Raw genomic sequence first — 144,179 nt, forward strand, 5'->3', positions numbered from 1 at the left:
CAAGTTTTATTTTACATAACTGAAATAACTGCCCTTATTAGGAACGGATATAATAGTGGTCCTGAATGCCAGGAAAAAATATTTATATATATTTATATATTTATATATAAATATATTTATATATTTTATATTTATATATTTATGTATTTTAATATAAGTATCTACTATATATCTGTATATATACCTATGCTAGAAAGACAGGTAGCTGTTTAAAAAAAAGGAGGGCCTAGTATAGAAATGAAATCCTTGTTTTCACACTAACACCAGAAAAGAGAAGAAAGGAACCCCAATATACAACTTCAGATATAAATTGGAAGAGAAGCAACATTTACCACTTGAAGCCAGATTTGTTGTGAAAATACAGCAAAGGATCAAACTATCAGTCCTGCATTCAAATGCTATTCTTAGCGTATAGTCATTAAATCTGGAAATCCACAGAGACATGAGGAGACGCAGATTCACATATGTATATGCTGGTACCTTCTCTTTGATCCAATTACATCTTATCCTTTTCAGAATGTTTAGAACCTTAAAATATCCATATTTGTTTCACAGATCCTACTACTGTTCTGCCTCTTATGTGGTATATACGTGCTGTTGAGCAGAATAACTCTATCAATGCTTTTGTGATGACTGCTCTTTAGTTACAGCCTTACCCATTCTTTTATGCGAGAAGAGTTTGAGTGTACCTTGTCTCTAACTCCAGAGATATCAAAGCATGTCTAGGGATTGTGGAGAAATTGAAAAGACCTAACAAGAAGAAGCATCCTTATAAAATAAAGTAAGGCACAGGATTTAGGTGGAAGGTGCTGAGGATATTTTGCATGAAATAAGCTGAAAATAATAGACACACATTTCACATTGTTGTGAGAAATCAAAAGAGGTTTCAGATGCTTTTAAATATCAATCAGAGGAGCACAAAGGACAACTGCAGCTCATGTCTTCTATTTTAAACCTGGCAAAATAATATTCAGATTTCTTTTCTATAAGCAGGTACTCACAGCTGCATGCTAGCTAATTCAAATGCAATCTTCCACAAAAGTCTATAACATGAAAACAAGACAGAAAAAAAGATACAGTGTAATACTATTAAAATGAAGAATTTAGTCAACCAGATTTACTGAGTAGAATCCTGGCTTCATGTCAGACTTGGGAATTTTGCCAAAAAATTTTAATAAGTTGAAAATTTCACTGGCATTCTATGATAGAAGAGAAAGGAAAATAAAATTAAATACAAAGAAAGAAGGGAAAGAAAACTCATATACATATTCAGCTCATATGTAAATTCACATGGCTGTAGATTTAACATATAGTGACACTATCATTATTTATCAACATAATTTAAAAAGTTTAATGAAGATGTCTATTTTATCCTATTTTATACCTGTATTTAGGTATAAAATAAACCTAAACCCAAACTTGGGTTGATGACTTTCTGTGGGAACAGTTTTTTTCAAGTGTGATATGAGAGTCTGGAGATTGAACAACGATTAATATTGAAAGGAAATGTAGCAGGAATTCTGATAATCACCCTTTGTATTCGAGAATGCAGTTGGTAAAGAATGCCTGTGTATATGTGAATAGAATATCATAGTCTAATTTTTGTCTAAGTGGATGTATATTTTTGCTTGAGTATGCTTCTATCAAGCCCTGGAAAATGATTTATTTAAATCATCTGCCCATTTTAAGACATTTTTCCAATGTGAATAGAGTGCCTTAGTTCCTATACATGATTCACAAATGGCTACTAGTTTACAAGCTGCAGGCTGATTATAGCATGAGCAGAACACACAGATATTCTTCCTAGCTACACTGTTCCTTCTCCAAGAGTTTATTTTTTAAATCTGCTATTGTTTTGACAGTATGCCGTTATTCCTCAACATAAAGACTTCAAAGAAAGAGTGATTTATTTGTATTCATGATGATTCAGTGGTCCTTAAGAAATGTTGTTTCATCTTTGGCAAAGAGAAAGAAAATAATTTAGCTTCCTAGAACAACTTCAATCCCAAAAGTTCCTAATGAGCTAGGAAGTGTTAGAAAGAGAAGGAGACCTCATCCACTGCCTTGTCCCACTAAAGAGATGGGAACCACGGTATCCATATGAGAGGCCTGTAAAAGAGGAAAGAGAGGTGGCAGCTCGTTTGGCCAGCTTCCTGAGCAGTACGATGGTGACACAGGTCTCCAAGTAAAAACACTAGAATGAGGATGTGTTGTTGCAAGTGACTTAATTGCTTCCTCCTTGTTAGAAACTCATGAGCCTAATAGAGTGTGCTTTCCCCTTGGCAGAGTTAGACAGCATTCTCATATCACACCTTGCCTTTGTTTGGACCTAGCAATCATTTCAGATGCTGGATTAGTAACGGATGGCAGCTTAGTATTCTACCAATTTAAGTATGATTTCCACTCTTTTCTTTCCAAGATCATGCCACAGACATACTTCCCATCACTGAACCGGGCTTTCCAAAGGTTTACAATAATGATTGCATTTTACTTACAAGTCAAACATAGATTACTGGTGAGACACCCAGCAAACTGAACAGTCCCCTGCTCTGACTCATGCTCCTTCCTGAATATGCTGTGATATATATCTCACATTGATAAAGCTCATATACTGGAATAGGGTGCTGGAGAAAAAGCAGAATAGAACTGAGAGGCACAGGCAAAGTTGTTCTAGTAACTTGCTGCTCTGAGTTGCTGAGTACAGAAACATTTAGAGGAGAATACTGCAAGGAAAAGCAAGCATGTAGTGTTAGTCATCAACACACCTCTATGAAAGAGCCTCTTTCCATATAGAAGCAGTAAAGGCTGCGTCTCATTACATCAACAGTAGGAAAAATTGCAATCTTAAAGGTAAAGCTACAAGTGGATATAATGGCAACAGGCACCCAACAGACTTGAGGAGCATATCTAATGGAAAAGTGCACTCATTTGACAGAGGCAAAGTTACTTCCACACAACAGTTATTTCTCCACTTCCTACATGTCTTCAGTGTGCAAATTTAATGACTCTTCGAAATGAGTAATGCAAATACAAGGAATCAGAGCATCACTTTTGCAACAGCATGGAAGAAACATTCAGCAACAAATGCCTTTGCAGGAATGCGGCAGTCCTCTGAGAGGAGGAAGAGTGTGAATTCATAGGGATGCTACTGACTCTCACACCTGCAGCTGTGCCTCTTTTGTCTTGGAGGTGAAGGTGTAATGAGATACAGTGGCTGTCAGATGGTACAGGAAAGTTCATGCAGGAGCCACTGTTTTAACCAGACATAATTAAACATTGGAACAAATATGAGACAGCACATATAATAATGTGAAGAAATAATAGCTCATTTCAAGATTAGATGCAAGACTCACTATGTGAAGCCTGTGGCTTGCTTTATTCCGTGAGTCAGCCTAAGTGCTGATTAATTAATTCTGATCTTTTAAATGAGTGTACTGTTGCTCTTTGGTACATAAAAACATAAGCAAAAGCAAAACAAAAACAAACAAACAAAACCAAAAAAAAAAGCTCCCCCCAAAAAAAGCCAGAAAAGAAAACACAGCCACAGAGAAGTGTGCAGAAAAATGTTTGCTAAAAATATGTAAATCAAGGAGCTGAATCCTGTCTGTGTGCACTCTGCCTCTCTGGCACACATTGGTGAGCCTCAGAAAGAGAACTGTAAACCAAGTGGAGACCACCAGGGAAGCTGAGATTCCAAAGACACTGCATCATTCCTGTACCCCCCAGTGTTACTTTGTTTGTTTGGTTTGTTTTGAGGTTGGTTGATTCATGGGCCATACTGAGCCTTGCATCTTGACCACAGCTGAGATGGCTTTCTGTCACTGTGACCCAAGGAAGAGGTTTTCATGGAAAAGACACTGGCCACTCTAGTTTGGAAATGCTTTCAGAACAAATGCATTTAAATTAGAGGAAATACAGAAATTTTGGCTCTAAACAGAAAGTTTTAATCATATTCTAGGAAACTGGGCTTTTGATGGAAACAAGATTCCAGTGAACTTAATACCATGAACCCAAAAATAACAGTGTGGGGTTTTCAAACAACATAGCTCCACTTTGTATTAACTCCCTGTCCCAAACTGACAACATCTCTTGAGAAAGAGTGATCAAGTAGGATCTGGAGGATTTTTATTTTAATATGAGAAAAGGAAAGTTAAAGACTTCTGGAGAGGATGTTTTGTTTCATGATTTTCTGCTGGGAGTTGGGGAGAGATGACAGGCCAACATAATCCCACTTAATTCCTGAGAATTCTTTCCTGATTAGTCACACTCCAATCCAAGGAAAGGTCTCCTGCTTTTCCATTTGTGAAACAAAGGCAGATCATGACTGTTACCTGAAAAGTGACAGCAGTGTATCTCCTGTGCAAAGGCACGTACATTCCTTCTCTTTATCTTCTAATTCATGGATGAAATATGCCTGTAAGGATCAGTGTGAACAGAAGTAAAAAGAGCTAAATACAGCTGACAACTACTGATACATAAGTAATATATGAGTATTATAGCAGTTTGTCCTACAGTTCAAGGATTAAAGAGAATTTCAAAATTACACATGACAAAATTTCACACTTATATACACAAAATTAAACCAGTCTAACATTTTCAGCTAGTACCAAGTCCTGTACCATCATAGCCAATGGGAGATTTATCAATCCCATTATTGTCATCTGTCAGGGACTGTAAAGGGAAAACCTACAGTAACTATCTTTATCAAAAGTTTCTCTAAATATATTTCTGTTCCTAGGTGCAGAATTTGAAAACTGACACATGCCTAAATGTTTAGGATGAGTAAACATTTACCTTGAAGTTTTGAGAGACAGCACATGGAATGTGATTCATTTCAAAGCATGTCAGTGTAAATAGAAAAAGAAGAAAATGGTTCTTGCTCAGAAACTGAAAATGTACAGTAATCCTAACCACTCCATGATCCATTTTGACTGAAGTAGCTGGTCAGATATTCAAGTCTTCACAAGTTTTGGGGAAAATTATGTCAGAGACTGAAGACACAGTAAGGTAACTTTGGTACAAAATTATTTATTTGAAAATGCTGAATAAAATATCTTTCCCTGAATATGAGAAATTAAATGCTATAAGGAGGTTGTTCTTTTAAAGCTTATTAAACTTACTGGCTGATTGGATCACTCTGTAAGATTTTTTTCCTCAAGGTTGTGTTTCATCTGATTCTGTGACCACTGACCAATGAAACTTGCTGTCTACACAGTTCTAGCTCTGAAACAGATTTGGGTTTTTTTGGATGGGAGACTTTGTTTGAGACCTCTTGTATTTTCAACTTAAGCAATAACTTTACACAAATGCAAAAATGCAAGTGTAGATATTATCTGTAGGATATTTTTGCTTTGCAATCTTTCTGATCAAATTTAAAAAGTAATAAATCAACTTGCAATATCCCTAGAAACTTCACCTTCCCACACCCCTTTTATTTATTTTTATTTATTTTTTTATTTATTTTTTTCCTTTTTTTTTCTTTTTTTCCCCACATCTTGATATTCTGTGTGGGTGGTTTGTGGGTCTAAGCAGTCCACAGCAGTCTGACCACCAGAGTACAAAAGGCAGGTTAAGGTAAGGAGCAGCATTTAGCAAAGAACAGTGGCACAGGGAGGAGCAGTGGCATGGCTTGGAGGATCATCAGTTGAGCCTATTTGTCAAGACACAGGCAGAAGGATTACTCTAACAGTAAATAATCTCTTACAAACAGCTTCCTAGAATTGGGCTTTGTGAGATTGTCACCATTTTGGAAGTTTTCAAGTTATCAAAAGTGTTGATGTTTCAAGCAATGTTTGTAGCCAAAGGTGTATATTGAAGGATTCTATAAATGTTAGGGACAAAAGATTGGTGGAGTTTATTTGGCTGACTTAACAGCCAAAGTGATAGCTTCCTTCTAGGGAACAGGCACTTCATCCAAATGTGAGACTTGTGGTCTCACCTCTAGAAACCTTTGTTCTGTCTCTCCCTCTTCCATGCTGTACTTTGCTTTGGTTTTGTTCTCCATTTTTTGTTTTCTCTTTGTGCTTCTATTTTAAGCAAAATGTTTGGCCCATGCAAACAAAACTGAGTAAATCAGTAGGCTGCCGAACCAGGAGGAATGGAGTGATTTGACAGAAACAAAATTACTGCAATAACTTAATGACACATAACTGGTAGTACTTCACTGTACTGAATTTATATATATTCATAATACAAATTCTTCATTATTTGGCAAAGATGCTGTAGTTCTGAACTTCATTCTTCCATCTTCTGTATTTTTTTTCTTTTCATGAGAAAATAAACTAATTGAATAGTGAGAGGAATCCCCATCTAAATTATTAGCATCATTGTAGCGATCTAAGTTAAACAAAAAATTTTGTGCTCCTTCAAATCAGCTTAATTAATCCTGTGAGAACTAAATTAATCTTTATGTTGACTGTGTTAAGGCCTCTTGTTAACTGGCAGAATCATAAGCTCATTATATGTCTCTGTATTTACAAGAAATACAGAAATAAGATTTCCAAGTACAGTTCTGAAAGTAGGAAAAAAAAAACCTATCTACTTCAAAAATACTTATTTAAAAAAAAATGGAAACAAACCCCATAGTCTTTTACATCTTATGCTTCAACATTTTTTCTCTACTTTTTTAAAAAAGGGAAAGGTTTAACCTTTTTCTCTGCCAAAAATGAAAATCAGTTTAAAATAAATTTTTAAAAACCCACAGAACAAACCACAAAACACAAAAAAGCAACACTTTTTTTTTTACTGCTTAGAAGAATCGCATCTGATGAATGGATGTGTTTGCAACTGCAGCTAATCAGGAGCTCTGACTCAAGTTTCTCTCATTGTCATAACAGAAGGAGAGCTGGGTCATTAAGATTCTTTTTCTTTATCATGGTAGTCTTATCTGGACTACTTATGAACTTTTTCTGCTGCTTCTGCTGTTTTCAATCATTGCTTTCACAAAATTTTTAGAAAATTAGTTTTTAGATTTTAAATAGTAATTTAATTTGAATAAGCCAGCAGGTCCAAAATTTGTTTGGGATAACAGGATAGACAGTTGGTCTTGTAAAAAAGCTTACAGAGTAATTAATAAGTGTAATTTCCATAGATAATCATAAAAAAATCACCTCAGGTGATCTCTTTTTTTTTCTTATAAAAAAAAAATATTTCAGATAAAAAACCCCCATTTATTTGAGAAATATTCTTTTGAAAAAAAGGAATCAACCAGCTCTTGCTGTAACCTTCAGACTTGATGTGGGGACAAAATTGACAAGAGAAATGGGTTGATGCATAGTATTTGAACATTGTGAAATTATAATTATTCATGTTTAAACTTGTTTCTTAGCATTGGAGTTTTTCTTTGAGAAACAATGAATCTTTGGCTGAGAAACAGGAGATTACTTGATAAAATTAATGCTACTCTCACCTCTCAGTTCAAAAGATTTGTCACTTGCATTTTTTTGTGGCTGTTACCACCTGGAGCAGCTTTCTCAGACTTCTTGCAAGAAGCTCTTGGTGTGTGGGTAGAAACATAGGGAAAAAAAAAAGTTTAATTGTGGCAGTGTGATTTATCAGACTGGTGTATTTTCTTAAACAGTACTGATCACAACAGTCATATATACATGACACCAAATTTAAAGGGGCTTAAATTAGTAAGAGTCGAGGCACATCCTGTTTTTCAAAACTGACATTGAGTTTAGAAAGAAGTGTTAGTCTTCCAGGGTTTAAATTTGAACAACCGGTGAGTACTTACAGAACCTAGAATCGTAGAGAATCTCAATAGAATGGACCCATAAAGCTCATTAAATCCAACTCCCTGCTCCCTGCAGGACTACCTGACACTAGAACATATATGCAGCCTTGTTCCATTTCCTTGTGTTCTACTGCTGCTCACCAGAGAGGGGAGATCAGCACATCTGCATTGCCCACCTCAAGGAAGCTGTAGACAGTGATGGCATCACCCCTGTCTTCTGTTCTCCAGGCTAATTAAACCAAGTGACCTCAGCTGCTCCTTGTAAATCTTGCCTTTGAGACCTCCCACCACCTTGGTAACTCTCCTCTGCACTCCTGAATAGCTTAATGTCCTTCTTGTGTTGTGGCAACCAAACCAGCCCCCAGCACGTGCAGTGAGGCTGCTCCAGTGCAAAGCAGAGTGGGACAATCCCCTCCCTTGCCCGGCTGGTGATGCTGTGCCTGATGCACCCCAGGAGACACTGGCCCTCCTGGCTGCCAGGGCACTGCTGACTCAGATTCAATTTGCCATCAGCCCAACTCCCCCCACCCCCATCTCTTTCTGCAGGGCTGCCCTCCAAGGTCCCATCCCATAATTTATATGTATAAACAGGATTACCTTGCCCCAGGGGAGGAATCTGGCACTAGCTCCTGTTCAATTTCAAATGGTTGGTGATTGCCCAGCTCTCCAGATCTCTCTGTACAGCCTCTCTGCCCTGGAGGGAGTCCATGGCTCTTCCTATTTTAGTGTTACTGTCAAAGTTGCATATGACATTTGCCTTCTATGAAAAATGTTTCTGTGATTCTTGTCAATTTGCAATGGAATCAGCAAATACTTGTATCCGCTGTGTTGAAAGTGGACACGTTCTCTGGGATAACTACAAAGAACAATTTTGAAACTTTCTGACTGAATAGCCAAATAAAGCATCAAACAAGAAAATAGAAGTATAGTAAAGAGATGAGGTAGCAAGATGACTGATGCTTAGAATAAAATAGAGGAAGTTGTGGTAAAGCTAAGGGATATTGCAACAAAGCGTCTAAATGCTCATGTATAATAAAAAGCTTGATGCACTTGTACCAGATTAAAATTATGTAGCAGACACCAGTGAAAGGCCTCCCTCCAGATGGCCACAAGAAGGACAGGAAACCAATGACAACCTGGAAAGATTATGAAATTGCTGATTCCCAGCTTAATGATATTTGCTGATAACACAAGCACACTGGAAAATGCTTTGTAGGCTTAAAAACCAGTATATATACTTTACCAAACTTGTAAGTGGTGTGTGCCGTTAGTGGAGCCGTGACTCCCTGGCCACCCAGCACTGCTTGCTTGCTTTGTTTAAAATAAAAGATATAAAAATAAAATTCAGTTTGTCGGTCAAAATTTTATATCACTTCTGCATCCAAATTACTTCTAAAAACACTGGAAAATACTAACCCCAATACTGAGCTTTGTAAAATCCCACTGGTGACTGAGCACCAGCCTGGTGTAACCCCATGTACTCTGTGAATCTGTCCTGTCAGCCATTTGTTCACCTGGTGTATTATGGATTTGCCTATCTTGCAGTTTATGACATTAGATGTCAACCATAGTGGCCTCCACGGGGAAGTGGTCACAGCACCAGCCTGACAAAGTTTGAGAAGTGGGCTGTCAGACACATGGTGTTGTTGGAAATGGTGTAACTTTTAAAATTTTTTATGTAACTTTAGTCAGGGGTTTGTTCACTCACCTTTGCCCCTGAGGAGAGGCATTGAAGTTTCTCTTCAAAAGACTCTGTTCACCGAGCCAGGGTGAGGTCTGAGGAGTTTAAAATCAACAGACCTGGAGTAGCCAGAAGATACACAGGAGATAAACGAACATCAGGGAACATTACCCCCTGGAGCGGTCACCTGGTCTGGGAAAAGACTGATAAGAGAACCAAAGAATGAGGACCAAATTAGCATGGAAGCAAATGGATCAATAACTAGTAGGAGATCAAATACTAAGAATTGTGTAATTTGGAACAATGAATAAGAATTTCTTAGGGTTTTGTCTGTATAAATATGTGAAAAATCAGGTTAAAGAAGTCTGTGTGATGCAATGATTTTTCTGCACAACCTGGGCATATGTGGATGAAATAATTTCTCTGGCATATCTTGGCCAGAATAGCATCCTGGCCAGAATAAAGTAATGCCTGAATTCTCTAACACTGAAAAGATTTTGGAGAGTTTCTCTTTTTCTTGCTGTTTTGGTGACAGTGTGACTCTTGGGGTTGTCCTGTGCAGGGCAAGGAGTTGGACTTGATGATCCTTGTGTGTCACTTCCAACTCAGTGTGTTTTGTGATTCTGTGATAATGCTTAATGCTTTAGTAGGAGAGTCTTTGGTCTCAGTAAAAAATGCAGAAGGCCACATATCACATGCAGTTGATAAACAGATGTACAAAATTACATGCTCTGCCTACTATGCAATGTACAACAAAGCAGTTGCCAAGAACTTTGAGTTTCAAGACAAGATGCTGGTTATACAAATAAATAAAACAAATAAGACAGACTTTCATGTTTGGAAGTCAGGTCAATTCTAATGATGGAAACTCTGAAGTTAGTTGGTCTCCTATAGATTCTAATAGTATAAAGGAAATTTAAAGGAAATCTGAAGTCTGAAGGAATATCATATAACTGATAGATGGTGTGAAACTACTTTGAGTAAAATACTTTGGGTTTAAATGTCTTGATAATCACAGACAGTAATCAAGGTGCTGTTAAAATAAACATGCATAGTGGGAGCCCAAGTGAATACAAAGCATATTTTAAAATAAAAGGAATTGAAAAAGAGTTGCTGGAGAAGGCAGTGTAGGTAGAAACACTATCCTGTATTGTACTGCTTGGGTTTGCTGTTTACTTTACATTGTGAAAAACAAGGTTCACTCTCCTGTAAAAATTTAAAAGTTTAGTAAAGCTATTAGCTATTAGCTATTCTGATAGTTTTCAAGAACTTTCCTGGAGTAACTTTGGTGGCACCTGATTGTTCAGTGGCTGAAGCCAGAAGAGTTGATCTGTACTGGGTTTTTGTGGCAAGGTGCTGGGAGCAGGGAGACTTAAGGAGTGGTCTTTGTGAGAAAAGAGCAGCACCTGCCCAGGTGTTGGACAGAGAAAACACCAGCTGGCTCCAAAAGAAATCCACAGCTGCCCAAAGATGAGACAATCAGCAACACTGGTGGTTGGCACCTCTGTGATGTCATGCTTATTACAGAGTTTATAGTTAGTTATAGAGTTAGAAATGGCATACAGCAGCTCAGAGAGAGTAGATTGTAAAAAACGTGAGGCTCTGCTGATACCTAAAGCATAGGACTGTGGTGGTGCAGGTTTCCCCTGCAGCTCACTGAGGAGCATGCTGGAGCAGATATTCATGCTGCAGACCTTGGGGGCCTTGCTGGTTTGGCCTTGCTGGCAGCTTATGCAGGTGCTTGCTTGCTTCCCCCTCCCCTACACCACTCTCTGTGGCATGGAGGGGAGAATCATTAGTTCAGATAAAAATGGTTTAAGAATTGAAACAAAATAAAATCTAATTATGCCCAGACTGTCCCCCAGAAGCAATCAGCACCTCTAGCCAACACACCCCATATACTGGAGATGATGTTTTATTGTATGGAATACCACTAGACTTTCACCAGTCTTTGATCCACCTTGGAGAAGTCTGTGAAGGACTGTACTCCTTGGAAGGAACCTCTTCTTGTAGCAAGAAAAGAGCATGGTGAGAAAGAAGTGGCAGAGACAAATCATAACAAGCAGACCACAGCCCCTGTTATTCTCTGCATGGCTTTTTTGTGTGTGTGTGTGTGTGTGCATGTGTAGGAGTAGAGGAGCCAGGAATGAAGGAATGGAGATGAGCCCCCAAAGAAGAGGAAGGTGGGGGAAAGGTGGTTGTAGTCTTGTTTTTTTTCTTGTTACCCTACTTTTAATTGGCAATACATTCAGTTAATTTTCTGCAAGCTGATTCAGTTTTGACCATGCTGGTAATTGGTGACTGATCTCCCTGTCCTTATGTCAGCCCATGGTCTTTTTCTTGGTATTTTGTTCATCTCTCCTATTGAGTAGGGGGAGTGGGAGAGAGTAGGGTGGGAGGCTGGCAGTCAAGGTCAGCCTATCACATTGTCTCACATAGCCTTATTCTGTCATTCTCACTAACACCAGTGGAACCACAGCACTTGCATGATAAGAAGCCAAGCAAATTGCAGGTTGGGCATATTAGAAATAGAATTTTTTGTAGAAGACAGAAGTGGCCTATCTATGAATGCATTCATTTGCTGAGAAGAAAATAGTTTGTAGCTGCAAGCTGATTTTTAAAGGCTTGCACTGCTGTGAAAGTAGCTATTGCGACACACAGTTGTAGTGAAAGGATGCTGCTGTACCTGCCTTATTGTAGTTAGTTGAGGCTAGGTCCTGCTATTGAGACATACTGCTAATTCACATGCTACTGAGATCACCCTTAGCTACAAGATTCAAAATACCAAACCTCACTGCTCACACCATTCCTAGTTATTTTTTCTGATATAAAACTCCACTTTTTCATAGCCATGATCAGATGCTTAAAATCCTCTTGTATGGCTGCCCCGGAAGCAGAAAGCTTACAAAAAACAGTGAGAAAGGAGGTGAAGCACAGGCATGTGTTCGTTAATTTCTGAATCATCAGGCTGACCAAACCCACAAAACAAGGAAGAAGAAATGATGAATGTGACTGTACAGACCTGAAGCAAGACTTAGTGGTCACCAGGCCAGATTTAAGAGGAGCCCTACACATCAGCTAACCTCCAGTTTTCATCTACCATTATACTTTATCCAAAGAAACAATAATACTAATTAAAAACACATCACCTTACAAAGGGCAGTTCAACTTTAAAATTACCTTTATTTGTAGTATAAACACGTGTCTGAAAATCGCAGTCATCTGAAACTTCCTCTTTGAACCTGTGATAACTTTTGAAATGGCTGTGGTCTGACTCATACTTGGGAGGGCAGCCTTCTGGCCTGCTCAGTCCAAAAATGAATATACTTTTATGGACATAAAGAGCAATATTTTATTAAAAATCCATGTTTGTTGGAAACAAACAACCCTGTAATAAGGTTTTCTACAGTCTTATCTCACCACTTATACAGTTTCTACAGAGCAATTTATTTAAAATGGTAAGCAGTTCTTTAAATAGCTGGTTAGTTACTGTCCCGTTAGGATTATATTTTACTGTTTTGTGATCAGTTGCTGACAAGACACTTGAACTTGTTTTGCTATCTCAGAGTAAGCTATAACCCTTTTTGTAAAAGGAACTAAATAATTTGCTTCTCCTGCAGCAAGATAACATTTAAAATCCCAATTTAAATATCTATTATTTGATTTATTTGAACTGTAGTCTTCTCCTCTTTTGTGTTTTGTTTCTGCCTTGTTGAACACAGCACAGTCTGAGGACAGATAAAATCTGAATTCCAAAGGCAACCAGCCAGCAGCAAAAGACACTTTTGGAGATTTGATCTTCCTGTTCCTGCTTCACTTGTTCTATCATTGCCCAGGAAACTCCTTGCTATCCGGTATTTACACTGATCATCTAAAAAGTTCAGGAACTCCTTTCTGCAACAAAGTGAAATGGAGTTTTCCCCTGGCTTAGAGAAAAATGTTGTTTTGGTTGCAACAAACTGCAAAGTGTAAAGAACTTTGTGAACATTTTCCTTGAGAATGGTGCTTTTTACTTTAACAATTTGTAAGCATTTCATCTGTCTTATTTAAGAATACTGTTTACCATTTTTGCTCATTATTTTTACTGACCAGGTGGTGGGGGTATCAGAAATAAGCTTTTAATTCTCAAAGGCGAGCTGTTATGTTGCAATTATGCACTTCATAGAAGAGGGCGAACAGGTAGAGACCCATTAAGTCCATGTGATCCACAGACTATTAGATGTAGTTTAAATCTCTACTATGCCCAACACAGAAGATTTTTGTTCTATTTTTTTCAGGTCTACCATGGTTAAGTATAAAAATATTATATTATTATATTATATATTATTATATTATATTACATATTATTATATATTATATATTATTATATTATATATGATTATATATGATTATATATGATTATATATGATTATATATGATTATATATGATTATATATGATTATATTATATTATATTATATTATATTATACTACGTTATTAGTGTGCAAAAAAATACTAGCATAAAATGCACATATTAAAAACTTTAAAGAACAATCAAAATGTTTAATTCATAAACAGGACTTCCCCCTGACAGATAACAAAGACATAATAAGTAACTTCCCCTTTACAAACATTTGAAACTGTCTACTAAAATAAATTTTTAATTAAGAGGGTACACCACACTCCATTTATTTTCAAGACCAGATTTAAAACAGTAGTGAGTTGGCTTGACACCTGATGGTATAAGGCAACATTTTTACATTCAAAAGGGAGACATTGCTTAATGCAGAGAAAGAGATGACTGAAATGCCTGTCCATATCAATTTGAATGTGGAAAATGAAGAAGCCCTGAAACAGGATTCCACTTCTTCTCCACAAAAGAAACAGAAATTATTCACCTGTTACCAAAATATTGCAACATAATTTATATCTGGACCCTTCTATATGATGCTATAATTACTTCCTTAGCCTTTCCAAAATCTCTGCATTGCAGGCAATTGCTATGATTTTTATTCTTATAATGATTCAGCTTAAGTACCCCCCTGTTTTGTTGTATATGAGACCCATTCCTATCCCAACCCTGCAACACAAAATCAAAGAACTAACATACAAGTAAAAACCAACAGTCACAGATTTCACACGGCAGATAAGCATTTTTTTCTATTCTTCTTTTTAAAGCTCACAGAGGGCAAAGAGATGAATTTTCAAGGATCTGACAAAAACTATTGAGTGAAAAGGAAAAATGTGCTAAATATGTGATGTGGAAATTTAATTAAAATATTGTTCCGTAGTGGAAAAGCAGCCATCCAAGCAGCCTGCTGAGATTAAAATCCTATTCATCATATTTGCAACTAGACTTCCACCATGTTTTTCTAGCTGGGTCTTTGTACTAGCACATAAGAGCATGGTTGTTCATTTGGCTCCAGGTTGTTGCTGTGATCTTGGTCACATGAGGAGGATTTCGGCAGACTGTTCACATTCCTTTAAACCCTTGCATAATAGAAAGCAGTTGCTGAGCATGCTGCTGAATATTCTGCTGTTCTTCTTCTAGCCTCTCCTCAGCATGGAGAATCTCCTCCTGCAGGGAAACTGGTTGTGAAACCTTAGATGAAGCATTCAGATAGAGCAATTAACGTGGAGAATTACTTATAACTCACTATCCAGTCATCTTCCACCCTAGCATTACAAATTCTGGAGAGCTATCGCTCTGGTGAGCTGAAGTGCATGCAGAGTGCCCCCTGCACTGCAACAAACTCAAAGAAAAAGCCACAAAAACACCCAGAGACAGAACTTCACAAAATAAAACTACATAGTCAAGTGGCAGAGTTGTAATGCTCAGCATGCCCTGTACAAAGAAACACAAAAGAACGGATAATTAGTTCTGGTTTCCAGTCATTCATCATGTGATGCCTTTGCAAGAGAGAAGATGTTTACCTCAGGGTGATTACCAGGACTGACAGTGGATTTAGCTGAGAAGATTGCAGTCTTTTTCTTTCCCTACTAGTGCTGTCCAGTGTTCCAGGTCACATACTATAATGGGACAATACATCTACAGACAGCTCCTCTTCTGTCCAATCCCACTCAACCCCAGAGGTACCTTCTGCCTTGCCAAGAAATAGTCCTTAATCATCCTCAGAAACAGAGGAGGCAACACCATGAAGAGATAGCTGTGGTTACAGGATGGGAACAAATCTGTCTCCTGTCATCAGAAAGTACAGGCACATGTCAGGTCATGTGACTCAAACACAGCACTTTACTCCTCCACTATTGTGTCCTAGGGGAGGGTTGTCATTTCCCAATGTTGAAAGACTGACTGAGATAGGCTGGGAAAAATTCAAGACAGTAGGCATGTGGTTGTTTGTCCCATACACCAGTTTTATAATCCAGGACAGAGCAGTTGACCTAAAGACTCTGTTTATGCTGGAATATGAGTTTGTAATGTGTGACTCTCCTTGCCATCTAAGGCGTCAGCAGGTGTATTTTGTCCTTGTTTTCTTTTGAATCACAGGCCCAGTAAGTCAGCACATCTGAAGAAACTCAGGAGGAGACTAACTTATTCATGGATCAGCATGACGTCCTGGTGATGGAACAGTACTGTCTCAGTTGAAGTTGCTGTGTGTAAAACCACTGCCAAAGAGAGGATGCTCCTTCAGAAGGCACTTGACTCCCAGGAAGCTTTTTTCTTTCTCCAGATCCCTGTCACGTCAAATCGCAAGAGGCTGAAGAAGGGTTCGCATTGTTTGAAGAAGGGTTTGCAGAAATCTGCAGGTGGATGGTGAGACCCATCAGGGAGTGGTGAGGGACAGCAGGTATGATGGCACTGCCAATCCCCTACTCCAGCCCAAGTTCTGCTTCTGTCTGAAAAAAAGACCCAAAGCCATGTCTCATCTTGAAGGGCCCCTTCTTGTTATAACTGCAGAAGGCTGTGCCTGCCTTTCCTGTGATAAAAGAAAGATGTCTTAGTAATGATAAAGAAACCTCACTTCACATGGATTAATTATGATACTTTAAATATATGGGACCGATAAAGCAATAGAAGAAAAAGGGGTTTGTTATCTTCCTACAAAACAATTTTTTTTTTGTGCAGTTCCTAATGTGGGAGTTTCATAATAATAAATTAGGGCTCAAGTAGAGCTGTGGTGAAAAAAATGTGTTTAGTATTTATGGAGCTGTTCCATTCCTCCATGTCCACAAAACATAACTGAGAAGTTGAATAAAAACCCAAGTATAATATTTGAAAACAATTAAAACTGTTACTCAGAACAAGCAGTTAAATTGTTCCAAGAGTTCCCTAATAAAAGCTGTGTATCATGTTGGTATGCAGTATGCAAGAAAAAAAGAAAATTGTTTTGCAGTAAGAACTGAGTTCAAAACACATATGATAAGGATTCAAGTTGAATGTGCAGTTATACCTACAGGTGTACAACCTCATTTGGAAGAAATTTACCCTTAGTTTCTGATCTCTCTTTCTTCTTTCCTTATCATTCTCCAACCCGGCTTTGAGCCAGGCTTTTTTTGGGTTTTTTTTCTTCCTGATGATCCTGTGCAGTTCATGGTTTAAAAATAAAAGATTGCAAGAATGAATAAACAGCCTAGTATCTATTTAGTTCAATAGGTCTGTCCATGATTTAGCATAATCCAGTGTCTGAGAGAGGTCACTTTTCTCATAAAATTTCTTGGAAGCAGATTCCCATTCAAGTTGATGTCTTTCTCTACATTGTATTTCACTTACTTTTCTGTTTATTATGCAACAAGAAACACTGCAAAATGTAGGCATTTACTATTTAAATGTCTGGTCCTAAATATCCCAGTCTACATTCATTTGGCTAAGTTTTGCTTACATGATGTATGGTAATCAGTGAATGTTTGTACATGAAGGGTTGAACTTTAGAGTGAAATCTAAAACGTCTTTCTTCTGTAGCTGTACTGAACATCTTTCAATATCCCAAAGAAGAGACATAATCACATATGAGATCATTGGCAGGGGATTCCCAGAACAGATCCAATGCAAGCCTGAAGCTGCACAAGTAAGGATTATTCTTGTAAATTTGGCCTGAAAATTGAACTCCAGCATTGATGAGTGTAGAGCTAACGAACGGCCTAACAATGTTGCTTGAAAGAAGTTGTTCATATATTAATAGAAAAATTACAAATGAGAATTAAAAAAAAACCCAAACGATCAAGTTAGGATATGGGAAAAATTATTAGAAATTTTACAGTAATGTATGGGTACAAAAAAACCCACAAGAAGGGTATATGGCCATACTTGTGCTTGCTGAGGTTAAGTTAGTGAACCATACAGACAGAATCTGCAAATGATGTCATATCACAAGTATATGATTATAGATGTTGTATTAGCTTTAAATGTACCAACTTTTAAAAATATGAATTTTAATACTTATTGAAATCTCTGCATTGGAGCTGTTTGCATCCCTTGCTAAAGTCATTATTTACCCTGAAAGTTGCTATTCTGAAATAGCTGTTAATGATGGAGATATGAATAGACTATTACAAGGATTTGTTTACAGTTCTTAAAACTGCAATTTTTCTGACCACTGGGAGGCAGTTTGGAATCTTACATGTGTGTTGAGCAATTAATCATCAATCAGTTATAGAAAATGGCATCTTAGAAAATGTATGCAACTTGCTACATTCACTAAGACACACCTCCAAGCTGAAAAGGTCAGGAATAGATGGAAGAATCAACTAAACGTAAGCAGTCAAAGAACTTAAGTAAAACTAGAAAAAATTTCTAATTGGATAGCCTCTTCTAGTAGTAAAACGAGCTTTGAGCTTGTTCATGTAACCAGGTCCTCTACTGTTTATTCTTATGAATCTTACAGACTTAATACAGTTAAGAGGAGCTAAGCTGACTTTGACTGTGATTCATGTACAAATACAGTTAAATCTTTGGATATTTGTTGTGACCCTGCAGCTAATGAAAGATAATTTTTTCTTCCTTTTTCTTACAAACTCTCTATGCATTCTTATTTGGCATTTATTGGTGGAGTCATTCAGGCAAAAGTATGAAGGCCCATCCTTTACTTGGCTGTGGTTTGTCTGGTTAAAAGAAGAATAGAGAAGAAACATGTAAGAGCACTAGAGAAAAGGTTAAACAACTGAACTCAAAATAATGAAGGAAAGAGGACTGGCTTTTAAGTTTTCATAGTCAGTGGACAATGTTCTGTACAAAAGCCTGGTTGATTCTAATGCCATTATTTGATTCCAAATATTTTTGAGATAAGTGAATAAGTGATTAAGAGAATAAGTGCTGGGAAATACAATATTTCATTGGAGTGGTAAAACATTGAATGTATCTGGCAATACATTATTAGAAACAAGGCAACAGGAGAGGATATATTGACAATAAATAAATTTCAAACTTCTTCCATAAATAGCAGAAATCTTTCAGTGGAAATTCAGACAATCTATTCTCAAAAGCTGCAACAACTCATTTGAACAACATTTATTAAACATCACTAAGCCTTTAAGAGGAAATCTCTTCAGCCCTGACTCAAGAATTGTTTGCGTAAGGAATATGTGCTTTATCAACTCATTTTACAATTATTATTTCTTCAATATTCCTGCTCAATTCACACAATTATTTTTTATCAAATACTTATCTATAACTCAGCTGAAGACTCTTCCAAAAAGTGCTGAATCAGTTCATTCACTTCAGTTGCTGTTCAGTTAATACTTTAAGCTGATGTAAGCCAGTCCTTCTGTCAAAAGAATCAGTTCCACTCGCAGTTACCCACGACTGGCACCCACTCCCTTGTTCCAGCACAGTTGTCTGAGTAATTGTAAGGAACTAAATAAGGAACTTGTGCATATCAAAAATAACAATTTTACTTATTTCTTCCTGTCACCTAGTTCCACGAAGGACTTCACTGCCTGGCTGCACAAATACTTGTGCAGGAGGAATGAGTAGGACTCCTTCTCTTCGCATTGCAAAACAACTGTGGCCATTCAAGCTTTAACAGTTTGCTCTGATCACTCTACTGAAGGTTTCCCAGTGTACACATATTCAGAGTAGAGGTTGCAAAACCAGAAAAAGAATGTGTTTCTACTGTTCAGTATGAAGTCTGGACTCCTACGTAACTCATTATCATTATCAATTTAAGACAATCCTCCATAGTTTCCACAGACGCCTATATTCTTCCCTCTATGGAGGGATTTAATTTCTAGTTAAGGGGTGGAGTAGTCATTGGACAAGTAGGATGTTTTTAGCTTCTATATCTTTCTATCAGTGCTTTAGTTGCAGGAAAACAGAAATAAGAGTGGAAAGACCCTAGTGAAAATCTTGTAGAAAACATTTATTACTCAATAGCTGTTCTGAGATGGTTTTGAACATAGATGGGCCATTGAACATGGTAACAAAGACAAAACCCCAATGTGTTTAAGGAATAAAAGGGGATCCCAAAAAAGGAAAGGAGAAGAAAGACCTGCTGAAACATAGTGCAGGGACTTTGTACACTGGGTTTGAAGCCACAAACAACTGTATGTGAAATTTACACCTGTGGTGAGCCAGGTTAAAACAAAATTCATCCTGACTGACACTGGTGAAAAGGAAAGAAGCCATTGAGATCAGGAGTACTGTCAGTCTATTTTTTATGTTAAAGTGAAATTTAAAAGGATTCTATATGTTTAGACTCAAGCAACATCTTCAAGTGTTCTCCAAGAGAGCACAATGAAAGGAAAAGACCAAACAAAGGGGAGCAAAGAATTGGGAAATCATACCCCCAGGATAACAAAACCTTACCACATATTGCTGATATTCCTGTTGAAGAAAATAACTCCTGTCACTGTAAGCACCTCTGAATGTCTTTATAACAACATGAAAACCATTACAATGCCACTGCCACAATAAAAACATAATGTGGAAGAGATGAAAAATGAAAGAGACATCATCAGGAACAATAAAATTCTGGGTGCATTAGTCGTGTTTGAAACACAGGAGTGTACAGTGAATTAGTTACTACCGTAATGTTTTTAATGAACTGCACAGGCAGTCTGTAGGAAAGCCATCTAGATCATTATGATTTGCAAGCTTTTTGAGAGAGAGAATTTATTTTGCTGCCCAGGTTATTAGCTCAATAATAATAATAATAGCAAGCAGCAGCTCAACTCCAAGCTCAGAAAGAAAGAGGTGATTATACAGGAAGAACCTTGCTATTTAAAGTTATCTTCACAAAGATTTCTCCTTCCCCTGCTCCTATACCCAAATTTAAGTCAGCTCAGTGCTGAATGAAAGAGTTGCTGCAGGGGACAAAAGATGTCAGGAATAAGCATTGTAATACTATATGGAAGGCTGGGTTTACCAAAAAGAAGGTTACATTTAACTATCTATAGTCAAGCAATGAAAAAATAGTATAAAGCATTGTTTGAATACCTGGGGTTGCCTCAGAGACGACATGGATGACAAAACTGCTATGATATACTGAAAAAATGAACAGTGAAAACTGAGAAAGTAATGTAGTTGAAACTCAAATTAAAATGCACAGTGGCTATCTATCACAGCACCAGAAAAGATGAAATTTTCAAAGCATGAAAATGGCGAGTGATCTCTATTTATTTGAGAGATAAGGAAATTCTTAAACACTTCAGTTGTTAAGATGGAATTAATATTTGTGAGATTTCTTTCAGTACCACCTAGTCGTCAGAAAAGTTGATTCTACTCAAGGCCCACAGTGTAATAGCACTTAAAACCTAGTTCCAAAACTTGTAGTGGTAAAGGAAAAGCATTTTTAGAAGGTTACAGAATCAATGGTTTATATAAATAAAAATATACATGTATATTATTTAAGGAAGATGAGTACAAAACATACAGAGCCAAGTCTGCTACCTTCGAGTTGCACCACAGAATAAAAATCTGGTGAAAAGAGGTTGTATATTACAGAAAGAAACCCAGAAGTTTAATTTTTCAGAGAATCAGGTTGCCGTGCAACAGAGTAACCAAGGGACATAACAGCTAGCTAAGTTATGTCGGGACATATTACAATGCTCTTTAGGGTTAGAAATAACCTTCAACATGCTGTGGGAAAGTGTTGCTACATTTTCCATCTTGTCTTTTGCAGTGGTAAATTCATATGCAGAGCAAGGGATCATTTCACTCCATTCAGCAAAAGGTGCAGCACAGAGCAGGTGTTCGTGTTCTAAGGAAAAATCACAGAAAACAAACTCCAACACAACAGAACTGAGAAAAAGTTCTTGAAGGAGTTTGCTAAGGCAAAATTTTCTGTAAAAGGGTATTTAGGCATGCACAGGATAAATTATATATATGTTCAAATTTCAGTTGATTTATTCCTATTTCTTCCTGGGTACTGACTGTTTCTTCTTGAAGACTCATGACAGATTCTTATATGCTACCTCAAGACTCTGGATCAAGAGGCATGTTGTAAATTTGTCATTGCATTATAGTTAATTGTCTTGAAATAAAACTTATTCAGTATCCATGTGCAATTTATTTATTTATTTGTTTGTTTATTCATTTATTTATTTCAGCTGGGAAAAGGAGGAGTGCAGTCCATGTATACTTAATTCTCAAATGAATTTATTAATTCTTTGCCTATCGTATTTTTTTTATCCAAGGGTTGAGGAGAAAAACTGCATCCAGATGTCTGTTACCCAAGAAACTTCCTTCATGTAGCCCTTATTTAAAGGCAGCGTTTTCAATTTGTGAGGTAATGCAGAAAACACACTGGAGGCACATAAATATACAGAATCACACAAGGAAGGTCATTGCATCATACAGGGAGCATAGTAAGTACAGTGGAAGGAATTTGTGACCATACAATTCACATGGTACCATATGATGGTACCTCCAGGATACTCATATCCTGAAAGTTTTCTTCAGTCAACGACCAGGAGGGAGAGCTGTAGATGTGAGTCTCAGACACCACAGGAGATTCCTGTTCACCTCCATATGGCAATGAGCCAAAGAGTAAATACTGTCTGTGAATATGGAACCATTATTCATTACATTAGCCTGCCTGGAAACCTACCTGCTGCTCTTTTCTCTGTAATTTCCAAGCTTCATTTTCCTAGTGAAAATTAATAGTGGGTTGAAAAATTTCAGATTTTCTTCCTAAAAATTCTAAGAAATAAAAAACCAGAATACTTCTTCTTTTGAAGTTTTGTACATCCGAATGCAAAGAGGTTAATGTTTTTAATTTTCTATAACAAAAGACCTAATATAATTTGAAGTGGATATCTATTTTTAGAAACCTGACGTGACGTACCAGCATTTCTGTTGGGTGCACATGCAGGATGGAGCAAAATAAAATAGGATAAGACATCTTATGAAACATGCTCAGCTCACAGCCTGTTCTAATTTTTTGAGAATGCAGTAACCATAACCCACTTCTTCTCTTTCTAAGAAGTGGGCACATAGAGAAGATGTGCAATAGCAACACAACTCTTTTCCTAGTACCAAGGATGTACCTGAAGAAGACTCAAGCAGCATAGCCTGAGCTGGTTGTAAAAGTGTAATTCAAGATGAATATTAGAGACCATGATGATACATAGCACATCCCCATCTGATGAATTTATCCATTCTTAACAAATTTAGAAGAGTATGTTTAGTTGCGTATTAGTATAATGTGACATATAGAGGTGAATTTTCCAAACTAGGAACTCAGATGTCTCAGGGGCTTTCCAGACAGGTATTAAGGAGACTTCTCAGTCTGACTGTTCATGAAACTCTGGCAGTCACACTTCGACCACCAGAGACTCTCACTGCTGGGACCAAAGCCCTTTTACAGCAGGTGGCTCCAGTGACATACTGGGAGCCTTGCCTGAGTCCCTGCTCACCCCACTCTCACAGTCAGAGGAGGCTTCCCAGGGCAGAGTCTGAGATTTCTCATTCCACAGAACAATTTATTCACAGTGCAGTAACGCAGAAACAACCTGAGCTGGTGCCTACAAGGAGGATCTTGAGCAAAGGAACCCCTGGGCTTTTATACCTTCACAGTCCAAGTGAGCTCAAGTCTCACTCTTCCTCCTGAGTCCTCAGCTCCTGCTGAGTCTCCCAGTGTTCATTCACCTGGTTGGCAGCAATGGTACCTGCTGGCTGCTTTTTGTTATCCAAAAGGTTGGCACTTCACAGCTCCCCTTTCACCTGGCTGGCTAACACCAGACTTTGTGCCCTTTGTTGTGCAACGGGTCAGCAGTTCAGGGCCTCTTGTCTTGAGTTCCCACATAGAGCTCAATCTGCATCTTGCAAACCAAGCTATCTGCACCAGATGTAGTCCTCAACACATCTTAAGTTCTTTTGTTCTGTCATTCTGGGCATCTCAGTCACCTGACACCACATCAACCAAGACTGCTAGGATTAACTTCTAATACCATGGCCCATACTGAAGTATGGATGCAGAAAGAAGTCTGTCAAATCAAGTAAATTCCACAAGGTAGAAAATATAAGTAAGTTTTGACAGAAAACAACCTTCATGGATTAAGTTATCTGGAGAGGCCATACCTTCAGGAACAAAGAAGATGCTTGGATGCTGGGCAACCATCTTTGGACAGAATGAAGCACATTCTTCCACATGTAGTTGCCAGCACTGTTTAGCAAAAGTTGTGATGTGGTAGAACACATGTCACTCCAGCTCAGTTCTTCAGTCTGAGGAACCTTCCTTCTATTGAAGGAGCAATTACATAATCTTCCCCCATGACATAAAGCTTCTCGAGTTGAGTCAGGCCAAATCCTTCTTTTGTCAGGACTTCTAGGGAATTCTTTCAGCACTTCTTCAACCTCTGCCACAGCAGCTGTGACTACAACAGGCCACATTTGCCTGTGTAAAAAAAAAAAAAATTGTTTTGCCTGTGTAGAAAAACATTAGTAAACACAGCTTGAGCTACCACAGAAGAGGATAAATAATTTAATTACAATGAGCTCCTGCTTATCTCTACTATGGTATGTCAATGTCAATCCAAATTTTCTCATCAAGATCCACTGTTTAGATAACCCATTTTTACATTTTGGTGACAAGTGGAAGCAGGTTTGACTGCTGCACTCACCTGTGTTGGTCATTATTCCACAATAGCCACTCACGTCAGAACCTGTACCTTATTCAAATCAATTACTTCCAAGTTTTTTCACCTCATCTAATTGCATAGGCACTTTACTTTCTCTGTTCCCAAAAGAGAGTTATTGTAACATGTGTTTTCCTTGTTTATTCCCTTTTATAGCTTTTGTTATTAAATTCCAGTGTCTCAAGTAGAACAGGCATCTACTACTGGTCCTGGAGGCAGGGTTGCAACTCTGCTCAAGTTCAGACTTGAATCATCTGCAGTCTTCCCTAAAGAGAATGACTCTTCATTTGAATTGCTAACAGCAATAAAATAATGCACCCATTCTGCTAATACCTCATAGAGGATTTTTTAGTAATTTCAAGCCATACAGGATTAATTAATTCCTTTACTGAGCAATGTTTTTATTTAATACTTGAATGCTTATTATATATTTTACTAAGTAAATTAAGTACTTGGTAGTTTACCTGTTCACTACTTTTGTTATTGGATAATCTGGAAAATCTCCCCAGGCAAATAACTGAAGGACAATGTGACCCATTTAAATTGTTCTCTCCAAATAATAATTTATTATTATAAATAATAAATTTATAATAATAATTTATATAGTAATTATACTGTAGCAAAAGTTTTGAAATTATGCTCCCAGAAGACCCCATGCAGATTGTACACTAAGCCTACAAACTCAAATTTTCTTGAGATACCATAAAAATATATGATATTGACCTGGTTTTTACCCAATAAGGATTTTATACATATACAATTTGAAAGTTGTTGCTCAAACTTCCCTGTATTTGACAATAGTGATGGAAAAATGCCACATGGTGCATATTTGCTGTCCAGTAAAAAAAGCCCTTCTGAAGCTTTGTAGAACCAAGATCCTAACCAAAAAAACATGAAACTTGTCTTAAAGACAAGTAATCTAAATGTCACCCTTGTTTCATGTAGAACGGAGACTACCCATGTTTTACCCCAGTCAAAAGCATATATTGACACTGTTGGGAAAGCATGCATCTAAAAAGGATATCAAAATGTGTCTATTCGACGCTTTGTAAAAAAGTTTATGCTAAAACAGAGTCCTAGCTCAATGCTGGGTTCAGCCTAAGCACATTTACTGTCTTAGAACTTTTCTTGTTATTGGTTCTGGTTTAATCAAGTACTGATGCATCTATCCAGCACACAGGTTCAGATGAAGGTATGAAGATGTGTTTTGAGTAGCAGCACTGGAGTTTTTTCCAGCTTGCTGAAGTCTTTCACCTCTTCAGGGATGTTTACAGAGTCACTTCTATATTTAATATTACCAATTTTGATATGTGGCACTTTCTGGGACAAAAGGAATATTATTTCCCTTTGCAACCTTAACCCTTCCTTGCCATAGATGCTTATCTGTGGGACTTCAGCCTGCTTCTCATTCAGCTTTGTCTGGCTCATTGTGCAAAGTCTAAGAACAGAGGAGTGGAAGGGCTGGTCTTGGCCACAGAGCTTTGCCAGCCTCAGGTCTGCCTAGCAGACATCTATCTGTCTGGGAGCAAATACAGGTATATTAACTGTCTCCGAGTCAGCTCTGCAGCTGCTACTGAACAGCGTAGATGGGCATCAGCCACTAGCAGTTCAAGTCCTCTGGAAGTCATATTGCCAGAGACTAGGGAAGCAGAAAAGGAGCAGCCACTATTGCAGGACAACACTGGTTCTCAATAAATATATTGTAAAGAAGAATCACCCTTCCTTCCTGTCCTCTCTGACTGCCATGCAAGTTCTGAGGCAGAAGTGTTTCTCCTGTGATTATTTCTCTCTTAGGCAGAGACGTCTGTATAAAACATGCACTTAAAAAATAAAACCCAGCTCTGAAAATATAAACAAATAGGAAAGTGTATCTGTAGAGAAGCCATTTTGCATTTGGCCAGAGGCATAAGATACAAATCATGCCCAGTGGATTCAGGACACCTGTCTTTCTTCCTTGTAATAAACCTGAGGGTTAATGTCATGGAGAATGAAATAGATGCAATACTTCACCTCTTCCTGCTTTACTTTCAGGTAAACATGCACTTCCTCAATGTATCTAACAAACCTATAGGGCTGCTAAGAGAAAGAAATGAGAATCTAGCTTTGCTGATAAGGAATTGAGATGCTTATTGTGCTGCAGGCAGCTGTCCATCCTGGTGTGCAGTGGCGATTCTGTTGATTTCTGGTTTTTTTTTGGGATTTTAGAAGGAGTAAACCTCCTCAAACACACATACACACACACTCTGCAACAGGACAGATTTCAAAGAACAAGAATATTCTCTGTAGGAAATGAACATTGATCTTCCTTCATTTTTCTGGAAATCTAGTTTAGTGAATGGAAGCCCAACTGTTCATATCAACAGAATTATTTGCTATATGTGGATAAAAATGAATAAAGCCATTAGCCTAGCATAGATACTTGCCTACAGGACTTCAGCCTGCTTGTTTTCAACAAATTAGCAATTTGAGAACCTGAACATACAGCATTGAATTCTATTTTCTTTCTTATTACACCAAATTCAGTGTCCTTGGTTTGTATTTTATATCATCATTGTGTCCTTAATTACTAATACCAGTAGATATTACCCTGCTTATTTCACCTAACTACTCACTTTGCATCAGAAGGGGCTATAACCAGGAAAGCAGGATTTATTAATAATATTTTAAGTTCCCAAGTACTGAAAACTTTGGAAATTTGAAAACTGTCTGTCCCTGAAGATTGATCATGCTTTCAAATTACGGAACTTTGTATGTAGCAATGTAAATTGATTGTATTAATATATCCGGATACATAAAAGTATCTATTACAGATCCATACATTAATAATTAAGAGAAAACAATTATTCTGTTTTAAAAATGAAGAAAAAAGCCCAGGCTAGTTTAAATTTTAAATATGTGATAACACCGTAAAAAACATTTCAGTGGACCAAGGAGTAGAACATCAGCTTTTTTTCACTTGCCTGATTTAGTATTCCAGCTGGAGGAATAGTGTTTTGCTATATGATCCCTGTTCATTGAATTAGTCTAAGACCTCTGAGCAGGTTTTTGATTAGTCACCAATTTGGCTACATCTAAGTCTGACAGGACAAATAAATGAGCTGCTGCCACATCATCTGCCACTTTAACACACTGAGAAGTTGGTTGCTGGTTTGTCTTAGTACACAGTCAGAATTGTCTTAACAGCTGAGCAGCAACCTTGCTACAGATAGACATCTCTTGAGCAAAAAAATAGAGTCCTTCAATTTGGTATATTTTGTAAAAAGTACATTGTAAACATTTTAAATGTTTTAGCCCTAGATAAGTGTATAACACCTAAGAATATACCTAAGTTTAAATTCTTATATTTGTGAGTGTTTTGCTGAGTTTCCATTTGGAAGTTGAACACTGTGCACAATGATACACAATGAAGGCGCTTTTGTAACAGATATTATATCACCATCCTGCCTGTAGTTTGCAGTTTCCTCTGTTTGCATTGAACAAAATCCTTCTATTCACGTCAATGCTATTTTACCTCTAGAAAACACACATAATCCATTTGTGCATTCACACTGACTTCTGCAACAAAGAAAAATATTTACTATCTTGATCTGGATACGTGCTAGTTTTCAGTTATTTTCCATCTGTTTTGAAGGCACCATAGTTACTTGACATGATAAAAGAAACCCTACTCTTTAAAATCTCAATAGATATTATGGTTTTAGGCAAGCTTTTGTGTCTGAAGGATTAATGAAGATTAGCTGAGTTTATCTGCTCCATGTGTCTTGGTTCAAGCTCCTGTTTCAAAAAACCTAGTTTGAAAAAGATGGCAGAGAGTTATGAAATCACTCTTGATCCAAACATTTAGTTGCTGCCCTCTCTGCACTCCTTCAGCTTGACAGCTTGCCCATATAGAAGGCTAAGAGTTTTCTCTCCAGCTGCAGGACTAAACACTCACAACCTTGATGGGACTCACACCTCTTTGAGTCTCGGAATGCATCAAATATGAGATTGCACTTGACCCCTGACTTCAGAAAGATATATGAAAATGCACTGTAGGATGAAAAGCAGAGGAAATCACATGGGATTGAAGAGATGCTACCAGGAAATGGATTGTGCATACCTTAAGACCCATCTAGCTGTTTCCTCCTGTGAGTTGCAGCGTTCTTAATTTAGGGTTTATACATCTCTAAAAATTACAAGACCATAATAAGAAACACCCTTCAGTACAATGCACTCATGGGCAGTAAAAATTTGGGTGTTGGAGTAGTGGTTGCTGCTGCCTAAAATCTGTCCCCCACAAGCCTCTCCTGTGGAAAAGCAAGTTGAGATAACCTTCAGGTAATGCAGTCAGACCCTCACTCAACACTCATCGCAGCTGGCTCAGCGATAGAGGCAAGAAAGGCTCTTTTTGCAGCTCTTTTATTCCAGCGGAAGATATCACACGTGGCTGAAGGGAACCCAGCAAGGTAAAAAAGAGACTGACCACGTGGAGGAGACAGCTTAAGAAGGGGAAGGGGTGGGGAGTGTAGCTAAGGGCTGGGCAGAGGGGTTTGGTCTCCAGGGGAAGGGGTGTGGCCACCAGGGATACCAATCCAGTGAGGGGACAGGGAAAGGAGGAACCAGGGGAAGTTACAGAGGGGAAGTTGCAGCCCAGAAGTCCAAATGGGAGACTGTTTTTCTCCCCAGGACTGACTCTGTGGTGAAGTAACAACGGAGTAGTTACTGCCGTTGCCAGGCCGAGGTCTTGGGAATTGACTGAGGTAGGAGAGTCCATGAGATGCTACAGTGCAGGTATCCTTGTCCTCAAGAAAAAAGATCTGCCAAATATGAGAGAGTTGGTCACATCACTAGAAAAACTCTGTTACCTCTGGATAGAAGAGCACATGTCTAATGGTGACAGTGCTTTATGACAAGAGAAAGCAGAATTGCAGCCTGTTCAGTGTTAAGTGGTGGTCAGATATAAGTGGCCCAGAGCTCAGTTTCAGCTCACACAGTGCTGATGTACTTGCTAATGTTATTGCTGAGTCTAAAGCAGAATTGTGGTGTGCATGCCAGTAAAATGCCCTATAAAAGCAGAGGGCAAGGGCAGCTGAAGCATGTTTCTGTGTTGGTATCTGAGGAGTGGCATAATGTGATGACATTCCATTACAGCTGAGAAAATTGCTCACTCCTTAAAATGCAGTTTCAGGCTAGAAGTACAGTAGTTATTGTATATATTGTATTCCTGAGGTATTGGTGATTAAGGTCTGTAATTGACAAAAAGGGAGATGTACTATTATAATCCATCCAACCTTCTATGGATGAGACACAGAACTTAACCTCTAAGATATTGTAGTGGTCTTTATAATGAGTTAGAATCATTCCACCATTGCAAGTGAGCCAAAGCCACTAATTATATGTGTGTGTTTCTGTGTGTTTACAGACATAATAATTGTAAACAGACTAATATTGTATACAACCTGGGCATTATTTCTCAATGTAGAAAAAGTGGTTTTTAAAGGCTGCTGACATTTGTATCAAATACATTCTGTGCTGTGAAAATCAGGGACAATCAACGTCTTGAGGAGTGAGCAGAAACTGACTTATTAATGCTGTACTTTTAGTTGAAGTAGAAGTCTACTTGTACAGACTTGGAGCTTAGCAATAGAAGAAGATCCAAAAACAGAGATACCAGTGGCCAAAGCTTAATCTTTTAAAAAAATCGAATGATTTTAAAAGATTAGTACTACAGAGGCATTTTAATAGCCCTTTTTTGATCTTTCCTGTACTTGGAGATAAATAGGCTTTTTCTCAGCACAGTACTACAAGAAGGACTAATTTTTGCTATTTTACCTTTACTGGAACTACTTGACTATTTGAAAACAAGTGTGTCTTGTTAAATTGCTGTGCTACTATTTTAAAAGGTGAAATCAATCCAGATTTACTATGATGAATTTTCTGTATGCAGGAAGAATCTTCTCCCCAGAAATAATCATTGTAGTCAGTAATACCACATGCCATGGCTCTTGTAGGCCAGAACTCAGCAGAACACTCTCATATGTAAACACTGGACTTAAAGTTCTTAAGACTTACAGCCTTGCAATAGGGCTGAAACACATTTTTACAAAGCCTACTAAATTGAAGGAGGGTTGTCAGTAAGATTTAGACTGCCTGGAGCACTGAAAAGACATGGCTGTTTAAAGCAAGAGAAGACAACAACCAGAAGACAAAGCATTACACCTTTCCAGCATTTCTGTGTACTGCTGACTGGGCTGCAGTAGGTAGAGGATTCCTTATTTGTCCCTGGCTGACTTAGAATCTTAGGCATAGCCAGAGTTTCCGTGGTGTTACTGCTGTAACACAGAGTCAGTCCCCCACTATTTTAAATTTGAGGTGTTTTATATCATTAGTAGTGATGATCGACTCTTGTTAGGGCCCAAAACTGATGTTGTAGTTTGAATGGAATGTTGCAAAGATGACAGAATGCTTGAAACACTGACACATTTGGTGTACCAATTCTCATACTTGGCAGTTACAAAGTAATCCTCTGTTTCTCTTCACTTTACAGCCTCTTCAGGCCCTCACTGGAAGACTGGATTTAGATATTGTTATACTTCCAGTTTTTGTGTTCTACACAGAAAGTGGGATATTCTTAAGGTTCCCTTGTCTTAGGGTTGAGTATGTCTAGGCAAACCCACACTCTCTAGGTTTCCTTCATAACATTTGTTTGGAGGACTTGCCAAATTTCACTGAGAGATTCAGTGGTGCTCTTTCCAACTCTTTTAAATCAAGTGTCAAATATTGTATTGGTGGTTTTTCATGAACAGGATGGGACTGCTGGATTATGTTTCTTGAGCTTTATTGCAGCATCAGCCTCATTACATGGTTGAGACAATAACAGATGGCAGCAGCTCACCTCCTGCCAGCAGCAGCCAAAAATTTATTTGTTACAGGGCATTTTAAAAAAACTTTTAAGCTAATAGAGTATTGCTAAAGCTTACAGACAATTGTTCTAGCCAATTACTAAAAGTACATGTACACCTGCTTCACACAATGCTTGCTTGTTTGCTCTCTATTAACAATACACAATATTTCATTATTGAGCTTAAAACCTCCTATCTTGCTAAGGATATTTTCTACAGTCTTAAGGTCTATCTTAGCCAAGCCTAAAACTCAAGCTATTGTTTCATGTCCTAGCTAGCTCTACTAGTGTAACTTTTTCTACTATCAGACTTTGTAGCTGCAGCTAGTTCTGTTTTCTGTTCTTTCTGTTTCTAAGGCCTGCTTTTACAGCTTTCTGGAAATCATTTTACCTTCCCTATTTCCCAGATTATATGGAGGCAGAACTCGAGGCTGCAGTTGTCCTCTGCAGCAGGTCTTGTGGAAAGTCAAGCATTAAAATGGATTTGTAGAGAGAAATAAATGGGCAAAGGTGTATTTGCTGTTTTTTCACTGTTAAGGATAGCTGGAACATTGCTAAGTTTTCTACCTGGGTAACTGAAACTGAAACCTGCAATTGTTTCTGTCTTTTTTTTTCTGGAAGGTACTAAATGAGAAAGCATTAGAAGAAGCTTATAGAATTTTTTTCTAATAAAGAATTAAGAACATGAATGTAATTTGCATCAATAAATACTGTTGACTTGTTCAAGCACTCGGCTCAGTCTATGAGTATTCTACACTTCCACATGGAAATCTGTATAAATGCCTTGTGTTCTATCTCCTGGTTTTTAAATTGTTTTTTAATTTTTTTTTTCTTTCTTGTTGTGTTTTTTTTTAATAATGGCATTCAAGAACATTCTCTCAAGATGAGCTCTGGAGTTCTTTACTTTCTATATAAGAACATTCATTTCTGGCTTGAATTACAACCTGAAGTCAGAGGCTGAGTTGGTCTTTTCCCACTTAGCTACAAAGTGAAAGGAAATGAATGAATGAATTCTGAACAGGAAAGATGTGCTGGAGGAAAGAGGAAAGAATTTAGTTTTAGACAAGAGCAGGGAGAAAACAAAGATCTTGACTAACTAGTTCAACTTTAATTTAGGAATTCACTAGCTGTCCATCAGAAGTATGCATAACTGTCATTCATTATGTTACTGTGCTTTCTCCTGTTGCTCTGCCAAACATTAAAAGGTGGGAAATTGAATCAAACTGAGAGCATATGTCATGAGTACCTAATAAAATCAGAATATGTTGAATACCTAATAAAAAAAAAAAAAAAGTGAGTTAGAGTTTGTTGATAACCTCTGTATTCATTGGACCCTGCTGATAAAATATCACTTCAAAGTTTTTGGATGAAATCCGTATAAAAATTATTCAAGGCTTAGTTATGCTACAGCCTTAGAACAGAGAGAGGAGTTCTTAAAACTGATACAGCATATATCCTGTCCAGGAAGTGTAAATGGAGATATGGAAGGTGTCTCCACTCTTTTTATCTCATGTCCCATTTGGTCATACAGTATTCTTGTACTCAACTTGAAGGTTAAAAGTAATTTTATATGTGAAGGGGCACCTTCAGTACTTGGTATGTTCAGAGCAGTGAAACACTAAAGTAACAACTTAGTACCAAAATGGATGTCAGTTCCAGGAAAAGTGATAGCCAAACAGCTAAGAAAAAGTGATCAGAGTTCACAGGTAGCACTGTGGAAAAGAAAGCACCTGCACCAGATTTTGCATTCTCTGGGCAGTAAAAGGCATCAAGAAAGCAGAGCAACTAAAACAGTACAGAAAAAGACCTCTTAAGATTAAGTACTGGAAAAATCTGTAGAAGTGCCCTAGTAAAATATTTTTGTAATCTAAAAACAGCACCAGAGATAAGTGTAAAAGATAATATACTCTTGAATACCATTATTAAAAATCTCTTCCACTGGATAGACAAAAATTGATATTGCTGGGATCTGGAGAGAAGATCAAACATGGCCTATGCCTTGCAGACCCTTCCAAGTGCTCAGTTTCTATCTGCAGATGTAAAAGATGGAATATTTGGAACATGACAGCAGAATTTCAGAAGTGGTGATAATGCCACTAAATCAAAAGCATGGTTATTGTTATCTCTTAGATTTGAAACTAACTCCTAAATGGAGGATCACAAATTGCTAGTGCTATTTGGATGTTCTTTGATATAGTTCCAGGCAGATGCCTGAGTGGATGTTTATCTAGGATACTTCTGAGGGGTGTGCCATTCTATCCAGTAATTAAAAAACATACTTTCTGACTAATCCATCATTGTAATTTTATTCATCAAGATTCAGATTTCTTATACAATTCCCTGGTACTTAATTGAATCTTTGGACCTATATAGTCCTCCAAATAGACAGGATATAAAATAGGCATGTCCTCATATGCAAAGTCTAATAGAAACCATTCTTGTAGCATCATAAAAAATTACCTTTCTCTTATGCAGGAAAAAAATTTAAAAGTGGGTGAAATAATGAAGGAACTCATCAGTTACTACCTCTTATTATGGTAATACCATATGGCTACCTCTTATAAGGTAAATGTTGAAATCTAGTATGAATTCTTTAAGTAGATCTCATTTACTAGGGAACTCCTTGGGTACAATCTAATACACCAATCTAATATCCCAATTGAACTTCAGAATGTCCTTAGACATCCTAGATGTTTCCCATATTTCTCATGATGTAGTGAAAGGAGAAGAAACATCTAGCTCTTGGGAAATGAGGAGCATTTGGAACTGCAGCTAAAAATAGTATTCCATTTTGGCACATGGAATGACAAGGGATGATGACAAGGGCATGTCTGTATTTTCAGAGGAACGCATCTGGCAGTCAGCATGCTCAGAAACACTTCTGCAGGGTGATTGGAGGTGTGGCAAAAGAAGAAATCACAAAACAAACAAATGAACAAATCATGGCTTCTTTTCTTCTGATGTGAACTTAGTGCTTGCAACAGCGCACTCTTGGAAATTAATCTCTCATTTATACAGCCCTGAAAAGTAGTGAAATCCAAGAAATATCCATGTTGTGTTGTTTGGGGCCCTCACCTTAGTGCTGGACATGTCCCACTATATAGATGAAAACACTCTTAAGTTCTTCTGTTATATCTTCTGGATGTCCTATAATGTTGCTGATTTTAGGAACTCTCTAAATACAGAGAGTCTTAGAAAGGAAATACTTTTAATTCCGTGCAGAGTGAATGGTGGGTATTTTTCACAGAGCACGCATGTCAAGGAGTAAAAAGCAAGAGAATTTAGGCATTGAAATCTACATAAACTCACCTTCTAGCATGTAGTTACACCTACATATTGCATAATTGTTTAGCTTGGGCCACTTTATAAAATATGAGTGACTGTGCCTTTGTGGGCTTCTTTGGGTCTCTGTGGTAGTCTGTGTTTTGAGGAGGTTCCCCCTAGTCAGTTTTGAGCAACATTCAGTTCAATATGCACAGAGCTCCAGGTTGAATGCCAAAGAAGATGTGATCTGTAACACAGCACCACATCTTTTAAGACAACAGCAAAACAGGTCGTAAAATACAAAAGCTTTCCATAAACATTGAGCAACATCTGCTTAATACACCTGATAGCATCTTTTTACATTCAACAAAGAGGTTAAAGGTGAGAATGATATCATCTGGTTCCATCTGCAACAGAGATCAAAGGAAGGGACAGTGAATTCTGCTTAAAGACTCAGATCTTAAAAATACAGAGAATTCTAATTAAAATACAGAGAATTCTGCTTAAAGACATCGATAAGACTTCCAACTGCTGGTTATTTATTTATATGGACAATGGCTGACTTGACTGATCATTTTTATAAGTCAAAGAGCCAGTAAAAAGTAATGCTACTCAATCATCATTCTCTTGAAGTTCTATGAATGACAAAGTCTGGAGACCCCTTTTGGAAATCTAGGTCCGGGAGTTGTACCTAGGGCTGCAGTACAGCTCAGGGATGTCAGAGTCAGGATCAGAGTGCAGGACATGGTGTCTTTTGCTTCCCCACTCAGGCTGCTCGAATACACTGCTGTTCAGTGAGCCAGAGAATGGCAGGCTGTATAGACACCTTCACTGATGCTGTCTAGGTTAGCACTCTGCAAATGCATTGCTAATATATTCTTTTACACGCCGAAAGGAAAATAATTTTGAACAGAGAGATTAAATCAGCCGTTACCTTGTCATGGTGTACGGTAAACGTAATTATGTGTCCTTGCAGTGGGTTTTTCTCCTTTGACTTTGCAGTGCTGCCACATCACCTGAGGGAAAATGGCTTAGAATAAGTATGTAATTTCCATTACTTCCTTCCCTCTCTGTATGTTTAAAATTCTTCCCTCTCCCCAGCAAATCTCAATTCTTTGAAATGCAGCTATCAAGAGGAAGATAACCATAAATAAGAAACAGTACCGTCTCCAGTCTAGGGTTTGATAAAAACTAGAGAATGGTCTCCCTCTACTTCTTTCTTAGACTCCTGCCTTTTGAGAAAGATTAAGACAGGCTGTCTGAACTGCAAGGAACACATTGAGATTCTGCTGTGACCCTTTGACAGACACCCAATTGGGCAACAGACAATATTTTTTTGCCAGAGCAAGCTTGTTTCACTGTAAAAATGTAAACATCTCAGCAAAAAACTACTAATTTCCAGATGAACCACTTGAAATGAAAGCCAGGGCAGGAGCAGGAAAACTGGGGGAAAAATATTTCAGTACTAATCCTCAAAAGACAAATATTCATGGAAGCATAGCACACTGTAGGATCAGTGTTGCTTGCAAAACTCTTCTGCATCTCTGGGGTTGCTGAGTTAGCAGGGTTGATTGAGAGGGCTTTAAGCCAGGTTTGAAAGGGGAAAGAGACAAGACCAGGCTCACTAGAGATGAGCCTGGGGGACACACCTGCGTTGGGCATGGCATGGACAGCCCAGCTGAAGTGCATCTGCACCAATGCACCCAGCACAGGTCACAAACAATGGAAGCCATTGGCAGCAGGAGGCTGTGATGCAGTTTTCACCATGGGAATGTGGTGGGATGACTGGAGTGCTGCAGTGGATGGCTACAAGCTCTCAGAAGGGACAGGTGAGGAAGGAGGGGCTGTGGGGTGGCTCTGTGCACTGGGGAGGGTTTTGGCTGTACAGAGCTCAGGGACAGTGGGCATAAGGCTGAGTGCCTGTGGGTGACAGCCAGAGGGATGGCCAACAAGGCAGAGATCCTGCTGGGAGCCTGTCACAGACCACCCAGCCAGGATGAAGTGAAATATTCTATCAGTGGATGTTTCATGATCACTAGCCCCTGTTCTTGTGGGAGACTTTAACTTGCCAAATGTCTGCTGGAAACGCAGCAGTGGAGAGGAGACAGTCTAGGAGGTTCCTGCAGTGTGTGGAAGGTAAATTCCAGACACAGCTGGTAGGGGAACCTACCAGGGCATGCCCGGCCAGACCTGCTGTTCACAACCAGAGAAGGGCTGTGGGACATGTGGTGGGCAGAGACCATCTTGGGTGCAGCAACCATGGAATGATAGAGTTTCTTTGCTCTTGCTAAAGTAAGGAAGAGGATGAGTAAAAGCTCTACCTTGAGTATACTGGGGGCAGACTTGGTCCTGTTCAGGACACTGATTCAGACAGTCACTTGCAAAACAGCCCTTAATAACAAGGGGGTCCAGGAAGGCTGGACATAATTAAGAAGAAAATCTTAAAGATGCAGGAGCAGGCTCTCCCTATTTGCTAAAACACAGCCTGACTGAACAGGAAGTTTTTACTGGAACTCAGATAAAAAGGAGAGTTTGCCACCTTTGGAAAAAGGGGCACGCAACACAAGAAAAGTGCAAGAATGTCAATAGGTCATATAGAGAGAATATTAGTAAGGCAAAAGCTCAGCTAGAAGTCAATCTGACCAATGCTGTGAAAGATAATTAGAAATGCCTTTATAAATATATTAACAACAAAAGGATGGCCAAGGGAAATCTCAATAATTTATTGGATTAAGAGTGGGAAAATTGTCACCAAGGAAGAGGAAAAGGCCAGGTTGCTTGATTCCATCTCTGCCTCAATTATTAACAGAGAGCCCAGTTATGCTCAGGGCAGCCAACCCCCTGAGCTGGCAGACAGGGATGGAGAACAGAACAGACCCCATGCAGTCCAGGAGGAAGCAGTTAATGACCTGCTGTGCCCTTGGACACTCACAAGTGCATGGGACTGCATGGGATTCTCCCAAGTACTGAGGGAGGGCAGGAAGAGCTCACCAAGCCACTCACCATCATTTATCTTCAGTCCTGATTAATCAGGGAGGCTCCAGACAACTTGAGGCTGGTCAGTGTGATGCCCATCTACAGGAAGGGTTGGAAGGAGGATCCAGGGAATACAGGCCTGTCAGCCTGACCTCAGTGCTGAGGAGATTTATGTACTTATCTTGAGGGACATCAGGCAGTGCTTACAGGACAGCGAGGGGGTTGGGCCCAGCTGTTGAACATGGCACTTAATGCTGTGGTTTAGTTGATGAGGTGTCTGGTCAAAAGTTGAACTCAAAGGATGATCTGTGAGGTCTTTTCCAGCCGTAATGATTCTATAATTAGGAGTTGTCAAGAAACTTCTTCTTTAACCTAATAAAAATGTACGGACATTAAATGTCTTATGAAGGGAATAATTTGTGAAACTGAAAAGTACCCAAATTCAGTGCATACACATAGAGTATGTCTTTCATCCATCTTTCACCCCAAACAAAATATGTCACACTGTAGTAAAAGCATGACCTCAAAAGAATGAAATAAGTGCTGAATCCAAGAATATTTGTAGAGTTAATTAAATTAACATCATTGTTGCATTCAAGAAAATCAGAGTAGCATTAGATGCACTTGAAAATAATACAGCAGAAAATATATTCTGTTTATACAGTTGTCAGTTCTTTCCCTTTTCTTAAGAGGTTCTGAATCTTATTTTCATATTTCCAGTTTGTTCAATTATCACTGAGGTATTGATTCTTCTTACCACGGAGTTTCCTTAATCCACATTTCTGCATCTGTGAAGAACAAATCTCCAGATATACAAAATGATTGTTTTGAGGATGGAAAGTATTGTGATTCAGGCTTTGTTTGGGATTAAAAGAGATCATGTGATTCCTCCTTGAATCAAACATGAAAGCATACTCCTTTGTATGAAGTGTGTATATGAAGGCATACTCCTTTGAATCACCTTGAATTGAATGAAATCAATTTCCACATAACATTAAAAAAACCAGAAAAAAAACTCATTTTGTAAAATAGGTAGATCACTCATCTATTTGAACATCTATTTAACATGTGTAAGACTTCAAAAGAACTTTTCAAGTATGGAATAAGAACATAATAGCACCACGCATGACCTTTTATTAATAACTTATGGTTCTAATTTTCCAACAAAATTTATTAAATTACCCGAAGGTCTGTCCTATATCTGTTTTTATAACAAATCTATTAGTTAGAAGTGTGTGTTTTCGCCTCCATAATGGAATTGGGAGAATCCATTATGGTACTACCACAATGATTACTTCTTCTCTGTATTGTGGGTTATCACTTAAGATCTTTTTTTATAAACCAAGACCACGTTATGCTGGATAACACGTAAGCACAGAACAAAAAGACAATGCTTATCCGTCAATATTGCAGTCTGTAGCACAGCAGGTTCACTAACTCCACTCTCTCATGTACAGTAAGCAAATGTGTGCATCCAGCTGTCACACTTGCCTGATCCTCATACATCAGCAACAGCCCTGGAAAAGCTCTGGTGTACATTCACTGTACTTTCGGAGTAGGATGCTGTTCACCTGCATAGTTCCTTTCTTCAAAGTCTGTTTAATCAAGGTGAGAGGATTTAAATCTACATACCAGCTGTATTTGTAGTGAGTAATACTTCAAAATGGAAATGTAAATCTACAGCCAAGGTCAGAATGCACTCCGTAGGACAATCTGTTCTTTCATAACCCAGACCTTGTGATTTTTGGTGAAAAGCTTTTTACAGTAAAGGTGGAGGCATGAGAAATATTTTTCCATGACAATTACAACTCCGAAAAACTGCAGAAAACTGATAGCTGATTAGAGTTTTGATTAGACAGCTGGAATCATGGTCATGAACAACTCTAGTCACAATGTTCTTAAATTTTGCATTCCATATGAATTCAAATTCCTTCAGTAATGCAAGTGCAAAGTGTTTAAATTCTGTCATGGTGTAAGCGGGGAGCTGCAATGACTGTTCTGTTGCTGACAGATGTAAATACAACCTAAAGCTATCATCTACAATTTATAAAGTGTAATTATTCCTGATTTTAACAATCATGTTTGCTTCTTCTATTAACCATGATAGTGTAAACATGTTCATGCCTGTTCATTAGATAACAAATTAAGCTGAAATGTAAAAGGAAGATGGCTAAGAAAAATCTTAGTATACTATTAGCAGTGCTGCATCTTTCTACAATTTCTTGTATCTATGGTTCTGTTAACTCTTACAAGCACATTTAACTTAAAACAGAAGCAAAGGACAGAGGATGACAGATGATTATGAAAATAACTTCATGACTAAACTCCCTTGATTCTCTGAGCAAAAATGCAAGGAAATAAAGGTATCTACATTTCATATCACCTTTGTGCACTTTACATAATTTCATTTTACTTGTACTAGAAAACATTCCATTTAAAAATATCCTCAACCAAGATGTTTTTTGGAACACTAAAGGTGATTGCTTTTCAACCTCATGGAGTTTCAGTGAACTTTATTTTTCAAGGAATCTGGAGCTCCCCATTAAACAGTAAAGACCTCTAAATGTCATATTTCTTAATATGAGTATTTCTAAAATACAATTATTATCATAGATTATTCTTTTATTCACCTGTACCCTCATTTGCTTTTATGATTATGATGACCTGCAAAATAAATTAAACTTGCAATGCTAGGAAACATTTAAACATTCATTTTTAGTAAGAAAATATTACACTGATAGTTGTCTGTAGTATTTTCCAAACTGTCTGAACATTTAGAAAGCTTGCCTAGTTGGATTAGCTTATTATCCACCTCAGAGAGAATTTTATTTCTATGATAAATTTTAGGATTTTTAAAGTCAAACTATTTATTTTATTTTATTTATATTTGTATTTTTATTCCTATTTTTTTGCTTCTAATAAGAGATAGGAACTTTGAGTTTGCAGATTTTATCCATAATGTTTTAAGCTGTGCCCTACTGAAACAGTGTTGCATGAAGATGCATTTTAATATTCCTGAAAGTCCTATAAGATCTCTAAACAAGTGCCTTTCCTTATTCGGTGCTATGCAGAAACAAATTTGTTCTTTAGGGCATAATCCATTACAAAGACGCTGGTAAAACCTCAATTATGTTCAGAGTTTTTTATAAAGCTGAGATTCAATTACATATATGAAACTCAACATATCGTCCCCAGATGTTTAGCACTTTTAAATTCTGAATTATTTATTTCAGAATTTACATATAAAAAAATAGACTGAATAACGGATTATAAGGAACTAAAAATGAGTCAGAATTTTAGCATCTGTGTAAACAATTTGTTCGTCCAGAATAATCCAAACAATGCAACAAAGTAACCCTTTAAGGGTCACTACAAAAACTAATTGAGATTTTGTATCCCAGCTGTATTTGAAGACGCTGTTTTAGTTGCTATACCTTTTTAATTGGGAAGACTGGAAGAGGTAATCCACTCAGGTGACTTTTAAAAGGAATTGAGGGACCGGGTTAACTAATGGCTATTCATTCTAGAGAATTAACTGAGTGAGAAGGTCCTGCTGGTTCTTGTGATGTGGAGATAAGGATGAGACCACTTAGTCGAGTTATCTCATACCGGATTACATGTTTCCCTGCCTGTCCTTAACGCTCCTGTGGCTGCAGACCAGCTCGTGTGTCTGATGGACACCGGGGGGCAGCAGTAGCTTGCTTGTAAGCTGGTTCAGCCTAAATGTTTTTCTTAAGGATGACGCTGCATTTATTAAACGCTGAATTGTTCGGAACTGTTCAATTTGCAAACTAGACCCTAATAAACACCATCAGCTCCCACCCCTGACAGCTTTGTTACGTGTACATACGTGGCTGTGTCATACATTATTACACCAAAAGGCCTTAGCAGATTCTTCAACATGTGATGAGAAAATGTGAGCTTGAATGAGAAAATTGGTCAGTCAGTATTTTCACTCAGTTTTTTGCTTCTGCAACAAGACTGTTAAGAAAGGTGTTTTTTGTCTGCTGAGAAAAGAATAGAAACCCTCAAATATGTTCCCCATAATTGTGTTGTAAAACACACTGTGGTCATTGCTAACATGAGACAGGAAAGCAGAAGTGAAAGTCTGATATTCTATTTCAACTCATGTGATATTGCTAGTTTCCTGCAAGCTAACATATTGTAAAGAAAGGAAAAGCAAAATAAAAGTTTATTTGGGCTGAGAGCATCTCATAGATTGTTCAATATGTTTGATTTTTGTTTTCAATCTTTGGAGAAACTACATAAAGGAAAAAGTTTTAAGAAAACTGTTAACATCCCCACACCCATACCCTCAATCCATTGTAAATCTACCTATTACTGCCTTCAGAAATTGAGGTGAACATAAATATGCTCCCATGCCACCCTAGTTGAAAAGTCAGAAAACAAATGTGATTAATTTATCATTCTTGAGCGCATACTTTGATGTAGTTTGTAACTTCATGTTTGCCTATTTTTTTTTTTTCTTCTCAAGATATTTGTTTATTTCAGTGCATAGTATAAACATTACATAACTCATGGTGAAGGAAAAAAAAAAGGGAAACCAGAAATGCCATTGCACAAAACCATAACATCATCTATTGAGGTAATAAGAAAATCCTCTGAACAGACCTTCACGCTGGAACTAGTACAGTAATGCTGTGATATTTTGCCAGCCTGTTTGGACAAGCCCTAAAGGAAGCTACTCATGTGGCTTTCAGTGTCAAGTAAACAATGAACCAGCAGAAATGGATTTACCTTGAGGTGCCTTTTTCCTTCATGACTCAAAATGCTGGGAAGGGGGAAACTAAGAACACATGTAAATTAGATAAACCTTAAATCATAGAATTATTTATGCTGGAAAAGACCCTTAAGATCATTGAGTCCAATTGTAAACCTAACCATGCCAAGTCCACCCCTAAGCCATGTGCCTAAGTGCCACATCTACGCCATTTAAATACCTCTAGGGATGGTGACTCAGCTACTTCTCTGGTGAGCCTGTTCCAATGTTTTACAAGCCTTATGGCAATGAAATTTTTCCCATTATCCGGTCAAAACCTCCCCTGGCATATCTTGAGGATATTTCCCTATGTGCTGTTGCTTGTCACCTGGGACTGGGGGCCGACCCCCACCTGGCTACAATCTCCTTTCAGGCAGTTGTAGGGAGCAATAAAGTCACCCCTGAGCCTCCTTTTCTCCAGACTAAAAACCTCACCTTCATCAGCTACTCCTCATATGACTTGTGCGTCAGACCTTTCACCAGCTCCCATTTCCCTTCTCTGGACATTCTCCAGCACCTTGATGTCCTTCTTGGACTGTACGCAGGACTTAAACCGCAGCAGCTCTTTGGTGCAGCCTCACTGGTGCCGCGTACGGGGGACAATGACTGCCCTGTTCCTGTTGACTACACTGTTGCTGGTGTAGGCCAGGATGCCATTGGCCTTCTTGGCCACCTGGGCACAGCTGGCTCATGTTCAGCGTGTCAACCAGGACTTGCATGTTCTTTCCCACCAGACACCTTCCCAGGCAGTCTGTCCCAAATCTGTAGTTTTTCATGGGGTTGTTGTCACCCAAGGGCAGGACTTGTTGCAAAATTTCCAGCTATGTTCCAAACCTAAGTTTTCCAAGAAGAATGTTTGCCAGAAGGTTGCCGAATTTTGAACCTTGGACAAAACAAAATAGCCTGCATCAGTGGAGAGACATAAGACTAGCAAAACTGAAGTTACAATGTTTTTGCTTGTCAGAGTTGTAAGACATGTTACAGTGAGAAGTGATAATTGACCTAATACTTCTGGAATTTCCTGAAATATTTATGTGTATGTATATGTATGTTTGTGTGTGTGTGTGCGTAAATTTTTAAAAATTTGTATAGTTCACTGAAAGAAACAAACATTTCAGATACTGCAGATTTAATAATCACAATGATTCTTACTTGTTTTGGTAGACTTACAATCTCCAAATGACAAGTCAAGACCTTCAAGCAAGTCATGAGGTCTAAGGGGGTAGAAGACAGAAAGCAGCAGAAAGAGCAGTTTATGTGCCTGTGAGGTGTCCAGAAGCTCAGCTTCTTTGAGGTGGGAATGTGAGAAAAGACCATAGTGATTGATAGCAAGCATTTGTCAGCCCAGGACCTGCCTTTCATTACTGGCAATCAGTCGGTTATTCCCATTTTTCATGGCTGGCCGTCACTCCCTGACAGTTATTCACCTTTTTACTACACCCTGTTCTGGACAAGCCAAGTTCCCAGCATGGGGTCACAGACTGTGCCAAGGATGGAACTTGCAAAGAGTTAAACCAATAATGGAAAACACTTACCTATATATTATCCAAATATTGCCCACACTAGAAAAATGAGAAAATCACATTGCTTTCAAATTTGCATATTCCATTAAACAAAGCTTAAAAGACTTATGTTTAAACGTTGTTGTCGTATATGATCCTACAGTTACTGGCACACCAAGAGACACAAGCAAAAACTCAAAAGATCATGATGTGGCTTTGAAAAGACACTAACAAAAACTAAAAACTTCATGTTATGCCGAATGTACTTTAGAGCTTGAAGAGTCTTGCTCTTCAAGCATTTTCCCATGGCAGTAGGTGGCAAAGGATAGTTTTCCCAGCATTTCACAAACTGAATTGCAGGGTTAGAAGCATTAAATTTTACATATTTTTTGACATGTTTAACAGAATTTAATTTTAATTTTAAATTATATTAAAGTCTCACTCTGAAAGTAAACTGACAATGATGCTGTTTGAGGAATGAATGAAGAATTTTACCTTTTGAAACACCATACACAGTAACCTTTAATTTGTCATTTTCTGTTTTGTTGTACTGTCACTTTTAATGGTTGTTACACTGGCTGCACATTTGACACTAACATATTTCTTTTGCTAAAATGTGCATTGCAGAATGCAAACATTAAAAATATTCTCTTATTCTTTGAGAATAAAACATTTTGGAGCATTCCAAAATAATATGTATGAACATACTTATGGAGGCAGCACAAATTTACATTTGCAGCAGCACTGAAAACTTCTTCTTTCAGAGTTCTGACTTCAACTTTTTTTTTTTTTTTTTTTTTTTTTTTTTTTTTTTTTTTTTTTAGGACAATTGAATATTTTCTATTCCTTGAATAAATACTTGGAGACGATTATTTTCCTTATTTTAGGTCTTTTGCACCAGTGTAATACTTCTCTCAAAGAAATTGCTGTTTTGTCTTCAATTTGCTCCATCTTATTGTCTAGAATATAAACTGCACAAGCCAGTTAACTGAGTTTTCAAAGGAAAAACATTTTAATAGCAGAGTTGTATCCTACTTGTTTCCAAAGAAGTGCTTCTTAATTGTGCATCTTGCAGTACTGTGTCTCAGTCTAAAAGTAAGGATACATTGTTTCTGGATGCTCACATATTAAAAAAGTTATATTTTCCAAGGACAACTTTGATAAAGTATAGAATTGTATAGAAATATACAGGCTGCTCAGTGCTTGAATTTCAACTTGAAGCTGAAATTTGTTGGTAAATCCTTCATTCATGAGCTCACTTTACTTCAAACCTTTGAATAATTCTTGATTCCCAACTATGATAGTCTTAAAAAAATATCATCATTAATCTACCATCATGTGCTGAACTTGTGGTTTTAGCAGGGGTCTAATTGAAAGATTGTGACATACAGTGTGGAATTTTTAAACTGGAAGTAATAGTAACATCAGGATAATTGATTATAATTCATACCCTCTGCAGGAGTTATAAATTGTACTGAAGAATGAGAACTCTATGTAACAGTACAGAAAGGATTTTAAAAGACCCAAAAGGTATTGTCATTCATTGCTTTAGCAGCCTTAAGAAAGCAATATGTGATATAATCCTATATTTTTGCCAAAACCAAAAAATATGCCTGAAGTTATCCAGCTGTGTAATTCATCTTTTTATACCTCATGATAACAAAAATATTTCCAGCTGACTAAATGTAGCCTCTGAATGTCCACTACATTTTGAGCTAAGTTATTTTCTTAGGGGCATAAATATATTGTTAAGTAAGCTATATGAGCAGAAAGATGGTGTGTTAGATGTAGGTCCTTAAGTCTTACATTATACTATCTCAGTGGAAGCAATAAGAAATCCATTGAGTAATTCAGGTTTAGATAGCATATGCATGAAGGTGTGTAAGTCTGATGTTTAATCATATTTTTGTCTAATGCAATTGAAACATAAACTTTAAGAGATTTAGAGATTTTAGAGGAGCTAAGATTTTAGTTAAAGATAAGCCTTACTAGAGTTAATTAAAATAAAGGGATTTTGTAAGTAGGCCTTGATGAAGTTAAGAGTTAGTAGTTAACTAATAATTGATTGCTTGTCAACACAATGTTTAGTTAGCTGGGTTTATAATGAAGAATATAGAAACTGAAAAATAGCTTTTAGGAACATAAGACAATTGTGGGCCTCCTCTGTTCTGAATCCAATTGAAGACAAGGAATGGGAGTTCTACCAAGGTTCATTTGTCATATTTGCATTGAAAAGGTAGAAAGGTCAAAATGAGGAAGACTTCATTTACTTCCTCATTTTGGGACCCCTCCTCATGAAAGGGACCACCGACCCTTTTCAAGGAACAAACTACGCATGCTTAATAGGTTTTGAAATTATTAGCATAGGAAGCGAGGAATGGGATGTACCAAAATGATGAATATGTATTTGCATTTTGGGTATTCAATTCTTGTGTGGATAAAAGGACTCTGTAATCATTTGAAAGGCACAGTGTGTATTTGGGAGCTATCCCGCACGCCGTCTGGCGTCGCAATAAACATACACTTTCTAACTTTAAACTGTTAGAGAGTTTTTGTCCGTCACAGTTGGATATTGGTGCTAGATCAATATCCATATTTTTTTAATAAATCACAATGCTGCATGTGCAAACAGAGCTTTCCACTCTCTAATCATAATTTTCCCTGAAACTGCACAGACTTTGAAACTCATGTATATTGTTTTGAATTGTGAGATATGTTTCCTAATCACAGAGATTGTTTAGGATGCTTTTTTGCTTGACTGAAATAATACACATCAACGATCACTTTCATCATAATTAAGACCATGATACACAGAGGTACTTTCTTCTACCACAGCTGAGTTTTGTCTTGAGTGCCTGAGGTGTGATGCTAATAGCATTTTTATCTTCTGGCAGGTTGGGGAAAAAAAAAAGAAAATAAGGGAGGAAGTACATGGTAATGTCATGTGGTCAACACAGTCTGGGGCATGAACAGATGGAGAGCAGCCCTGGGAAGAAGGACTTGGGGGTGCTGGTGGGTGACAGGCTGGACATGACCCACCCATGGGCACTCCCAGCCCAGAAAGCCAAACGTGTCCTGGGCTGCAGCCAAAGCAGCGTGGGCAGCGGGGGAGGGAGGGGATTCTGCCCCTCTGCTCTACTCTGGTGAGAGCCCACCTGGAACCCTGCATCCAGCTCTGGGCTCCCAGCACAGGGAGGACCTGTTGGAAAGAATCCAGAGGAGGGGGCCCAGAGGAGATGATTGATTAGAGATGGAGCACCCCTCCTGTAAGGAAAGGCTGAGAAAATTGGGACTGTTCAGCCTGGAAAAGAGAAGGCTTCAGAGTGATGTAATTGTGGCCTTTTGGTACCTGAAGGGAGCCTGCAAGAAAGATGGACAGAGACTATTTACAAAACCATGCAGTGCTCTTAAACGGAGCAGTCAGTAAGTTTGTATCAAGCAAAGCCAGTGACTTCCCATATGCCTACCACTATTTTTTAAATCCCATAGTTAATTAAAGAAATCCCTCAAAATTCATTTTTATTTCATCAGACACAAACATCAGACAGAAACATTTCATCAGACACAAACTAAAAATAAAAAGATGAGTCTGTATTCCATCTGGCCAGGCAGAGTGCATGGCATTTGCAAAAGAATGGCATTTTTGGGATCCCAGCAAATGACTGTAGAGTACTGACTGACCTGTCTATCTTTCCTTCTCCAGAAATGCAGATTCTTGAACATATGTCTAAAGAGACTGAGATATGAATTTAATCCCATATTTCTTCTTAATAAACAACTAGAATGACACATCATACATCAAGTTTATTTAACCTCATAATTTTATGTTACCTCTTTGGAAATGATAGGTTTGATATATGTTGTTTGGTCTTAGAATAACAATTAATTTAAAAAATCAAGGACAACATAGTAAGGGATGTAAACAAAAATGTGCAAAATATCACCTTGCATGAACAAAGCTGATGAAATTCTTATTCTCAAAGACTGTTGTAAAAACCTGAAAGTAGTTATAGCTTAAGTAGTAACAAGAAAATGGAAGCCCCCAAATTTACATGCATGTTCTACCTCCTCATTTCCCCCAAAAGCTAAGTGAGCCAATACATTCTCTCTCATTAGTCTGAAGCACCAATTCTAATCTGGCTCATAATTAGAGAAAATAAAATTTGGGGTGAGTTCCAACTGATCCAATTAAGTTGCTGGCCTAACACTCTGTGGGTTGTTCGTCCCACTAGAAATCACAAACATGGTGAGCAAAAAAAAAATTGCACAGCCCTTTCTGCAGTATCAGAAGCTTCTAAATTGCATTCACAGTATCATGAGATTGGCCAATTTATGAAAGGTTTTCTGTCAGCCTAAGCATCCATGCTGTTCTTTTGCTGAAAAATGCATTCTCACATTGCTCATGTAATATAAAATAAATGCCATGAGAAGATGGAAAATTTTAATGCTGCTCATGATCAGGGAGTAAACATCCACTGTAATAGCCATGGTGACAGGAAGCAATCTAGGTCTTACCCTTATATGTGTAATAATAAGTAATTCATCTTTTAAGAAATCAGGAAAGTTGAAAAGAAAAAGGGCTCTCTTATGGGTTAGCCTTAGATTTGTTCCAAAGTTTCCATGTTTCACCCCATTAATTTACAAAAGCAATCATGTAACAGTCCTGATTTTGCCCTCTGGCCCTTCTCTTGCCGTTTCTTCTTCACAGTATCTTCAGTGGTGATCATCCCACTGCCTGTCTTGTGACTGGTCACTCAGCAACATCCATCTGCGGTGACCTTTTTCTTCCTGTCTCAAGCCAGACCCGTGGGGGCCACTAAGCATTGCTGGGAGCTGGATCTCACCCATAACTGCTCCATGGATGAAGCAGTCCAAAATGTATACATATCTTTTCAGATAAGAAGTTATCTGATTCAGTGACACTTTACCTCTTGGAGTTGTTTTACTTTTCAGTTTCCCACTGTATCAGGAAATACAAAAAAGTGTCAGGTTTTTTGTGTTTGGTTTGTATATGCCTTTCTCATAGAGAAAGACAGATCTCTAGGATCTCTTACTCTTTCCTGCCAGAGTTGTTCCATTTACAGTAATTGTCCTCAACTTACACGCAGAGAATTAGAAAAACAGTGAATAAATAGTCTAGTGGGTGGGTGGGTATCTCAGCTGCAGATCACTTAGGTTCACATACTTGTTCTCCCAGGGTACCCCATGGAAATAAATATCCTGTCCCATATTCTTAGCTCCTCAGGTTGTTAGGGTTTTTTTCAGGGGATCTGATGAAGGTAACAGAAACTTCAAAATATATTGTTTCCCCTGATGTTGAGGCAATACTTTGGAAATTATTAACATATTTCTTCTACCAACATCTACACACAATGTCTGGAAACACTTCTCAATGTGTTTAAATTTCCTGTTTTTATATGATCAATGAGAAGGATGCTGCTAAAGGAAATTTGTTGAGCCTCCATTTTGCTCACTGTTTCCAACTATGCTCCTCTATGGAGCTAAGAAGTCTGAAGTAGGACCTGAAATGCTGTACACTGAGAACTAACTTGGGGACAGAATTAGTTGAACCTCAATCACTGAGCCAAGCCTTCAGAGAATGAACTAAGGAGATAGGTAAGAGGCATACCTAAGTAAGATGGATGCCAGGTAGGTCTCTCTGCTTCTTGAGAAATAAACTCTAGAATTAAAGAAGCTACTACATCTGTAAAGAAAGCTAACCTGTTAGTATATCCATCTACACTAAATTATAACATCAAGAAACACATTATCTCTGTAGATCTGTCTAAAGTCTGATAGCAAACTTGCCTGAAAGCATTCATTTGGTGAAAAAAAAATTCCACAAGTGCATTATTTTCAGAACCCAAAGTGGATTTTAAAAATTATTCATATTTGTAAAGCAATGATAGTCTAGGGATATTGGTAGACTTTTTATTTTTTAATTTTTTTTGCCATGTAGTATAACGTGCATTGTAAGTATTTAATATTTTATTTTATATAGGATATGCTAAGATGTACCAATATAATATCCATAATATACCTTGGATGAGTGTGGAGGTGATAAGGATATAGGGGCAAGCTGAATAAATGACAGTCTTCATCACCAGCTTACATTACAAAATCACCACTGAACAAAATAATATCTTTGTAAAGAAAAAAAAAAAAAAGAGGCCCACCCTTTCTATTTGACATTACCTTTGTTAAATAGTGTTCACTTTGAACTTTTCTTTGCTAAGATCATAGCTGTGGATTCCTGACAACCCTCACCATCTTGCACTGCACAACCTGCAAATAAATGTTACTTTTCTTCTACTGCTCTGAAATGTTAAATAAGGATTTAATGACTCAAGCCAACTCCACCCAGCTGGTATACTGGGCATGATGTTCTATGGTATGGAATATCCATTTCACCAGTCTTTGACCCACCTTGGAGAAGTCTGTGAAGGACTGTACTCCTTGGAAGGAACCTCTTCTTGTAGCAAGAAAAGAGCATGGTGAGAAAGAAGTGGCAGAGACAAATCATAACAAGCAGACCACAGCCCCTGTTATTCTCTGCATGGCTTTTGTGTGTGTGTGTGTGTGTGTGTGTGTGTGTGTGTGTGTGTGTGCATGTGTAGGAGTAGAGGAGCCAGGAATGAAGGAATGGAGATGAGCCCCCAAAGAAGAGGAAGGTGGGGAAAAGGTGGTTGTAGCCTTGTTTTTATTTCTTGTTACCCTACTCTTAATTGGCAATACATTCAGTTAATTTTCTGCAAGCTGATTCAATTTTGACCATGCTGGTAATTGGTGACTGATCTCCCTGTCCTTATGTCAACCTATGGTCTTTTTCTTGGTATTTTGTTCGTCTGTCCTGTTGAGTAGGGGGAGTGGGAGACAGTTGAATGACTGATTAATTGTGCAGTTCCTCAGTTAATACATAGAATGTCTATAAAATGCAGCATGTTTTCTAGTAAGTCAAATATGCAGAACATATATTGAATTCAGGCATAGTAATCTGATGAAAACTGGAACTTTAATATTACTTGAATCTAAAACTTCTGTTTTCTCTTCACTGTATTAAAAGGACCTCAAATAATTTTACAAACTTCAGAAGTTTAGCAGAAAAATATCTAGTTTGATTTTTTAGAATTAAAATGCATATCAACTAATTATTGAGTAACTAAAATGTTGTTTTGAAACATCTTTATGCAATGTGCATTCCCAGTTCACACATGACAGTGTCTGTAATGAAAGATACAAAGTGCATTTTCTTGTCAAGTTTCCAAGAAAGCATTATGAAAAATGGAAAGTATTTCTAAGTCAAGGAAAGTAGAAGTGGTGCCTCTTATCTTAAAAACTATAAATCTGTCAGTGCATTTAAAGAAAATTAGTATAGATTGAAAACCTGGAAAGCAAAGTACATCAATGCAAGCTTCTTTACCTGCAATTGATCACTGCTATTGAAATGCAACCGTGTTATTTTCCCTTCATTTTAACTAATGTGAAAATTTCAATTCTACCTGTATTTCCCCAGATTTAGTTCTAGTTTAATTTTTATATTGACTTCAACATTTTTCATTTTTGAATGGACATCTATTTGAATGTTTTACACCATCTTCCTGGCACCAAGATTTTATATTTGGTGCTTTGGAGCAATCAATACATTTAAGTACATTAATGGAGGCTTTCAGTAAGTTTTTCTTACTTTGGAAGTTTATGCTATTCTTCTATGTTATGTATTACACATATCTAAGCATTGGATACTTTTTTCCTGATAAACATTGCATACTTCCATATAGGTATATAGTTTAAAAGATGCATATGCCATTTTAATATACTAATATTTGAAAAATGCTAGGTATAATATTTGGTACAGTTAGTTACTTCTTTTGAGAACAGAAGGTTTTATCTATTTAATGTATGACAGTTATTTCATATGTCTTTTCTATCTCCAATAGAAATCTGAAGTCTTTGCAAGGAATGGAATTCTTAAAGAATACTGCTACAGGCCAAGTGGCTCTCTGGTATAGTGATTATATGGATTATAAATATGTGCTTCAGAAAGACAAGATTTCAAAATAGAGCGATGTCAGTTTTCTTCCTGACAGTCCTTTTCTATGTCTCTCATGTTTAAGGATTCCCTTCGATGGAACTATTTGGCTCTCATGTTTTTCATTTGTTTTTGTGGCTGCACCACATGAAATCAATTCCAAGCAACAAAATAAAATATTTCTGAAAGCAGAAAACAGTCATGAGTTTTATGTTTTTACTATAACTCTGCTATTTACAAGAGAACATATTAACAATGACAAGTAAATGCAGGGTCCAGAAGGGGGTTCTGAGAATCAAGGGTCAAAGCTTCTGGGCCTTATATAACCATAATCTTCCAAAAACACTCAACCAGTTTTGTTTCTCACTCTTCTCTTTTAAAAGGAAGTAATAGTAAGCAAATTCATAGGAATGCTGCAAGTTTTGTTTACCTGATATGCTAAAGAATTTTAATATTCTTAGAAGTGACAAAATGTTATTATTTCTTTTAAGATGAAGATTTGAATTTTTTTCTTTAGGAATGTGTGTCTCTCCAGTAGATTAATTGCCTCCATATGGAAAAAGCCTCTGAAAGAGGTAATGAAGACAATGGCATAAATCAAGGGTAATGTTAAGGACCTTTACAAATAATTCCAAAATTGTTAAGAAATGTGATCTTTTGCTGCAAGACATTTTCTGTGGTGCATTTCCACTTAGCACACAGATTGTGTACTACATCCAGACATATGCAGTTCTCTTGATGTGCATTTTCTTAGAAGCCAATGCTGAGAGCAGAGCTTTGTTTAGCTTAGAAACAGTTGCACCAGCAAATGCTCCTCTTCACCGTATGCAGTACATTGCACTAGAAATTTGCTCAGGAATACATCAACATGATTGCACAAGAACAACTGTCTCTAACTTCCTCATAGCTGAAACTTCACACCACATCATCTACATTTTATTTCCTTACACCATTGTTCTTCAACATTTTTAATTGATAGATCACCTGACCTTTCTGAAATACACATACATAGCTACGCGTCTCTACTCGTATGCAGCAGGCAAGAGATGAGCACTGCTTTGTGTCATGCATGTAAACAAAATGTTATTAGTGTATTAAAGTGCATTTTATCTCAACATTAGGAGCAACTAAGCGTACAATTTAACTACAAGAAGAAGAAGACAAACAAAGGTGACAGTTGGTCTGGGATGCAAGAGGATACCCACAGCAATCATTAACTCCCTACTTTACTTCAGGGCACTTGCTGTTTCTTTGATTGCAATATTTTTATAGATTATCTTCTCCTGCCTTACTATTAACCTTTGATTTATAGAAATGTGATAAATAACACTGCAGATGTACTAATGAGCTTCCCATCAGAGAAAGAGAATACAGATAGCATCTGGAATCAGGTAGGAGTAGGGAGAGGGATTTAAGCCTGTTGGAGGCATGGAGGCACAGGAGACAATTACAAACAATATGTGCTTGCTTAAGGGAGGTCCATACTGGTGTCCTGCAGTCATTGAGTTGTTCAGCTGACAGCACTAAGCCTCCATAGTTTTCAGGACATGTTGGCTTGTGCTTCCACCAAGAGGAAGAATTAGTGTCTTCAGGGGAATTCCTGAGGCTGCAGCCTATAAATCATATTAGTATGTACAAAATGCCAGGTTCACTTCTTGGGATTCTTAGGGATCTTGGAGGCAAGCCAGGTCTACTATGACATAAAGTGTACATTGTAACATACAGCATACATCTGCCATGTCAGCAGAGAGAGCACACATTTGAAATCTCTATGTGGAAAGGGTGTCCTTTGTAATTTTTTGCACCAAATGGGTACCAGACTCTCTGATTCTATTTATTAAAGCAGCTACTGTAATGTTGTTCCCTTTTTGCTTCCTTTTTTGGAAGGAAATAAGTCATAAATGCTATCACTTTGGATATAGACTGCTTCTTCATTTGCTTGAAAAGGGTTACAAATGCCTGATTTTGTTTGCTCTGCTGCATTTCTTGCTACGTAGGACTGTGAAGAAGAATACTTTGAAACAATGCCTTGAAACACTATTCCTGGAAAAAAGCATTACCATTATTCATTTGTTATTTGAAGAGGAAGCAGATGGAACAAACCTGAGCTGCTGTAGCATTTGTTACATGACTCTGTGAACTGCAAGTGAGAAATGGGAATATGTGCAAAATGTCTGCTTTTCCTTTCTCTTTCATTATACTTGTGCGAAATTAGAGAGGACTCAAATTCTGTGCAGAAGTGAAAATGCTTCTGAACTGACTCTAAAATATCTACATACTTAAACAGTTCTATGACTGTTTTGGTTTTTGTCCTTTCTGAAGCTCAGAAGGCAAGACCCAAAACTGCATATTCAAAATAACAAAAAACTCCAAAGGAATGTGAAGGAGAAACAAATATTCATACAAGGGGGAATTCTGAGATCTAATATAGGTGCAAACACAGCTGCAAGGGAAATAACTGACTCCACTAAAGCTTAACATTCTCTGTACTGGAGGCACATGTTCTCAACTACTAAATTTCTCAGAAAGTGCTATAGTAGGTTATACCACTAGAATTCACAATTTCCCTGTACCTGGAATTTATATGGCTATACTTGCTAAGTGTGCTGTGAATTTACCCATCAATTTTCAATAATTACCTTGATTCTTTGAAAGGCTACTTTGTTAATCACTGTCTGCTAGTGATAATTTTTGTCTGGTGAGTATTTTGAGAGCTATTTTCTGCCAAGTGAAAGAGGGGTTTCAAAATAATCAATAATTTAAAGAATGGTATTAAAATTCCTGAAAAAAAAATTAAAAAGCTGAAGATGTACTATTTCAAGGTATTTATATGATCATGCACTAGAAACTGAAAACTGGAGCCAGTTATTTTCTGAATCGGACATTGGAAATTGGAGTGAAGGGGTGAGCAGCAGTAGCTGCTATGACCTTTCCTGTTGTGGAAAGCTACCAAACAGTGCTCTGTAGTGCCTGGGGATATGTGAATCTGCCATTCAAAGTGAAATACTGTAAATGATTCAACCTCTAGGCCTTTTCAAAGAAATTAAATGTCTGTTATAGTTAATATTTCATTATTTTAGTAAAAAGGATAAACGGTGAGAACTTAATTCTTCTTTATAATTGGTGACATATGCAATATGAAGGGTTGGGGACATAGACAAGTCAAGACATTAACAATGGCTTTTCTACTACTTAATATGAGTGGAAGAAACTCTTGCTTCACACCAGAGAAGTGGAGGAACAGCAGTCTCCTCAAAAGATCTAGTTAAGTGGCTAAGGGTAATGCCAGCTGAAATTTCAATAGAGAAAATATCTGGTATGCAGCTGTATACATTGGAATTTTAATAGTCACAATTTCTGTTTCTTGAAAAAATTCAGGCTTAAGTAAGTATGTTCTGTCACCTTGACATTTTTAATTTACTTCAAATTGACTATCCTATATTCTTTAGTTCATCTTTTACATTGTACAAGCTGCTGCAAACTGTTAAACTGCAGCTATTTGGGGTTGAATGATTGTTATAAAGTGAGTAAGCAACACTCACTACAGTTATGGTTGAGTTTTGATTTCCAACCCCCACATGTAGCCAGTAAATTAACCTAAAATGATTTAACTCAGCTTAAATGAAGTAGGATCTGTGTTGATAAAGGCCAAGCACCATCTCCCATTTTCCGTTTAAGTTTGAAGTCTTGCATTTGAGTTTTTAGCACTGGCAGCATAACTAACCTGACATTTTCTGCTGACAAGGATTCTTCAGCATTTTAATCTGATAGCATTTTTTAATAATTTATTTCTACTACTAAATGTCATAAGCAACACCAGAGAGAGACATATACGTATATAGTAGAATATTTTTAAAATATAGAACAATGAAAATGAAAAATGTTCCATATTTGTTGCAAACTGAATCTCACTTGATGAAGCCATATTTTAGTAATGTAATTTTCATTACAATTCTTGTCCTTTGACTACCAACTGTTCCCAAGATCTAAACTCTAGCACACTGATATGTGAGTGTCTTTGAAATATGGCATCAATGTCGACCTCACTGCATGCCTGAAGCATCACTGAATATGTTTTTCCCTTGCAGACTAAGCAGAGAAGCAAAAACCTAGAAAAACTTTCTTCTAACTCATTTCCCATCAAAATCAGCTAAATGACCTTCTAAACCTCTAAACAGTGGCTCAATTTTTTTCAAGTAGTGCTGTGAGCCAGCAAGATTTCCCATGTGGCCCCTGTATTTGTTCTCCTGGATGCCAGCATTCCTCTTCAGACTGCAAGCATATACCATTTTGATATACAAATAGTTTTACTGGTTCCTTTAATCCTCCTCATTGATTAGTCTGACACTATTATAATGAGCTAATTTTCAATATTGTCCCACAGACTTGGCAGACTGTATACTATGATCTGAATCAATCTGATTAATTTATCTGATTAGTTCATTAATAATAGGAATATTCAGCTAATCCTTGCATTTTATGATTAAATGAATTATTCGTGACTTTGCAGAAAGTAATGACTATTTTAATTAAATTAATAAAAGGATGGTTGGAATTTTTAATGTTTTAATTGGATAATATCTCCATCAGAGACATTGGATAATGTCTCCATGACAGAGACAGGAGGATCAAGTACACCCTACACCAAGTGCAAATGACACTAAGCTGTGTGGTGTGGCTTTTGTTCTTCTCGCCCTGGCCTTGGGCATCTGGGACGCCTGGCTAGGCTCTGCCTTTCGGTGAGACTGGGGCTGCCGCGTGCATGGGGGCTCTAGTGCTGAGCCTCCGGCATGGGTTTACAGCTTTCGCAGCCATGCGCTGAGAGGAGACAAAGGGATGAGAGAAGGCACACCTTGCCTGTGTGGCTGGAGAAAATTTATTTCCCGCGTGGCCGCTGCAGTGCCTGGAGCGGCTGTTCCCAGGTGTGCACATGGACAAAATGGTGATTGAACAAAGGAAGCATCGGGTTAAATGGGGGGCGGGCAGACAGGGGTGGAAATCCCCCTCGCCCAATGGGGGCAGACAACAGGGGAGTGACGCGGATCACGGCAACCTACGGGAACATAACAGAGGTGGGTGCAGTGTTCTGGGACAAATGGGATTGCAAGGATGGGGTGACTGACACAGTACTTTCAGGAATGAACAGAGGGTGGCTATAAGATGGACATGTAAAAGCTCCTATGGCAGACAACTTGGAGTGAAGCATTGTGAGGGGAAAATGCGGGTACATAAAACCGACTAACTGACATTTATTAAAACCCCCAACTGAACCAACCCCGCAGGCAACAGTGTGGTGCAATTGCCACTCCTGAGGAATGGGATGCCATCTAGAGGGACCTAGAGAAGCTTGAGAAATGGGTCCATGAGAACCTCACAAGGTTTAACAAGACCAGGTTCAAGGTGCTGCACCTGGGTTGGGGCAACCCTCAGTATCAACCCAGGCTGGGGAATGAACAGACCAAGAACAACCCTGAGGAGCAAGATTTGGGGGTGCTGGTGGGTGAGGGGCTGGACATGACCCAGCAATGTGACATTTACCTAAATTTGATTAAGTTAGCTCAAATATTTTCATATACTTAAAAATAAAGAACCTTGTGAAGAAGCATCTCAAGACTACTTTGAGCAGAAAACCTAAACTAATTCTACTCCTTGATGTACTGCTATAAAAAAAAGGGCAAAAAGTGCATATCACCTTTGTCAATTCACGAAGAATAAAACCTTGATCTTGAATGACAACGAGCTATCATATTTTCATATAATCTACTTGAAAAGTATTAATAGAAATGATGGAGAGCACATCTTCATTGCACTGATAAATCTGAAGCAAACCCATTGCAAACTTTTTAAATACTCATGTGTAGCACTCTTATGGCTGTATACAAACCAAACGCTAATAAAATGGAAAATTGTTTCCAAAACTGCTGGCAAAAAGTAAGAAATTATCAATATCCTGCAGCCAAAAACTTACCAGTAGTGTCAACCACTCTTGATGAAGAGGTTGTCATTTTACATATCTTTAATTCCAGGGGTGTGAAATATTGCCTCTAGGCAAAACGAATAGCCTTTTTCTTCCAAAATTTAGTCTTCAAATATAAAAGTCTTAGTATCAAGTATCACAAATATTTAATGTCGTGCAGTGAGCTGGATCTGATGCTTTTAATTCTCTTTCAGACTTCGTTGAATGTGCTGCTCTTCCAAATGCCACTACAGCTAATTATTTTCCATATCCAGCATTACCATTTCTTGAAATATAAATTATTTAATTGTTCCTTCTACCTGGACACGGGGAAGGTAACAGCCATGTCATAGTGTTGCAGAATTAAGTAAGTGTGCCTGCTCTGGTGTTGTCCCAGAAGGCAGTCTCTATCTTCTGGCACCAGCCCTGGAGATGTGGTGGTGGTGCCATTGTATGCAGAACATCAGTGGTAGCATTTGGTGACAGTGAAGGTGCAGGATTGTCATGGAAAGGGCTGTCCCAGCTCAGTCTGGCAGGGGAGCTACCAGGTGCAACAAGGAAAGGAAACATAATGGGGCAGGGGCTGCCCATGGTAATGGAGAGTGGTTGCTCTGGACTGCAGTTAGGGAAGCCGCCAGACCACAACACACTCCTGTCTTCTCATTCCTCTGCCACTGAGCTGTACTGTTGCCAATAATCTACAGATAGATAAGAAGGCAGCAATCCCCACCCTGTAGTGCTCTCACAGGAAGGTGAAGCTCTCTAAACCCTTGGGCAAAGAGACCTCTGTACCTTTCTTTCACTGGGTGCCCTGGGGCTGAGCTGCTGGCACAACCCCTAGTGCGATAGTGGCCATTTCAGAGTGGGTGGAATGCTGGTGGCAGCCAGCACAGTTCCCTCAAGACTGGTGTCTCTTGGTGATCATGGAGGCATGTAATGGACAGCTTTGGTGTGAGGCTGGGAGAGCTGTGGGCACTGCTGACAGCATCAGAGGGTGGTTGCTTCATTTAGTGGCTCTCCTGTCTCTGACAGCTGAAGCCCTGGACAGGAACATGAGTAGATCTTCTGCCCTCTTCGTCCTTCACCACTCAGCCAAGGAGTGTTGCAACTTTCTGCAGAGATACTTACCTAACCATAAAGAAACATCCTCTCCTGTGCCTCTACATCTTATCTAGTATCCTGTGATAGATTGCATCATGGTCCTACAAGCAGCTGAAAGTTCCCCAGAGCTGTGGACAGAAGCAACTCTCCAGCATCCACATTCTATTTTCTTTCACAGAGTGAAAAAAGTTTTTAAACACAATTTTTCTGACTCAGTAAGCTATTTTTCCTGAACCTAATTTCCCTGAAGTCTAGTAAATCTATTCTGCTGCAACCAATAAGGTAAAATGGTATGTGGCTATGGGATTCTTTATTCAAGAAAGACAGAAACAACCATACAAACATGTTACACATTTATTCTGGATGTGTGTATACACACATTTCACCATGCAAGTGAAATTGAGTAATGGTAAGAGCTGGTAAATTTTTGGATACAAAAGAAGATTTTGAGCAAACCACAATGATAAACTACTTAATTGTGCCATAACTGTACTAAATGCATGATCTAAAAAAGAAAAAAACTGCAGAAGGGACTTCTAGTTAATTCCAATATTAAGCATAGAGAAGAAAAAAATGTTACATATAAGCAAAAGCTGAATTTCTTATTCATGAGTTAAATAAATTAGCAACACAAATGAAAGTTTCATCAGAGCGGGATTATGGTGTATTGCATACACAAAATTGGAAGACATCTGGCAAGCACCATACAAATTAACATAATGTATCTCAGTATTCAACAATCTCTAATAGCCCATAATACAGTTTCCACTTACTAATGCCATATTTGAATATCCTGGGGAAGAAAGTATTTTTAAGTTCGATAAGATTGTTCAGAATTACATAAATGAACTCAATTATTTCACTTAAAGAACTTGGAAGAAAACAAATTGTCGCTTTATATTCATTATGCTTTTTTTAGTTTCATACAGTAAATGACAGTACTCCTGACAGCTACCAACCTGGAAATCTCTTTTGCTGGAAAAAAGACAGGGTTCAAATATTGAGTCAGTGAGACAAAAGTGAAGTAAAAACCCCACGCTTTGTTATTTCTTCTTTTTTTATCCTATAGTCTTCCCAATTTGTTGCACCTGTTGTTTACACTCCTGTTGTAACGACTGATTTACTATGGGTTCAATATAAAGTCAGAAATTCCATTCTCAGAATTTGAACTAAATTGAGTTCAATTTCCCTTGGCTAAGGAAGGGAGATGTTACATCACATCCAAAAACAGAGTTTTGGTAAGTTCTAAATAATTTTTAAAGATGCTTGATTTTCCAATGCCCCTTACTGGAATTCTCAACATTTGATATTAACAATAGGTTACTTTTAATTTTCCTGCATTTCTGTCCTTGCCCATTTCCTCCTTTTTTTTTTTCCTTCCAGTGGTTTTAAAAGATAAATTTCATTTGTCATCTTTTGTATCAAAAATCATAGCTAGAAATGATTTAGTACTACTAATAAAAAATAATCTAATTCAATTAAATTCATTAGAACAAGGATGACCCTTGACATTCCTATTATCATTCTGAAAGTGTAAAATGCAAGGCATTCCTATAAATATTAATTAAACTGATGTAGGAATTAAAATGTTCTAAGCATAACAACAACAAATATATGACACAAGAATGTTATTGTAAGTTTTTAAATAATCACAAGCCAGACAAGGTCAAAAATTAATCTTGTCTTTTACTCTCAATTTGTTTTCACTGGATTTCTGTGCATGCATTTTTTTCTTTTGGTTATTACTATATTTGATGAATACTCATTTGAGAAACTTCTTTTAAAACTGAATAGTAACAAGGATCTAAGAACATTTATTAGAATAATTACTTATATTCAATGCAATTATTTAGTATTGACTTCAGGAGAATTCAAACCCAGTATACCCAGCATCTCTGTGATAACCAGTTTTCTTTCACAAAAATTAATAAATAAACAAACCTCTGTTCCAAACAGTTCATAGATTATGGCACCAATGAAATTACTAATGCCAAATTAAGATTATTTGTGCTATTTTTTTCTTCTGTTACTGCTTTATGGCAGCATATAAAATGGTAATGAAGTAGTGTTAAGAACAGAAAAGAGAAATTTCAGCCACTTAAATCTATGAACAGTGGCAACACTGCCTCAAACACATCAATAGTTTACTCATATAAAGCTACTATAGTTTGTGCTGAATGTAGAAATGGTAAAAAAAAAAAAAAATCTATCCATGAATTAAAACCAAAAAGACAATATATTCTAAATTCACAAGATTATGTTGCAAATTTGAACAATTAAGAAGCAAAAAACCCCCCAAAAAAAAACCCCAAAAAAACCCAAAAAAACCCCCTCCTCAAACTAAATGAGATGAGAAAATAGTCTTCCTCTGAAGCTATAACCCCATCTAGTGGGACTTCTTTTTAATAGCTGATAGGATTTGATCTTTTCATTACTCTGAGTATTGTGTATTAGCAAAGACTATCAAATGAAAGGGGGAGATTCCTAGGTTTTGTCTACTCAAGATTTCTCCTTAAAGGATTCTGTCTTTGCTACTTTTATGATTACCTCATCAATTACAAAAGGCTGGCATGGGAAGGAAGCTCTCTATTATCTCGATAAGCTCTAAAAAAACTTAGTACAATACTGGGAAAAGCATGGTTTATGAGATATTTGATTATAAGTAGAAAAGTGCAATGTAGAAATAGTGCTGGTCAATGGTTCTCAGAATACCTTGCCTGCATGAATTTCCTTCAAAGTTGTCTTCCCTCATTGAAATTAATAAACCATAAGGGGACCCAAGAGCATAAAAGAACGTAGTTGTACTGTAGTGAATGCTGGGGACTAGGATATGATGAATTTAACTAAAACAGTAATCAATTCTTGCAGCGTTCACACCTAAATTGCAGTATGAACACTGGTTTTATTCCTTTTCTTTAATGACACAAAGAAATTGAGGAGTAAGATGGCTCATTGATTCTAAACTCTTCTCACTGGGAATGATGATGTATAGAGAAGGGAGAGAGTAGAGGATGTTTCTGGTCCCCAGTACTTATAGTTTATCACATTACTGTAACATATAGCTCAGACTCAGGGCAGAAACCATGACAAGTGCCTGCGCTGCAGAATAAGCTGGCCCACCTCTTGCACACACTATTGTGCCATTGATAGAAGCCTTCCTGTTGTTTTATTGACATCTCACTGAGTAAGGCTATCTTCATCAGCACCCCACCAAGACAGAGCACTCTCACAAGCTGCAGGGATTGCTTTCACAAACTCTGTTGACCCAAACAACATCATCATCTGGATTCAAATGATTCTTTAGTCTATGGTATTCATTTGATCAGTAATTATGTTTATCAGCACTGATATACACTTTATCACCAATTTTCAAAAGAGCACATCCAGTGAAACAAATGGGGCAGTTATACTCATTCAGAGTAGCCACTGCATACTTGGAAAGTTAGTCAGACAGTGCAATTGTGGTTTCTTTTTCAAAAGCTCTGAGTCTGTAAGACTGTCAAGACTTAAGACCTGAAACTGAAGAGCAGATATGTAGAGCTACACCAAACTTCCACCTATCCTTGTTCAGAGACAGCATAGACTTATGCAAATAGTGGAAACCACAATCAACAGCAGAGTGACTCCTGACAAACTCCCCCACTTTTCTGCAGCCAACAGCTTGGAGGACTTTGTATTGGTTAATAGCTCTTAATAGAATTTTACTCCATCAACTTGTGTAATTATATTTTAAACCACTTGTAGTTTTTTAACCAAAATATCCTGTAGAAATTAGTTGAATGATTTAGTTACAATTTGACTGGCAAAACACTTGCTTCTGTTGGTTTTAAACCTGTTTCTTGATAATCCCATTTAATGCCTCCTTTTCCTGCCTAACAGAATATCAAGCAATGACAATATTTTTTCCATGCCAGTCAGGATTTTATTACTGCTATTGTATCATTCCCTTCCCTCTGTTATCTCTCATATACAAAAACCATTCCCTGACACTTTTGTTAATTCCTTCCTTTTAGAGATGGGGATACAACAGCAAAAAGACTTCATGGATTCATGACATATTGTAGTATATTCACCTTCCTTCTTATCTAGCTAATTCCTATTATTTTTAAAATGTCTATTTTAATTTTCAAACACATCTGAGCATTCAGAATCACAGAATCACAGAATTGTTAGGGTTGGAAGTGACCTTTGGAGGTAATCTAGTCCAACTGCCCTGAAGCGGGGTCACCTAGAGAAGGTTACAGAGGAATACGTACAAGTATTCCTTGGATTTGGAATGTTTCCAGAGAGGGAGACTATGACCTTTTGAGCAGCTTGTTCCAAGTGCTCTGCCAGCTTCAATATAAAGAATTTCTTCCTCATGTTGAGGTTAACATTTCTTGGGTTTTTTTGCCTAAGGCCTGTCACTGCCCTGTGTCCTGTCACTGTACACTGCTAGAAATATGGCATCATCCTCCTGACACCCGCATTTGAGATATTTACATGCATTAATGAGATGCCTTCTCAGTCTTCTGTAGGATAAACAAGCCCAGCTCCTGCAGTCTCTTCTCATAACAGACATGCTCCAGACCCTAGGTCATCTTTGTGGCCTCTACTGGACCCTCCCTAGTAGCTCTGTGTCTCTTGTATTGAGGAGCCCAGAACTGGACCCAGCACTCCAGACGTGTCCTCACCAGGGCTGAGTAGAGGGGCAGGATCACCTACCTTGGTCTGCAGTAAGGAAAGCGTTAATGACATTTGTAGTATATGCCTTAAACAAACACTTGGTTGTAAAACTTGTTGCAGAAGATATTAGTGGTCTTAAGCACAAACAGCAAAAGAAAGTTTCTGTTTTGTCTTTGCCTAGGCAGGACAGAAATGGATACTTTTCACTGCAGTGTTCTACTGCTATATGCGATATACCTGCCAGAGTAGATTTCAATGACCATTGAATTAAAGCTTGAGCATGAGTGATGGCCAAAGCAATTCCTCCTCTCCCTCTCATGCTAATGAGGAACTGACAATTACTCCTACTAAAGAGGAACTGAAAGCCACTCCTACCTGTGCTTCTTGTGCAAATAAGGTACGATATAAAAATTAATCAGGAAATGAGCCAGGGGGTGGGTACCCATCACCAAAAGAAGCTCAGGGACTAATGACTAATGGAATGATCCCACATCCATGGTGGTAACTATCTTCTACCTGCACTATCTCTTTCCTTCTCTCTTTCTCTCTTTTTGTTATACAAGCAATTTTGCAAAATAAAGCCTGTACTGTTGAACTGATCATGTTGCATATTTGATCTCCTTTGCACCTTAATTTGGGCAGAGGACTTCAACATCCATTGAATCGTAACACCTGTGGGCAACACTCTTCCCAATGCACCCCAGGATATGCTTGGCCCTCCTGGCCATAAGGGCACTGCCAGGAGGCAGTGGATTGCATAGTCAACATGCAATCTACCAAGCCTCCCCAAGACTCCCAAGTCCCTTCTGCAGAGCTCCTCCCAAGTCCTTTTCTTGCTGATAGCCTTTTCTGCAGAGCTGTTCCCTTCTGCAGAGCTGCTGGCACTTGGGGTTATTTCTGCCCACGTACAGGACCCTACACTTGCCCTTGTTGAACTTCATCAGGTCTCTCCACCCAACTCTCCAATCTATGAAGGTCCTGCTGAATGGCAGCATAACCTTGAGTTGTGTCACTTCCCCAGTTTTGTATCATCATTAAACTTGCTGATTATACACTCTATCCCCTTCTCCAGGTTGTTGAAAAACAAGTTGAGTAAGACTGTGTTGTGGTGCATTTATGATGTTTATTTCACTTGGAGTTGATCATAATGTGTCATCTTTTTATCCTCCTCTCAGCGTGCTAATGGTTCATTCTTAAAGTTGCCCCCTCCTAGTTTAATGTCAATTCCCCTGAAAACCCCACTTATTGTCTAAAGCTCTGTTCTCCTCCCCTTAGTTGTCATACCTACCCATTCTTGTTCATACCTTCCTCATACTTATGCATTCTTCTAGAAAGCTCTGTGTCCATATTATGTTCCTCAATGCCCCATTGGTTTATGTGAGTTATCCCCTCCCCTGTCATCCTCTCATTGGGTTTTGTTTACTCTTGCCTTAATCTCGTCTCTTAATCTCCTCCGCCATAGTACCCTCATTAGTTGATCGTTTGTACCCTCCATCAAACCTCCCCAGTTTATAAACTGCTACGCAGCTGTTTTTGGGGTCTTCTGTCCCTAGATCCTCTAGATATTAAAGACTCTCTAGAATTCATATAGAAGGCCTCCTTGCCTCTTTGCCTCTTCTTAACTGCGCCCAAGCATTGTAGAGCAGCCGCTCTAAAGCTATCTCTAAGAGGAAATTAATTCCTAGGGATACCCACTCATCATAGTGAGGATTGAGCTAGCCATCCACTCCAGTGCTGCAGCAAGACTGGACTCAGTATTGATCCCAGGAGAAAACCACTGACTGCAGGCCTCCAACTGGATGGTACTCCACTGATCATGATCTTCTGAGTTCTGGTGATTTAGCCAGTTCTTAGTCCACCTCACTGTCTGTTATAAATGAGTGGTCCAATTTATTAATGAAAGAGAATTTATTAAAATATCCGAATATAAATTTAGAGAAAAACAATGAAAAGCCACAATCAAATCAAAAAGGGTCAGTGCTGAGCCCGGGTATGTTTCATGCCGAGTGCCCTGTCCAAGTGATTTTTATACAGTTTTTCCTGCCCGAGGCAGAGTCCCTTTTCTTCCTTTCAGGACAGCACATATTCATGTGGAGTTCTTTCCCTGTGACAAACTGAACAATACATGTCCGGAGAGTGATGAACACCCATGATCGCGTTCCCAGAATTTGGTATTGAGATGTATCTCCCTGGTGGCTCCGGCTATCTCAATCTCAGATATATATCACGTATTCATTGTCCGGGAGTTCCTTGGATCACCTTGAGGAATGATCCATCTCCAGGCTGGCCACGTCCATTCGTTTGTAAATGAGGTTCTCCCTCCTCCTGTCCAGGTGGTTTCGGCACTGTGATGCAATCCCCAACACTGACTTGTGTGTTTAAAATTATTTTTATAAGAGTATATCTTACCAGTACATATCCATAAAATATACGACAATTTTCTCTACACAAATTATTATATACATCTATAACACTGTCCATTGATCTAGCCCACATTTTCTGATCTTACCTATGAGAATGTTATGGGAGACACTGTAAAAAGCTTTGCTGAAGTCAAGACAGACAACATCCACTGCTTTCCCCTCGTCAACCGATCTGCCATGTCATCACAGAAGACTATCGGATTTGGTCAAACATAATTTCCCCTCAGTGAATTTATGCAGTTCTTAGGTTCCTAATAAGACAACTGTAAATCGGTATATTTATGACTATTCTGCAATATTTAAAAAAAAAAACCCAAAAAACACACCGTACCTGAAAAATCTAACCCAAGAACAAACCACACACACAGACATGTCAGCTTGCAGCCTGCAAGAATTCATTGGCTGTGCCCTTGCTGACTGTAAGCTCATCTTACACAGGATGCCCCAAATGGCAGTAAGAGTCATGCACAGCCTCCTGGGATAGAAGGGATGGGATGGGATGGGATGGGATGGGATGGGATGGGATGGGATGGGATGGGATGGGATGGGATGGGATGGGATGGGATGGGATGAATCAGCAGCTCTGAAGCAGCACAGCTCACCCAGCTGCCATAGCACCATTGCCTCACAAGAAGTTTCCCAGTGATGCCAAAATCAGCCAGATAGAAAATTTCCAATATAGTTTTGAGTACTAGAAAGCAAGAATTCTTTATTGCAGCATGTTGCTCACCTGGGGGATCCTTCCTCCATTCCAGTGTTGGATGAGCAGAGATTTTATAATACACACTGATGACATATTCATTAGTTATCCCCACCTCCTTGACTTTATTTCACATAGTCACACCTGTTATTGGAAGTTCTTATATGATTCTCTGGGATCTGTCTTCAACATCCAGTGTTCTTTTTCAGAGGAACGTGGCTGTTCCTCTACCCCCTGCTTTTAAACACAGTATCTTTGTTTTGCATAACTTCTACTTTGTCAGACTTACAGAGCTGAGCTGGCGTCCTGCTAGCATTTTGCATGAGCTCTGTTTCCCTAAGTTAAATCCTTTATTTATTTCTCCAAAGCTGAGCAGTTGAGTTCTGGGGTCCTTGATAAGAGCAAAGGTTGTACTGTTCTACTATTCTTATTGAGTGAGTAAAATGCTGTTCTAGTGTCCTTAGGAGAGAGGTCAATCTGACCTGCTGCTTGTGCTGCCCTTGCTTTGTTCTCTCTGTCCCTGCTAGGACATTTCACAGGTTGAAGGCAGCAACTTTACTTTGATCCTTGTGTAACACTGTAAGCTCTCTGAAACAGGAAGACTAAGATATTGCAAGCAGTTTCCTGCATAAATGTAAAAACTGAATTGGAAGTGAGATTTCTCTCTCTTTTCTGTATTAAAATAAGAGGGAAGATGTGTGACAACAAGCAAGTGTCCAAATACAGGTATTAAACTCTGTAATCTCTTCCATGAATATTATGCATGACATAACACCAACAAAATTTTGGAAACATGTCATTAGAATAATAAAAAAAATCATATTTCTCTTTACATGTAAAGCATTGTTCTCTACATGACAGTTACCAATTTCTACCTCAAAAACTTACTACTTTCAAGTTGAGAATATTTGAGCCAAATCTCCTTTTAACCTCAATAAAACAATTGCAGTGAATCCAATCACAGTGCAACTTTATGTCTGCCTACCCAGGCACATAATTCTCACTGAATGCCAAAAGAATTGGACATGCTTAGAGACAGGCCATACTCAGCATCTTCAACTTGGCTATGACCACAGTTGCACTGTGTACCTCAAACAAGCATGGAAATCTTTGAGAGAGCAAGGCTTCTTTTACATGGGCTCTAATTTCCATTAATCACAGGTAAATCAACTTTCCTGTCCTTCTTCAAAGAGTGCAAGTCTGTAGATTTCTATTTCTTGTCTGCTCACTTGTGCAGCTACATATATGTTAATTTTTTTCTGAAACCAAAACTATTCAATGTCTAAAACTAATGTTCTTCATGATTAATATATGTAAGAATGGAGAATTTCATTACAAAAATTCCAACCTTTTTAAAAGGTGCTCCAAATAAGGTTGGTAAAGTAAGATGGCACCAGTCAAGATTCCCATCAGCCAATTTGCACAGCTGTACTCCACTAGAAAAAGGTTATCTTCACCTTGATCCTCTGCACTTCTAAAAGTAGCTGGCAGCATGATTTCCTATTTGAGATGGCATTATCTCCAATACTGTGAAAATGACAAATATGGAACTTTGGTAGTTTTGATGGATTGAGTGCTGTGGCAACTGTTATCAGACACCGTGTCTGGGATTTAGTGCCACTGAACACCTGCAATGGGAGTGGCTGCTGGGGTCAGCTGCCAGGGCTCTGTGATGCCCAGAGACCACTGTGATGCTCTAGGGCCTTGACCTGGCTTGTGAGGGCATTGAAGGAAGGCAGAGCCCTTGGATGCTGTCCTAGGGTGATGTTATGATGCTCATACCCCCAGTTGTGTGTTCTGTTTATGCTGGATATTCTATTCTGTGCCTTCAAGACGGGCTCTGAGAGCAAAGGCGGGGAGAAGAAGCATGGAGTTTTGTTATCAGCCTGCACTCACTTCTCCACTGTGTTGTCTGGGCACGGACGGGGCAGAACACCGCACTCCTTTGCTTTTTAGTTCATTTAGCTAGCTGAGGAAGTCCAAGTTTCCCTGGACTGGTTTTCTTTCCCTTTTCTTGGATCTATTCAAACCTGCTCCGGACTGGGGCCCGGGGAAACACCGAGAGCTTGCACTTTGTGGCCCACCAGGGCCTACTGTGGGCAGCAGCAGCCTTTCCCAGCGCCAGAGGGACTGATAACAGAGCAACCACCCACTGGAGAGATTTTCTGAATCTGTCATCTCTTCAGAGTGACAAATGAGTTTTGTCACCTGGTATTGTTCATTTTGTGTGCTGGGGAGTGCTTTGCCTGTTTAAATAAACAGGGTTTTTTCCACTTCTCTTTGAGGAAATTTTCCCAAACAAGTTGGGGGGAGGGGCCATGTGGGTTGGCCTTCTGGGGGGCCCCTTTTGGAGATTTTCTCCCAAATTTGCCCTAATCCAGAACAGATGCCCACTCTCAGGAGAGCAGTTCCTTCGGGAGACAGCATCTTCCCTGGAAGGTCTGTGGCAGTGGATGCCACAGACATCAATGGAGATGTGTTTTGGAGAGCACCAGTTTCCAGCCTCCCAGAAGATTGCCAAGCCTGTAGATGAAGGCTCTGCAGAGGAGCAGCTGAGCCTGGCCCAGGCAGAGGGCTCAGTGGAGCAAAGTTACCCTGCAGTGGCAGCAGGACAGTCTGGAGAAGGAGCTGCTGCAGCAGAAAGGGGAGGACAGCTTGCCTCCCTGAGATGGTCTTGGCAGCTCAATGACAGACCCAGGCAGGTGAGTGCGAAGGATAAGATGGGATGGCATGGGAAAGGGGAATGAGCCTTTCACTTCCTGAGGCCAGCTGCAGTGTCACACAGCTGCAGTCCCATCATCTCGTGTCCTAGCGGTCACCACTGCCAGGTCCCCAGCAGACATTTGCTGGCGGGAGCTGGGCAAACCATACAAATCACAGAATCACAGAATAGTTGGAAATGACCTCTGGAAGTCAACTAGTCCAACTGCCCAGCAAAGGCAGGGTCACCTAGAGAAGGTTACAGAGGAATGTATACAAGTGGATTTGGAATGTCTCTCCTGACATGGAGACTCTATGACCGCTCTGGGCAGCTTGTTCCAAGTGCTCTTCCAGCCTCTATGTAAAGAACACCAGGAAGAACTCTTCAAGAATTCCTCCCTCTCTCATCTACCAGCTGAATACATATTTCTCGACCTTAGACAGCTGGAGCTGACAGGCCTGAGAGGGGACAGAGATCATCCAGAGCATGCAGAAGGTGCTGGAGCATGTTGAAGCCCATGTCTCTAGTGAGCCAGGGACCTTGGCTGCGGAGGAGGATTGGGAATGCAATATTGACAAAGAATTGTCCTATGAGAGGTCTGAAGAGAACCAAAAATGTCCAGTACCCTTGAAGAGGTGGAAAGACTACAGCAAAAGCCAGGTGTCCTGAGATGTGTTGGAAGACTACAGTGGCCAAGATGATGAGGGCACAGAAGCATTAGGAGAGAGTTATAAGTGCTGTAGAAGGCAAGAGCAAGCCAAGCTCTTGTTAGAAGATCTTTTGGTTGAAATGTCATGAATAATTGTTGTTTGTAAATATACACATATAGGGTTTATTATAGAATGTGAAAAATGATGCTCACTTTTAAAATTTCAAAGGTTTATTGAACCTTAACAGCACATGACCAGCAGCTTCATGCTTGTCAACAAATTGAATGCTTGCTTTTTATACCCTTGGCCCCTCCCAAAGTCTTGTCAGTCTACTCTTTCTCTGCCGTCCATTAGTGGAGACCACTTTCTTACAACTTGATTGGAGGACAGGTGTTGCCTTGCCATGCCTCGTAGTAACAAGCTCTCCCTCCCCTAAATGCCCTGACTAGTGACAGCAATACAAGGGGGGAAAGGGGAAGAGGACTATGGGGAGAACATATACAAATAGCATAACTATTTATCTATAAAACTTCTTTTAACACACGCATAATATTAATCTTTTAATTGTGAGAGCCAGCCATTGCATTACCCATTTATAACACAGAACAACTCGGTTTCAAAGGAGAACAGGTATGTAGCAGTTTTGGTCAATATTATCTCTAGTTATATAAAAACAAGGAAGCATTGCAATATTAAAATGCAACATCACCCAAGGATGTGCACAAGGGAAAAGAAAGAGAAAGCACAAGAGTGTGAAGAACAAAACAAAACAAAAAAGGGACAGCACAAGAGTGTGAAGATCTCACCACCCATAGCCCTTCACCAAGACTTGGTTGCTGAGCAATCTCAGTCAAAGTGGTGGTTGCAGAACTGACCCATTGGGTGGTGGGAGAAGTACCAAAAAATTGGTGGGGAAAAATCCCCAGGAAAGTCTGCTGAACACAAAATCTATTTGGTTTATAGTCAGGTTCAGGTGGCAACGTCCAGGTGCCCAGGTACCTCCTCCAGGGCAGGGAGCTTCTTGTCATTTTGTGGATCACTATGTTATGTGTAATAGGCATAATTCGTGCCTATAAAGTGATATATGGATAGGAGTTTTTACATGATTAAATATAGACACAAAGCAAGCGAGCCAGGGCAAAGGCAGGGGCTGTCTCATGTATGTCGAAACCATTGTAGAGAAGGCTTCATTTGCAAGTTAATACAAGTGGCTCGCTCAGAGATGGGCCATTTCTTGAGATAATCTAGGAACGAACAAGTGATGACCATCCCACCAACTACCCAAGATTGGGATTACTGGAATCTCTGGGGGATGCATCTCAATATCGGTTCCGGTTCCATAACTCCATCATCGATGTACATCTCTTCCCGGATTGTTCAACCTGGCACAGAGAAAAGAGACCTTATGAATATGTGGGACTTAGAATGGAAAGAAAAGGCTGATCACCAAAATCCCGGCCTCAAGCAAAATAAACTGTATAAAAACTGCTCGTGCAGAACAGGTGGTGTGAAGCATAGGAGAGACCCTCTACTAGAGTGGCTGAACCTGTGTCTCACCCAGCGCCGATCCCGGGCTCAGCTCTGTCCTTTTCTTTGTGGCTGGCTCAGATAGAATTTGATCTTTATAATAAAAATTATTTTTTCTTTTTTAATTTGGCTGGGTCAATTTCTACCTATAACAACTAGCAACCTTTGGGTGCCCTTGACACCTTCAGAGAAAACACAACTGCCCAAGACATCATGGGCATCCAAGACAACACCGTTGCCCTGCCAGGGCAGTTGAGTCAATTGCGGCCCATTATGGCCCATCAGCCATATGACCCTCAGACATATATGAAGGTCCCTGGTACTTGGGGAGGTGTGGGTGGAGGTGGTGAGAGAGGAAGGAGGGGAGGGGAAAGTAAGGGGAGAGGCAGGGAACATGGGGGTGGATGGTGGTTTGTGCAAGGGAGGACAGTTTAGCATGACAAGAGGCCCAATCCTATCTCCACAGGATTATCTCCTATCTCACTCATAGCCTATCAGTCACTCTCTGTCTTATCACATCAGAGGTTATCTACTACACAGTCAAAAACTCAACTCTTCCATCTTCAAGCTGGGCTTCAACAAACCTCCCTGGTCTCTGCAAATGGGGAGCGTTTTGAGTCATTATCCAGTGGCCCCAGTTCAGTTTAGTCTCCCACAGAGAGACAGTAGCAACCCTCAGAGCATAACCCTGCTGTGGGTGGTCACAAGGACACAAAGGATGACCCAGCCACATCCAAGAGTTGAGCATTGCCCCAGCAAGTGCAGGCCTGGCCCAGCTGTCCCACAGAGCAGCATCCAGCTCAGGGCAGCAGCATCACAGACACCAATGCTGGCCATATACCATATCTACCACTCCTTGGGAAGAGCCCTCAGTGCCGTCCAGCTCCTTGGCATTAATGCCCTGCCATGACAGCAGCAACAGTCCCTGTTCAGGAGGGTACTCGGGACTGTGTGCAGGGTGTTTGTTGGCACCTGTGGTCCATGAGAGCTGCAGTGCCTGGCTGCCAGCACTGTGCCAGAGCCTGGAGATGACAGCTCCCAGCACGAGCAGTGTCTGCCTGAGAGAGCAGCACATGGCAGCATGACATGGATGAATGTAGGGACAGCACCTCAGGCATCCAGCTATCCCAAGGGCATCCTCCTTGAGATACTCTTGGCCATGATTTCTTGAGGTCAGCATATGATTCACCTTCAGACAATTTTGTTAATGCGGCACTTCATTCTTCTGCTTAGGAATACTTTGTTCAAACAGTGTTGCAGGTGGTTCACACGTCACAAAAAAACTCACTAAACTATGTGAAAAAAAATTAGATCTGGTTCATATTTTTACCATGAATTATTGTCAGCATTTTACACTTTTTCTTCAATAAAACAGGTAATTTAACTCCATTAACTACAAAAAATAGATTAAAATACATAAACCTTGCAGGTACCTAAGCTGAGATAAAGTACAGGTTTAAATTTCAGAGAATATTTTTTATTATCTCTTAGCAGGGGACTAGCTACTGCCAGATATAAGAATTATCTCAGAAAACTATCTATACAGTTCCTAGTATCTTTTTAAAGTAGAAATAGCTAACTTGGAAGTCTACAAACCCAATGACTAATTAGAATTCTTTTCCCCAGAATGATCTATCTTCATTTACCAACACTTTCAGCTGACATATCAACAATCACTCAAGTTCATTGTATTTTACAACTCTTTATAGTTTTGATTAAACTGAACAGCATTCTCTAATAAACTCTATATCTTTGCTATTAATGACCCCTCCAGATAGCTTAAAAATATTGCTAAGAATACTCTAAAAAGCATAGAGCACAGAACATGGAGGAACCGTACTAGTAAAGTCTCTTCATAAACTGAGTATTTATTTCTTTGCTTTGTTTCTACTTATTTGGACAACCATCTCCTAATAAGGATTATATGTGTAGTTCAGCATGTGAACAAAACTGTTCTAACTTTAAATTCTGTATGCAGCCAGGACATAAAGTAGCGGTCTGCTGAGCCCAAATTAATAGCCATTATAGCTGATCATTTGATAGTGGTTTGTATATGAAGTGGATTAAATACTTCACTGATATATGTAAATATTTTGATGGTGAAATTTTCAAAACACAATGATGAATTAAAGTAATACATTTTACATGAACCTCATGTGGTAGACAGGTTTCTGGCTGATACATCAGGCTTATAAATTCATGCCTTTCTGACTGAGGAATCTGTTTGAATTTAAAAAGTTCATATTCCTTGGAAGCCTCTTAATTAAAAAAAACCAAAACAAACCAACAACAAAACCCAACACTGAAAACTGTACAGGATAAAGTCCCTTGCCTTTCAAGTCAGTAGAAAAATGGTTAAGTCTTGAAAAGAGCAAAAATATTACTATATTTCATGGTGACTATTTTTGAAGAAATGAAATGTTTTGTAAGAGCTTCTAGGCTACTAGAACAAAAAAAAAAAAAAGGTGGAAAGCAAGCATGAATTTCTATATACAATTGGCTTGGGCTGGCAAGGAAGTGTAAAGAATATATATATTGATTTACTAATCCCTATCTAATAAGAAAAATAATTTTGTGCGTCCATTTAGCTCACAATAACTTGTTACTGGCTGAATGAGTTGGGGGTGTTTAGCCTGGAAGAAAAGGAGGCTCAGGGGTGACCGGATCACTCTCTACAACCACCTGAGAAGAGGGTGTAGCCAGGTGGGGGTCGGCCTCTTTTCCAGGCAGCCGGTGACAGGTCAAGAGGACACAAGCTGTGCCGGGACAGGTTTAGGTTAGACATTAGGAAGAATTCTTCCCAGAAAGGGTGACTGGACATTGGAATGGGCTGCCCAGGTGGAGTCACGGACGCTGAAGGGGTTTAAGGGAAGATTCGATGTGGCACTCACTGCCACGGTCTAGGTGACAAGATGGTGTTCGGCCGTAGGTTGGACTCGATGACCGCAGAAACCCCTTCCATCCTCAACGTCCCCGATTCCGGGAGGGAAGCTGGCGGCTGCGCGCGCCTCCATTCGAATCCGCCTCAGGGGCGGGGGCGGCTCGGCGCGAGGGGGGGGGGGGCGGGGCCGCGCGGTCACGTGGGCGCGGCGGAGGCGGCCGCTGCAGCCGCCGCCGGCCCGGCCCGGCCGCTCCGGGAGGGGCCATGGTGGGAACGATATGAGCCCCGAGCCGGAGCCGCCGCCAGCCCCGGACCGGGCGGCAAAGGAGAAGGCGGAGGAGTCGTCGTCGTCGCAGCCGTCGTGGGAGGGTGGCGGCGGCGCCAGGTGGGGCGGCTGCATCATGCTGGGAAAGAGGTTCGGCCTGACGGCGGTCGGCTGTGGCGCGGTGAGTGCACGGTGGGAGCGGGGGCTCCGCGGAGGCGGCGGCGGCGGCTGCGTGCGGATCCTGCCGGCCCTGAGGGCGGCTATGCGTTGCGGGCTGGGCCAGGCGGCCCGTGGGTATCAGCGCCCGGCCCGCCCGTTGCTCCCCATTCAGCTGCCCGCCGAGACGTTTCCTGGAGCGTCCTGCCCCTGGATGCCTTATGGAAGTTGGGGTGCGGCGGGTTCTTCGGCTCAGCCCTGCCCAACCTTGCCCTGCCCGTCTCTGACAGCCCCGGTACATTCCCTACGAGTTTGTCCCGGGCGGAGTAACCTGAGTAACGGCACCTGTGAGCAGGTGGCTGTAAATAAGTTTTCTTTTAAAATACATGAATGCGAGGTGCCGGGAAGGTAAAACTTCAGTTTTCCTTGGGAGCTCTTGGAGGTGCTCCGTGTTGAACCTATCCCACGGGGTTACCGTATGCAGTTTTTATAAGTGCCTGTGCTTTCTGTTTCGTCTTTTCTCACTAAGCACTGAGATCTTGTGCAAAAAAAAAAAGGAGCTGGAATGCAGTGAGTGGTCCGTGCTCTAGTTGTAAAATTGTTTTGGTAAATGTGGTAGCCGTGCCTAATTGCTTTCTGAAGAAAAAGGCTTAAGCCTTTCTGTCAGTATGTCAGTGTGCTCAGAGTGCCTTAAAACTAGATCAGAGATCACATCCCTTGAGCTTTCTGCGGTAGATGACAGGTGACTTGTTTCAGGCAGGATGGTACTGGTTGAGGCTATATAACTCATCCTGTTTTGTTGGAGTCAACCCAGCGGTCAAGATGGAGTAGAAGAACCCAGGGGAAGATACAAAGTAATAAAACAGGTGATCCTGGCACTAACAGTTTTTCAAAGGGGACAGATGCAAAACAAGGCAATGCCTTACCGTGCGGAATCTTTTTCAGCGAGTTGAAATCACAGCTTGCAATTGTGATTTTTTTTTTTTGTGTCTGAATTGCAAGCTGTTAATAACTTTTCTTGAGGTATATTTATGTTGATGTGTACCTGAATAATTTAGTATTAGTTTACTCACAAACTTGGGTGTGCTGAAAGCTTTGCATGTGCCAGAAGTTATAAAGCAGTGCTAGGTTTGTGCCAGGGAGCCAGCATCTCCTTTGTGTGTTACCTGTCCTCCTACAAATAAGCATCTCTGCTATCAGAGAGGAGATAGTGGGCTGTTTTATGTGAAGGTGAAGAAGTATTTTTAGCTGTTATATTTAGTACATTAACAGTGTAGCATTAATGTGATATCATGGCTATAGCTGAAGAATATAAAAAAAAAATCTTGAAACCATCTGTTTGATGCACATACATTCTTTCTACCTTACTTGTATTTGATGAAGATCTTAAGGTACTTCTAGTAGATGATCAATGCAGAGAAAATATAGAAAAATGTTGTTCTGTGGAACTCATTGGTAAAGTAATTTCTTTTATGTAATTTGATTCCAAAATGACTGCTTCACACTTCTTACTGTGTATCACTTCTGTATTTGAGTCATTCAGTTGTCTTTTAGAAGTGACTATGCTCTTCAAAAAGCAGGTTAGACTCTTCAAGAAGTGCAGCTAATGTCTGCTGTATGGTAGAATTGCTGTTCAGATTTGTGTACAGTATCTCTATTAAAGAGTCTAGTGTATATGGAATGCAGTAACCCAATCTGAAGTCAGATTACAAAAATATCTCTGTTTTATCAGCTCAGAAGATGTGGTGAAAGAAACAGAGGATTGATCTCACTATATAGAAGAAAAATAGTTGTATTTTTTGATGTATGAACAGAGGCTAGGAAATGGAAGGCACAGGTAGGGAAATTTAAAAAGAAATCAAAGAACTGATTTCTTTCTCTAATTTTGAAAAGTAAAACTCAAATAGAAATTAAATCCATAACTGAGAAAGGTGCTAACCCATTTTTTTATTAATGAATGGAATTTCTGATAAAGTTAGATTAAGTGTTAAAAAATGCTTTTGAGTACTTAATATATTCTCTTCTATAAGTTTGAAAATTTAGCTTCAAAATTACATAAATTCTTAATTTTGTAAAATGATCTGAGGATTGGTTTTCTGAGTGTATTTTATGTCCTTTCCTCTTAGTTGTGCCTTTGGAGGACTTTGTGATCCTCTAAAGCATCTCGTAGAAGCCAAGACTGTGTGGGGCTCTAGCCTTATCTCAGTAGTGCAGTTATAACATGTTATGGTCTGCATCTGTTCCTGACTGAACAGTCTGTTTTGTAATTGCACTTCCTGCACCTCCCCGTGATTCTCACATGGTTGTCATATTGCTACAAGTCTCTCTGCCTAGACTTTATTGAAAGAGCTTATTCACAATAAAATATGAGGGGCTGGATCATGGGTTTAGATGTAGTTGCAGAGATTTGTTTGATTTCAGTGGGAGTGCATCCCTGGCATTTGGAAGAGGAAGCTTGCTGCTTGGACTGCTGTTGAAGAAATAGATGCAGAAGTGAAACTTTTGGGAGCTGCTTCTTTGGTCTCTGAAGAATGTCTTAATTTTTCATTTTTATTTTTACTCTTTCTTCACATCAGATCAGTAAGACAAAGCAGAAGAGTATGATCAAGTCTGTCAGGTTGTGCAAGGCTTTCTCCTTTTACCCCTCCAGCTTGGGTGTAAGAAGCTTCTGTTTTATGATGTAGCTGTAACTAACTTCACCTTGCTGAATGCATTGGCTTCACTGAACCGAAGAGCTGAAATACATATGCTGAACAAATGACTTCTTATGAATTGAGTTACTGCCTCAAAATTAATAAGAACAATAGTATGTTTAACTAAATTCCAATGGAATTAAATAATTTTTCTTGGCTGTATTACCGTGAGCCTCAGAAATTTAAGTAAATTATGCCATGGGACATTTTGTTAGCTCTTGTGCAATCTTGTTACATCTGAATTAGGAATGCTGGTAGTTTAAAGCTTAGCATAGCATTCAGAATATTTGCTTTATGCACTTCATTTCCGTGCAACCTATTGTTGGTAAAATGTCACATTAAGGAAACTTTTCAGCAAAAGAGTGATATACTGTCTAAATAAAGCACTTTTGTGGGAGAAGTCCTAAATAGTGTATGACAAGAAAAGTCACACATGTGGATCTCTTTGAGAATTAATCAGACGTTAGTTTCATGTTCTTGGACACTGCAGAATGCCTCAGCTATTATTATTATTATTAAAGCCCAAGACCTTTATATATTTTGGAAAGATAAGATAAAAATTCTGAACTGTACATCTCAGAATTTTGCCAGCCTTTAATTTTTAAATTTTATATTGGTTTACACAGTGAAGCACAAGTGGTGTGTACCCAAAGTATTACATGTTCTTGCCCTTAGTGTTAGCATTTTTCTTTTTTATACTCCATAAAAAATACACCACAGTAAAACTAAGGCAGCATGATTTAATGTTACGAGACTTTACTGAAACAGGTCTGAATTCAGTAAGCTTGTTTCTTAAATTTTTTGCTTATAGAATTTAAATTGTATTGTTGGTGGTAAAAACATAGTTAATTTGTCAGTTTGGGTGTTTAGTCCTTTGTGGAGCACTGTTTTCTCCCACAGAGGTTATTTTTACTGTTAAATCTGAATAATTAGAGATGAACGTTCTCAAGACTGCCAATGTCATTCTGAATCTTCCCATCCTGTTAGATTGACATGAAGTCTGAACTGTTACTAGGAATGTTTAGCTGTTCTGTTTAAAAACAAATCATTCTGGTTTATATTTTTGCTGAGAGGGCACTTCTGCTGTTACAAGTCTACTGTTACTGATGCTCTGGGTTCTATCAGTGTGGATGATGTTGCTTTCCAAGAGAAGCACTGTAGGCTAGATCAGTAAAAACTTAAATTGTCAAGTCATAATTATATAATCAGTTATGAAGATCCAAACCTAGCCTGCTGGACAAGGAGTTTGACTAACTATCTGCTGTGTGGAGAAGCATGTGTATTAACTAAGCAGCCAGGGCTTTTTAGAGGAATTTCTCAGTGTTGTACATATTTGTAAGTTTTATGAAGAAAACTTAAACAGATAAATTGGCTTCCAACTTGCTGTAGTGTAATATGCTGGTTATATGTTATTTCTGTATGAAGTATTTTAATTAAGCAATGAGGTTCTGTCTAGAATGGAGCTTTCAGAACATGGCAGGATGTATGGCAGTTGTTTTCTTCGGTGGTCTTCCTGCCTCAGTGGCTTCAGCCATGAAGACTGAAGGAGAAATGGTCTTCATGCTTTACATGCCTTAGAAGATTCCTGCTTCTAGACTTGCCCAGACTAAACTTAAACAGGAATGTGTTCCCAGCAGGAAATACAGTATGGCAAGACATTTTAGACCTCAAGAATAGATTGTGTAAAGTACCACTTATTTTCTTGTATTTTAGTATAAGGAGGTAGTGGCAAAGTTTTTTAACACCCTTCATGTCACTCCCAGTTCATTGAAACCCATTTGTATCTTTCTGCAAATATGTTTATTGCAGCTTGGAGGAAGCTGCTTCAGCACTCCTCCATACCTTTGGTAGTGTTCTTTTTGTTTCCATGGGCCTCTTGTGCTTCTGTAAAATAGATTATTCAAGAATGAATATTGCTTAAAGCTTCTGAACAAAACAGTCATGGGATAAGAGAGAATCTTTATGTAGAGCTAATAAAAACAGTCAGAACATCAGAAGAAGAGGATTAGCTAGGCAGGCACGTCACATGTTAATGCAGTAATATAGAGATAATCTTTTTCCTAACAGGGAAAGTTCTTCTGAACATGCGTTAGTAAGCCACTGCTGAATGCTAGACTCATTTCTTTCATTGAACTCTTTTTTTTTCCAGGATCACATTCCTATGTTGTAATCATCCTATATGTCGAATTAAAATTGTTTCATATTGTTTGCATTGCTTAAATTAATATACATTAATTTCAGTCTGACATTTAATTTGTTATATGTATTCCACAAACTTTTGTTGTTCTTTGCCATTGCCCTATAAGTCTTCCAAAGTGAATTGCATTTTGTTATCAATTAACTTCATCACTTCACTTTCATCCTTTTTTACAGCTCACTTCTGAATGTGTTGAACAACATAGGTGCTAGGACAGAGCAGTAAGAGTCATCCAGTGATGTTGCTGTGCTGTATGAACAGATTGCAGTGGGTTTATTTTTTTCAATTGTCTTGGGGTCTTTTTGGTGTATGTTTTGGGGTTTTTTGTGATTTTGGTTTTTTTTTTTTTTTTTTTTTTTTATGTGTGTGTGTGTGGGTTTGTTTGTATGTTTGTTTGCTTTCCTTTTCTTTTCAATTCCTGTGAAAAGTTTATTTGCTTTAAGAGCCTTTAGTGAGCATCTTTGAGTATGTTTACTGAACTTTCAAAAGGCTTATTGATGTGATTTGTCTTATCCATACATGTGCTTTTGAGAATTCCAGGAGCTTTCTAAGGCACAATTTCTCTTTGCAAAATCTTCACAGGTTTTCCATTTTGAATGAATTGTTGTTCTGATACTCTAGACCTGTGCAATATGATTTTGCCTAGCTTTCTGTTGAGAAAGTTTGTCATGATCTTCCAGTCCAGATATAGATCTGCTTCAGGTGTTTGTTTTGCAACTGAAATACAAGTTTGGAGAATGTATAATCTGAATTAATTATGATTTATATTTCAGCTCACAAGGCATACCTAAAATGCTGTACTGGATTGGAAAGCACTTTCATTTGTGTTCTATGTATTTTTGCACTGAAGTTTTGCTAGCTCCAGCAAACAGAGCATTTGTGGTGAACAGTTTGAATTAAGGTGGATCCAAAATGCTTCTGTTTGAAAATTAAAGAAAATAGTGACTAGAAAGAGACAAACATGCAATATCCCCAGAAAACTACCTGGGTAATATGTATGGAAGACAATCCATCGTGAAGTGAGATGGATTGGTGGCATGATACTTGTGCCAGAATGAGCTAAAGTGATTAAATAGTCTTGTAGTGAGACATACCAAGAAAAATTTGCATTTGAAATGGTTGTATTTTGGGGGAAACTAATGAAATAGTAATGAAGATAAGTGTGTAAAGCGAATTAATTTTATAATTTGTCATGAACTTCAAGATCTGAACGTTTCATAAATGAAAACATGTTTCTTGGAGTGTTTTACTGATTCTGTTAGTTCAGTTCCTTTTTTTCTTGAAAATATCTGAATTGACATAGGGAACTGCAGTGCAGGTGGTAGTATTAAAATGACTATTTGAATCAGTTAATTTTTGTAGGGGAAAATGTTTCTGTAGGCGCTTTAAAAAAAAAGTAATTGAACTCATACTAATTCATTTGAATGTTCTTTTACATATTGTAGGACAGTGAGTGGTCTTTGCAAAGGTATGTCTGTACTGCAAGCAGAACAAGCAACTCTTCTGAGGAATCCTAGTGCCTGGTGGGAAGGAATTTCCCAGAAGTTGGTGTAGAGGGACAAAAGCAAGTTCCTGTGGTTTGTCAATTCAGAAGTTCAATTTGAGTTTGGTTCTTATCTGCCTGAAAGATAATAGGATTATGTGACTGGAAAGGTACTTCAGGGAGATACCTTCCTCTTCAGGACAGGATCAGCTGTGAGGCCTGAGCAGGTTGCCCAGGGCTTTTCTAGGTGGATATTGAAACAAACCCTTCATGTCTGTGCTGCTTCACCCTTATGGGAGGAAAGAAAACCTGCTGTATTTATCCAATTTAATCTTTCACTTAATTCACCTAGCGGACTGTGTGGCCCTCATCAAAATAGAAAAAAATTGAAAAGGTGCTCTGGAGGACTTCAGGATTTAACAGTGAGAAGTGATTTTGTTCTCAAAAAAGCATATTTCTTCAGAGAAATAAACAGGCGTTCTTGAAATTGATGTTAAGGTGCTTTTGCAGGCATTCAAGCAATTTTAATTATTACATTATATATTTGAGTGAACAGATAAATAGTTATCTAAAAACTGTATGAATAATACTGCCTGTTCCTGGTTTGCTCTGCAGATCTGGGACTGGCTATAAGATTGCATTTTGCTGCATGCAGAGTATTTTAGGGTGAATTGTATTAGCTGTTCTTCAGAATGTCATAGATAAGGTATTGTTACTAATACTAGAATGTGTTTCCATCCTCCTTTTCTATGAGCAATTATTACCATCTGGATTTATCATTTTGACATTCTTTCATGGATTTATTAATGTTCAACAGCTGTTTCACTTTGAAAAAAAATTGTACTGCATCCCAGCAGTTATCCCAGTTTCCTTTAAATTAACTTTCGGATTTATTCTGATTCCAAGAAAGGCAGAAGAAAAAAATGGTTTTTTTTAGAATTGGGCAGTGAAAAGAGGCATTCAAGGAGCAAAAGTGTAAAATTGGAGAAATAACAGATGTTTTGTTAGAACTTTTAAGACTTCAGATTTCACAATGATGGTCTTAAACTTGTATTGTTAAGTATTTGAGATTAAGTAATGTTTTGCTCATTAATGATTGTGCAAATGTAAAACCTTGACAAACAGCTGCATTTGAAGGCTATTACAATGTTCATACATAGTTTCTCAGCCCACACACAGTTCTGTGACATTAAGATGATCCATGTGAGTAGCAAATAAGCCCTTAACAATTTTAAGGCTTTCCTGAGGCACTTGAAACACTTCCAATTTTGAGGGCAGTGAATGAAGCAAGCAACTTGTATGTTGACCATATCTGCACTATTTCTGAAATACTTTTAAAATCTTCTTAATCATAAGGAATTCAGTAGGTTATTCCAATATTGCTTATTCAAAATGCTTAAAGGTCCTTGTGTTTCAAGGTTTACAACCATTTTTTTGTATACTCAAAGTTCTTTGTGTAAATTGCATGGAGTTTTGTTGCAGAATGTTTTCTCAATGCAGAAATGAACCTTGCCCAATAGTTCTGATACAGCTTTATGAAAAAGGCAAGTGTGAAGTGTTTTTGAAAAATGCTTTGATTTTGAACTGAGTAAAGAGTTTTCATTGTTTTTTTTTTTTTTAATCTGTGGACCAGGCTGTGTACATGATCAATCATAAACTATTTTGGTTTCTTAAAAAATAAATTGATGCTTGATTAAAAATTGGAAGCTTCTGTGATAGAGTTTTTGGGAGCTACAGTAAAGATGAACATTCAGAAGTAACTGTCTTCATCAGTTAATTTGATAATGCCAATAAACTTTCCCAGTTTCATGATCTTAGTTTTCCCAATGCAGCATTTAAGCACAAGATTTGTAATTAATCTAGGGATTTAGGACACTGTAAAGGAAACTGAAAGAAAATAATCAACTACAGTCAATGTGGATCATAGATGGGTAGTGCTAGTGTATTTGACGTGGAATGCTTGTCTTATTTTTAACAGGTACATGTTCGTTTCAAGATCTGAATTTTAGTTTTCCAGGTCATGGCTTGAATCCAAAAGGCTGTGGTGTTTTCTGTTTTTTTTAGTAGGTCAGCGCAGCTAACTGTAAGCTGCATGATACTGCCAGAAATGATTTGCAGACTGTTTTAATCTCCATGCTCGTCTTTGAGTGTGGATGTCCATCATCATTCTGCTAAACCATGTAAATCTCAGATCACATTTGTATGTAATAAAAACTCTATTAAAAAACTCCGAACACTCCAAAACTTCATTTTTCATGGCATTAGAAATGTTTCCTAAATGCAGACCCAATATTTATGATGCAGCAACGTACTTAATGATATAAAGTTGTGAGGGAAGTAAAGTAGAGGCAGGGGAAGGTCTGGGGAGTCCCTTACCTACTCTACTGTAAAATTTGCTTTTTTCAGAGGAAACTACTGTGGAAGGAGTCTTCAGACTTCAGTGTAATTAGTGTTAAGTGCTAGTTTGACTGACAGACATCATGGCAAAAAAATAATAAAATTGTTATCCTATTACCTTATATAGAAATACTTACAGACATCTTATATGAGGAGGATTTTTTTTTTTTTTTTTTTACTCCCATAGTCTTTGGAATCTTTGCTGTTTAGAAATTAAAAATTGCATGTTAATAATGCTTGAAAGTTCTTCACCTTCCAGAGATAATCTTTGATCTATGATATTGTTTCCCAGGAGAGAGAGAATTGTTTTCTTCAAATCTTTGTGCTTGGAAGCAAGCAGCAATGTAGAAAATAAATTGAATCTTACTAGCTGGAATACACTGCTGCTGCAGGTTTTGATAAACTGATGGATCTGAACATTCTTACAGATTGACTGTTCAAACAATAGGAATTTCTTCACAGTTTTTACTATAGACAGGTTAAATGAATCTTGTAGTGCAAGCATTTTCAAAACATGTGATTTCTACCAATTTGGGCAAAAGTTTTTGAGTTTTTGAGCACGGGAGAAACACCAAAGGTGTCTGTACTCTACCTTCATCATAGGTTGTCTTGACTTTTTTTGTGTTCAGTAGGAGGTCCTGAGTTTCATGCTCGTCCTGGTGTCCACTTGCTGAAATGAGTCAGGTTGATATTTATCACTGGATAGTGTCCCTTTAACTGGAATTCTGCATTATTAAATAGCACTCTTCTGTTGGAGTGAAATGACCTTGGATTGGCTGGAAACACTAAAAAACATTCTTCTGCAGGACAGTTGATAGGAGAAAAGCAAAAAATAATTTTGGAACACAAAAATTATGTAAAACAGTTACTATGCCAAGGGGTGGTCAGAAATGAAAACATCATGGAATGCTTTTGATTGGAAGGAACCTCAAAGATCATCCAACTCCAACCCCTCCACCAGTGGATAAGTGGATAACTTATCCACTAGATAAGTTGCTCAGGGCCCCATCCAGCTAGCCTTTAACACTTCCAAGTATGAAATGTCCTCAACTTGATGCAGTGCCTCACTATTTGTTGAGTGAAGAATTTCTTCCTAATACCTAATCTAAATCTCTCATTTTTTTCGTTTAAAGCCATCCCCCTTCTCCTATCATATTCTGCCCAAGTAAAAAGTCACTGTTCCTTTTTTAAAAGTCACTCTTTTTCAAAGGACCCCTTCAAGCAGTGAGAGGCTACAGAGATCTCCCTGGAGCCTTCTTTTCTCTTCTTGGAGGCTGAGCAACCCCAGCACTCCCAGCCTGCTTTCATAGGAGAGATGCTCCAGCCTTCTGATAACTTTGTGGCCTCCTCTGGATCCACTGTAACAGATCCATGTCCTTCCTGTATTGATGGCTCTGGAGCTGGACACAGTGTTACAGGTGGGGTCTCATGAGGGCAGAATAGATGGTAAAAAATCCTCTCCCTTCACTTGCTGGCTACTCCTCTTTTAATGCAGCCCAGGATGTGGTCAGCCTTTTAGGCTGTGAGTGCACATTGCTGGCTTATGTCCAACTTTTCATCCACGAGAACCCCCAATTTCTGCTCAGGGCTGCTGTCTAATTCTTCTTCCAGTGTTCATGTCTGGGATTGCCCTGACCCAGGTGCAGCACCTTGCACCCAGACCTGTTATACTTCATGAGGTTCTTGTGGGCCCAATTCTCAAGTTTGTCCCACTCTCTGTAGTTGGCAGCCTGTCCTTCCATTGTGTCAGCCATACTGCACAGCTTTGTGTCATGTGCAGTCTTGCTGAAGCTGCACTCTATCCCACTGTCTGTGTCTTCAGTGAAGATATTGAAGACCACTGGTCCCAGATTAGAGCCCTGAGGCACACCACTCATCACCAGCCTCCAGCTAAACACAGAGCCACAGCTCTCTGGCTGCATCCATCCAGCCAGTTCCTTATCCACCAAATAGTTCACACTTAATCCATTTGTCTCCTATTTGGAGGTAAGGGTGTCATATGGAGCTGCATTGAAGGCTTTACAGAAGTCTAGCTAAATGACTTCTCTCAGTCTCCTCTTGTCAACAATTGCTGTCACTGCAATGGAGCCCACTAGATTGTTCAGCACATCTGCTTAAATCTCTTCTGGGAAGAAAGCAAGCAAGAAGCAGTTCTGGTTATATATGCCTTTCCCAAGGGTTCTGCCCATTTAATCTAAATAAAAAGATTTCATTAATTTCTGGGATCAAATCCTTTGATCTTGAATGGCAACAGTTTCACAGAATCATGAGTACTTTGACAGTTTGCTAATTCTTTCTGGAATTACTTGTTGACCAGTAGAATAGTTCCTCAGTCTGCAGTCTGTATTTGCAGACACAAGCATAGAATCAGTTGGTCAGCAATCAATAGAAAATAGTTGTACAGGTGACATAAGCAACTCCTTATTTGCTCATATTTTGGCATTTTCATATACAAAAATTGTTGCTCTTCTGATTATGTACATTGTCATGATTTTGTTGAAGCAGTGCTGTGATCTTAATGAAGTGGATGTGTCTTGTCACTTGTAGAGAAAGCAGGGAGAGGTATGCCATTTGTCACCTTGTCGTTGAAGGACTGTGAATAATGCAGGAGTGGGAGAAAGCCAAAAGTCATGTTGGAGCTGAAAGCAGTACAGGACAATGTCAGGAATAGGGCCAATAATTCTTTTCAGTCAGCAGGTGTTCAAGGGAACAAACTTGAAGTTCCCTAGAGATCTTTAATTGTTTGGCTTATTATTGTTCCCAAGGGCTTAGTTACTAGGTCATACTGAAAAGTGGTTATGCTCAAAACATGTTTGTAAGAGATATTTGCACATGTAATGAACTGGATGTCTACAACCACTGCATTTGTTTTTCCTTCTTAGCAACAAGGTATTGGTCGGCCGAGTGTATACCATGCAGTGGTGGTCATATTTCTGGAATTTTTTGCCTGGGGGCTCTTGACAACTCCAATGCTAACGGTAAGTATCGCTCATCAGCTGTTCTCTTGGTATTGACAAATGTTAATTTCCTAATTTCTAGGGATTTGGGGTTTAATTTGCTTTACATTAATGCATATCTTACGACCTCAATTCCAGAAGTCTAAGCAGCTGAGATCTGGACTGCTGAAAGACTAGAAGATAAAGAAAAAGAAATTAATTCTGCTGTACTGCTCTTTAACTCTTATTTGCCTTTTAGACTAACACTAGTTTAGTCTATTATTAAAGTATCTTTGGAATTTCTGGCTTTTTCAAGACTTCATAGTTCAATTAATCTTCCCATTGTAACACTTGAGTAAACTGTGCAACCGTTCATTAATTATGTATACTCCCGTGGGCTGACTGTTTTGTCAGCATGTAACTTAAAGTGCAAAGGCATTCATGTAAGAAACGGATTTCATAAGTATTTATTATGTTCTGGTTATTTTCCAGATGAACAGATAATTTGAGTGTTTAGTAATAGGATATGAAGCATTTAATTTGAAGGCTTGAATCTCATTCATTTTAGTGGGGCCTGCCTGTGAGCAACTGCAGGAGGTCTACTAGTCCGGGTTTTCATTGCCTAATACTTGAAACCACTTTGAATACATGGCAAACAAAGTTTTGTGTGATTGAAAGAGTTAATTTTTTTCCTTCTCCAAATTCCAAGTAAGATAACGTACATAACTCTTGGAATGTGTTTGCTTAACTCTTCTATAGACAGTTGCTGAACTTCTTAACATAACTTAGTAATAAAAAAGTTTACATAAACAGTTAATGCATTTCCATAGAGCAGCTGTCTCACAAAATGACTGTCCTATCATCCTGTCTTGCTGGTGTCAAAATATAGGGAAGCTTACTGGGTAGTCTTTCTTATATTTTCTTTATATTTGCTTTTTGTTCTTAACCAAAGTGTGCAATTTCAACTTGCCCACGTTTGACACCTCTCATTTAAAAGGATAAATGTGCAAATCATAATTCTTACAGATTTGCAAACCCCCACCAATTTTAATAGAACTATGTATTAGGTGGGTTCTTCAATAGTTGTCCAATAGTATGCTCCATTTGGAATAGGTCCATAGTTGAGGGTGATCATCTTCATTTGTAATCAGCTCTGTAAACACTGAATGACTGCTGTGTGGTTTATATAATTTCAAGTAAGTTTGATACTTTGCACTTGTCTTGTGATGTATCTGTGGTAGCTTACATTGGCTTGCTTATGAGGCAGCAGTATTAGATGTCATGTAGAGATATCTTATGAGCAAGATTCAGCCTTTGAACTGCCAGCTGCCTACTTCTGCTCAAGCAGGTTTGTCAGGTAGGAAGGGCAGAAATGGAAATGTCTGGCCTGTTTATCAAAGCTCATGGTTACTCAATTTTTTGTGTTTTTTTTTCATGATTCTGTAGGTCATTGTCCACTTTCAGTCTAATTAAAATGTTGCATACTATGAAAATAAATTGTTTGTATTTCTGATAGCTGAGATTATTTAAAGTTAGTTTTTTAAATTGCTTTTTCACTTCTTTTGACATCTGTCAGCAAAGCTCTACTGTTTGTTACCTGACGCTAAACTTGGGGAAGAAAAGATTTCAAGTATTTATAAAGCACACAAAGGCTATTCTAGTCAAAGATTGCCCAGAGCTTATGTACATTTTTTTTTATTTATGGACTTGTAACCAATGTTAGTAAATTACCATAAGCAATATTAATTACTTAATGACATGTTCTTTCTTCAACATATATATATATTGAATATGTATCTATTGGTAGAACTTGAGTAAAGCAGCTCCCTCTACCAGTTTATCAAGCTGCATTTCTCTTGTCTATAAAGTAACAAATGAATATAAAAAAACCCCTTGAACTTAATATCATCAGTGGTTGCCTCTCAGGAAGAAATACTAGAAAATAGCTCACAGGTAATTAGATTTGACTCTCTGAATTTACTACTTTTTGGTTTGTTTTGTTTAACTTAACTTGTTTTGTTTAACATCTACTTTAAGATCTGTAATTTGAATTCTGATCTTTTTTTCCTTAATTCATAAGATCAGTGTTCTAACAGGTGAAAAATTGTTTTAAATACCTAATCAAAAGATGATACCAGAAGGGAAAAGTGATGTAAATAATCTGACCAATAATTAGTAAGAGAACCACCACTTTGATTAAACCTATGATTTGAGAATCTCAGTCTTCCTATAAAAATAATGCTGATACTTTTCAATGGCACTTGCTCAGTACACATATAAATAATTTTTGTAATTGGTGGCACTTATCTATAAATATCAGGAGCAAACGAATGTGAGTTTTGTTTTAACGTGAATTTTTGCGCATATGTGCTTTGAACATCGCAATAAGTTTTTTTAGTCAACATAGTACCACCTGTACCATAGGCCCCCTAACTCTCTAGCATATTTATGGTAAATCTGTTTAGCATAGATTAACATTCTTGCCCTTGAATTAGGACTGCTGGTAAAGCACCTTAAATGAATTTGTAGCTGTATTTAAACACTCAGAACTCTTGCTGGTATTTATAAGCATATACTTACTAATTGGAAGTGTTTCTAACTGTATGGCTATTTAATAGCTGCTATGTGTTCAGTTGTGAATATAGCACTGTGTTTTCCTTGTCAATGTAAGTTCGCTGAATCTCATTTTCAGTCTTAAATATTGGCAGTGTTTGAGTCAACCTTTTAAGAAATTAACTACATAAAAGTTTAGTAATTTGTACTGCATGGAGATGGTTTTTGCTTACATTGATCTTTTTGAGCAGTGTCCCAAACCAACTATCTCTGCATTACAGTAGTTGCCAGCATAGGAATTTGTACTGATAAAGAGATATTAAACCTTGTTTACATTTTCTTGTGATGACAAAAAAGAGGTAGATGCTACTTTTATTCTGGTTGTTCCAGGGTTTTTGGTTTTGGTGTTTTTTTTTTTGTTTAGTTTTTATTTTGGGATAGGATCCTTTTTTTTTTTTTTGTAACAAGTTCTCAGAGAGCTATCCTGTTTTACAAATCAAATTTAAACTTAGAATCAACTCTCTCCTGTCTCTCATTATTAAAATAGTGCTTTTTTTGCCCCCCGTCAGGTCTTACGTGAAACATTTCCCCATCATACATTTTTAATGAATGGTCTTATTCAAGGTGTTAAGGTAAGATGTTTTTTAAATATCTGACCTAAATATTCTGTGTGTTCTCATATTTTGACTTGTCTCAACTACATTTTCTGTAAGAACATACAAAACTGAGAATGTAGTTAATTCTTAAACCATTTTTTCACTGTAGTGCTTGTTTCTTAGGCTGAATTCAAGTTTTACTGCAGAATTGGCAGCATCTTGAGACAAGTGGAATGTTTCTCAGAAATTTAAATTCTTCTCATTTAAATAGGTACCACTTGTAGCTATTTGTAATTTTGATAAGGATCTTTCTGAGAATAAAGCTAGGTTTTTATTGTCTGCTTCCTAATATTAAATTATTTATGTCAGAGGGAAATTAATGCAATCGTGATGTTACCATTGAGATAGAAAATGAAGCACTTAATCACTGTGATTTTGTCTTAAAATGTGGCATAAAAGCTAATTTTCATCAGGTTTGTTTTATTTTCTGGTCCTATTTTTTTAATCAGCTCTTGAACATTCTGTGATATTCAAGATATTCAGGGCAATTTACAGCTTACTTACACCACTCCATTCACACAGTGGTTATGCTGGATTGTGGCCACAAAAAAGCTTGCAAGAGTTTTATAGCATAACTAATGTAAAGTCTTTTCTTTGATAACTGTTGTGCTGAGAGGCTGCAAAGCCCTTGCTGAAACTTATGACTAAGATATTTACAGCACTCAGAAATTATGTTTCTTTATGCTGTGTAACAAATCTAAGGTGTTGCTTTTAGTTGTAAGAACGTAACTTCTTCAGGATCAACTTGCTGTCTTTCTGTCTTTCACGGTGGACTGGCAGAACACCGTGCACTTGGGATGTTGGTTTGTCTCAGACTGAAAGAGGAAGTTATCTTCTCATTGTTCTCATAGAAAAACAAAGTTCATGTTCCTCTTCCTGTTTTAAGGTTTTCTCTCACACTGCAATGTAACTGTGCATTAAAAGTACTAAATAGAGGGTTCCCCATAGATTTTGTACAGAGCATGTCTGTAGAAAAGTGCAGTAATGTAATGAATATTTGGATTGCTCTAACAGTTCTAATAAACTGGGGATCAAAGACTAGAGAGAGCTTGTAATTCCATGTCTTTTTTTCTTTAAAATTTTGTTTGTGAAACATTGGAAGTGTTTTTGACAGCAAAATATGTTAGTTCATGTGGCACTGAAATCTGTTTCTAAGGAACAGAAACACTAATTTCAACTGAGTAGGACACCTAACTTTCTGAGGATCTGGTTGTCTGGCTTTACAGTTTTTGCTCTCAGTCTACTTACTGAAAATGTTGAAAATCAGGATTTATAAGGATTTGGCAGAACAGTTATTTAGTACAACAGTCTGTATGCATATTAAACTTGTGACTATATTTGAATAAGAGAGGTAAGCTAAAGTTAGTAAGAGTAGGCTTCCAGGATATTAAGGTGCTTACAGAAGCATGCATATACTAATGTTTGGACTTATGGCACAATTGGATTGATAAATGAAGAATGTACTAATTAGGAGGAACTGTTCCCCAGTTAACAAACCTGTGAAATCCTTTCCTTATTTTAATTCTCATGTGTAATAAAATGGATTTGAGGCATAGATTCTAGGACTTCATGAAATTCTGGAAAAACTAGTATTTGATCCTTAGTCAATTTTTATTGTACATGTGAGTCTGACCTTTGCCACAGGAATCTCATTATGGTGTCCCATCATCTCAAGTTGCCAGGCTTGCCCAAATGATCTTCATAGTTCTTGCTCTTTACAGATTTACTGCTTTATACTGCATATTCATCCTGTGCCGTATGTGTTTAATTTCATTTAAGCTGTTAAATTTGTTTCAGAGAGCAGTTGTGTTACCCAAAGCTCTCTCATAGGACAGTGCAAATTAGAGGGTAACTTGGGTTTGAAATCTAGCACAGAGTCTCTTGACAGGGGCTAAGATAATGTTTTTTGTGGAACTAGACTGTTATTTTGGAGATTTTAAAGATTTAGCAGTCTGTGTTACTTCTATATTGAATCAAATGGACCTTGAAAAAATGTATGCTGTCTCTTTTTTTTTCTTTTTAATTCACTCAGGTTTAATAGATTTGAAACATAAAACATCAGAATCACAGAAGAACAGACTGTAGAACAAGTAGTGTGAATTTTCAGTTGTGTACAACCTCTGTGTTTAGTTTCAAATTAATTTTCAATTTTATTCTTTTCTTATATTGGGGTTAAAGGGAGCCTTGGAAATGTAGATGCAGACATATTAATTGTTTTTCTTGTGTCACAGGGTTTTTTGTCATTTCTCAGTGCTCCACTAATAGGTGCTCTCTCAGATGCTTGGGGAAGAAAATATTTTCTTCTTCTTACAGTTTTCTTCACCTGTGTCCCAATTCCATTAATGCGAATAAGCCCATGGTAAGTGGTAAAAACTGCTGTAGCAAGCTTGTCAGGAGAGCACATATTCAGAGGAGATATTTGGGGAAATGGGAGAGAGACAATAAGACAAGAAGAAAGCAGTTTTCCTTTCAAGACATGATTACATTATTCAGAAGCTTTTCTGTTCAAGATGTATTCAAGTTCTGTCTCCTAAAAGTGGAAATAATGGAATGTGAACTATATTCATACAAGTAAAGCAGTTCTTGTAAGGATTTGTCTAACTCTGTTTTAAGATCAGCTGTTAATTTTTTTCCTTAATGACTGATAGTAATAAACATGTTTTTAAAGCTAAATGAACCTTAGTATTTATTTGCTAAAGAAAAGTATAATTGTTGCAAGTGAGATCTTTTACCTCTTTGATTAAGACTTTAAAATCAAGTCAGTACTGCTCAGTTAAGACTTCAGTTGCAATTACATTAATTGTGGAACTTGGAAGAATTACAAAAGAATTTTGTATACACTCTGAATGCATTCAGAGGTCAGGTTCCATATATTATATATATGATAGTTTACTCCTTAACTGGCTGATGAAATGATTTCTAAGATAGTTCATTTTTCATAACTTGAACTAGAGAGTGTAAAAATCTATAGGTACCATGTCCTCAAGGGACCACTTCTTCTTTTAAGCTGATGTATAGTAAACAAAAGAATATAAAAGAATTCAAATGCTGTTTTTCAGTATTTAAATGAGACTGTACAGTCATTCATTCATCTCCAGTAAAGTTCTGTGTTAGTCCTCAAGGAACCCTCCTTCTAGGCTTAAACACAAACTTGCTTATTAGTAGGATAAAAAGCAAGAGATCTTAGTTCAAACTTTCTAATTGTTGCTTTTAAATTATTAGGTGGTACTTCGCTATGATTTCAGTATCTGGAATCTTTTCTGTTACCTTTTCTGTAATATTTGCCTATGTAGCTGATGTAACACAAGAACATAAAAGAACTACAGCCTACGGACTGGTAAGATATGCTCAATTTGGGGAAAAAGGTCAGATTATGACCTTCATATTGAACTTGTGTTTTCTTGTACAGATTGTTTCCTGATTAGTGTAGAGAGTTTGATAAAGGAATGTACCATGGCTCAAGACACTGTGTTACAGTTCAGGCATGGAGTACTGTGCGCTCATTGGAACAGAATTAATATTTGACAACTTGCATAGAGGGCATGTGTAAGAAAGAATGTCTTTAAGTTTTACAAACAGAACATTAAATGTTAAAGACAATGCAAGTAATTTAATCTAGCAATAGTTTTCCATCACCTGAAAGTTGCATATCTAGTTCATATGGCTTCTGTTTGGTATAGAAGGGCCTTTTCTAATGTCAGTATGGTAAGGAAGGATGAAACCGCATAAAACAGTATTTTTAATTACTTACACACGACCTTTCTTAATGATCAAAAGATGAGGAAAATAATTTAGTTAATACAAACTAGTCCTTTCAGTGATAATATAATTCCTGCTTAGTTTGCTTTCCTAATATCTATATTACTTTAAGTTTTGGAGGTCTATTGATAGACGTCCTTAGCTTTTAAACTTGTTTTAGGCAGGCATTTAAATTTACTGACAACTTCTAAAGTCAAATAATTTCAAATTCATAATTAGAAAACAAAATAAAGGTTTTAGTCTATTTGAAAGTAAGAGCCATTTTCTTCTGAGCCAAACCTGATCTTGGAGTGCAAATCCTGTCTAGTGTGGTGTGCTGTTGAGAAGGCTGTAGAAACTATATTTGGGACCCATACTTACTGTTGTAAATGTTATGTGGTTTATTTACTTTCTTGTTTGGTTTGGGTTTTTTTACTTGAATTTTTACTGGTGTGTTTTTTAAATCACACTTCTAGGGAGGGGTGGTGGTGGTGAGCAAGTTACTTCCATTTTCCTGTAATGGGAGAATAACCACTTTGATGAGTTTGTAAACTGTTGTTGTGCATAGGTATCTGCCACCTTTGCAGCAAGTTTGGTAACTAGTCCTGCCATTGGAGCATACCTCTCTGCCAGCTATGGGGATAGTCTGGTTGTACTGGTGGCCACGTTGGTGGCTGTTGTGGACGTCTGTTTCATCCTGCTAGCTGTACCAGAATCTCTGCCGGCAAAAATAAGACCTGCTTCATGGGGATCTTCTATATCGTGGGAACAGGCAGATCCTTTTGCAGTAAGATATTTAAATATTTAATAAGTAATTATTAAATATTTTGTGATTAATAAGTAATAATTATTAGTTGCAGTTTGTAAGCTTGAGAAGTTGTCAGCCTTACTGATAGCTTGACTATTCAGTATACCATAGTCTCCACTTTCTGCTCTTGCCCATAAAGATCTAACTACATTTAAAAAACAAAATCAAACCAAACTTTGTGGATTAAATAATTCTAGATTTGAAAATAATGTTTGGTGTGAAATCCAAAGGGACAATACTTTAATTTTCTAACTTAGCTATTCTATTTTATTTCAAACAGAAATGCTGAATTCTTACACCTCAAAAGCCAATATTTTAAGGTTTTACATACTCACTTTATGACTGTACTTTTGGCAATATCTCTCCCCACCCTTGTGTCCACTTTTGGTTATATGTGATTTCTTTCTAATAGAGAATGGATGTATAAAGCCCAATTTTTTATAGGCATATATAGGAAGGAAAAAAACATACTGTGCAGCCTTTGTAGTAACTTGTTCACTCACTCCCACATACTCAGTTATTTTATGTTTTTGTTACACCTTGGTATCTTAAGAAAGGAAGAAATGATTTTTCTTCACAAGATCTGTCCTGCTGGGAACTGGTTGTGAATATTGAGAGATGAATGGTATGCTTGAAAGACTGCAGTTACAGAATTTATTTTCCACAATTTATTTGTTCCTTAAAGTAATTAATATAATTGGTGAACAAGTGTAAGAAATGTATATTATTTGCTAGTATCTTTAAAAACAAATTATTACTATGGAGGTCCATTAGAATGTATTAGGTCCATTAGGTATTATAGTTATATAATGCTGTTTTTGGGGAGTAGTTTTGACTTGGCACTGAACAGTAGCTTCAAAAATCTTAATGGAAACTTTACTGAAGAATTGGGTTCTCCAAACTGTATATAAAGAGATTGTTTGTGACTTAAGGTTCAACTTAACAGTATTCATGTGTAATTGTTTTGATGTGTATGCATGCACATGAAAAGGGAATCTACTTTCTTCTTTCTTTATGCTTTCATTAGACTTTGTACAAATGTTTCAGTACCTGCCTTGTTCTTTTGTTTTACAGTCTCTGAAGAAGGTTAGAAAAGATCCTACAGTTCTCCCGATCTGCATTACAGTGTTGCTCTCATATCTACCTGAGGCTGGCCAGTATTCTAGTTTCTTTCTGTACTTGAGGCAGGTAAATGTTGGTGTCTTCACATCTTACTAAGGATGCTTAAATTAGTATTCCCTAATACCTCTTTCTTGTTATAGACTTTATTTAGAGACCTGCTTTCTGACAAAGTAAAGCTTTAAAATTAAAATTCTTTGCTAAGCCAAGAACTGAGTAACATTTGACTCCTGATGCATAAAGCCTGCAATATCTTAAGTGTGTGTTTACCTTAAGCATGCTTTTGTTTCTCATTCAGTACACCAGTTTCTGAGTTGGTCTTGAGGTGGGATCTTGCCTGTCAAAGACCTCTTGTGTTTGGGGGAGGGATAGAGAAATTCAGTTTCCAGATACATGAATTCTTCTGTCTCCTTTTTTTAAGGCAGTTTTTTTTTTCCTGTATAGTTTTCTTGGCAAAGAGTCAAGTTAAGGATTATTCTTGAAAGTGGACACTTCCTGAATGGATCCTGTATAAATCTAGAGTATAAGCAGGGATGAGTGTTTTCATTGAGAAGATAGTCACTGCAAGTAATTGCCCTGGATTGTGTTTGGCATTTGTTTCACACAATTTCTGCTTCTCTACAGATTATAGGCTTTGGATCTGCTAGCATTGCAGCATTTATAGCTGTGGTGGGCATTCTGTCCATAATAGCTCAGGTAAGCTTTGTTTCTTAGTGCTTCATTTAAGCTTATCTAAAAACTTTTTAAAACTTGCATTCACTAAATGTTGTATTCAAGATACAGGCCTTGTAAGTTTCTTGTTTTGTATTAGCTTTCCTTAGAAATACTGGGTCTGGACATCAGAAAGATAAAATTAGCTAAACTTGAATCAGTAAATTCACTGGAACTCTGACTTAAAATAATTAGAATTATACAGGACATTTGTAACTAAATGCAAGGCATTCTGAAAGGGAAATGCCTTATTTTAAATAAGTCATGCTACTTGCACCTGTTCACTTGTCTTGTGCTATCAAATTTGCATATAGTCAGTCTTTCCAGGGTTGCTTAGGCTCAGCTTGGAGGCTGAGAAGCTGTGACACCTTGGTATCTTCTTGTCATATTTCTTAACTGGCAACAGTGAGCTGATTTTTCAACAAATCCTTTATGTCTTTTGTAAATCAGAGTTTTTATGATGTGATTTTTTGGTATCTTTATGGATACAGTTTGTGTTCCTGTTCTGATAACAAGAGGAGGAATGGCATACAGAGTATGTTGTACCCTTGCTACCAATCTCAGCAGAATGAAGGTCTTACTGTTTTGATGTAAACAACACATTCATCAATGTTTACCAGTTTTACTGGTGTCAGTTGTGGCCTTCATTAGCAATTCAAGTAATTATTTTAATCTTTGTGCTGTGGTTTATTCTGAGGCTATTGTGTGCACTCACATTTGCCAGTTGTACTTTATGCAGACCAATATTTTTGCTACAAATCTTGAAGATGGCTTCCCTTCTGGTTTATAATTTTCAGTGTTAAAATGAGGAAAGTCTTTTGATTTTTGAGCTTTTTGAGGAGTGCAGCTTACTGAAATAATCTTTGTTTATTGACATAATCTTCACTTTTTAAATACTGATTTGTGTTGGCATGTTGGATATCTCCAGAAAGAACTGAACACATGAAGGTAGAATTACTGTATTTTTTTCTATGTAGCATTCAAACTAGAAATGAGAAAAAAGAAAGCTAGGGTGAGCAGTTGTCATTAGCTAGATGCCAAGTGCCCGCTGAACTGCTCCAGCACTCTCCTTCCCGGCCAGACAGGGAAGAAGAATTAAGGTAAAAAACAACTCTTAGGTGGAGATAAGGCAGTTTATTAAAGCAAAAGTTTAGGCATGCACAAACAGGGGAAAAAAAATTTATTTTCTGCTTCCCATGAGCTAGCAGTGTTGAGCCACTTCCCAGGAAGCAGGACTTCCACTCATGTAGCAGTTGCTCTGGAAGGCAGACATCGTAATAGCAAATGGCCCATTTCCTCCTCCTTTCCTCAGCTTTTAAATCTGAGCTAATACCATATGGGATGAGTTATCCCTTTGGTCAGTTTGGGTCAGCTGGCCAAGATTTGTCCCCTCCCAGGATCTTACCCATTCCCAATTTACCGTGGGGGGAATGTTGAGAGACAGTGCTGATGCTCTGCCAGTGCTGCTCAGCAGCAGCCAAAGCACTGGTGTGTTAACAACACCTTTCCAACTACCCACAGACTAGTGAGAGCTGCTGTGGGAAAATTAACTCCATCTCAGCCAGACTCTATACAATCCAGAAGAGAGACAAGACAAGGGAGGAAGTGTATTCTGCTCTGCAGTCCTGGTTCCTTTTCTCTGTATTTTTACTGAGGCATTGTCCTGTTAAAGAAAAATGTGTGTTCCATTAAATGAGTCAAGTTGTCCATGTGGACTTTGCTTTACTAGGAAGTGTGTGTTTCTTGTCCTGAGTGTCTTGTTGTATCTGAATTCGGATCTCCTTCCCCCTCAGCAGTAACACTTCTAACAAATGGAAATACTGATCTTTGGTTAGGATTAGCTTCCATGTGCAAATGAAAAGGTTGTATCAGTGGTGTAAAGAGTCAGTAGAAAATATAATTAATGGTGCCTAGGATTTGGCCAAATTTCAGTGTATGTGATGAAGGTGACAGCAGGATTTACTTGTAAGTTTAAATGTAAATTTGCAAAATAATTCCTTAGCTGACCTAAGGAGTTTACTTTCTTCTGATCTAACAGTCTTTTTTCCTCTAGTTTTTGTAGATACTGGTAAATTCAAGTCATGTCCAGCCTGCACTGTCTTTGCTTGTGGCGTGCTCTATTCTGTAATACAGTAGACTTGTAGAGGTGAAAATGAAAGCCTGTTTGCATTGGAAATAGACACTGTATTCTAATATACCCACAGAGGGCAATACATATGCTTCTGGTTGTCCTGAAGTAGTAACCCTCTAAGAGTTAAGAATATCTGTACATTAAATATTGAAATGACTTATCTGTATTTTGGGCTTAATATAGGAGAAGAAAAAGACAAATGGTATGAATTTCCTTATCATTTGAAAGGTCTTCTGAATTACGTTGCATGGGAGAAATTACTATAACAAATCTGACTTTTAAAAACTTTTTTTTGTTGAACTAATTTCTCTTGCAGACTGTGTTTCTCAGTATCTTGATGAGATCTATAGGGAACAAAAACACAGTTCTCCTTGGTCTTGGCTTTCAGATCTTTCAGCTGGCTTGGTATGGTTTTGGATCTCAGTCTTGGTAAGCATACATTTTGCTATGTACATGCTTGTTAAGGAACTGAAAGGTTTTTTTTTTTCCCAAGAAATTCTACTATTAGTTCTGTTGTCATGGGTATTTGAGTGCTCTGTGAATTAAGTATTCCCATTTTCATTACACTACCAAAATTTGGTCTGTATTTTACATATGTAGAAATGATAGAATTTCCTGTATATACAGCCCTTTTGAAAAGGGAGTCTTTGCAACATTTTGTTCCACTGAGTATTATGTCTGTGAATGTGGTTAAAATTTTTTCTTAAACTCACAAGCTAATAAGTAGCATGTTCTCTTTAGTAATTCCAGTAGATCTATTTTACCCATTAGGTATGGGACTTATACTTGTTTTTGTTTTTCTAACATATTCTCTTACTCCAACTATAATCACTCTAAGCTATCTAGAGTTTCTTCTGTTGGAAGAACTGTCTTTAGAACCATAAGCTAGAAAAACAACTTCTTTACAATGTGTGTCCTACTGAGAGGGATGAGTGCTCTCTTACTGTTTATCAGAGTACTTCCTAGTCAGTTGTAGAAGCTAGAGAATTGCATCACTGGGACACCCTGGGAAATTGTTCCTTCTTTCAGTGCTTGGAGAGGAAAGCCCACTTCACTCCCGTTCCCCTCTTTCTCTGCTATGATAGAATCAAATCAAATGTGCTTCTATTCTAACAAGTTCAGAATAATATATGGGAAGGGAGCAGGAAGATAACCAGATAATTTCCAGTTCTTTAGGTGTTTTAATAAAAATATTTTAATAGGGAATAAAGTGTTAAATAAGGGTGACCTTGTGGCTCTTGTGAGAGTGTGGGGAGTAATTATAAGGACAGTTTCATTTTTAATTCGAATTACGTATTTAACACAGGATGGTGTGGGCAGCGGGAGCTGTAGCAGCCATGTCAAGCATTACATTCCCAGCAATTAGTGCTCTGGTTTCACGAAATGCAGAGGCAGATCAACAAGGTGAGTATTGGATAAATTGCTGTTTATGCATCAGACTGCCTTTTTGTCTAGAAAGCAGAAGAGTTATCTAGGTGTACTTTTTGAGTTATCTTCGTGTGTTTTCACTTGGTAGTACCTGTGGAAGTCTGCTAGTCTATGAAGAGAGGAAGGAAGTGCACAAATTTATCATATTTGCATTGTAAAATACATAATTTCTGATGAGCTACTTCTTGTCATTCTTTCTGTAAAAGTACTATGAAGGCAACAAAAGCATTCTCTTTTTTTCTCTTCCTTCTATTATATGCAGTATTCTCTAAGTAGACAGGATTAATGTAGCAATACTACCTTTTTAATTACACATTTTACCAGATTGAAATAAATGTAGGGAAGAAGCTTTATTTTTTTTTTTGTAGAAAAGTTGGCCCTATTTGATAAAATACTTCAGATTTTCAAGGAATAGAAAAGGATGCCAAAATAACCAGTTAATCTGAGAAAACAGAATTTACTGGTTTTGATGTGAAAAGCAACGTACAGTAAGAAATTACTCCTCCTTTAAAGCAAAATGAGAAGTCATCACAAATTAAAGCACTGGTCAAAAGACTTAGTATTGTTCTTGAATTGAACTTGAATTTAATATTCTCTTTTAAAAAGTGCTGTACATATACATTTTAAGTATCATTTATACTTTAGCATTGTACTACATGAAGTTAGGTAGATGCAGTTAATCTTAGAAGTACAAAGGAGATGTTGTTCCAGAAGGTGGATTTCTGTTGAAAGATGCAAAAGATAGTATTTTGCAAGGGTTTTTTAAATTATTCCCTTCTCCTCCATTTTTTTCAAGACATTTTAAAGATTTTTAAAGACTTGTTTTCTGTTTACATCAGGAAATGACTAGTTTAGTTAAGTTGACAGAAGCCATTGAGCTTTGATTTTACATAGAGGAAACTAGTATTAATAGCTAAGGCTTTCAAGACTGAGGTTTTGCCACCTAGTGGCATGAAGATTTTAAACTTTCATATCATCAGCCTATGAAGTAAAAACTTGGACAGCTATCTTTTTTGCATGTTTTCTTTTCCTCCCATTTTACAAGTTACTGTCTTAAGAATGAAGCGGATTATTAATATTGTAAAATAGCATTTTTTAGACTCTTACTATGTGAAGTTAATATCATCAAAACACTTTTTGCACTGTTGTCATAATCAAATTAAGTTGAAACAGAAATATACCTATAGCACTTTGATTGATCAAGCTTTAAAAAGAATCCAGTGTAAACGTGCAGTCAGTCAAGTATTGAATTTACTGCCGTATACTTAATTTACTGCCCTTAATAAGTTACTTGGTATTTAAATAAATACTGGCCACAATTTGTGCATATTTTCCCAATCACAGCTCTCAACACTTAGGTACATTACTCTAAATTTCACTTGAAAATAAATTGAATGGGAACCACATTTAAACTCTATCTTCACTGTCTTAATTGTAGGCTTTGGGTGAGAGCGGAAGAACTCTAATATTAAAAATGAAACTTTATTTATCATAAATTATTATGATCAATTTATTTATCATAATAATGAAATATTATAGAATAATAAAAATAATAATTCTTCCAGTAATCCATAAGTATAGTGACGGAACTATGGTGTGCAGAGGATTATTTTAATCCCAACTGATTTTTCTTCAGTATACTTCTTACATCTTAGAATGCAGAAATAATTATGCTCTATTTTGGAACAATTATTAGAATGCACTTAGAGCTCTTGGCTCTGAGCATTTTTTCCTTGCTTAAAAAAAAAATCCTACATTTTTTTTTTTTCCTCATTAGGTGTTGTCCAAGGAATAGTAACTGGAGTAAGAGGACTGTGCAATGGCCTGGGACCAGCATTGTATGGCTTTATTTTCTTTCTCTTCCATGTGGAACTCAATGAATTACTACCTGATAACACTTCTGAAATAAAAATAAAGCAGAATCCCAGAGATAAGGTTAGTTCAAAATTTGGTGTGGAGCTTGCTTGTGTAGAACTCATAGGGCCAGAAATCTGTCTTCTTGGTTGATTTAGAATCATCATAACTTATCCTTAAACTACTTAATTCTCATTTTTCAGTTTTATTAAATAATTAAGATAGCTCATAATTTAAATGTAATAGTAAATACTTAGATTTACAGTAGTAGCAGCATTGGTTTCAGTATTGTAACAGTCCCAGGTAACCTCTTTTGATGTAAATTTACTGGAACTAAAGTTTAAGTGAGGTTGCATCATTATGATTATCCACAAGAAGCCCTTACAGCAAACAGTGGAGTTGTAGGCTGTGTTGGAGAGTAATAATAACACTTGGCAATGCAATGACAAAGGGCAGCTTTTGAAAGATTTTTACTCCTCTCAGTGAAACCACAATTACGTAATACTCAAAAGCTGCTCAGATGAATTAGCTGTTATACTGCAAATGAGGGTGTATTAATTTGTGGAAGTTCATTTCTTCTTTTGAGTATTTGTGTGTGTATCACCTCTTGAAGATTTAATATCATCAAAATATATTTTTGATATGTTTATATTCTTTGTATGTTCCGATCATCAGCTAAAAATTCAGGCCTCTGATTGTAACAAGAATTGAGGCAAGAGAAATACCCGGTTAATGTATAATTATGTTCAGCTATTTTCCCACTTCATTTGAGAATAGCTTCCTACATTTCTTTTGGTAGAATAAAAGTACCTGGATTGACAAATTTCACCTTCTGTTTTATCTAGTTTTAGTTTACACAGATACAGAAAAGTTGTTAAAGATTAAAAAAAAGCTGAATTGTTGACATTTTCCTTTTTTAGAGGTTTGTCATCAAACGTGGCTGATTTAATATTTTTCTTAAAACCTTTCTAAATTTATCTAAAAACCTTTGTTTTTAGTTGGGGCTATGAAATGTGGGTATGTTTTGTTTTTGAATTTTAAAATAAACTGCTTAGAAGCAAGAGAGAATAACTCCAAATACTAAGTTATCATACATAAATAATATGTCTCTGCAATGGGAATGGTCTCACTGTTATTTTGCTCACCCACATATTGATTTTTTTGAGCTGCTTGTTTATTTAGCTAACTTGATTCTAGATATCTCAGCCATGGAAAAGTGAAGCTAAGGTTTATTGAGTGTTTGTACTTGGGTGTTGAAATCTTATTCTATAAGTGTTCAGAGGAGTTGCAGCTTTTGTTCTTTGTCCCGGTCTCAGGCAGCTGGGGCACCCAGCTAGGTGCTGCCTTTCAGTGAGACCAAAGCTGCCACGTGCACAGAGGCTCTAGGGCTGAGCGCTCCGGCGTGGGTAATGCAGCTTTCGCAGCCGTACGCTGAGAGGAAGCAAAGGGACGAGAGAAGGCACACCTTGCCTGCGTGGCTGAGAATGTTTATTTCCTGTGTGGCCGCTGCGGTGGCTGGAGCGGCTGTTCCCAGGTGTGCACATGGACAAAATGGCGATTGAACAAAGGAAGCATCGGGTTAAATGGGGGGCGGGCAGACAGGGGTGGAAATCCCCCTCGCCCAATGGGGACAGACAACAGGGGAGTGACGCGGATCACGGCAACCTACGGGAACATAACAGAGGTGGGTACAGGGTTCTGGGAGAAATAGGAATGCAAGGATGGGGTGACTGACACAGAACTTCCAGGAAGAATTCAGGAGTGGCTATAAGATGGACATGTAAAAGCTCCTGTGGTAGACAACTTGGAGCAGACCATTGTGAGGGGAAAATGGGGGTACAGAGGATCTAAGTAATGTTTATTAAATCCCTAACTGAACCAACCCTGCGTACAACAAGGAGTCTTGTTGATTTAACAGGTATGTTGCCTAAAGCAAAAAAAAAAATTACAAAAAAGCATCAAGTCAATATCTGTTTCATTAGCTAGGCAATCATACTTTCAATTGAAAATTTTATGTCTTCTTGGTTTTTAGATCAATGTGGAGATCAGGTGTGGAATTTGTGGAGATTTTAGATGTAGAAAATTTAATTTACAGTGCACATGTGAACCTGTTTGCAGAAGTTTTATAGTCCCCATAAATATGTCTCTCATGATCTCCTGCGTTAGTGGTGTAGTTCATAATGCAGAATTTCACAGTTCTGCACATTTCAATGTCTGAAACTCGAATTCTTTTTTTATGCTTGTTTTCTGCAGAGAGTGGTCATTCCTGGTCCCCCCTTCCTGGTTGGAGCGTGCATTGTTCTCCTGGCTTTTCTAGTCGCCTTTTTTATTCCTGAGAACAACAAAGCCAACAGTACCAAAAAACACAGCAACAGCATCAGCAGTAGTCTGAGTAACAACCTAGACCAAAGCAATGAAGAGGACATTGAACCATTGCTGCAGGATAGCAGTGTATGAAGGCTAAATTCTGAGGGGCTAGTGGAACAAATTCATGCGCTGAATTGTGGCTCTGGAAGCTTGGTGGGAGGTACAGAGTATCTTGCCTCTGGGGAGAAGGCAGCTGTGACAGGAGGTCACTTGCTGTATGCTACTTGAGGTTGATGTCATGCTTGCAGGAGTGGTTTTTTAAAACAGCAGGTCACAAGCTGGTGTGATTCTACCCAATATTGGACTAAAAATTCTGTGTCAAATTCTGATATTGGGTAGAAACCTGTATAAGAGAGACAGAATTTTTTTTAAAGTTTGAATGTTTAGTTCCCAAAATTGCAAGATAATCCCAAATAAGCAGGTTTGAGTCAGAACAATTTCTGCCATCACTATAATAGGTTATTTTGCATTTTTTATGCCTTTTTGTCTGCGTCTATGCCACATGTAGTCTTCACAGTATGGAAGGCACTGCTTTCTGTATAGTTTTGGTACCTGAAATAGTGGTTATCAATTAAATTCTCAAATATTATTTACTAGCAAGAAGTCCAGTAGTTACCAGAAAGCAGTGATGAAAGTGAGATGGCAAAATTGTGAATGTGTGTGATTGCACATTATAGTACTTATCCATAAATGAAGGTCATACAGAAACCCTAAACCCGCATTCTGGAGCAATGAGTTGTGTGCAGTTAAAGCAAATCCAGATGGCACCTAGGTGCCATTAATGTTTTGCATATAAAAAATAAAATTTTAATATTAAAATGAGCAGTGTCAGAAATACAGACACTTCTGAGTGAGTGCCAGAGAACTTTACATCAAAATATGCAGTATGTACTGCATTTTGTCACTTTACCTGCCATACAAACTAATTTTTCCTATTATTTCCTTTCACCGCTGCCTTAACTGTTTCTTAGTGTTCAGTTATTAATCATATTCAGCCTTCATATCACTGTCTTACCTGCTGAATATCATGGATATATTAATATATATATTTTTAAAAGATGCTTCAAAGGAGTTATGAATTATAACAAATGTGCTAATTTTTAGAGACATTTTATGAAGAAGACAGAGATTTGTATGTATTTTGCTGCAGTGTAAATGGACTATTAAACCCAACTTTGATGAAGTACTCCTATGAATGTTTTATATGTATGCAATATATGTAGATATTTGTAAGGAGTTTTAATTTCTCCAGATGGGGTGCTGTATAAATCATGTATTTATAAATGTAATGAGGGTACAGACAGTTATAGTTTTTTAAAAGGATTGTGTACTGACTGAACAAATTTAAAAAATATATATTTTGAAACTTGTTCCACATTGAGCACAGATAAGAAACCTTTTGTACTATGCAGGTTGGTTTTTAAGTTAATAAGCTTCCTAATGCATAATAAATATAAATATCAAGCTTCCTAGGTTTCATGAGTAAGTGTGTGTTTTTCCAAGTTCACTGTTGTGCCTTCGCTGCTTCAGAGCAGAAGTGGGTTTATCCTAGTGTTGGATGACAGTACCTGAATTCCTGTTCTGTTGTGTTGTGTCTGTGTTATCAAGTGGTGAAAAGCATGCCTTGCTTAGAAATTCCTTTGGTATCTGACATGGTATCCACTGGGGTAGAGAAGAGGAGAATAAAAGTACAAAAAACCTCCCAAGAATAATTTCTGAACAGTACTGCAGAATTAATATGCTTTTTCTGAGGAGGCTTGGGTTGCTGTTCTTTAAATTTCTTGTAATTCAAGCCTGGACTTTTATGCTGGTTAATTTTTTTTTTGCTACAGGCTAGACTGCAGTTGGGTAGGTTTTGTGTGATCCCAGCTTAGAATGTCTTAAACTTGATATATGGAATAAAATACAGCATGTTAGTGTTAAAAGTAGCAGTTGTCAAATTTATTACTGCTTATAGTATCCCAGCAATGGATCAGATTTTTTTGATGTAGAATCTCAGAATCACGGAATGGTCAGAAAGGACCTTTAAAGGTCATGTCAGGGACATCTTTCACTAGAGCAGGTTGCTCAAAGCCACCCTGTCCAACCCGACTTTGAACATTTCCAGGACTTCCAGGAATGGGCTATCCACAGTTTCTCTGGGCAGCCTGTGACAGTGCCTCACCATCCTTATTGTAGATATTTTCTTCCCTATGTTCGACCTAAACTTAACCCTTTTAATTTTAAAACTCTTACTCTTTTTCCTGTTGCTACATGCCGTGGTGAAATGCTGCCTCCTTTCCTAAAAGTCTTTTTTATATATTGAAGGGCTCACCCCAGAGCTTTCTTTTCTGCTGGCCGAACAACCCCAGCTCTCTCAGCATGTCTTCACAGGAGAGGTGCTCCAGTCCTTCAATTATCTTTGTGGCCTCCTCACTCCAACAGGTCTATGGTTTCCTGTGCTGGGAATCCAGAGTGGATGCAAAAAAAAAATTTTAAGCATGCACCCTTACTCTATATAAATTATTATATGTACTACTCTGCTAATTAAGTACACAATAAAAACATAAAAGCTATCGATTAGATAAACAATTTTCAAATATTTTTATGAGTAGTGTAAAGTATTTTTCTGTTCCCAGTAGAAGATTAGTAAATGATACTCAGAAATACCTGATGGCTCATTCTTTTTAGAAATTTTTCTTCAACACAGTGGTACAGAGATTGCAAGTTTGGTTCTAATTTTAGTTTATCTTGATTTTAAACTTCAATATGTATTTAATATATTTTTAGTATCTGTTATTACTGAAAAAGATACCTCACAAAGACATTCATCCAAACAGAAAGTGTGTTGAAGGCTGTGCTTATTAAATCATGATCCTTCTTTTTCAGTCCTGCCCACTACGTATGCAAAGGTGTATTGTATGTATTCAGGTTATATATGTATATGTATTCAGGTTAATACTCAAGTAGTAAGTTTCCATTTTCCATGATGTCAGTCAGTTAGATTTACAAACTAATTGAAAGGTCTTGAATTTTTGTGTTGTTAACAAATGGATTGAAAAACTTCCCTCTGGAAGATTTTTTAAATGGGTTAGAAAGTTACTTTTCTGTAGAAGTATACAGATATTAGAGGTTTTTATGAGTGAGACTTCTACACTTCTTTTTTGCAACAAAATTGCATGATGATGGAAACATTTTCAGACTTCTGTTTTCAAAATGCTCCTGCCATGCAATGACTTTATTTTAAAAAGGAAATTTTTCTTGCTTATTGTTAGACTAACATTTTTATCTTGAAGAGACACACTGAATGTTTTAATTTTTCAAAAATATTGGCATAGTACTGGCAGGCCCTTTTCATCATGGAAAAGTGAACCCCTGTAGTATAAAAGACTTTCATGGTAACTCCCCATCTGATTCCAAAGTATTGTAAATATTCTAATATTGAAAGGTCTTGTTTTTATACAATTACCATATTGATGACAGTGTAGGACTTAGTGTGCTTTTGTCTCCAGTTTATTTGCTGCACTAGCTTGCCCAGTGATCCAGTGAATAAATTTCACTCTTGATGTAACCTATCCTTAGATCCCTTTTTTCTAAGGGATTCTATTCAAAGCCAATTTATCAGTGATTATGCTTGCACAGTTTTTTCACAAAACAGAACTTTAAATAAAATAAACTTTAAATAAAGCTGCTTACTGTTGAGCAGCTGCCTTTTCTATTACTTCTTTTTATTAGGAATTGACTAAAAAGTTGTTCTTTATGAACTTAATAATGAAATAAAATCTAGCAAGTACCTTAAACTGAGACAGTTTAGGAATACTTGTAGTTTCAAATCTCCCACAATCCATATCTTGTTCTATATATTTTTTTCTTCAAACCTTCAGTGTTTTTCTTCAAATTTCAAAGTGTTTTCTGTGAAATTTGTGAAATACTGGATTGGATATCACAGGACTTCCAAACACTGCTGAAAAAACTTACAAAGGTTGTTCTTCATGTCCTGGGTGGCTAGTTTGTAAATGCCCTGTTAATCCTTGTGGGTCTATACTATTGTCAGCTAATGCCTAAAGGTACAATATACACTCAAAAAGAGGTTCATTATTAGCAATGACACTTGTAAATTTGTATTTCAAATTTTTACTTTAATTGTTTTCAATTTTTTTTGGGCAACTTTTTCTCAGATTTGACTACATTATCAGTGATAATTACCATGCAAAGTGGTTGATGAAGGTCTTGCACTAGGAGCAGAAATATCACCTCTGAAACTCGTCTCTTTGTGCTTACCTTTGATCTGCATGGATTCTTTTTCAGACCATTTTTGAGAGACTGGGTTATTTTGTGAGGGTTAGTTTAGTTGCAAATAGGCAATACAGTCCACAGATCCACTTAACTGGGCTCATGTAAATGTCAGTACACTGAAAATGAAAGAAGGAATTGAGGGTATCACTGTCAACTCCCTTCTGCATTGTGAAGCACCTAGTCTTCCTCAATGGTGCCTTGTGTTCTGTCTACCTTAAGTGTGACTGTCTGACAATACACACCAGATGAGAGTGCAGTGACAAGACATGTTATGTATTAGTAAAGTTGTAATTCTTTCTTAATACTTTCAGGTGGTAAATAAAATGCTTTTATTTTAGGAAAAAATAAACAGTAACTAATGCTTTCCTCCTTGTACCCCTGAGGTGTGCTTAATCTCTAAGCAGGAGACCATTGCTCCAGAGCATGTTTTATTGCAATGTAAGAACATGCAGTAAGACAGGGCTTCACTTCCTCTGTGTGGTAATGGGCATGCTTCTTTGGGGCTGTGCTGGTCGCTGTTTGTTTGGAGCTGGGTTTCTGATCCAGAGAAACAAAGTTCTAGTTCTGATAAAATTTACCTTTCTTTTTTTTTTAAATTTTATTTTTTCAGAAGAAATCAAACACAGTTTTCCCCCCAAAAAAGCAGGGAAAGACATTATGAATTAACAGTACAAAGATGTGGGAAACTTCTTTTCCTCTGTCCTCAGAGATTTTGCTCTGTTGTGTACATGCATTTATTGTGAAAATGTGATGCTACTGTATTTTGATTATAATATACTAGAAGATCATAATAAAACCCGTGATAAACTTACGACACTTGATTGTTTTAACAGGCATGCTAAGCAATCTGTTATATATATACTAGCATCGTTATGTCTCCTAACAAGAAGAGAATTTGATTTTAAAAGTTTAGAAATTTTGGTCATACTTTCCTGTTGTCCAAAGCTTTCACTCACAGAATCTTCCAAGCTCAGTTGGCTAAGCTGAGACACTTCCTGGTCAACCTGAAAAAGCTGGTGAACCAGTATGAGTAGATCAGCAGAATAGCCTATTTTTTATGTAATTGAGGAAATGAGCATGACTTCTTGCCCTCTGTTTAGTGGCATGATGTCTCATGGGTTCCATTTCATGAGCTTAGTGGTGAGATTGATCTAAGAGTAAAATCTTGAATCTGGCATATGTAAATAACTAAATTAAATCAGATTTTTATTTCCTAGACAATTTATCCTGAACAAGTCTTTCAGAAAAGAAGTTCATCTTCTCCCATTGCCTCAAAAGAATAGTCTTGCTCTGTTTTCTAAAAGAACACTGCAGTAAGAGAATGGAAGATGTTGGACATGGTTCAGGGTACAGTCCCAGGCCTAGCATTGCTACTCTGCTGCCCTTGCAGTCTATTTTCTGTTGCTGTAAAAGTGCCTAAATATATTGCATTTTCAGCACTGGCACCTTAAAGCAAATGTGTTAAAATCCTTCCTTAAATTTGAAAGCAAATGCTGCATCACCAGCTGAATCGCTGAGAAGTACACAGCTGTGTGATTTAAGTGCAATTGACTGCATTACGTGCTAGCAGTCTGGAAGTCAATATTTTTTATAGTCCTTTTTTTGTTGACATGAAAAAATGGCCACTTCTGACTGCATACCCCAGTGCGAACTTAGGCTTATGGATTTCAGAAAATTGCTTGTGTCTGAAGTGTCCTTTAACTGATGCTTGATGTATGCCTTAATGCTTGTGTGTCAATATAATTGTGTAAGAAACAGGCTGTAAAGATGACTGTGCTGCTAGCTCTGCTCATCTTAATGTAGGCAAAAATCTGCTCAGCAGGACCTTATTTGATGATGATGCAAGAAAAACTACTGGTGAATAACAGGCAGGCAACATAATTAATGACAGATTACTTTTCTACACATGTAGAAAGAGTTGATCTTGAAAACTTTGCGGTGGTTTTATTGTTTTGTCCAGAAAATCTGTTTTAAAGGAGGTTGTATAGGCAATTATTTTTTTCCCTTCTCCTCCTCCCAGTTTTGTTGAAGAGTATTTTTAAGCGTATTTTTCACTTTGACGCAAGTCAAAGTGTAGTCTTTTACGCAGTCTTTTCTGGAAGTCCTGATGAGTTCTCTTTAAGTAAGAGGAACTTAATCATATATGGGAGTGTCTGCTTTACCATATGTAGGTACCATCTTTGATAACTTAATGATGTTTCTCAGTGCAGTGGTTCAAACATCCTCTGAAAAGCAGTGAAGGGGAAAAAACCAAAATATGACAAAATTGTTTTAGTAACAGACTGAAGTGTTAAGCACTAAGGAAAAAAGTTAAACATGCAGGTCTAAGCATCATTCCATCTTTCTTAAAGCCCAAAAGCAACTTTTTCTTGCTGTCTTGCTTCTTTGTGTCTGCATAATAAACAAAATGTGTATTTTTTCATCATTGGCATCATCTGTAACTGGCCTATAAATAGCCAAAACATCAAACTTGCCCAGCTGCCTAGTCCTAGTATGCTTTGTGCTCATGCTTAAATGCATTGGGAGTGTTAATTCAGTGCAGCTAGTGGTTCCAGAAAGTTCAAAACATGTATTTAAGTAGAATAGTAGCATATCTTAAGGATGTTTAAAGATACATTCAAAAGGTGTGCATGATATATTTTTTTAACAGTGAAAGAAAAATAAAACTGAAAAGGAAGATTGAGAAATATAAATATTCACTAGACGATGCCACTTAAAGTGAATTGCATTCTGCATATCCTTGTCAGGCACACATTTTGACCTCAGAGAGATGTTGCAGGCCTCTGTGCAGTCCTTAGAGGAAAAAGCTGTTTGCAGAGCTGATAATTTGTGACTTTAACTGAGTGGTTAAGGATTTAATCTTCTTGGACAATAGATTTCCATTTTTCCTCAAAAAGTAAGCTCTCCCTACCAATGAGTTCGCTTTCATTTTTCAGACATGAAGGCATGTTTGTGAAAGCACCTGGGGAAATACAGAGCACTAGAAACTCTTAATGATCCTGGAACAAAGTAATCAAAAACAAATTCAGGTTTTTTTTTTTTTTTAATTATTTTTAGTACAAATCGCAAAAAAGAGATGTTGCAAGATCAAGAGAAGAGCTTATTTTTTAGTGTTTCAGAGTAATTCTGAAATTATTTGTCTATGTATGAAATACATCAACAGCACCACAGCTGCCCTTCCTGAAGGTGACAGGAAAGAAAAATGTGATAAAGGTCAGAGTGTCAGGCAGCCTATTATGAGCAAAACACTTTCCTAGGATAGAGACTCGCCAGGAGTGGGCTGGTTCCAACCTTGACATTACAGCATCTGTCAAAAGGAAAAACAACTCATGACTCCAGGTAATAACTGAAGGTAGTAAAAACAACTCATTTGCCCTATTTCTTCCATCTCTAGGGGGAAAAATACATCAAGCTACCATGTAGCAATCATTTTAAAAAGTTCTGCACAGTTGCCTCAAGCAGTTGGTTGAGGTGTTTTACTTTATTACAAAATACACAAAAGTAAAAGCTGATCTCAAAGTTTATGGAAGGAGCCCATGATAAATATATTTGAATTTATTTTGTTTTATTCAGTGTTGAACGTAGTCATATTTGGAGAAAGAGCAATAAAAATGGAACAGTACAGGTGTGTACCTTTAGAGGTAAATTTTTAAAATTATCTTTTAATTTTTTTCCCTAATTGCAAAGGCTCCAGAATCAAACTAAGAGTTTCAGCTTATGTTACTGTATTTCTAACATGATTACCAGAAATGCCAACCTACCTAGACCAGAGTGCAGGTAGGGTAATTAAATGTATTGAAAGTGCATTTGAGAAAGTGTGGTATTATTGAAGAAAGAGAAGGAAAGAAGACAGCATGACTTTCTAACTAACCAACTGTATTTTCAAACCTGATAAAAAATCCTCATGAGGTGAGCAAGGTTTATCTGTATAAAGCTACATGAAAGATTAGCATTGGTTGCAGAAAGTTGTGTTAATATAATTTTGATAGAAGGTGTTTTCCTTGAAGACCTAGCTTTGAATGGAAATATTTTTGACATGACATTGATCAATGATTTTGGCAAAGTTTATATCTTAAATGTACCTAGATTTTTTAATTTAAACCTATGAATCAAAAGCTAATAAGAAAATTTGCACAGCGAACTTGATCTCTGAAAACTGAGAAATGGCCTTCAAAGAGAATTCAATCCCATCTCACATATCCGTTTTCCTCTGATGCCCTGTGTGCCACAAACTTACAGGAAACAGAGGAAAACTTACACCTTCAGATAACTTGTTCTTTAAGACGGAAGGCTCCAACTGCCACAAGTCTCAGGTGTCCATTTTGCAACTGATTCCAGTAGGATACAATTTCTTAACTATAGTGCTGCAAAAATGTCTTTTACTTATTTGTTCATGCTGCAATATTATTTTCGCCCTTAGATGGCAATTCTTTTCTTGCCATGCAACTTTTGAGAAGGTTTGTAGCAGTTGGTACTTGACAGCATTTAGCAGCAAATACCCATGCTTTAATTGGAATGTTCAGCTTGTTGTCAAAGGAATGTTAGTTTGATGCTTTCTTGTGTAGCTTTTGTTCTGTATAAAAAAAGATCGAAAAGTCTAAGGAAGGGCTGACACAGCAGTCCTATTTAGAGCATTGAATGTGCTGATCACTTAAGACTTGACTGCATTGTTTCTTTACTGCCTAAGGTTGTGGTGATAATCCCATTGGCATGAGGGACTGAATGAGGGACATCTGCCAGTTGCAGATGTCTAGAAAGCCTACTGTTAACAGCAAAAAAAATACCAGAAAATCTTGGCTTTTGTTTCCACAGCGTCTACTTTCATGTCATGGTCTCAAGAGTACTGTAAGGTGCAGGTGTCATTGTAAAAAGATAGTAGCACTTTATTCCTAAGAGAAATTAGTCATAGAAGAAAATCTTAGCTGAGGAAGTAATACATCCATCCACAAACCCCAGAGTGGTATTTGAGTTAAAAAGTGCCTTAAGGCACTGAGCTTCAAATACTTGGGTAAAACATCATACACTCTTCTTCGATGTTAGTCTGAGACCTTGTCAGCTCTTTTAGATGACACAACACCAGTGTTATATCAAAAAGCTACTGAACTATCTGATAAAATTATATCTGGCATCACCCTTAAACTCGAAGGACCACAAAAACCTTTACTCACTGGAAGCAAACTGTGGTTCTAATGCTAAATAAGACAACCCCCAGGACAGACATACTGAGGAAGTGAAAAGTCCTTGTTGGCTCTTTGAAAGTGCCAGTTGTGAAATCTGCGATCATTTTCATTAATACATCCTGTGGATAGACTAAAAATCCTCACCTATTCATGCACAATCTTGTATAGTCTTTGTTGTTCAAGTCTTGCAAAAACTTTAGTAAGCTTGAGCAGTTGTCTTCCGTTTGTGTACAGATTAACCTGGGTTTCATTAACCTGAAAAAAAAATTAATTAAATAATTTCCAAAAACACTCACCCTCTGTGCAATAGAAATGTGTTTGCTGAAACAGGTGATGGCAAGTACAACACACTCCTGTTTTATAATTAAATGTGGCAAACATCAGAATACCTTTGGCAAGCGTCAGCTGTTGTGTTAAATAAACTTGCAATTGAAAGTAGTCAGATGCAGGAGGAGTCATGCCTCTGTGAGGTTAGATGGCTAAATTATTGGAAAACAAATGGAAAGAATGATAATTGATTTAGAGAATGAATAAATATTTATACCAAAAATATTAAGACTGGTGTAAATGAAGTGTTAACAGAAGAATGTATTAAAGCATTAGAAACAGCCAAGCAAGGGTATGGTATGTGTTAATTGCTACAGAATGCTGCATATAGTTTTTAATTCATATTCCTTGATAGTGTCATGCATTGACACTTGCTGCATGCCAGGCACCCACAAAAGTTGCTTGCTGGACAGGGGAGAGAAATGTAACAAAGGATTGACATAAGAACTGGGAGAAATGTTCATGGATTGACATAAGGACCAGGAGAAATCACTCATCAGGGCAAAACAGGCTCAAATTAGAGATATAAAATGAATTTATTACTAACACAATCAGAGCAGGATAATGAGAAGTAAAAAAAGCTCTTGGAAACATCTTCCCCTCACTGCTTCCTCCTTCCCAAGCTCTACCTCCTTACCCCAGTGGTGAAAGAGGACAGGGAATGGGGATTATGTAAATTCATCAGCCATGGTTTATCCTGCTGCTCAGGGGGAGGAGCCATTCCCCAGCTACACCTTGGGGTTCCTCCTGTTCTCCATGTACTTCTCTGACATGAGTCCCTCTCAAGAGCAACAGCTTTCTGTGACCTGCTGCAATGTGAGTCCCTCCCATGGACACACAGTCCTCCCAAAACTGCTGCAGCGTGGATCACTCTTCCACAGGGTGCAGTCCTTCAAGGAGACTCCACAGATCTCTCACAGAGCCACAGCCTCCTTTCAGGCATCCCCCTCCTCTGGTGTGGAGCTCTTTTGCAGGCTTGTGGGTGCATCTCAGAATCCCCATGGACCTCCATAGGCTGCAGGGGCACAGCTGCTTCACCATGGTCTGCACCAGGGGCTGCAGGGGAATCTCAACTCTGGTGCCTGGAGCACCTCCTGCCTCTTCTTCTCCACTGACCTCAATTTCTGTAGAGCTCTTCCTCTCACATGTTCTCACTCTGTTCTTCTTTGGCTGGAATTAAAAATGTGCCACCACCTTTGCTTTGATTTCTTCTTAAATATGTTATCACAGAGGCCTAACTACCATTTATAATTGGCTCAGCCTTGGCCAACAGCACGCCCATCTTTGGACCCACCAGGGACTGGCTCTATTGGACATTCCAGAAGCTTCTTTTTGTGGCCCCCGTGCTACCAAAAAAAACCAGGCTTTACAAACCCAACACAGATAACAAGAAGGGGGAACTTGCAATTATTAATGCTGTCAATTTGAGAGATCTGGAGCCATAAACTGTTCATAGAGGAAATGAAAAGAACCACAAGTCTTGGGCGTTTGCTCCTGCACTGTCCACATTAAAGCATTACGTTTAGCACATGCCCAGTCAGTGTGCAGGAGTCAATCCAAAAGAAATCAAAGTGTATAAGAGTTGCATAGACAACAGTGTTTGTCCTCCATGGTGAGCCCAAGTGATTCTGGCCAGGCTGCTTAGGTGTCATAGAACTGTAGAATCATGGAATGGCTTTAGTGTGACATTAAAGATCACCTAGTTCCAACCTGCCTACCATGAGCAGGGACACTTTCTCTGGGTCAGGTTGCTCAGAACTTCATCCAGCCTGGCCTTGAACACTTCCAAGGATGGGGCATCCACATCTTCTGTGGACAACCTGTTCCAGTGCTTACCACTGCCCTAGAATTTTTTCCTAGTGTCTAATCTAAACCTGCTGTCTTTCAGTTTGAAGCCATTCCCCCTTGTCCTGTCACTACATGCCCTCACAAATAGTCCCTTTCCATCTTCCTTATATGGCTTCCTTCAGGTACTGAAAGGCTGCGACTGGGTTACTCTGAGGCCTTCTCCTCTCTAGGCTGAACAATCCAAATTCTCTCAGCCTTTCCTCATAGGAGAGGCGCTCCATCCCTCTGATCATCTTGGTGGCCTCCTCTGGACTTAACCGGTCCATGTCCTTCCTGTGAGACCTGTCTTGTCCTGTGGGACCCCAGAACTGGATGCAGAGTTCCAGGTGGGTTCTTACCAGAGCAGAGCAGAGGGGCAGAATCCCCTCCCTCCCCTGCTGCCCATGCTGCTTTGGCTGCAGCCCAGGACACGTTTGGCTTTCTGGGCTGGGAGTGCCCATGGCTGGGTCATGTCCAGCCTCTCACCCACCAGCACCCCCAAGTCCTTCTCCCCAGGGCTGCTCTCCATCTGTTCATCCCCAGTCTGTAAAAGAAGAAGAGAAACTGTACCTTGGTACTCACAGAATGCAACTGCATGCACAGTGTATTTGAGATAATTTTGTTTAATGAAATCACTTCCCTCTTCTGTAACATCTTGCATTGAGTTTTGCTACACTAACTTGCCACAAATATAGGAGTGAGTTAAAAGTCAGCCATGACTGTTGGCATTTTAGTAGAGTGGATGATGACTGGAGAGCATTTTGCTTTGTATTGTCAAAGGCAAGTGGTGCTACCAAGAAGGAAGTCTGTCAGAGGATCATTTTTTACATTGCTAGCAATGCTAGTTCTGAAACAGTTTGGTTTTAGTGTCTTTCCTTCATCTCAGGCAGAGGATCTAGCTGCGCAACTGCATTACAGAAAATTTAGGAATGCTGCTTTCTGTGCAAAAGTGAAGCATACATCAACAAAAAATCTAAATATATATATATATATATATATATATATATAAAGCATATATATGTGTATTCATGGTAGTAATTGCTGGAAGGAGGAGAATGAGTACCTGATCAGGTAGTGGTTTATGTGGGATAGAGTCCAGAAAAGTGGAAGTTGATATCAATGAGCCTTTGGCTGGTGAAAGTTTTTGTACTGTAGAGAACTGGAGGCTGTGGAGTGGATTATATAAAACATTGTAAAAACTGCCTCGTGGTGACATAGCATAGAATGATCCAAGAGGTGACAAATGTGCTTCTGCAGTCATGGACACCATTGGAAGTGTAAGACTGTTAGCCTTGAAGCCGTCTTACACAAGCTGCTTGTAGCTGTACACATTAGTTACTATCAAGCTAGTTGAAAAAGTTCTGCCAATACCTTTTTAGCAAGAAAGCAAACATATAAACTTCCTCTCACTGGAAATGGGGGAAGAAAACATGACGTATAGAACTAGATCATAGCAAGACCAAAGCTGCCAAGTCTGACTCATGGGAAGCTGGAGTTGCAGAGCATCCTTTGGCTGGAGGATGATATGTGTCAGTCACTGATAAAAGAGCCTGAAAATGTAATGTGGATATAGGCATTTCCCATCAGGTTGGTACTTTTGCAAGTATTGAAGGAGAATCTAAGAACTTGAATGAGATGAGCTCTGCAGTGCACTATGGTGGCTAGGAAAGTCTAAGTGATCCCTCTACCCTTGTGGAGATGACTACAGCCCATCTAGAGTTATTAACTTCAATGCTTGGACAGGAAGTTTGCTTGCGCAGTCAGAAACTAGGGATGTGCAGTACCTGGAACTCCTGAGGCTGATTAAATAACTTGTTAACAAATGATGCTTTTGTGTTTGAAGACCTACATTCTGTTAATTGTGACTAACAATGTAACAAGAGCTTGGTTTTGTTTACCCAATAACTATTTTTATATCTTCATTAGGAGATCATATGGTACATCAGAAAGGGATTGGTATTCGGAAGCTTGTTCTAGACTTCTGCTTTTGTTTACACTTATTGTTCAGGGGATTTACTCTGAGTTACAGCTAGCTTGATGCCCTATGCCAAAAGTCTCCACCACACAAGTAGTTTGGAGATATCTAAAGATGAAATGTTTAAAGGCTGACTAGATTTTGTTGTGAAAGAGAGACTAATTGCAATGCCCAAAGCATTTGTCCGGTGTACAGGAAAACCATCCTGTGTAAGCAAACTGTTCAGTAGGGTCGCTTAAGGGAAGGACTTCAAAACTGCTCTGAAATAGCTAGTGTGGATTTAATCTAAAGGGAACAAATTTTCTTTATCCTTTTTTAATTCCTCTTTCAGATTAAAAGGTGAAATTTGCCTTCTCTCCTGTTGTAAAGACTTCTTCTAAATTAGGTCTTCCATTGTAAGAAGTGGATAATTTTAAAGAATTCTGAGTAAGACCTCTTTGGTAGTTCTCTGCCTTCGTTGACAGATCTATTCCTCTAGGGATAGTCCTCACATGAATTTTAATGGCAGTGCAATTTTCCAGACAACTAAGGACTTGGCCCTCAGACTCAGTATCTCAGGTCACACCTTGGAATTATCCCGACTCTGGGAGTTATTTGCAAAGCTGCCTGCTATGCTTGTACTTATCCATGAGTAGTCCTGCTGAAGTCAGACCAAAATTAAATGGACATGTAAGTCTTTGCAGAATGATGTCCTGAGGATGGAAGGACCTTAAATAGATTGATTCTAGGATATGTTTGCCCAATCCTTTACAGGCAAAACCAGGTTGGTCCTGCTGGTGCACACTGCCAGTATGAGCATGGTGTGTTCTTATTCTGAGCTGTCTGGGCCCCATAACCATGACAAACTCTGAAAAGAAAACTGCACAATAGATCTGACTGTAGGGCAGGATGAATTAACACAGATTTGTAGCAAGGGGATCCAAGTCTGAAAAGTACCATTTAAAAACTGGCTGCAAATGATGGCATAGATAAAACCTTTAACATACTAAGACCAGCAATGACTTAATAAGAACTCTTTGGTGATAACTGTTTACACCATCATAGGCTTGACTTTAATTTCTTTTAATTAATTCCCTAAAATTTCCATTTTTTCTTATGTTAGTCTGAAAGAAATGTCAGCTTCCAGTATGTATATTCTGCTCTATGACCTTTACATACTGACACACAAATGCCAACTGACTTAATTTTTGCAAATGTACTACAGCTAGTGAAGCTATCTATAGAAACATTTAAGAGTATATGCTTTTGCAGGACGTAAGATTTCTGTTAAGATCCGTTCTTTCTCTCCTCCTTTTCTTTCTTACTGTGTATTATGCATTACTTGGTGTCCATGTACCTTTAAATCTTCATAAAAACAGCTTGTTTGAATCTAAACCTTAGATTACAGAGAGAATTCAGAAAGACACATCATTAATATTTTAAGTGTAATTATTATAAATGCACACCTTGTTATAAATGCAGATTCCTGAATTTTCTTAGTCTCTTTTGTATCCATTACATGTTTGTTTTGCTGATGTCTGTGCCTTTGTAAGAGTTCACTTCTAATGGATATACAGTCTTTAGCAGCAACAATTGTAAAAAAAACCCAAAACCATATTATTATCCAGGTGTTAGAAGATACAGCTCAGAGATTACATAGTAAAGTTAAACAACATTAATGAAAATATGATATAGTTTCCTGCACCACTGGAATCAGTGCTGGTATGAACTTAAAATTTTCATGTAATTTTCAACTGGAAAACTAAACATAAATGAAGGACTAGCATATTCATGAACTAAATGTTACCTTCATGCAGAATTTTATGTTCTGATGGCTAAGGTACTGAAATATGTTTGCAATTTATTTGTCATCTCCTTAAGCTACAAACATAAAAGGTTTTATTACATTTCAAAAATATTTAAACTGTGCTAGAATTGAGTTATTGTGCTCTGAAGTCAAGTGACCACTAGCTGGCAATGTTATACAGCTCTTCCTGTTACAGATTCATTGCATAATACATCATGGTTTGACTCAAGACCTTTAATTTTAAAAATAGAAAAAGAAATTGGATTTCAGTGGGGCTGGGCACTTCTGAATATTTCACTGCTCAGGCTCCAGTGCAGATTAGCAAGAAAATAGGAAGGGCAGTGAACAGAAATAGTCTCTAAAGTAGTAACCTTTGCTTAAAGGATTTCTTCTGTTTCTTCAATTCAATGTTTTTAGTTTTAATTTTGATTTTAAATATCTTTCACTTAGCTCAGACCATCCAGGGTGTTGAAAATGAAGCTTATATAATGATCTCCAAATAGCCTGGACAGTGCTGTCAGCTCTTTGAAACTCCAGCTAGGTGTCCTTCATTGCACTTATTTCAAGTGCCTTTCCCTCACATTCAAATGTCTTAAAACTGTATTATTTCCTGCCTATCCACTATCCTTTGCTTCCTGAGGCATAATTTCATGTCCCCTTTGACTATTAGTCAAGGGAGACAAACAATTAAAACTACTCAAAAATTTAGGGTACTGAGGATGGCTACCAATGGCAGGATGAGCTGACTACATTTCCATTCTCATGCACCAGACACATCCACTGCCATTATTCACTGTACTCTTTTTTTGTTGCCAGATCTCTTTTTTGCAAACAGGTAGAGTCTCAGACATGTATGAAACACAGTTGTCAGAATCTATTATTTCCTAATGTAAATGAATGAAGCACTTAGACAAATGAATTAAACAAACAAACAAACAAACAAACAAAAACAAAACCAAAAAACAACCAAACAAAAACAACCACAACAAACAACCAAAAAATGATCTTAGTATTTTGCACTGTAGTTGTATATTTTATCCTGGAAAAGGCCAGACTGGGGAACAGAAAGGTGACATAAATTCCTGCTTTCAATTCTGAGAGGGTTATGGAAGAGAAATTATGCTCATGTCAGAAATTATTTCATGTACATTTATCGCATGAAGAGTTTTGAGATTCTTGTATCTGTAAGATTTTTGGAAACATATTGTTTGCCATTTGTTCAGTTAGCAAATTGTCTTGTGTACATTTAGGCCTTGTGTTCACTTTTCTTACTCTAGTTAATGCTACCATTTGGTAACTTCAGAATTAAGAAAAGAACAAGGCCCTGGTGAAGACAAAACTGTTAAAAGGAAAAAAAATAGAATCATTTAAACAGGCATTTAGAAGGCAAAGGTGCAGAAGGAGGATGTCTTGAAGTCAGCTTCAGTATGGAATAAGTTCAGCTTAAAGAGCCAGTCATTTCACAGAAGTGCAATTCTTTGCTAGTCCAAAGTGATGGCCCAGCACCCTCTAAATACAGGGGGAAATCTGGGCCACAGTGACTGAAGTCAGCTACTAAAGGACTCCTCTACACATGAATATTCCCCTGCTTTGAGGAAATTGCTACCTTTAGAGGGAATAGATATGTGAAAAGTACAACTGTACAATAGACATAGCAAGCTTTTGTTTGAAAATAAAAAATGACTTCCAGCCAGTGATTTGCCTAGTGGAGTTTGGCAACAAACTAGCTAGCAAGAAGGCTGATGTTTTGGTATTTAATTACTTCTATATTTCTTGGGTTTTCATGCTATTGATACCTGCCAACCAGTCTTTAATATGAAAACTCTTCGATCATGGACTCTCTCTGTCCTTTTATCTGAAACATGCCTTCTCTCTTAGGAGAAACTGTTTCCTTTAGAAAGGTTAATGAAATGTTTGCATTAGGAAACTATCAAGTCAGTAGATGTTTTCCTGTGCTGGATAAATTTTCAGGTAGTGCTCACTGAGAAACAAAGGTGCAAGCTGGAGCACAAATTGTGAAAAGTATGCTTTTCTTCCTGCATAAGCATTCATTCACTTTTAGTGAAGTGATAGAAAAGCTTTCTTACTAATATAATATCACTCTATTTTCTAATATTTAAAATGGGCTTAATATAGAGTAATGACAAAGATTTTTTCTGACACCAGGATACCTGAGGTAAAAATCTTCTCCATTTCTAAATGCTGGGATTTGTTTATATTTTTTTCTGAGTATGTCCAAAAATGCTAAAGATCTCAAATTGTAGGAGCACTTAAAACTGAGACACATATTCCAGGTTTTTTGAAGTTAAAACAGTCTGTTCTCATGGAACAGACCACAAGAGATCAAGCTGAAACAACGGGTTGCTAAATTACACTCTTAAAGTAGTGTGCTGGGCAAAAACTGCTATTACAGTTACAGGGCTAGAGGAGTTTTATATCATCATAAAATGGCAAATCTAGTCATCCTTTGATACCCAACACCTTCTAGTTTACTTCTCTTCAGGTCACTGCAGCTGCAAAAAAGATTACTAATGCTAAATTAGTATTTTGAATTTCTATTTTCTCTCCTCTGCCAGGTCCCTAAGGCAGCACCTTCTCTGAAATGGTGACATAGCAGTTAATCAGGGAGGTCATGAAAAGATTTTGTTTTGAGAGGTTGCTGAAAGAATCCAGAGTTTGCCAGAAGTGTCTTAGCAAAAATGACATGCTCAATTTTGGCAAAGAGCTGGGCCAACAGGCACAACAAAATGGGTGGAATTATGGTGACCAAGTGTTGAATGCTGTTGCATTTATTAATAACAAAGGTCTGTTACTGTTTTGACATCAATTGTAGTTCTCCACTATTTTGTGGGTGTTCATCTGGATTTCTTGGAAAAAAAAAAGAATCGAAGTGGGGCAATAAGGGATCTCTTAATTTAAAAAGTTATCAAAATTGCAGAAAGAATGTGTCGTCTATACATGCTCTTCTCAGAGAAGTCCACATTATAGTATAGTTCTATTTCTATAATATTTCTGGATTTGGTCAGGGTTTTTTAACTGCAATGATGATGGTGATGATTATTAATGATGATGTTTATTGTAGACATTATCTTGGAAAGGCCAGCAAATGGAATAAAAACAAGAAAGGCTGTTTATTTCTGAACTTCTTACCCTTTTTATGTTGTTTACTGCAACAAGAATTTAGACAGACGCAAAAATGATGTTGCATGATAGCCATCTGGATTTTAGTGTGTTGTGCAGCTATTTAACTTGAAGGAAGACTCTTTTCTAACAGGAACCATGCCATTTGCACATTTGCTTCATTGAAATACAGACCTCAACAGTAGGCATAAGTTATGTAAGCAAACTGGTTCCAATGCACAAAATTATGTTAGTGGTTGTCATTTCTGTGAAATGTAATTGGTTCAGATGGTCTTACCATTTCCACACTCTGCTTGACTGCACCCAATCAGTTTCTGAGTCAGTTTTAGCAATATCAAATCTTATTTAAAAAGTTTCCTTTGCAATTAACCTGTTTGCTGTACCTGGTAAAGAAATAAGGTCTTTCTTCTTGTTCTTTCTGTTTTGAAAATATGAGAATTAGAAAATGTAATTTTCTTGGCTTGAGTCAGAAAACTTACCAGCTAAAAAATGATTGGAAATTTTAAATGATGTCTTCAGACTATCCGGTTTCCATTTTATTTATTTTATAACCTGCTCAACATCTCTGATTACTTAATGCTTCCCCTGTGCTTTTGCATTTCTAAGGATTGTTTTGTTTCTCACTTGCAGCGGAGCACACATGCATGCAATACAGCAGGTTTTTCTTCATTACTATTACAGTGCATCAGACTATCTTAAAACGGTTGTGAGTGATATCATGTTAATAATAGAGAATTTCTGAGAATAGCTGATTCATTCTTTCCTTAGTAGGAGTAATTCCACAAAACTAAAAAAAACTTCAAACATACCCACCCCCCTAAAAAAATCAAACCAGGAGTCCAAAGTACTGGGATTATTTTAATTTATTTTTCTTGGCCCATTATCTTTTCACCGTTATCTGTGATACTTGAAAATTAACAAGTTATTGGCTAGAGTTTAAATCATCATATTAATACTGCCCATGAAGTATACTTTATCCTGATTCTGCATTCTATTAGTATTGACAGCTTTGTATTTCCCTAATTATTTGCACTAAACTGCAGCGTATATCAGAGATATATAAAAAGAAAACCAAAAGATAGGTTGCTTTTGTATTTAGCTCTGGAGCAACTTTTTTCAGAATGTTGGATCTTTTCTGAGTGTGCAAAATTCAAAATAGAAATCGCTAAATCTGAGAAAATTCAGTGAAGAGTCAAGAAAAGAATGAGTTTGTTGTAAATTGAGAGATTTCAGGAAATATTTGGCTGCTAAAAGAGAAAGAGAAGGAATTGTGATTTTCAGGTATCTGAGAAGGGACTGATGTCTTCCAAGAAATATATGAGAAGAAGAGATTGAAGTTATAAAAGAAGACTCAAGTTTTGGGAGTTGAAATTAGATGTATTCAGATTTAAAATTAAGACTGTCACCAATGGCAATAAAGTTGTGGAATAATGTAGTAGCTGGTACAGTGTATTTTCTGTTCAATTTGTTTGAGATTTAGGGGTTTTTCTATGTTCTTTAATTAAAGCGAGCCCTTAGGTTCATGGCCTGTGCCATGGTATAGAACCTAGGAGCACAGCAGTAACTTTCAGTAGTTCCTTCTGCCCTTCTACTCTAAAATTTCTCATTAATAAAACCACTATTCTACTGTTCTAAGATTTAATATGCCATTATCTTCTGATTTTTTTTTAAATACATTTCTACATACTGTAACATGTGGGATTAAGAAGAGAGCCTATCATCTGGGCTGTGTGTGGACAGGATGTATTTTACTGAGCTGTGCAATTTTTTCAGCACAGATTAATTAAAAAGTCTGTGTCAGCAGACTGAGAATGTGAACTGCACACCTCATGAACCCAAGTGAACTCATTTCATTATTAAATGGAAGGGCCAGGATTTTCAGCATCTTTGCTGTTGTCACATCTGAGTTATGATGAAGGAAAGAGCACAAGCCTGCAGTGTGCATGAACAGCTTCTCTTGAAGCTGTGTCCACCTAGTGTATGGGGAACAGCGGAAGCACCAGACAACATATTCTCTCTTAGAATTTGTAACATTTTGGCTTGACTGATCAGGCCTATGCAAAAGATGATAACAACTTCTAAGAGGAGGAGTTTTTCTTCTGTGGCCTCCCTGAAGGGTAGAAAATTGCTGAATTCATAAGATCCTTTACATTGATTGAAGTCTGGTTCCTGGGTTGGATTCTGTGGCAAAGACATCCTATTTTAGGGGCTGATAGCCTTCCAAAAAACAACCCCAAAATTAAGAAAACATTAGTCTATTCATAGCTTTACCATTGTGACAAGCCATATCTAAGGAGCTGGGCTTCCTCGCCGTCCTGAGGTAAAATTCTGACAGAGCACATGGCAGGATGAGGTCTCAACATTTTTTCACATAGGTAGGGTAAAGATGCAATTATACATTGATAAGGATGGAAACCCCCCTTTATCTCCTCTGGAAATGCTGACTTTGTCAGCAAAATTTTTCAAAGACCTGGAAGGGCTTTGCTTATTTCATATTTATTAGTTGTTTGCACCCATATTACTGCTTAAAATTTATTTGCTGAATGTATTGAAATGAACAAAAGTAAATTAACTTATGACTGAAAATTATTTCTTGTATTTATTTATTTATTTATTGTGGTGGAGGTTGGTTTTTTTTTTTTCTTGCACTATTGCTCTGTCAAGGATTTACTGTAACTAGTTAAGGGTTATTGTGAAAATCGAATTTTCAGAAGCACTTGTTTTAAATTAATATTTGTTTTGTGGAAGTCAGTGGTGCTGATGGAACTGATTTATCTGGGAGCAACTGAGAAGATATTCTGTACTTTTCATAATTGCAATTAAGTTTGAAATTGTGAAACCCGTGGAAGATGTGAAATCGGTGGTTACAAAATACCTGGTACACTTCATGGTGTTTTTGAGGGCTGGCTCTTTACAGTGCCTGGAAAAATTCAGGCATGCATTCATATTTGAAATCTAATACCAGAGGTCACACCTATTTCCCAAATTATTTACTTAAGTATAAATATCATGCAAACAGTATTTTATTGAACTCTTAAACTCTCAGAGTCATTAACTTGAGTGAAGGTGTGAATATTTTAGGAATCCTACATGTCAGTGTACATCTTTATCTGTTCCAGATGAAAGTTTTATATTGCTCCTTTTAATGCATATGATGTAGAAAAATGACAGCAATGTGGAATTCATCTTGAAATAAAAATTCTCATAGATTTGTAAGTATTGATGCATCTTGGATTTTATTATAGCTATGAATAACTCTTTTGCAATGCAAAAGTAGTAATTGTTTTGCTTTTGATCTTGTCTTAGGTTTTTTTTTTTTTTTGTTAGAAGGAAGATTAATTTTTTTTAATATTTCCATTGGAAGGTAGTTTTTATAGCTCTCACATTCACTACATTCATCCCTCTTGAGAGCTTAGTGAAATCAGGAATGAATGTGTTCACAGTGATGTGAATTTTAAGACAAAATACAGAGAATAACCTGTCCCTTTGTCCCTTGCGGTTTTCTCATTTAGATAGGAAAAATATTCCTTTCTTCCCTCTAATGAAAAAAGATTTTTGTGTTGAATTTAGAAATTGTGTTCAATAATATACAGGGTAGTTTTTCTGGTAGTATTTTCAAGACATATGAGATATTTTTGTTAATCTCTAGGATGACAGAAGCTGCAAAATACCTGCTTTGTTCGTCCTGAGTATCATCAAAGATTAGCAGACTTAATTATTCTTTGTGCTTTTCTGCTCAACCTGGGATCTTTAAAATAATGTGAGACAAGTTAACTGAGAAGATAATAAAATGAATGGAAATTTTCTCACACTGCTAATAGTAGTGCTAATAGTAAGACCTACATTTATCATAGTTATTATTTTAGAGGAGTATGTTATCATAAAATCATGAAACAGTCAGCACTGATATAAACGATTAATACAAAGCATATAAATATTTTTCTATCTGTTTTCCAAGGTAGACTTTTTCTACAAGGTGCTCTTTGTATGGTATTAACTTAACTACACAATTAAACAAAGCAGAGAAAGTAACTCTTGCTGGCTGCATATAAAGCGCAGTAATTTGACTGACTGTAAGAATGACATTGGGTGCGGTGGCTTCCTGCCACAACCTCACACAGTCGAGAAGCGCTGGCTAGCACTGCCTGTGTGAGGCCGGGTGGCCGCCACGTGAGCGGGCACTCCAGGGTTATGGCATCTGCCAGCCTGGTAGTGCTGAGCGCTGCAGCGTGGGTAACACAGCTTTGGTAGCTTCACGCTGAGAGAAGATGAAGGGACGAGAGAAGGACACCTTGCTTGTGAGCCCTAAGAACTTTTATTCCCCCATGCGTGGTTGTGATAGTAAAAGGGTTTTAAAATCATGGCGATTTGGGGAGTTAGAAGGAAAATTAAGCTTAGTAGGCCCTGGGAAAATACCCTGGGAAAGTACAGGCCTTGTACTTGCTAGAACTGCATCTGTGTAGCTAGTATATGATAAATGGTATAATTGTTAGATGTGATGATTGTTTAGTAATTAGATATAATTACTGTTTAATCGTAAGAATAATCATGAGAAACTGTGGTCAGGGGCTTGAGAAAGACCATGAGAAACTCATGCTTGAATAAAGTCAATGTATACAATAGAACAATAGAAGTTTAATAATTAATATGTAAATTATATAATAATAGAATATAAAATATGTTCAGCTCGAAAGCCATGTTGGAGTCAGATTTGGGTCTGTACCCCTGATTCCCAGAGCTCTACAATAAAAGCACCGGCATATTATCATATCCCATGATTATCTGTGTTCCTGAACGCTAACAGTCGGAACAAAACGTTCTCTGAGCAATGCAATGCAAAATGCCGGAGAACAAAGAACGACAACAGATTAAGTAGGGGGTGGGCGGACAGGGGTGGAAACCTGGCTTGCCCAATGGGGACAAACAATAGAGGGATGACATCAACTATAACAACCAATGGTAACATAACAGAGGTGGGTACAGTGTTCTGGGACGAATAGAAAGGCTAAGGTGGGGTAATTGATGCAGAACTTTCATGAAGAAGCTGGGGGTGTTTATAAGACTGACACTCAACAGGGAGTGACAACCCCTGACTGACAGAACCTTGTATGTTGGGTTGGTTTAGTTAGGGATTTTATTAATGTTAGTTAGGTTGGTTCTCTGTATCCCTATTTTCCCTTACAATGGTTTGCTCCAAGTTGTTTGCCACAGGAGCTCTTGTCACTCCCTGCTTCTTCATGGAAAGTTCTGTGTCAATCACCCCACCTTTGCAATCCTATTTGTCCCAGAACACTGTACCCACCTCTGTTATTTTCCCATAGGTTGTTGTGTTCCATGTCACTCCCCTGTTGTCTGTCCCTATTGGGCGAGGGGGATTTCCGCCCCTGTCCGTCTACCCCCTATTTAGCCCAATGCTTTCTTTGTCCATTCTCCATTTTGCCTTGCACCGACCTGGGGACGGTCGCTCCGACCATCGCAGCAACCACGCAGGAAATAAATGTTCCCAGGCTTGTAAGCAAAGTGTGTCTCTCTTGTTCCTTTGCTTCCTCTCAGCGTGAAGCTACCAAAGCTGCGTACCCATGCCGGAGCGCTCAGCACCAGCAGGGAGGTGAACGCCATAGCCCTGGAGCGCCCGTGCACACGGCAGCTGTGGTCTCACAAAAGGCAGTGCTGGCCGGGCATCCCAGCTGCCTTAAGCCGTAGCAGACAAAAGCTACAATGACACCCTTCATAGTCCCTTGAAATTTTTTTTTGCATTTTGGGAATATTTTGGTGTAAATTCCAGTATCACACATTTGTTCTTCATGTCTGTTTTGAGCTGTTCAACATCTACTAAAGCTCCCTTTCAAATTTTCTTTTAGAATTTCCGGTTTCATTTAAAGATGGCATTACGGTTGCAAAAGTTTCTAAATTTAGAGCTTGAAGAAGACTTGAGGGAATGAGCATGGACTGTTTCTAAGGAAATCATCTGCACTTCTACAATGTGTGTAAAAGTTATAGATAATTAATTTGTTTCTAAGGCTTTGACCCTATCAGGAAAAGAACTGTAGGAATCCCTTTTTACATTTTTTCTAGCGCTATGGGTCTCTAATACCACATGGATTGTTATTTCTTAGCATGACTTTTCAAAATCACCATGAAATACCTTATATAAGTTTCTCTCTAAGTGAAAAGCTTCATATAGTTACCTTTCATAAGGGAATAGAGAGACTCATTCCCAGAGGACTCTTCCATATTTCTTTAGCTCTTGAAGAAGAAGCAATCAGCAATACCTAAGTATGTCTGCAAGGCACTGAAGGGAAAAAACTCTCCACATTTTTGACCCCATCTTTTAAGTGGAAAATAGAAAAGATGGAATTGCTTTAAAGGAATCAGAGAATACCTTGCTGACTATCTTGGAGTCTCTTTTTCCTCTGGTATTGTCTCTCCATATCAAATCTTGCTCCCATCATGCATCTTAGACACCTTTGTGAGGCACAGCTTAATGAAAGTGTGAGTTGGTTATGAGTATTTTTGACAAAGTGCTTTTTCATGGGGCTTTAGCAGGTGTGACTGAACTTTCAGGAAAAAAGTCCATTGGATGTAATCTTGTATTAAAATCACAAAAAAGGAGGCCACAGTGCTTATTTCATATACAGCACTCAAGTTCAATTCTCACATCAATTATATAACTATCTGTAGAAAGTGAAGTGCTTCTAACAAGAAAATATTAAATGAAACTCCAGGATAGAGGGGATGTGAAAGAGTTTGAAGTTGCCATGGTTTAATCCCAGGCAGAAACCCAGCCTTATGCACTCCCTCACTCACTCCTCCACCAGCAGGGCTGGGGAGAGAACCAGAAGGGTAAAGGGCAGAAAACTCATGGGTTGAGATAAAGACACTTAAATAGGGGAAGCAAAAACTCTGCACACAACCAAAGCAAAACATGGAATTAACTCCCTGCTTCCCATGGGCTGGGAGGTGTTCAGCCATCTCCAGGAGAGCACGGCCCCATCACATTTAATGGTTACTTGGGAACACAGGCATCATCACACCAAATGTCCCTCCCTTCCTCCTTCTTCCCCCACTTCACATCCTGAGCAGCATGATGCCATATAATCTGGAATATCTCCTTGGTCAGTTGGGGTCACCTGTCCTGACTTTGTCTCCTCTCAACCGCCCCTGCACCCCCAACGTCCTCAGCAGTGTGGCAGTGTGAAAAGCAGAAAAGGCCTTGGCTCTGTGTAAGAGCTGCTCAGCAATAAGAAAATAATCTCTGTGTTATCAACCCTGTGTTCAACACAAATACAAAACAGCCCCATGCTAGCCACTCTGCAGAAAATTAACTTTACTCTAGCTGAAACCAACAAAGATGACCAAACTTAAATGGGAGTATCTTAAAGGCCACATGATTGCTCTTGATGATGGGATGTGGGATGTTTTTAAAGAAAAGCTTAGAAAGGTCTGTTTATTTTACTGAAGGACAGAGCAGAAAAACTTTAGAATTCAAATCTCACAGTTCAGAATGAGCAGATGAATTGTTATCAGGGAAATGTTTTCCTGGAAATTTGCTTGGTATGTTTGGAATTTGTAAAATTGATCTATTCCCTGTGTAAGAAACGAACCTTTTATCACACTATACAGCACAAATACTAGTATTCTTGGGAGAACTGGAATATTTGAACTGTTTCCTTTGCTGAGATAGACCTGTACGCATCTGTGGGACAGGTGCAGATATAGCCTGCCATTCTTCTCTGATTTGTGAATGAATCTGTGATCTTCAGTCTTCAGGCACATTGAGTTTCAAAACAGTTCTCAGTTTCCATTATTTGATGCTTGAACATTAGCATTGGTAATGTTCTACTCATATTTCATTTTGGGATTTGACTCCTCTGGCCACTAGACTACCAAGATAACTGATTATGCAGCCAGATATTTGGTATGCATTGAGTCGACCTGTTTTGCTCAGATAGTGTTTTATTCCTTCATATCACTGTACATGGAACAATCTCATTAAGCAGCTGACAGTTGCATCTCTTACATTGCATTGTGTTCACCCTACATATTATCTTGCTTGGGTTTTATTTCTTATGCTGTGCTGAACTTTATACTTTCTGTATACTGCAGAATATATTGGCACTGTCTAGTCTAAATCCACTTTTTCTTGTGCCCAAAACCCACAAACAGAGGTCCTCAGACTTTTACCTGTGGAGCAGAGTTTGTGGCTGCAGCTCAAAGCACTTAATACTGACAGGTGGCATCAAAACTCCTCCTGGAGTGTTTCCTATACTTCCAAATCTGGAGAGGCAGAAGTGCAGAAAAAAACTAATATGGAATTAATACAGCCTTAAAAGCTTAGAAATTAAATTATTTTTTGTAACCTGTGTATTTGGAGCTGCATACTATCCCTGGGGTTTGTACTCTGAGCCAAAGTTATGCACATACAAATAATGTATTTACTTTCTGCATATAAAAGCATGTGTATGGAACAAGTTTGAAAATCTGGAGTGGTTGAAACTGAGTGGAATTGTTTTGAATAATTAAAATTATTTTATTTCCAGTGAACTCTCAACTGTCATTCCTTGGGGCACTTGCCACCCTGAAAGGAACTACAAATTGTTCTCTAAACTCCAATCTTGAGATGAAGCATTGAAAAGACTGACACATCAGTGTGAAAGCAATTCAGACCAATAAATCTGGGAGTTCTCTAGCCAATATAAACCAATAAACTGATCCTATAAAACATTCCAAACCATATTTTTTTTCCCTAAGACTGAAATACTTTCATACTATCCCAGGGAAAGTATATAATCTTCTACAAAACATAGACAGTAGAGATTTTTTTTTTACTCCATAAAATCTTGAAATCTGGGATTATAGAGAATTTACACTGAAAAAACCCCCTTGGTCTTCCAGGATTTCTTTCTCTGCAGAAAAATGGAATAAAAGATGTCTGAAAGAGAGGACTAATGTAACATATGAGAAACTCAGGTGTTACCCTGCTCTCCTTGACCAAGGTCAGGAATTCATACCCTATCCTGCCAATCCAGGTAGAAGCTCTGACCACCTGCTTTTTCTGGACCCAGGAGCTACTGCTTTGATTACACAATCCGTCTTGCATCTAAGAGGTATTTTGGTCTGCAGCACCGTTTGTATTTTCTCAAGAAAAAACAGCAAAACCATTCCCAAACAGCTCCACATATGACTGTGTTTCTGTTTTGGTAAATAACTTACCATGTGTACAAAATTTTAACCTCAGCAAACCTGGAGTTCTACAGTCCGTGAGGAATGTTGTGCTGTCGTATATAATACAGGTGCTGCAGGATGTATTGCAGATATTTCACAAACAATATACTTTAGATTATATACTAAGCAATTTGGAATCTGGTAGCATCTGGGTTGGTAATGCTCTGACAGCTCATTCTGTGAAAAATATGATAATTACTCTTTGGGTTTGGAGACTTCAGCTACCAAAGTTTTATTCTGTGATTTGTTAGCTGACATGGTAAGGGAGTAAAGACCAGTTGGTCATTATGACAGCAACTGGGTTTAGTACTGTCATGGAGGAAATAGCTGCCAGAGGGTGGGCAGAAGAGTGCAGAGCTGCCAAGTTAATGGCCTGCTATCATCATCTGGAGACTGGGTGGGTGCTGGATGCCTGACAAGGTCTTGTTGCTCCTGACCACACTGCTGCTAGCAGTATTGTCATTTTATAGTTAGAAGTCTGGGTGTTTAAAAGAAGATATAATATAATATAATATTGACTCAGTCCCTTGTTTCAGTCCCTGACAATAAAACCGTACAATATTTTGGGTTGGAAGGGGTCTTAAATACCATCTAGTTCAACCCTCCTGCCATGAGCAGGGACATCTTCCCTGGGCAACCTGTGCTAGTGCTTCACCACCCTCACAGTAAAGACTTCCTAATGACCAATCTAAATTTAATCTCTTTCAGTTTGAAGCCAATACACTTTGTTGTATTCCTCCACACCCTTGTAAAACATTCCTCTTCAGCTTACTTATAGGCACCTTTTAGGTACTGAAAGGCTGCTGTGAGTTATCCCTGGAGTCTTCTTCTGGCTGAAAACCCCATTTCTCTCCCAGCAGGCCTTCATGAGAGAGGTGCTCCCCCTTGGTAGCCTCCTCTGGACTCACTGCCACAGGTCCACATCCTCCAGAGCTGGATGCAGAGTTCCAGGTGGGTTCTTACCAGAGCAGAGCAGAGGGGCAGAATCCCCTCCCTCCCCTGCTGCCCACGCTGCTTTGGCTGCAGCCCAGGAGTGCCCCTGGCTGGGTCATGACCAGCCTCTCACCCACCAGCACCCCCAAATCCTACTCCTCAGGGCTGTTCTCCATCCCTTCTCCACCTAGCCTGTGTTTGTGTTGTGAATTGCCCCAACCCAGATGTAGGATCCTACACTTGTCCTTGTTCACGCATGGACCTCACAAACCTGATGACTATAATTGAGTGTATGAGAAAGGAAAATAAAATGTTTGGTGACCCGTTCCATTATGCTTACATTACCCTATAAATTGAGAACTTTTTGTTTTGAGTTTCTCAAAGTAGTGAAAGGAGGCATAGAATATCTCCATGAGTGAGGATTAACTGCTTAGCTTTTCTCCATATTATGGAAACTAAGTCTTGGTTTATTAAATATTGAAACAAATTGTCTTGACAAGATGGCAACTCTTTCTTGGGATGATTTGTAAAAAAGGTCTTGCAGACCATTAGCTTAGCCCATCCAAGTGCTGGTGTCAACACTGACAGATGTGCTGGTGCAGTAACTGTATATGCCAGGGATGACATTGACCTTTCAACTCTGTCAAGCCTGCTTGTTGACCTAAAGAAAAAAACATGTGGTCAGCAGTGTGAAAATCTCCTATAGGGAGAGAATGAATTCTGAATTAATGTGACTGAGTAAAACCTAGGCAGAACATCTGTTAGGCAGAACAGGAGAGAAAGATGAAAGCTAGCCTGAGAAAGACTCCAAACCTTTCTATTTTAAATGCTACATAGAATGTAGAAAGTTTTACTGTTCTTACTTTTACTTGCCAAGATGCCTCAAAGTGATATGAAAATTGTAGACATGAAAAAAAATAATCAGGTGCAAAGTGAGATCTCCTATTGGAGATCTTTCTTATGCAGATATTTCTTGTGCATTTAAGACAGGCTAGATATATGAGAGAAGAAAATATTGAAAAAAAAACTAAAACCAAAGATCAAATCTACTCCTAAAAGACACAGCTAGAATTTCTTGTTTATTCCTAATTTCCATATCTAACACTTTCAATTTGCAAGTAAAAAAAATATGGTGTTTATCCTGGATACCAAGTAATTTTCTTTGTACCCTACCTGTCACTTCTACTTGTACTCTGCAAGTAATATAGGTAATGCCACCTGCACTAGAACTCATTCTATCTGGGATCTTCAATATGCTCTTTATGTATCATGTTCAGCCCTTTATTGAGCATGCAAATATAATTCCCTGGATTTAGTAATGCTTAGAGAAGAATGAATACCAATGCATGCAGCTAGATTGTGTCTGTGGGGCCTAATGGAATGAAATTACTGTTGGCAAAGTCAGTACATGCCACCAGCTCCTGCAGCTTGCTAAAACATGCATTTTATACAGCTTAATTAGCTGGTTTTCCCAACCTTATCACCAATACCTAAAATGCAGATTAAATGTGTTCTGTGAGATTTTACTTTTTATTGTCTTTATTTATTTTCAACTCTTAATCTCCTAGCCAGCTACTGAAGGCTCAGGTCCTAAACTACCAGTTTTTCAGAATTTTACCTGTCTTTGTGCAACTTTGTTGCCAGGTAGCCATAGAGGTTGCACTCTATGTTTCAGTATGATTGCAGTTGTGCAATCACTCATTTTCTTCCTGCTTTTATACCCAGCTGGTGCTGGCAGGGTGTCAGTGAGCTGCTGTCAGAATTCTTCATGTTACACAAAAGCAGTGGTTTAAAAGCTGAATTTGTGCTGCAATGCTTCTTATTTGAACAGAGGCATTTAAACTGTTTGCATGTTTTTTCATGTTCTCATTTTCTGCCTCAAATATTTCCTCTTGCCAAGTACCCTTCTCTTTGTCATTGCTTCTGAACCTCGGAGTTCAGCTCATCAGACCTGGTTTGTTATCCCACAGCTAGCTGAAAAATTCTCTTGCAATGATACAGTCCCCAGTCCTTCTCTCACAAACATTTTGCCTTTTGCACCCAGGAAAAATGGCTCGAGTCAGAATATTCACATATCTCATATGTTTTTAATGCAGTGTGGATCCTTTTTATTGGGACTATAGAGTGGTTTGTTCTCTCAAAATGGTATGTGAAGTGGAATCACTGGTGTATATAACCTTTGATTTGCTTCTCAAACAGGATACAGTTTGTCATCGAAAGGTTTGCACACATTTTCTAAATCTGTTTTTCTAGGCAAGATCAATCTAAACTGCTATTATGCCAAAAATTGAGAAAGTCCTTGAGTGTGAAATTTCTATTCTGGTGTGCAAGAAGGTGTATAACTGAAACCACAACTTACAGCTCTAACTAAGCAATTTGGAAGGTAGCTTCACATGGAATTTGTACAGTTCTACCTCAAATTCATTATGGTATAAACTGAATTGTACCTCTCTGCAGGATTTTGCTTAAAAGCCTGATGCTAAATATGCACCTTATCATAAAGGGTTTGCAATCACCAGTGTTGCACAATATTTTGCATATGAACAGCTATACAAATTAAATTATCACTTTAAAAAATTTGGATTAAAGACTAATTGCAACTATTTTAGCAATGTGGAATGTGACTTCTTGATTTGGGCAGAACTACAGAAAATTTTGTCTGCTGTGATGTTTATTCTTCCTTGATTTGATCTCACATCAACTTCTTAAAAATTGTACTGAAACATATTTGACATACAAATATTTTCCAATTGACTATGCTCAGGAATTAAAATTAGTTTGAAGAGTTATGACGCTGATATTAAGATCATTTAGTTTTTCCATGTTATTTAGACACAATTCCCAGTCTCTGGACAAGTCTTCAGTATAGCCAACTATTCCAGCTGCTTGTGTTTCTTTTCAACCATTAGGCTTAGCTGGAACAGTAAGTGCCTTCCCTAGCAAAGATTGGCAAGTTTGAATCCAAAGCAGAACTTCACTGGATCCAGCAATATAAGTAAATGCCTGTCTTACCTAATGAGTAGAGAATGCCCAGGAGAGGAATGAAAGTGTGATTCCTGTTCTACACAGCTAATTAGCTAGTTAAGCCCAAAATAGAAGGAAACATCTAATGCTACTCAGCAATGAACCTTATCCTAAAGCTGAGGTCAAGCCTATGTAATGACAAAAAACAAAATACAAAAGTTATTTTGTTTAAACTAGTGGATAGAACATTTAATGGGCTAGATTCTAAAGTGCCTTTATTTTCTGATCTGGAGAAGAGATCTAATACAATACACTTTTCTTAGATACTCCAGGCTTGTGGTTTTCCTTCTGTGAAATTATTTAATTTTCTATGAATATTTTATGGAGCTGGGTGTTAGACTAGCTCAATGAGTGCTCTAACAACTGTGTTATCTCTTCTACTTCTTCCTACCAATTTTCCTAGGAAATTCTCTTTAGCTGTGTGAAGCACAATAGCCTCAGGTGGAGAAATAGGGAAATAGAGAAACAGGAATTCCATGTTACCATGCAATTCAGGCATTGTCCAGAGGTGTGGAAAATTAATACAAGATCTTGGTCCGAATCAGGCCAAGTGTTGGATCAGATTCATGCTCTGACCTACTGGATTGTGGCAGAGAACACTTACTTCCAAAAAGTCTTGTCAATCACAGCCTTTTGTAGAAGGTTTAATTCAGATTCACACTCTAAAACCACCTTTATATCAAAATAAGCAGAGTGGAGAAACACCTACTACTGTTCATCATGAGTTAAGATGCCTGTTAGATCAATGACATTAGGTTGTAGATAGCATCATGGGTATAGCAAAGCTTGCAAATGGAGTCCTCTTGCTGAAGAGTTTTTTGGGTTTTATGTCTCTAATTCCATTTTTTCAATTATAATGATCGGAAGATTTTTCTAAAGATGAGAGATGTCTCTCAGGTTGGAAGAATTTAAAACTGGAATTTCTTTAAATTGGGATTCTTTAAAATCAAAATAGTGTTCCTCACCTTAAAATTGCTTTCTGTAACTCATGTTACAAGCTCAAAATTTCTCTGCAGTCATGTTTATATCTCTGTTTTCTCTTATTTTTTTTGCCTTCTGTGATTTACCACTAAGCAAGGCACTTAATCACATGGATAGCAGATGATAAAGGAAGCTATGGACACTAGTGCAAAATCCCTAAGAAAATAGTTCCTTTAATACTTGTGAAAAACATACAGAATTTTGCATTCTTAAGTAGTGACCACAGTTTTTGATGTGATGGAGCTGTCACTATAGTTCATGACATTCAGAAAATTACTTATTTTGCTACTGTTATTAAAGGACTTTAATATGATGTGAGATGCAGTTCTGCAAGTCTTTGCAGAAGCAAACTAAATATGAAGATGTGAATTTTATTCAGAAAGTCTTAAGTCATGATAAGTTAATGAAAGATGTGTTCTCTATTAAAAAGAAAATAATTTTTCCTTATTTCAAGTCACATTCAGATCTCTTTCTGCTTATTCTTAAGTAAAGCTTTTCAGTTCAGATCTCATTAGATTGTGGGGTGATGTCTGAGTAGACAAACACACATCCTATATTGAATTCCATCTTCATGTCTGTCTACCTTGCCAGTACCCAGATACTGGGTATTTGAGGCAGGGAGAGTAGCTCTTGACTAAGGGACGGGTTTAGCACAAGATTAGGGTGTAGTTCACAGTTTTGCTAAAAGCATCCTCTGATATTTCTGAAACAGTGGATACTGATACTATTTTTGTATCAAAATATGAACTCATCATGAATTATTAAGGCTTGTCAGTTTGCCTTAAGTTAAATATGCTTACCCAGTATCTAGAATTATATGTGCTGGCCATTTTTGGAATCTTTAGGTGCTTTTGTCATTAATACAATAGTACACAATCATAACATTAAAGCAGAAATACATTTGTGATCTACTCAGGCTTAGGGTTTGTTTCTAAAATAAAATGCACAGACTAGAAAGATAGAAGGTGCCTCCTCTTGCTTGGATTGCAGTGCGCTTCTTGTCTCCTATAGCCTGCTGCTCTAATAAACTTGAAAAATTTTGCTGCATTACTATGGAAATTGGATGATCTTGACAAGCTAAAAATGTTGTTTCATACTGGTATTTCCTATGGTATTACCCTAAACTTTGTTAGCAGGTACTGCACATTAGCGTTTTGCTAAGATATTAAGTAAACTATATCATTCTCATTCTCTTCTCTGTACATCTCTTTCTAAGCACTTACAGAAAGAAATTACTCTAACTACCTGTGAAGGCTGAAGGATGTTTGGAGTTAAAAAGTTTTTCTTTATTCCCTCTCAATCACCTAATCTGTTTTTGACTTGGCTTGCTGCTCCCCAGGAGAGAATGACATCTTAGCAAAAGGCTCAAGCAGGAGAATTCAAAGGAGCTCAGTGGATCATAACAGGTTGTGATTTCTTGTTACAGAATGATGGCTGTTGTGTAATCTTTCTTTTAGATTATCATCACAGATATGTTAAACCATCCAGAAATAATTTAGCTAGTTAGAAAACTCTTTTCCTCTCTCATCAGCGATGGAGAGAATAGAGATTGTTTATGTTCCAGCCTGTGAAAATGTACACAAAATGCTCAGTGTATCTTCCCCACTAGCTTTTAGCACCTCTCTCTTCAGTCCTTTATTTCCCACTGTGATGTTCTGATTCAGAGATGTAGCTCTGTACCTTGATGTAGTACCATGGCTCACAGAATAAAGGCCACCACTCTTTAATTTAGGGCCTCGAAGCAGGGATTGAGCTGGATGATGAGTTCACCCAGAAGGCTTGGTGTGGGCTGGCTGACTGGCGGTGGGAAGCAGGTAGTTTTTATAACACAAGCAGTGACTTTAGGGGCTCTGCTTTCTGCACATCTCTGTCTATTGCATCGTTATCCTTATCTCTATGTGGTCAAGACTGGTTTTTATAGAAAGCAAGCAAAGCTAATGGGCCGTTAATGGGAAAATCATGATGATCATAGTGTTTAAGCACTTTATTAAAGGCTTGAAAGCAGGGAGTTTCAAAAGTCCTGGCACATTTTTCCTGAAAACCAGCAGAGAGACTGTGGTCAGCTTTTCTCCTGGTACATCCAACTGGATTGGTGTGATTGTAACAGACTCTGAGTTTTGCTCTGAGTAATCCACCTATCAGACTGTGCCCAATTTTTAATTTCTTTTTATAATTCCACCTCCTCCTTTTTATTTTTTTTATTATTCAGGAATAATTATCTTTCTTAATTAGCCAGAGATCCTATTAAGAAGATGAGTTGTACAGACGCCACTAAGACAAGGATGGACAGATTGCCTGCTACTATAAAGTAGACCAGTAGAGGGTACTAATGACTTTCACTCTTGACTCCTGCTTAAGTAAATGTTAATATATTCAGTGCTGAAATGTGTATTTGAAAACAACAGTATACTACAAGTTATAAACAAAAAGACAAATTTGTCATCATTGTTGTTTGCTGCCTGCATTCAGTTTCCAGCTCTTCAGTGGACATTTCAGATTCTCTTTTCTGTGTGGCATGAGTTGGCTAAAAAGGTTGAGAGGGTACGTTACCATATTGGCACACATACAGCGGAAGACTACAAAGCTGAAGAAATGTATAAACAGGTGTCCTAATTTGCCATCTATATGTGATACTGTTTTCATACAGGAGGGTGAATGCTTAACTCTCTGGAAAAGCTGCTTGATGTATACTGTAATTACGATTTTATGAATAGCAGGCAAAACTTTCCAAACACATGGGTGCACAAAACACTAGGGAGGACTAACAAGTCTAGGTTTATTAGCAGTTTTCTTTGTGTTTGTATCCTTGTGCCTGGAACTGGGAGGTGGTGGGTCCAGGCAGGTGACCAGCCAAGGGGCCTGCCAGACAGGACATACTGTGGGCATACAGGGTCCAGCCCATGAGACACAGGGTGGACTGGTAGCTGGGCTCCCCCAGCCCTGGGTCAGGCCATGCTGGGGAGCTTGGCCTGGGCCATGGTGTCTTAGGTGGGCTGGTCTGGCTCTCAGGGACTGCTATCAGGCTGCAATGTGGGGCCCTACTCACTGCGGGTCCCACTGTGCCAGGCCAGCAGCAATGAGCATCTCTGTGCTCTACATGAGGTATTTCTATGTTATGCATTTATTTGCTGTGCACTTGAACCATGCTTTTTTCTCAGAGTTCCCTCTGGCTTGACTTCCCCTTGACATTCAAGGGGCTTTTTGCTATTTGGGTGCTGTGAGAATCACAGAGTCATAGAATGGCTTGAACTGGAAGGCACCTAAAGACCATCTGTTTCTAACCCTCCTGCCATAGGCAGGAACACCTTCCACTAGACCAGATTCCACCAGATCTCCATTCAACCTGGTCTTGAAGGCTTCCAGGCAAGTGTTCTATGTAGGCTACACCAGGATATAAAGTGGGCTAGAGAGCAGGAGACAATTAAGAGAAAGTGGGCCTTAGTAATCAAATGAAATACAATCAGTGAGGCAATGAACAGTGAGGTGCTGCATGGGGAGGTCTCCAGGCACTGTTGCAACTAAAACCTGTCATCTGGCACATTGCTGCCAGCAGCCCCTGTGGCTGTCCAAGACAGAGGCCACTCCAGCCTCCTCTCTGCCAGCAGCGTGTACAATAGCACATATTACAACAATACAGTAACAATTGTGGTGTCAATAGCATTGATTATGATATTCACAAGTTCCTTTTGAAAAAATATTTTTCTTGATGTTACAGTTACTGTGTAGAAACACATGTTTTCAATTCCAGAATGCAGATTTACTGCACACAAAAAGTGACGTGGTAAATCATGGCTCAAAATTTAGAAGCAGATGGACTCCTTCCTGTCTGCATCTCTGAGACAGCACCACAGCATTGTTATGATGTTTTTGAGATGATGTTTGAGGGGAGTGTCCAAACTCAGTTTGTCTCCTCATGTTTTTCCTGGAAATGCATGGAACATTATGTGTTTGTGTGTAGACTCTGCTTTCCTAGACATTTTGGAAGTATACCACTTGGAGTGGGTATAACCAGTGACAGCATGGACCTTCGCCCAGTCAGTGTAATATCTCTCAAACTAACATGGAAATTTAAAAAAAAATCTTGCTGTACATTTCCGAATACTTGCTGTTGTAATAGTATAACTCACACAAAGACTTCTTTTTCCTACAGTAATAGCTTTTAGAATTTTTTTCTAGATTTTTCAAGTTTATGACTTTTCCATAGAAGAAAATTTACTTTAACTATATTTGTGTCTTTTCTAGTAGTCAGAAATATAAAACATTCAAACCGAAACACAAGCAAGAACACCATCCTTTTCGGAACACAGAAACCTTATTTTCTTTTTTCTAGAGCATTCCACTAGTCATTCCCTGTACTAGGAAGGTCAAGATATAATGATTTAATGTGTTTAATCCAGAAAAGGTATGGATATAGTGGGATAAAGAAATTCTAAACCACATTTATATATGGTTGCACATATTTGCAAATCAGACCTGAGAAGTTTCACAGAGCCTGTAAACAAGCTGACCTGACAGCTCTTACTGCAGCAGTATTATGGATTTTGTAAATTTTTTACAAAGAAAGGTCATGATTTTGCAAGAAAAATTATTTTACAGCAAATTAACTGATCTTTTGGCTCAGATATGCAAAATAATATTAGTTGAGGAAGTATATATGCCACACTTTATTGTCAAAACATTGTTTATATCTGCTACTCATCCTGGTAAAGCAATTGTAAGATTGTTTTCAAGAAGAACTTCAAATTGAGTGTTCAATTTTCCCTCTAGATGTGTAAGTGTGCTTGCCATACAGTGTAACTTCCTTGGGACAATGGTTATATCTTAAAAGTTTTTTAATAAGTTGCAGTATGAAGATAAATTTACTAGTCTCTGTGGAGTAACCCATAGAAAACTAGATCCACTGATGGTGGTGCAGAGTACAGGTTACCCCTTCATATGTTACTGGGACTATGTATGTCCCATGGGATTCATAATTCATAAAGGAAAGACAGAGTGAACAGAGGCTTTAAACTGTATCAGGTACTCCACAGATCTCTCAGACAATGCACTGAATTGCCTCATCTCTTGTTTCTGAGTTAATGTCCCATTTTTAAGATAGTTCTCACGGGACTGTTTTGCCCTACCTTTGTGGCTGACTTCCCACAGGGAGGAGGGAGCAGTGGGCTCTGGAGCTTCAACTTTATTCCCAAGAGTAAAGTTCCCATGTTAAATTCTGAAGGAGTACAAAATGGTCATAGAATCATAGAATATCCTGAATTTCAAGGGATCTGCAAGAATCATCAAGTTCATCGAGATCCTGGTCTTGTACAGGACAGACCTAAAAATCACATCATGTGCCTGAGAGCATTATCCAAATTGTTCTTGAACTCTGGCAGGTTTAGTGCCTTGACCACTTCCTGGGGAACCTGTTGCAGTGACCAACTGCCCTCTGGGTGAAAAACCTTCCCCTGGTATACAGCCGAATGCCCCCAGCACAGTTTCACACCATTCACTCATGTCTTGTCACTGGTCGCCAGAGACAAGAGATCAGTGCCCATTCCTCCACTTCCCCTCGCGAGGAAGTTGTAGCCTTTCCACTGACAAGTATCCTCATCTTCCTTCCATGCACTACTTTTTAGCATCTCATTCCCCAGTCTGTCCATCTGTATGTCCAGAACTGACTCATCCCAGCTGCAGAGTCCAGGACTTGTCTTTGTTAAACTTTATATAGTCAGTGATTTCCCAGCCCTCTGCTTTGTGCAGGTCTTTCTGCAGGGACTCTCTGCCTCTGAGGGAGTCAATAGCTACTCTCAATTTTGTATCATTGGCAAACTTATCATTTCTTGAGTCCTGCATCTGAGTCATTTATGAAGGTATTGAAGAACACTGGCCCTAGAGCTCTGTGGAACCCCACCAATGACACGTCCCCAGTTTTATGTCACCCCATTCACTATAATCCTTTGTGTCTGACCCATGAGCCAGCTGCTCACCCATCACAGCTTGTGTTTATCCAGCTGTGTGCTGGACATTTGGTCCAGAAGGATTCTGAGAGAGACAGTGCTGGAAGCTTTACCAAAGTGCAAAAAAGATTACATTAATTGGCCTCCATTGATCAGCTGGGTGGGTTACCTTGTTGTAAAAAAGATTAAGTCTGTCCACTAGGACAAACTGATGGGCATATGTAAAATTGCATCACACAAACTGGCTGAAGCTGTGCATCTCAGATGATCCAGACTGGCATTTTCTGTCTGCAGTACAAAACCACCACAAGTTTTCCAGGAGAATTAAAATGTTTGTTGACATGCTGCCCCATAAGAGTGTACTATCCAGCAGGTATCGCCAGGGAACTGGTATATCGGAATTCCACTAGCTCACTGTCTGTGACAGGCACATGTGCTGGAGGCACAAGACAAAAGATCATTCCCTATCTTTGTGGACTTGATTTTGCTTGCAGGCATTTTGAAACATAAAGTCCTAGGAAAAGCAGGCTTTCCTCTCAGCAAAGTGTCATTTTACTGCAGACAAGCATTTATTGAAAGAAAAATAATACTAATGATGAGTCTGGAGTATGCACATAGGATTATCTTGTTCTACTTGGTGGCTCTGATGTAGCTGAGGTAGTAGTAAATGCTACTTTTGGGTAGGCATAAGTTCTGGCTTGAACTGAGCTAACATTTTCAGGTTTGTTTTGTGTAGGATACTAAAGTGAATTCCTAGAGAAAAATGGCCGATTCTGTTGGTGGGGGTCTTTTCGGCTGTGTATATTTTTTTGTTTGTTTGCTTGTTTGATAATATCTTTTTTATTCTCTCCACTTGTAGCAAGACTCAAAGTGGTCTTTGAGACTTTTAAAGGACAATGGGATAATATGTCTTGAACAGATCTTGTTTTCAGATATACTATAAATTTTGTAAAACCTCTTTGTTAAAGAAATCTTTAGAAAATCTATTGCTGGTGATGGGTGCAATTTCAGTATTTATTAGTTTATAAATTACTTCATTTTCCAGAGATACATAAATTCTTTCTAATTTCGTAGAAAACTAGAAAACCTTTTCTTCTGTCACAAAGGTTTTAAAATATTATTTCCAAGTATACAGTGAAGATAGCCAGGTTTGTAGTATTTCATGAATCTTTGATGTTTCCCTGACAATTCAGGTATTCACATAGTGATTGGACATATGGACAGTTTGGCTAGAGCAATGATTCCTTTTTGACTAATGGAAAGTTATGATCTTTAACAAGCATATTTCAACATGCAAATTGTAGAGGACTACAGATTTGTGGCCTCAGCCAAGTAAACTCATGATAAAGTGAAAAATAAAAGTGTGACTGTTTTTCATACATGTGGGTTATGGAAGTGTTAGCTATGATTACAGGGAAATTTGAAATTAAAACATTGAAATATGGATTAGAAAGGTTGAATAAGGGGAAGGAGCAGAGGTGAGCTTAACTACATGGGGAGGTATCTGTCACTCTCTACCTGCATAAAGGGCTTGTACAACATGTTGAAATATCATGTAATATGCCCCTGATATATCTATCTATATATTCATATGAAAAAAACAGTTTTTAA

At 38.1% G+C, this 144,179-nt stretch overlaps 1 protein-coding gene and 3 long non-coding RNA genes across 5 annotated transcripts; 2 read left to right on the forward strand and 2 right to left on the reverse strand.

The window, feature by feature from the left end:
* The first annotated feature begins 45,302 nt into the window (after window positions 1–45,302).
* Window positions 45,303–52,020, forward strand: LOC128782387 (uncharacterized). Its single transcript, XR_008428760.1, has 3 exons — window positions 45,303–45,360; window positions 51,768–51,833; window positions 51,945–52,020. It is a non-coding gene; the product is annotated as an uncharacterized LOC128782387 (long non-coding RNA).
* A 19,247-nt stretch (window positions 52,021–71,267) lies between these two features.
* LOC128781955 (uncharacterized) lies at window positions 71,268–74,596 on the reverse strand. Its single transcript, XR_008428583.1, has 2 exons — window positions 74,474–74,596; window positions 71,268–71,437 (listed from the first exon to the last, which is right to left on the reverse strand). It is a non-coding gene; the product is annotated as an uncharacterized LOC128781955 (long non-coding RNA).
* An 89-nt stretch (window positions 74,597–74,685) lies between these two features.
* Window positions 74,686–105,424, forward strand: MFSD14B (major facilitator superfamily domain containing 14B). The gene is made up of 12 exons (XM_053931929.1): window positions 74,686–74,909; window positions 86,537–86,632; window positions 89,713–89,775; window positions 92,031–92,158; window positions 93,022–93,136; window positions 94,106–94,324; window positions 95,420–95,533; window positions 96,089–96,160; window positions 98,623–98,735; window positions 99,613–99,710; window positions 101,512–101,669; window positions 103,842–105,424. Exons 1-12 carry the CDS (start codon window positions 74,742–74,744, stop codon window positions 104,043–104,045), a joined length of 1,548 nt encoding a protein of 515 aa, XP_053787904.1. The 5' UTR covers window positions 74,686–74,741; the 3' UTR covers window positions 104,046–105,424.
* A 5,836-nt stretch (window positions 105,425–111,260) lies between these two features.
* On the reverse strand, window positions 111,261–115,336 carry LOC128782088 (uncharacterized). Of its 2 annotated transcripts, XR_008428647.1 has the most exons (4): window positions 114,854–115,336; window positions 113,800–113,889; window positions 113,555–113,665; window positions 111,261–111,537 (listed from the first exon to the last, which is right to left on the reverse strand). It is a non-coding gene; the product is annotated as an uncharacterized LOC128782088 (long non-coding RNA). The 2 variants fall into 2 exon arrangements; XR_008428646.1 differs by lacking the exon at window positions 113,800–113,889 and having other exon boundaries at window positions 111,264–111,537.
* Window positions 115,337–144,179: the final 28,843 nt, after the last annotated feature.

Source organism: Vidua chalybeata, chromosome Z (genome assembly GCF_026979565.1).
Source record: "Vidua chalybeata isolate OUT-0048 chromosome Z, bVidCha1 merged haplotype, whole genome shotgun sequence".
NCBI lineage: Eukaryota > Metazoa > Chordata > Aves > Passeriformes > Viduidae > Vidua > Vidua chalybeata.

What these genes read in the sequence shown, in the direction of transcription:
- MFSD14B (XM_053931929.1), top strand. Translation starts at nt 74,742, where the DNA reads ATGAGCCCCGAGCCGGAGCCGCCGCCAGCCCCGGACCGGGCGGCAAAG. An exon ending in TGCAGAGGCAGATCAACAAG is followed by an intron (nt 99,711 to 101,511) that starts GTGAGTATTGGA and finishes TTTCCTCATTAG; the next exon opens with GTGTTGTCCAAGGAATAGTA. An exon ending in AGCAGAATCCCAGAGATAAG is followed by an intron (nt 101,670 to 103,841) that starts GTTAGTTCAAAA and finishes TGTTTTCTGCAG; the next exon opens with AGAGTGGTCATTCCTGGTCC.